Consider the following 144179-nt stretch of genomic DNA (forward strand, 5'->3'; position numbering starts at 1 on the left):
TAATTTGAAATAAAAATAATTTATAATAATAATAATAAAATAATGAATAAGAATATATTAATTATACGTATATCCTTTATATGTATATGAAAGGATGTAACTCCGATGATGGTGTGAGGGATTCATCCATAAAATGATTGGCAAAAGTAGAGTCTGACTTTTTCAATCGTACAGAGTGCCAATGCTCCTCTTTTCTTGTGTCAAAAGACCTCCGTGTTTGACCTATGTAGACATTTTTGCAATCATGGCAATTTAATTTTAAGAACCCTGATTTTTTCTTTTTTTCTACCACGTCCTTATTTTAAAAGAAGGTTGCCTAATTTCAAAGCAGGCTTAAAATTTTTCGAAAATTTTTCCAAAATACGTCAATGTTTTGAAATAATATATTTCTTTGTCTTCTGTAGTGTGTCAGTGAATTTTTGTTTACATTTTATACCAAAAAATAATAGCCGGAGAGCTGAGTTTTGAGTACATATTTGAGGCACATAGGAAAATATTAAAGTTGAAACCTGCGAATGTGTGGATGGTGAAATCGACAACATGGCTGGGAGGTTGGGAGGCGTTAGTGAGCTATGAAATTTTTAATTTGCAATTTATCCTATGTAAAAAATGTTCTTGAGGCACTTTTGAACACCATTTTAAAGACTAATAATGAATCATACGAAATATCATCGCCTGGCATGGAGGCTAAAAGAGCTTGGCAGATGATTTAAATAGTGCAGTTAAATAATGTATAAATTCAGGGTCGGCTTTGGATTTTTTTACCGATTTTGATCTAACATGGCTCATTTTGTTCGTAATTGCATTTAGGAAACGTTCGCTACCCCCTTTTTGGGAATTTATTATATAATTTATGCCCCAGAGTTTCCGAAACGATTTTAAGATAATTAACGAGGATGAAAATACCAATCTGAGGGTTTTTGGGGATGCTGAATCCGAATCTGGCCATAAAAAATGTGGTATTTCAAAATGGCGGCCGAATAATTCAATTTTTAGCTACTAATTAAACGAATACAAAGATATAATATTATTATCCTGGAGTTTTCAAAGCGGCTGAATCCGTACCCGGCCATAAAAATATGAAATTTCAAAAGGACGACAGGAAAATTCAAATTTTAGCTACTAAATTAAAACAAATATAGAAATAAATATATACTTATTCTGAGGGTTTTCGAAGTCGCTGAATAATAATCTGAAATTTTATAATGGTGGCCGGTTGAAGCTGGATCCAAATATACTCAAATAATGTGAAAATTCAAAATAGCGGCCAGAAAACTCAGTTTTGCGCAAAAGAACATAATTTGAAAAACCAAAAACACAAAATTAGAGAAATTTTGCACTTAAATTATAAAATTCTGGTTATTACACAGGAGTCGAAAGGGGGCTTACAATTAAAAATTGAATCTTCTGGCTGCCATTTGGAATTTTCAATTTAAGTACATATATGGATCCAGCGATCACGAAAATCCCTTAGGTAAGATTATTTGTGATAAATTATCTGATAAATTCACTTTGTATTTTTTTTTTATATTATGAGCAAAAAGGGGTACTTTGACTAAAATTAGAATTTGTCGGCCACTATTGTGAGTTTTCAAACTTTTTTAAGTTCAGGTTAGTATTCAGCGACTTCGAAAACGTCCAGAATAATAACACTTTCTCAATGGGCCTGTTTTAAATTAGTAGCTGAATTGAATTTCCCAGTCGACATTTGGAATTTTCACATTTTTTATGGTCAGATTCGAATTTGGCGGTGTTATAATTCAGGTTGGTATTTTCATCGCCATTTATTATTTTAAAAGCATTTTAGGAGTTTTGAGGCATATAAGTCGAATTCCCGAAAAATGGACTAGGAAAGAGTCACCAACTAGTTTTAGGAGCTTTTCTTAAGTGCAATTACAAACAAAATGATCCATGTCAAAATCGGTTAATTATCAAAAAACTTTGATAGTCGACCCTGAATTTACATTCATTAACAGCACTATTTAAATCATTTGCCACGCTATTTAAGCCCCCACTAAATCATGCCAAGCGATGATAACTCGTATAATTGAATATAAGACTTTAAAATGGTGTAAGTTTCAAAGTGCCTCAAGAACATTTTTTGCATAGAAAAAATTGCAAATTAAATAATGCATACCTCACTAACGCCCGCCAATCTTCCAGCCAGATTTCACCATCCACACATTCGCAAGTTATTAAATTGAATGTTTTTGCCATATGCGTGAACTTCATTTTGTCAATTGTATGGTTTTTCCTCGAGAAATTTGTCTTCAGTCGAGCCGGAAAAACAACTGAATGCCTCGAAAACTCGAGAAATAAATTCCCTGCCCTAGCTTAAAGTAGCTAAAAAAAACAAAACCCTACCTGAAACTTGACAATGAAGTATTTTAACTTCAATTAAAAAAAGCCATTGAGGCAGCTGAAACTAGTAAAAGAAGCAATCACACCCACATCACTTAAAATTTAATAAAAAACAAGTGAAAACAAACAATTGACTGAGTTAATTGTTGAAATACCATGCATAGTTAGTGTTGATTTCTTTATCACATTACACATACAAACATGTGACACATACATAACTGATAATCAAGTATAGTACATATTATAAAATATCCGCCTAATTGGCGCCCTCACGGGTAAACAGTGATGTTTACGAAAAAATGTTTCAAACAAAAGTTGTTTATTTTTTGAGGAACATTTTTTATACTTGAACTTTTGTTCTATCTCTAACGGTTTACAAGATGGACCTACGGACCCAAGACCCAATTGACCTATGATGCTCATTTACGAACTTGACCTCACTTTTTACGTCCTGAGTACGCTGTAAAAATCAGCTCGATATCTTTTTTCGTTTTTGAGTTATCGTGTCCACAGACGGACGGACGGACAACCGGAAATGGACTAATAAGGTGATTTTATGAACACCTATGACAAAATTTTTTTCCTAGCATCATTATTTTTAAGCGTTACAAACTTGGGACTAAACTTAATATACTATGTATATTTCATATATACATGGTATAGAATTACAGTTAATTGAGTCTACTGGGTAAAGAACGACTTCTCTAAAAATAATGTACAAAGCTGCAATGACAATTAAGCCAACATCAACGGAGAATGAGTGTGTTTTCTCGTTATCGGGAGACATTGTCAATAAGATAAGAAACCGTCTATCAGATGGTGTTGTTAATTCTTTTATTTCTGAAAGACTACTTTGTAAGAAAAAAGCTGTGAATTAACATTTGATTTCTTAGTTGATTATTGAATTATGATTTGTATGGTTATCTAAACATGCTATGTTAGAAATACTTACATATTTATCTAAGCGTAGGTACTAGAAATTTTGCTCATTTAATTTTACTAATTATTTTATTTTTATTTTAAGACATTATAATAGCTACGCGAGTATAGTTTCTTTAATTTATTGTTAATTTTTGATTTGTTAATTAATAAGTGCAATTTATGGTAGTTAAAAATTGACTATTTGATTTAATTGATCTCAGCAATCAGTCTAATTTTGTAATAAAACAAAAATTTGTAAAAAACAAAGTGCTTTTTTAAAAATTTCAAAATTTCTCGAGATACTCGACAAACTCGAAAAATACGGCTCGAGAATTCTCGTTCCTCGGGAAATAAAAAAGGTCGAGAAATGAGAAACCCTAATCTTGTACATAAAATTATATAGATTTATGTTTTGGATGTTACCAGAAACCCTATTACTCCAATTTTTATAAATCCCCTTCCTTTCCACAGAAACAGTCAAATATCTATGTCGTGAACCAAGTAAAAAGACGTTATTGACAGTTTAACGTTTGGAAAAACTTCAAAAAAGTCATTTTATACGCTGAAAAACAATACTAAAAAATTAAAATTTTTAGATTATAAAAAAAAAAAACCCTAATCCATTCATATTCAGTTTCGAAAGGACTTGGAAATCTGATACCAAACTGTTTGCGACTTGATGTGATTTCAAATTAAAATTTCTTTAAACAACCATTCTAGTCTGCTGCTAATTGTTGGTTGCATATTATTGTTTTTCAACATCCTAATTTTAACTTCTGTCAGTTCTTATAAGAACTTTGAATGAGAAAAGTGATCACTAGTCAAAAATCTTCATTTAAGTATACCCAATGGCAAAAAATTAGAGAAATATATACAAAATTTATTACACTTACCACTTAAGATAGGTTAGGTTATATTAGCGGCCGAGGAAGGACACACTTAGGCTATAGAGCCCATTGTGATACCATATATGTGTTATACCACCTTTCCACTGATAATTTCATTTATCAGCTCCTCAATTTCAGGGTCTGAGTGCATATAACATGCACTACACACCAGCCCATCACAACTATTAATTAAATTAATTTTGTTGCGACGGCGGGAATCGAACCCGCTACCCTAAACATACCGCGGTCGAAATGAGTTACGCCTTAACCAACTGAGCTACTAGGGCGACCACTTACCACTTAAATGTCAAATAAATCTATATTTAATTCTAATATATTAAGTTTATTAAGTTTATTTAACCTCTTTTTATTGTCAAGATGATTAAGCACACATTTGGGTGCATTTCTAAACGATAAACAGGGTGTTCTTTTTTTAAGTTGGCATATGCTTATAAAAATAAGGTTTATTCAAACAAAAAATATTGGGTCTATAGAGGCTCATCTTAAGCAAACATAATACTTAACCCAGATTTTCAGGTTCAATGGACTCATTCTATTCCACACCTGGTAATAGATAGATGAACACTTTAAATTAGAAAGTTGTTAATTAATAAAAAGGGTAACAGTTTTTGTTCGAAACATTTTTTCGCAAACCATACAGTGTAAGCAAAAATGGACGAAAAGGTTTACCCTAAAATTGATTTTTCGTATATCTTCTGCGAAAAGTAAGCAATCTTCGAAAAAAAATTCCCCATAAAAGTGTTTTCCTTTATAGATGATTGGTTTTTTTTCAAATTGAATGAAGAAACGCGCAAAAAGCTATGATTTGTAGTTTCGCATAAGGTCTTATAGGGAGCTTTTGCTATCAATTACAGGTCTAAGTCTGCCTTTTTATAAAGAACTTTCTATTTAAATTGTTCGTCTAATATTTGTCAAGTATGAACTAGGGGAAGGTTTTAATTGAACCGGAAAACTTAGATGGAATTCAATACCCGTATAAGAGATGTGTCTACGACACTTATTTTTCGTGTTTCTAGCATACGTTAACTCAAAAAGCACCCTAAATCGTACTATTAGACGCACTTAAGCTACGATGTAGGTATTATTTCGTACGTAGCATGGTTAAAACGCTGTAAAAACTCAATATTATGAACATTTTCAGTACCCAAAATTGATCATAGCAGGATAGAGAGAATTTTAAATAATTCTAGGATTAAATTGAAATCCGGACTCACAGAAGTCGGATATGTACCAAACTTCTTTCTCGGATTGTGATAAATTTTATCTTGGTCAGACACAACGACGAATGGCTAAAGGAACAGAACATCGAACCAAAAAATAGAATAATAATGTCCCCTGATAAGAGAAATTATTTTCTAAAGACATTTGAGAAGAAATGTGGATAGAATATTTTACAAAATTATACAATGTTTTCTGAATTTTATTTTGTTATTTTTGTGTTCCATATTTGAAAAAATGACTTTAATGTTATTTTAAATTTTTTAGAAATTAAATCATTTTAATTACTTAATAATGAAAAATAATCCAAGCTAAATACATCTGATATTAATAATTATTGGAAAAAATAAGTTGCAGGATCGGACCCATTTTTTTGTGTAGGACTAAATGTGTATAACTGAGGAAAAATATTTAAAACAGCTGAATTTAGCCGGAAAGGGGTGCGCCGGGGGTGGAAATAGGGAGCAAGTGGTTTTTAGCGATTTGTGGCTAAAGTATTAATTATATAGAAAAAAGTTAAATAGGAAAGTTCTTGGCAATAAAAAAATACATAACTTTTGTGCTTTCCATTTTTTCACATAACCTCAAATTTAACGAGTAAAATGTAAAAAACTAATTTTTTTCTTTTAGCGTTTCTTTTTTAGAAAAAAAAAATCGGAAAAACTGGATATGTTGAGGAAACGTTTTGTTTTTTATTACCAACAAATTGTTTTTTGATTTTTAAAAAAAAGTTAAATAGTTTTTGAGATATTCAATTTTTTGTCAAAAACCACCCCTTTTTTCAGCTGGATGAACAATATATTTTTTTTCATCGTACAGTGTTGACCATGGTCTCATTTTCTTTGTTAGGATGTATATTTTCATTTAAAAAAGTAAAAACATATCATTGCAATGAAAAAACATTGTTGAATTCGCAAAAAACTAAAAATTCAATTTTTTCATCTATACATTTTTTCAATGTCTATGATAATTATACAATTAAAAATTAAAAACGTTATAATTAATATTTTTGCTATCTGACATTTTATATATAAATATTAAACAAATTTTCATTGTCATTGCTAGAATATTAGCTTTTTAAATATATGTAATTGAAAGAAAAAAAGTAAAAATTTTAGAATTTGGAACAGTTTTATATTTTTAATATTATACAAACTTAACAAACTCCTCAAATTATTTTTAGATGACCTTGACTTAGACTTTTATTTTGAAAACGTATGACCTTGTAAATTTTTTTATGATTGTTAACTCGAAACTTTTGAATTATGAAAGAGTCCATTTAGGTCAACAAGACTTACAATACCACTTACTTTAAGTCAAATATTTTTTTCATCACTTTTATGTATTTTTACGGAATCGTTTTTCAAAAAATTCGAGTGGGGGAAATATCCATTTTGTAGCAATGTAGCAAGGGATTGAGTTTGAAGAAATCAGAAAAATATAATTGAATTTTATCTTTACATCACATTAAAATTTGAGCTCCTGGCCGAGTTACAGCATGACAGGGGGGGGGGGTTGTAAGGTATTAATTTATTTATATTTATTTTAGTATCTTAAGAATACTGTGTCGAAATTTCATTGTAGCAAAATTGACGAAGTTATGAGTATATTTAAAGCTATTGGATTTTTATACCCACCCGTTATACATTTTACGTATAAGTCGAGCAGAGCAGGAAGCAAGACAAATTAAGGATTCATCGTAGACAAGAGCAAACAGGTACTTTAGACATCATGGATGATAACAACATCCTTTATGAACCTGAATGTTTTATACCAGATTTTTTAGTGTTTAAAACTTAAAAGCGTTTTCCCCACAACTCACGTTTTTAAAGCCAATGCTCCTCATAGCTTCAAAACTACTGCACTGAACCTTTTGAAATATTTCTGTACATAATTTACGAGGCTCTACCTGGGTAGAGCTTCAGATGATTCAGCACCAAGTTATGAGGGGCACCGCAATTCTCTGTTTTCCGAGACACGTCCGAATAATCGCAACCATTGCCGTATTTTTTTTTTTTTTAATATTTCTTGGTTAAAATTTTATTCAATATTCTTCGAATATCATACTTCAATGTACCATTGGTTTTAATAAACAGATTTTAATGTCGTCACAAAAAATTCACAAAAACAAGCCTTTTTTTGTTCGAATTAAAAGGTTAATTAAATCCCAAAGTTTCAGAAATTTTGAATCCACTACTATTAAATCCCAAAATTTCAATATACAACACGAGATAATTAATACCTAAGTTTAAAATTTTGACAATTAACGTCAAAATTAATATGTCAAAAACAAAACGACGTGATGCTATTTCTTTTTTATTCTAAAAACATTCCTGTAAACTCTCCTACTTTTTTTTCAATTCTTTCCAGATAATTTTTTAATATCATAAAAAATAACTAGGAAGACTGAGTTTTACATGCTTTGACCAGTGAAATCGCGAACATTGCAGCTGATTATCTCACGATCTAAACGAACAAAAATTCTTCAACTTCGGAATCTCACAGCTAACATTACTCTGAGCCTGTGAAAAAATAGGCCAAATCTGTCAGCAAATGCTTTCATGCTAGAAATACCTTAAACTGATAAAAAAAGGAGTATTTGTAAAAAAATTCAACTGTATTAGGTGTACAATAAATATTTTTATTTTGAATTTGATTTAAATTCCGATACAAACATCTAATCAAGTATTTAAATCTAGACTAAAAATAAAATTCAATTATCCTACTAAAAAGAGGATAAATAATTCTGCCCAAATCAAATTCAAATCAAAAAGGTTATCCAGTCAAATTGGCTATAAATTTAGTAAAAAATCCTTTTTCATAGGCTTATCAAAAGTTTCAATGGTCTCGAAGCTTTTAATGCACAGTTTTCGAGATATTTGAGGTCAAACATAGGTAACATATACTCACAGAAAGTTGAAACATAGGTAACATATACCCACAAATCCATATATTTTACGTAATATTTTGGGGGGTCGGGAGCGGTAAACTCTCTGGAAAGCTTTCATACTATCTTTGATTGATATTTCATTCCTAGCTTTACACACAGAGTCTATGCAAAATAGACCGAAAAAATTTTTACAACTCGGTCTGGGTTTCTATTGGAATTCAAAATAGTAATTCGTTCATAAATTTTTCTTCTGAATCGAATATTATGTCATATATGCGGTACTGTAAGTGTACGTATATTATTTCCTATATTTGGACATTGGCCCAAAAACTATACCATTTAAAAATTTTGGCAACATCGTTTTAAGAAGGATCTTTTATTAAATTTCCAAACAATTCCATCAAAAGGCCTTTTGCATTAAATTTTTGCAGAATATTTTGTTCTATTAACAAAAATTAAGAAATTAAAACTGTCGAACTTGAAACGATAAACCTCAATATAATATAAATAATCATTAAAAAAACAACATCTGTGTTTTTGGATCCTTACTAAGCTCTTTTTAAAGCTTAAGATGCAACTACGATGTTCTTTTAATCGAATGTGTCGTTTCAGCAACAGAGTCAATTCATATCAAATCAACACAAGATTTTCCTGATCATTTGGGAATTTAATGATTTTCGACATTTGGGTAAATCTAATGTAGAAATCATTATAGAGTAACCAGGAAAATTTTTTATCCAATTCAAAACCAATATTCGGATTTCGAATTTCTCTATTTCTACGTAATATTTTATGTTTTCATACTTAAAAAAATAAATGTAAAATATGTTCCTTATAAAAGAATAAACAACTTTTGTTTGAAACATTCTTTTTGTAAAGATCACTGTTCACCCACGAGGGCGCAAATTAGGTGCAAGTTTTATAGTATGTATTATATGGGAATATCAGATATGTGTGTGTGGCTATTTAAGAGTGGATATCTTTCGTTACTTACTTGATATCAAGAAAATAATAATTGCGTTATCAACACTGTCTTTACATGGTATTTCAACAATTGACTCAGTCAATTGTTTGTTTCTTTGCACTTGTTTTATTTGCTTAACAAAAAAGAAGAAACAGAAAAAATAAATAAAAAATATGAGTGATCTTCACACCCAAAATTCCTTACCGTGACCAAAAAATAAAGTAAATAACCATCAGAATAGTCGAAAAATAAATGATATTGGAAAAAATCGTGAAAAAAATTTTGGCCCTGCAGGTCGGAGACACTTGCTTCGGCAAAAATAGCGATCAAATAATATTGGACCATATGCATCTTAAAGTTCACTGGAGCTTAATTAAGCCTTGATAGTAGATCCTAAAAGAACCATATCAACAAATTTCCATGCACGCAAATATTGTCTTTATTCTAAAAAGATTTCGCGTTTTCTTTTTTTTTTTTTTTTGTACATCTATGAAAGTGTAAATTTCCAGGTGTACCATCATCACCCCTTTTTGCAAATTAATAAGTTGAATTATTATGAAACCGTCATTATTTTTTAAATTATACGAAAGTAATTATTTTCATGTGATATGGAGGTAAATTAATAAAATTAATTTAATGTTGGTCCCTTTACAATTTCAATATAACTCGCTAAGACGATAGATAAAAAAATTATACAGTCTGTCGCATTTAAGATGAAGACACCATGATATTTTCTTTATTTATAGGAATATTGACTTAAAATTTTGCACGGTCATACAGAGGAATATATCAATTTTAATGGGTAAAAATAAATTTTGATTTTTTCCAAGATCAATTTTTGTATTATATAAATAGGTATTTCGACTACTAAATAGACATTGTCAGTATAAATCAGCTATAAATTATTTGTGGCCAATTTGGTGACATCTGCACAGGCGTATTTTGGTGTATTGACAATTTATACTTTCCAACTATCTGACAAATGGTAATGTCATCTCCGACAACATCGATCAGGTGATTAATGTTTGGTCAAAGATTGTGGATCACGTGATCCTTTTTGGCCAATGTTATTCGAGTATTTTATAACCTAATACACATAAAATAAAAACTGGAAATGACCTAGCTGTTGAAAGTGCAGCAAATAAATTTAAAAAAAAAAAAATTAAAAAATGAATAATAACAGGAAAAATACCGACAAAACATCTGAAAATGTATATTTTCTTAATTTCAAATTAGAAATTATTTAAAATTTTGTTATTATTAAGGGTGGGTCATTTTAATCTATAATGGCTAATAGCTCATTTTGTACTTAACAAATCAAAAAATTACTTAAACAAAAGTTGCACAGTTTGGTGAGGAGCATCATGTTCTGACATCTTATTGGACCTATTTCTTCGGGTTTCTTTTATAGCCAATTTAGATCCTACACGGTAAGAGATAACTCTTCAAATTAGAAAGTTGATCCTCATGAAAAAACTACCATTTTTCATCTAAACCATTTTTTTAAAATCGTCAGCTTTCGGAGGAAATGCTATTTAGAAATGTGTTATTATTGCATTTAATCGAAAAAAAATGCGCTAACTACAGAAAAATGCCTTAGCAGAAAGTTGTGAAGGGCATTTCCTCCGAAAGCTAACGTTTTTCGAGATGTTTTTAAAAAAAATTTTTAAAAAATTGTTAGTTTTTTTATAAGGATCAACTTTCTAATTTAAAGTGTTATCCTATCTCTTATCGTTTAGAATCTAAATTGACTATGAAAGCAACCCATAGAACTAGATCCAATCTGATGTCAGCACATGAAACACCCAAAACTCTACTCTTATTTTTTGATTGGTTAACTACAAAACGAGCCATTAGTCATTATAAGTTAAAATTACCCACCCTGTATGTTTCCAATTCCAGTTAGCTTCGTTTACCATGAAGTGACTTAATTTCTTAATTAAGCCATTTTTGTTTCGCAGGTAATAATGATTTACAAGTTTTTCTGATTTGTATGTTTGTTTTAAATTAGATAAAATAGGGAAAAATGACGTGCATTTTACACATTGTTCCATAGCATACTAGTTAAAAAATTAAACCTTTATAACTAGTGTGAAAGGTACAAACTGGACAAATTGATCATTTAATAGTGTTATGTATTCAAAAATTTCAATAAACATGTAATAATTATGAGTGTGGGCCAAAATAAAGAAAAAATTAAAAATGCGAATTTTGTCATGAAAATCATTATATGAGTATATAAACTTGTCACTTTGTAGTAGACTGAGTTTAAAATTCAGATTTCGGTTAACTATTTAAAAAATGTGACTCATCACCATGTATGACTGTGCAAAATTTCAAATTGATATTCCTATAAATAACGAAAATATCAAGGTGTGTTTAATTGAAATGCGACACACTGTATATTATAAATTATATTAATTGAATTTATATTAGGTTTTTGGTAGTACATACTATAATACAATAAATAATTTAATATAATAAAAATTATTTTATTATTGGTGTATGACTACAAGTTATATTTATATGTCGTTCATTTTCAAGAGATTAAATTAATTTGTACAAACTTTCTTTATAATAATTAATACCATGGTTTTATAAAATACAAAATTTTTATTAAATTTTATAAAACCATGGTATTTATTTTGTTATATTTATTATAAATAAGTTTTGTATCCATTAATTCAATCTCTTGAGAATAAGCGAAAAATTTTGAGATATAAATAAAACTTGTAGTCATACACCAATAATAAAATTATTTTTAATTATTTATTGTATAAATTATATATTGAATATTCTTGAGTGCTTTCAATTTTCTCTAAAACGTTGTTCAAATTTAGATTTAGTTTGCACTTTGAATATACAGTCAAAAATCGTTTATAACGATAAATCGGTAAATAGAGCGAATTGGCACCGTTCAGGCTTAATCCAAATGTAAATACACAAAGGAAATTCATCGTATCCGCTGATTGATTATTAAACAGAATTGGAAATTGTAACCAAATTTTATAAGCGTGCTTGTTTGAATTTTGGAACAGACCTATAATACTTCAGTGGGCAGGCAACAAAAAATGGAGTTAGGTGGAAATAAATCTGAAACTAATGAAACTTTGGGATCTTGTTCAGAGATGGTTAATTAACATTTTCTGCAAAATTTTTTAAATCGTTAAGTCTCCTACAACTTTGAGTTTTCAAACATGTGTATATGTCCATTTGTTACCAAAATATGGCGCTTAGAAAAAATTCACTTTTCAAAATTCGCTAGATGCCAAAATACGCAGAATCCGACCTTATTTCATCTGTTATACCTGTACGATGAAATGGTGTTGCACATATGGTTCCGGTTGCAAGCACCAGCTTTGAAAATATGAAAATTAAAAATTGCGGACGAACAATTTTTAGCTATAAGCGTCCTTTTACTACCGATAATATAAAACGCGGTTAAAATAAATTTATTTAGAAAATAATATTGTTCTGAGAGTTTTCGAGGTTGGTGAATCTAAATCTGAACTTAAAAATTATGAAAATCCAAACTAAGGAAAATTTAGTTTTATGTCAAATAATCCTATTTTTACCAATAAAAAAAAAAAAAAAAGTCCGATCTCTTTTTAATTCTTAAAAAGCTTTTAGACTAGTCATAAAATTGTAAAAGCTCTCCGTAAGTTTTACAGGCATTTCAATTACTTTTTAATAGCAAATAGTCTTTTCCCCTTATTTCGATCTTGCTGAGTCCGAATCTACTGGTTGCCCAACCGAAATCTCGACCGGAAGTGAGATATTCAAGATGGAATGCGCCCAAAATGTGAAATTACACGTTTTTGAGCATTAGGAACTCGAAAATATACTTAAAAATTATAAGTTAGGATGTGTTAGGCGATCAGTTTTACAAATTTTGACTTTAATACAACATTTGAACTTAACTTTTAGTTCATGTACAAAATGTAAGACAATACTTGGTGAAACAAAAACGAAAGCTAGCAGGATCTTACAGAAAAATTACCGGTGTGTCTCTCCAAAATTGAGACAACTGCCGTTTTAAGGGAGCACACAGTTTTACATACGGCACATTTGCTTTTGCACAACTGCCGTTGTGTTATAAAGGCTCTTCCAGTGATAAATAACAACTGTTGGACAACTTAGTCGTTATTTTAAAAAATACTAACCAATAATTTTTGTAATTGTATTTTCAAGTTCCCCGTGCTCCAAATCGTCAAGAGTCAAGGAAAAAAGGAATTGAGGAAAAAGCGAAGGTCAAAATTTTTTCCTATTTCCCCCCTCCTCTTTTGGCACAGGGTCCTCGAGGCCGGAAACTTGCGAAAATGTTATTTAACCATTCCAAATTTTCATTAACTTCCGACTAATCAGCAACTGAAACTACCTGTCGATTGGCCTATAATACGGTTATTTAAAACGACCAATCATCATTAGAATTAATCGTCTATAAGGACCAGCATACACTGTTTTAAGCATTATTATTTATTAACTTAATTTTGAGTATGAGTATATTAACTTTCCGCATCAATGTGAATTAGTTGCCAGTAATTATTATGATAAAAGGATCTGCTTTGTTGGCTCTTTCACTAAAATCATTCCTAAGAAGGAAAACAAAGCTTTGTCTACTAAAGCAATCTGAAACTCTAAAAGATCTCTAGTACGATCCATTGATATTCTAGTTTATTTTATGACGATCGTTTTCTCCTTTATCCTTAGTGAATGTTTATTTAGTACAAAAAGTCACCAACTCCTCTAGAATTCCAGAGAAATAAAAAGTAAGATACAAAGGTAAACCTTTTACCTCAGGATAAAATGATCCCTCGTTGTTTTAAGTCAACTATTAGAGCTATCTAGTATAATTATCTATAGATGGCTTCCACGTGATCAAATTAAATGTTCAACAAAAACTTATGGCGAAATATAAGCTATTTTGTATTTCGTAGCAAAAATATTTTATTGCTTATGATCTTTGGTAAGACATTTTGGTTGTTTTACTCTTGGCTTCTGTTGACTTTTAATAATATTATAACACATTTTGATAGGCGTAAAATAAAGATCAGATTTATGACGATATTTAAATAAAGGGCCCAATCCACGGGGAAGCGACAAAAATTTGGAGCGGCAACTCTTTAAAATATGATATAGTGTACTCTCGATAATCGAGACTCCATAAAACCAGGGCTATTCAGAAAACTGGGATTGTTTTGAAAAATTCATTCTAATTTGTAATTAAAATGAATCACTGAAAAACATCATTGGAATCTGTGTTTTTAAGCGAAACTGTACATATAATACATGTACCCTGTATACAGGGTGCATTTTTAAGTTGGCATATGCTTGAAACTCAAAAATAACTTTTATCGATAAAAATACTGCTAGCGAAAAATGTTGGGTGTGTGGGCGCACATCTTACGCAGACATTAAACTCCATAAATGATAATCGATAGATGAACACTTTAAATTAGAAAGTTTTAATTGATTTAAAAAAGTTACATTTTGAGTTGCATCCGCAAACCGTACAGTTTAGGCAAAAACGGACTGAAAAGTTTTACCCAAAATAGTTAGTTTGTATCAAAATTCTTATTTTGTATAATTGTTTCAGCAAAATTCGGGCATTCTTCGTGCAAAATTTTTCAATAAATCCAATAAAAGTGATTTTTTCTATAAAGATCATTTAATTTCAAATTGAATGAACAAACGCGCAAAAAGCTAGAATTTTGCTATCAATTACTATCTTAACTATTCGTTTTTTTAATAAAATTCGGTTTTAAAAAAAATGTTTCAAAGTAAAAATGTAAGTGTATTTATAAATAACAACTTTCTAATTTAAAGCGTCCATCTAATGTTTGTCAGTTATGAACTTAAATCGAATTCGATGTCGGTATAAGATATGTCCTTTTGAAACTAATATTTTTCGTTTAAAGAATTTAATTTATTTACCGAGTTTCAAACATATTTCAATTTAAAAAAGAAAGACATCCTGTATATGAAACGAGTGTAAAGGGCGGCAAATATTATTTTTGTCCGGAGCGGATAAATAGATAGATCGGGCCCTGTTTAAATGTGTCGTTACGGGTGAAATGATCCCCTTTATATATGTACGTTAAAATTATCCCTATTTTGAGTGTAAAATTATAATATGTAAAAAGATCCCCCATCATGTGGCGGGTCTTGATTGTGTTGATTTAGATTATTTTACCAGTGATTTTTGGTTCCATAGTGATCGTTGATGCAATGTTAAAGAACAATTAATATTTTATGTGAACAGTTTAGTAAAAAAATGCAATGGGATAATTTTGCCCACCTCTTCTTACAAGGGCAGTAAAATCATTCCTTTTGAGAAATATTGAATAGTAAGAATTTAATCAAAAGAAATTGGCATGCCAATATTACAACACTTGAATAAAATAACCAAAAATATTTCATAATCCAAAATGAATGCCTTAACGAAGTTTACTTCTAAATATTCCCCCAAGAGTATTTGCACCAACTTGATTAATCTCTTCATATTCAAATGGTTGCAATGCTTTCTTACATCGTTCGTACCACTCACTCACATTTGAAAATTTAGAAATGTTAAATCCAACAGCCTAATAACAGAAAATTGTTTATAAAAAAACATCCGTTCCATTTGCAATTTAAAAATTTTTCCAGTTAAAAAATTACCTCAGCAGTTGAAACTGATACGATAATTGTTATATCTGCAATTGTCATACCAAAACCTGCCACCCATTCATAACTCTCAAGTAATTTGTTTAGTGTCTGCAATGCTTCTTCAACTTTAAGCCTTTGGTTTTCATCAGGCTTGGCTCCAGCAAATGCAACAGGAATCTATCAAATTTAGAAAAACTTTTAACAATAATGAGAAAATATTTCGCACATACCTTAATTTTAGACGAAAAAAGTGTAAAATAAATAATTTTTTGCACCTCAACCTATTGGGCGGCGAATTTTTTAAAAAATGTTCTGGAAGGTGCAAAGATCAAAATCTACATCAAACTTAGCGCCGCTAGAAACTTTGGTCATTTCTATTGGCCAAATAACAAGTTTTTGAAAATTTAAAACTTTGAATATATTTAACAAAATGAGCCAGAAATTATACTAGGGGGTTTTCCGAGCCCTAATCACGATTCTCAAGTCGCAATACAGATATATTCCCCTAGCACCGGTCCTGGTTCCGCTGATCCAAAACAAAAATATTCTGTAAATATTCAACAAAATGGATTAAAAAAGTACATGTGAGTAGTTGGGTCGCTGATCACGATAACGAAGTCAAACTGTTGATACTTCCTCCTTCCTGAGGTAATTTGCCCCCCGCTAGCCCAAGATAGCAACACTCAACTTAATGTAAATATTCTACAAAAAGAATCGACCCCAAAAACTTCTGAGTATCTTTTTTGGTCCATTTTGTTGAATATTTACAGAATATTACTATTTTGGGCTAACGGGGTGCGACTTATCCTAGGAGGATGGGGGAAGTATATGAAAATTCTGACTTTGAAATCGTGAACAGAGAACCCAAAAACCCCGACTATACTTTTTTGGCCCATTTTGTTGAATATTTTCAAAGTTTCAAAAATCACCCAAGAAATCGATTCCAATAATTGGCATGTTTGGCCAATAGCAATGACCAAGTTAGATGTAGATTTTAATCTATGCACCTTTCAAAAAGTTAATTTTTTTAAATTGACCCAATGCAGAATGACGTATATTTACAATCTATTATTGTCTCTATTAAGTACTAATCCCAAAAGCGTGCCAGAATAATATTTTTACTGAGAATAAACATAATTTATATAAAAAAAGTTAAGATGCGTTTTTGGATAAGCTATCAATTTTTCTGGTATAAACATTGAAGTGTTAAACAAACCCTTATCACATTAAGAGTTTGAAATGGCGCTAAGCTACACTATTAAAACTTTACTTACTGTTTACTCAAATGATGGAATTCTAGATCATTAACGAGATATTAAACATTTAATATTTCTGTTTACTTACAAAATAATTTACAAGCCTATTGTATAAGGTTCCTATATCGAAGTATAGCCTTTGATCGACCATAAGTCTCTGTTGTGGATCCTTTGGATATAGCGAGTCATTTTCTGCATACATATCCACCAAGTAACTCATTATGGCTCGACTAAATAAGAAAGTGAATATAAATATTATGTATTTGTTTTTCTTAAGTATTAAATAAAAATAGTTATCCAATATAAAAATTAATCAGCTGAATATTTATTCGCCGAAGCGTTTTGAGACGTTTTTAAAAAGACGATTTTTGCATTCGATTTATGTCACATTTTTATAGTTTCGAAAAAATATTTCGAACAAAGTTTGTGTGTTTTATTATAGTAACGAATAACTTTCTAATGTGAAAGTATATATTTCTCATTTATCAGCTATGCACTTAAACAATGTTTTAGATGACCTTCAAAATCAAGTTCGAATTCACCATGTGTAAGTTCCTTTCCAGTGAGACAACTTTTGCTTGTGTCATTTTTCCCAAAAACTCTTTGTTAAGAAATACCCAGTTGGGTCAATAAACAAAGATAGTCTAAATAAATGTTTTTACATAAAAATACTATAATATAATTGAAAGTGTTTAAAAATTTTTATTCTTTGAGTGTAGATAATTTAACATTCTTTTTAAAAAATATATTAAAAATATAAAATAATAATAATGGAATCAATTTTACCTTTCCCAAGCAACAACTCCATTGTCAACAATTGTTGGTATCGTGTGTTCTGGATTTAACTAAAAATACAATTCTTAATCAAATTATAAACCATTTTATTTGATTCAAAACCCACTCAAGAAAGATATTAAACCTTAAAAATCATTGATGGAAAATAACTTTTAATCATAATTTGAAACAAATTATACCAATGTCACCCTCCACAGCATCCCCAAAAATTCAAAATGCTGATATTTTTCTATTCATTAAAAAAGTTGGTACATGCTTACAAATTTTTACAGATAGTCAATAATTACAAAGATATGAACGTGGTAAATTAGCGGTAAAATTACAATTAAGATAAATAGACAACTGCCTTAGGGTCACCCAACAACATCCCTAAATTTTGTTTAGGGTCACCTAGCAACATCCGTAATATTTCTCAAAGTTAATCCATTAAAAATTTTATGGATATTTTGCTCTACTCAATTTGGGAGCTTCCCAGATAGAAAATTGGCTAGGAAGGCAATTCAAAATGAAAAGTTGACGGTGGACTAGTTTTCCAAGCTTTGGTATATCAGCTCCTTCTTGTATAACAGCTTTTACCAAGACTAATAAATTAAAGTCTGGTTTGCTAGAATGTTGGTATTGTTTTGACAACAAAGCTTGGACCAATGTTATCATTTAATGAATATGCAAAACTGGACCAATCTCGGTTTCCAAGCTTGAACGAATACTCAACAATCTCCGACCAGGCTTGAACTAATATCGACTTGAGAAACGCTGATTTAATATTCAATTTTGGATCAGGTCACAGAAAAGTAATTTTCTCAACAAATTATTAGATTTAAAGTAACTGGGTTAAATTAATGGGCTCTATAGCCTAAGTGTGTCCTTCGTGGAGAGCCAATATAACCTAACCTAACGTAACTAGGTTAAGTTATATTGGCTGTCTACGAAGGACACACTTAGGCTAGAGAGCCCATTAGGCTATGGTGATACCATTTATGTGTTTTACCACCTTTTCCGCTGATAATGTCATTTATCAGCCCCTCAATTATTTTGAGAGGCTGACTAAGTATTATTCGACAAGCCTTGTCTTGCAAATCCTTGTTCACAGCCATTAAATTCAGCCTTTGGCCAAGGCTAGTAAACCAAGCCTGTAATTATTAGACTTGGTCGAGGCAAACCAAGACTTGATTTATTCATTATGCTATCCACCTAGCATCGATTACATCGTCAGCATTGGATATCCTTTATGGGTGCCGCAACAGTCGTAAAGTGGAAGATAGTGAACGGTTGGAGAGAAAACAGATTAATTACAATGCTCCTTTGTGTGCTTGCATTTTGAAAGGATACATATAAAACTTATCTATTTAAATTCCAGTCTTTTGGTAGTGTGTAATAATTTTATACAGTATTAAAAATAGTTTGTTAAAATAGATGTACTGAATGGCGACTATGCAATTGGTTTTGTCGATTTTCAAGGTTATTTTGTATCTAAGTTGAAAATTTCAAAAGTAATACTCATTTTTGATATCGAAAATGAATCGAACACAAAGTTTGTAGATCAAAACATGTATATATGACCCGGGGTAACATCATGTATAAAGGTCACGAAAGTTAACTTCAAAGACCTTAAAAAACGACTAAAATCGGCTTCCAGGTATATTTCAAAGTATCGTAGCGTAGAATAATTATCTTAAAAATAATAAATTCCCCTATAAATAAATAGTGAGGGCTTCAAAATGTAACTTGAAATCAACTTTCATCGTTTTTTAAATTCATGTGAAATCTACTCGTTATAATTATCTATACCTTTATTTATTCTGGTTTAAAATCTTTGTTGATTAGGTCGATTTTAAAAATATGGGCCTTCGGTAAAATAGAAAATAAACAATAGCAATATCCTACATTACGTTAGCAATAATTGTTAACTCATATTCTCTCATCTCTAACTATCCTCGCAAATTTCTAAACAGCTCTTAATTCGTAATATAATATTCTTTTTTTCGATTTTCCAGTGTCTAAATTGACTGCGATATGCCATTTTAAAAAAGACTCATCTTGTAAACCGTAATAGAACAAAAGTTTCCAATTTATTTCAAATAAATTTATGAATTATTAAAAAAAATAATCAACTTTTTTTTGAAACTGTTTACCCATCACGGCGCAAATTAGAACAAAACTTTGGTGTCTATTTTCTCCAAAACTATAAAAGATAGGAAGTTGAAAATCTGCAGGTAGCTTCAATTAGTGATCTTGTAAAACATTCTAGAAAATACTTTTTGAAATTTTCGAAATTTTTGAAAGTATTTTCTATACACCCTAACGAGTTAACAGTGATGTTAATAAAAACATATTTCAAACAAAAGTTGTTTATTTTTTGTAAAGAATAACTTTTAAATTTAAACTTTCGTTCTATCTCTAATGGTTTACAAAATAAGTCCTTTTTCATTAGATTGAATAAGCAAAAACTGCATCATTTTAAAATTGGCATATCTCGGTCAATTTTGAAGCAAGAAAGTAGAAAACCCCAAATGTTCAGAATTACTTTAACTAAAACTTTTATTTAAAGTTTTTTTTATTTGATGCATTATTGTTTTTATTGCAATTTGTAAAAAACTCATAAACTGTAATAAACTTTTTTCCTTTTAGATATTTAGTTTCATTGTACCTACTATTAAAGTATAACTTCAAAAAATAAGCTTTCATGTTCTTCGTACAGTAAGCCGATTTCCAAAATTTATTATTTGTTTGCAATAAATGTCTTAATAGTTTGGGAAATAATGTCCAGATAAATTTAACTGCTACTACACTCGTTTGTGGGCGTATATGACATTAGTAATATAGAAATCTTTTAAAAAATTCAAACAGTATAAAACAGTCTGAAATTAGTCTATACACAATAAACAGCAAAATATAGTTATTGAAATAAATACCACGATACTCGAAATAAAATTGTATCTTCTCTCGCCCAATTAGCTATGGTATTAAATATACTAAATACATTTTATGCTTTTATTTTGAATGATTATTGACAGTAGTCTACAGACCGAATATCTTAGAACGATTGTACTGAAAGGCCACATATTTAATGCTTACTGTATGATATTTGATACACAAATAACCGTACTTTAACAAATTCCGCATTCATATGTTCACCTTCTGTTATATTCAATAGTTTTAAATTTAATTTAACACCAACAGCTTTTGCAGTTAACATAACAGCTCTACATGGCGGACTAGGTGGAAAATAATATAAGTCGATCATTGTGGGTATAACTTTTGGTTCTGTTGTACTGCTAAAACACAATTATTACAATCAATTATAAAAAAGTTTAATAATTATCAAACATATTTTTAAGTGTAACTAGACAACGTCGTAATTTGAACAAGTGAAAACAAAACGTTGTTTAACGTTGTTTACGTTTAATTAAAAACACTCCTTCTGTGATGTTATTTGTTTTTTTACTAATAATCTAATGTTTTCTTGCAAAAATATAATAATAAAAAAAAGTGGGAATTGACCAAACCAATGAAATAATATAATAGTTTTTTTTTAATGTTTTTTTCAAAATAATATTCCAATTGAAATCAGTTCATATCCCTTCTTTAGTTAAATATTATTAAATGACATTTACTAATATATACTGATTATCATTGGCTACTGGTTATCGAATGATAGTGAATTTGCCAATTTATCAATTTTTGTCATACCCGTAGCGCCCAAATTAGGGCTCAGATCCAAAATTGGTAAATGACTTTTTCCTTCGTTATGAGCTTATTCTGTAGGCCGACGATCTGCAGTCAATAACAGAACACCGTGTATATTGTTTCTAAGCTAATTTGCGCCCTCAAGGATAAACAGTAATGTTTAGGAAAAAATGTTTCAAACTAAAGTTGTTTATTTTTTATAAAGAACATTTTTTATATTTAAATTTTTGTTCTATCCCTAACGATTTACAACATTTTCCAGTTATCGTGTTCACAGACGGACGGTCAACCGAAAATTGACTAATTAGGTGATTTTATAAACACCTATACCAAAATTTTATTCGTACCATCCATATTTTTAAGCATTAAAAACTTTGGACTAAACTTACTATACCTTGATATATATTATATATTATATACATGGTATAATAATGATCGCATATACAAAAATTTAAAATAAACAATTTTTGTCCATTATCGTCGATCCTTTCATTCCATATATAACACGAGTCCTTACTCCTTTATCCTCTATTATATCTCAAAGTACCCTTTTAACTCCATAACCCTCTATTAATGCCTATTGAGGTCTTCGTTAAGGAAATTAATAAAAGCATCATACCATAAAAAATAATAATAATTTTGACAAAAAGTACAGGTCGCCCTTCAATTTTGTTCATTTCAAGATTAATTCAATAATCTAAAGATTTTAAATGTAAGTAATACAATCTTCCAGTACAAATCTGTAACACTCCTTTCATTCCGTTCCATTCCTGCAAAGTTGGCTTTTCAGTAAACAAAATAGCATGTTTTTCATGTTTATCCACAAAGTTCAAGGTATCCTAACTCAAATCACCATCATAATCGGTTCAGTCGTTTAGTCGTGGAAAAAGGCAAACATACAGAGTTACTTTCGCACTTAAAAAAAACACTGCTCATAATTTCGGGAATCGTATCACGAACTTTCACATGCTGTCTGAATAAACTTTACATTACGAAATATAAATATAGATTAGAAATATTAATTTTTAATGATTATGATTATAGACTTCGTATAGACTCTAACTTAAAAACCTGACAGTCTTTTCTCTCGCTTCATGTATCACACCCACATACAGGCTATCAGACCCCTCGCCTTCTCGTATTATCTCTATGGATTAAAATGTAGCATTTCATGTGTTCAAGTTCTAGACATATAGAGATAGACCCCGCTGGTAATGGAACTATCATGTACGTGAATACGATACCTCGATAAAATGAGAACGCGTTCTATCTGGAGAATCTATCCTTGCCTTTTATGTGAACTTTTCATATACATATAAGTAATATTTATCGTGTTTCGTGTATATCATTATCGTGATTGTTTGTTTTCAGTTGTTATACAATATATATAAAATATATCAAGGTATACTTACGGTAAGTTTAGTCTATGTTTGTAACGCTTACAAATATTGATGGTACCAACCAAATTTTCACCTAAAGAGTCCATTTCCGGTTGTCTGTCTGTCCGTCTGATATCAAGCTGAAATTTGTATAGCTTGCTCAGGACATAAAAAGTGAGGTCAAGTTCGTAAATGGCCCACATAGGTCAATTGGGTTTTGGGGCCGTAGGACCCATCTTGTAAACTGTTGGAGATAGAACAAAAGTTCATTTGTAAAAATTGTTCCTTATAAACAACTTTTGTTTGAAACATCTTTTCCTAAACATTACTGTTACATTTTATTTACCCGTGAGAGCGCAAATTATACAGTATGTATTATATGGGAATTTGAGTTAATTGTGTGTGACATGTATTTATATATGCTTGTCTATCTCTCTTTACTTATATGACGTAAAAAAACAAACGATTGCGTAATCAACACTGTCCTTACATAGTTTTCAACAATTTACTCAGTCAATGGTTTGTTTTCACTTGTCTCATTTTATTTCCAAATGCATGTTAAAAGGTAATATTAACTGCAAAGGTCAATTACAAACATGGAAAGTTTATTTTATATTAAAAAATTAACAAATTAATATAAACTTTCACAAATATATAATTTAAACAAATGTGTGTGCGTTTCATAGCTAGCTAGTGCTGGTATGCGTATTTTACAGTCCAAAATCCAATGTGATAAATGTTTTAATTTGTTAAATGGATCTGGTAGTAAAAAATCTAAGCTGACTCTCCAAAAAAAATTGTAGTAGTCTACAATTTGGATCTGATGGCGTAAAATTTGTAAATGTACAGAAGAAATTCTGAATATAATCGCCGGTTATTCTCGATCGGTTCGAGCAACAAATTTTTCCGTTTTTTTACCATCTCCGTCGATTTTACATTGTCAGTTTTACAGACCTATAAAATAGGCCATTTAGTTATTCTACATGCACGTTATCCATACATTTGAGGTACCAAACAGTTTCGAAAATTTTTAATAATCTTTCCACAATATGGTCAAAATTGCTACCCATTAGTTTCCAGTGACTATTATGTTACTTGGAGCTAGTTGAATGTTTTACTAAAATCATTCTTCTCCGAGGAAAAATGAAACATCAGTTATCCAAAGAAAGACAAGCATTCTTTGGTGTTTTGACTGTCGAACTTAGAGTCACCAAATTAAATTCTAGTGACATTTCTCTTTGGAAGATACTTATTCCAGAGAGATAAAATATACATATCACTTATAGCGATAGCGGATATAATAAACATATTTTTACCGCCCCTTCAATATCATACAACCGATTTTGATTTTAATTCAAGTTTTTTTTTCAAATAATACGCCCTACAAAAATTACTCCCTGGCTCATTGGTCTTAAATCCGCCACAGTGAATTACTTACTTTTGTTGTACAACAGCTACTGTTTCAATGCACTGCCCCAGTTTTACAAATAATTTCCAAATAATAAAATTGGTTTTTCCAATAATATCAATAAATTTAATAATCTATAAATATAATATAAAATCGTTCAAAAATGTCTGAAACAAAAAAAATTCATATTAAAATTCACTAATAGTTAATGTTCATACCGTGCAAAACTTGTTTTCATTGATTTTTCTTTAATTAATTTTCTTAATGTTTTCGGTATTTTTGAGAGACAAAAGTAAGTCAATATAATTCATTACTTTTTTCAAAGGATAAGTATTGTATATGTTTTTCAAGAGCTGCATCTCGAAAACTACCTAACGCACAGAGTTGTAATGAAATAGTAACAAATGCTTTTATTATTAGGCGCCCTTAGTCAGGCACGATTGCTGTATTATTAGCCTGGCGCAATTGCTTGTCAGGCACAAACTTTGGGAGATATTTAGCAGAAACGGAAAGCAGAACGGGAACTCTGGAGCATAAAAGTCTAATTCTCGAAAACGGGAAGGGTCACAATAATAATTTAAAGAGCTTTTTATAAATGCAATTACGAACAAAATGAGCCATGTAAGAGCAAAATCGGTTCATTATCAAAAAACTTAGTTAGTCGACCCTGATTTTAAATTCATTAACTGCACTATTTAAATCATATGTCACCATTTAAATCCCAACCAAATCGACTTTCATTATGATAACTCTTATAATTGAAACTTATATTTAAAATGTTGTAAGTGTCAAAGTTTCTCAAGAACATTTTTTGCAGAGGAAAAATTGTAAATTAAACATTCGTAACTCACTAACGCTCCACAATCTCCCAAGCAGATTGTCGATTTCACCATCCACACATTTGCTAAGTTACCAAGAACAATATTTGCAATGTAGCTCAAATATGTATTCAAAAAAGACACTCAGCTCTTAGGTTATTAAGAAAGGGTGTGTGCAAAGAGAATGATCAATAAATTTTTTAAAATATTTAATCATAAATTTTCGGGCTTAAGATATTAAAATTTTAAAATCTTATGACCGAATATATTTTGAAATGTCAGTTTGTGATTATATACTTGTATCAACTTCTTTCTTTTTTTTTTGTTATAAGAATCTCAAACTATATTCAAAAATTTTAAAATAATGCATTTTTGAATGCATTTGACTTCGAGGTGAGACAAAGTTTTGGTAGCAAGACCACCATATTTTTTGTAACAGTTCACAACAAACTATTTAGTATTTTATCAACCGTAATTTATACCTGTGAATTAATAATAAAGTAAATTTCTGTAAACTAAACTACGTAATTCAGTTCTCTTAGGTTTCCCAAATTTTATCCGAAATTAGAAAAGATTTTTCATTTAGGTAGGTTTCCGATAGGGAATTTAAAGTCATTGTTTTGTTATGATATTAGCTCGAACTTTCTATTTCTTGTAGTTTCGAAGAAAAGCTTTGGAAACTATTTATGTCGGGCGTATGACGTACGCCGTTCAGGGGTTACGAAATTTTATAAGATGCATATACACGTATTTTGAGTGTAATTTAGAAATAATAATAAATATTAGTAAATAAATAATTGATATTACAATTTTCAGGTATTTTAACGAATTATTAAATTTTTATTTAAAATTAATTTTTTTTTTAAATATTGTTTTTAAATTAAACTTAAGAATAAGATAATAAATTTTCCTACCTTTGAAAAATTGCTTTGAGGGTATATCTTACTAACGTATTTAAAAAAGTTTGAAAAAAACGTTTTACCTACCCCAAGATTTCTTAAATCATTCGTGTTCCCAAAACCGAAACTTTAATATAAAACAAATATTTGAAGTAGTAGGGCTTCATTGTATAAATTTTACATATTCCATGAAGTACGCGATACCCCACATTCACGTTTGAAAGGAAATACAGAAAATTAATGCCGGATCAATTTTTATTTCTTTTCAAAGTAAAAGTATTGATAACAATAATGGATCTAGATTAAGTTTCCCGTTTTATAAAGCATTTTTTACATAAAAGAGATTACAAAAAGAGTGGTGTTTTTAAAGCGAGGACCGATTTCATTAATTTGGAGACGATTCTGATAGGGAAAAACAGCTTTAGAAGAGATGACGGTTTAGAAAACCCATTTTTCAAAAACAACATCTATACATAGTATAAAAGAAATATCTGCGTTTGTTTCTTCAGTCCGTCTGTCTGTTTATCTACTAACTCCTTTTAAACTACTCAACGGACTTTGAAACGGTTTTCACCAACATGTAGATAATTTTTTTTAATGGATTTCATGCAGCGATAAAAATAAAAATAATGCTAAAAATGAATTCCTCGACTCCAAAAAACCCCGGATGTGTTTTTGCCTTTTTGGTACAACATCTGAATCATTTTTTGAAAAAACCCTACCCTGATAAATTGGGAGGCTCGAAATTCATTTTAGAGGTATAGTTTCATGGACGAAAATACTCAAAATGATCCAAAGAACACCGTCAGGGGTTATGCAACATTGACTTATTCGATTACCTACAAATTGACCCGCCCTAATACATACAAATACACACACACACATTTTTAGCTTGCTTTCGCGAAGCAAATGCCTTGTGCTTACTTGAGGTTAAACCGATTGCATAATTGATGATGCCTACTTTAGAGTGCGAAAATTTCCTGTATTATGATATATTAATACAAATTTCTCGGAACCAAAAAAACTTTTATTGTATGTTATTATATCTCACGTATTTTGTCCGATTTGATGAAACTTTTAATTTAGTGGCAATTTTCATTTTTTTGAGGTTTATCGAATTTTAGAGGAAAACTGTGCGTCGGACAAAAAAAAGTTAGGAGCTAAAAAATTGATATTTAAGCAAAATACGTTGTTTAAGATTAGTTGCGACCTTTTATCTTTAATTATTCAATTGTCATCAACAAAACAAATTTTTTATATTATTATTATTATATCTCACGTATTTTGCAATTGTTTAAAGAAATTAACCAATAAAAAAATTAACCAAGGGTTTAACGACTTTCTAAGATATTTTTTGAACTTCTTACTTTATTTGAGAACTTCTCACTTTATTTTTAAAAAAATTTTTATTTGACACCCCCGCCCGAAAAATAAACGGCTTAATAACAAAATGACTCAGAAAAGTCGTATCCAAATGAGACATAAGGCAAATAAAAGATAAAAAAAAGACAAATTTTCTGTCCGGTAAAATGCGTCCGGTAGAATCGGAGATCGACCACTATGCGTTTGGTTGTTTATTAATTTATTTTCTTTTGTAAATCTTTCATGGAGTGTGCAAGTAGTGGAGTTTGGTTGCTGTTTGTGGAAGTGGGTGGTAAAAATGTGTAATGAGTATGAGATGCTTCTATCCTTTTCTAACACATTCTACAATCCATATAAGCTCTGGCTTAGTGTGCTAAATGATGTAAGTTGCGTTGTGCGTGAAAATATCGAAATTTTCGACAATTTTTCAGCTTTTTTCCAGAATGTTCTAAAATATTCCAGACCTTCCATGATATTCCAGATTTTCCCAAAATGCTCTAGAGTATACTCGGATATTTTACAATGTTTAAAAGGAACCTAGTTCAGTCGTGCTAGATGAAAATATAGCTGATTTATAAAAAAATTCCTAACAGCGTGATTACAACAGGAAAGGCTAGAAAAAGCGACTAAAAATACAGGGTAAAATGTTCAGGAGCTGAATGTTTGCGCAGTCGCAGGGGTGGGGGTTAAACGGATGAACCAGGGTTTTTTAAGATTTAAGATTTACGGCGTATATACTTCGTAATATCGAAAAAAGTTAAAGAGAAAAGTTTTCGATAATTAAAAAATCTACTACTTTTTTACGTAACATTGTTTGACATTATCTCTACAAAATGATTATGATAAATTTATATAACTTTTAAAATTCGGTGTAAAATACCTTTTCATAATATTATTTATAATTTTTTGAAGTCAGAAAGTAAGTTTTGTCATTAAAGTTCAATAAAATTAATAATAAATTTAAAAAATGTATATTACAACAATGTAACTGTTTTTAATTTTAAATTCACATCTTGAACTGTTATCGGTTGTGTATTAAAAGTGTTGAAGCATAGTAAAGTGCAAATAGGGAACTGATAGCGATACAACAATAGTCAAATCTAATTGTAAATTAGAAAAACTACCACGCACCGAAGGAACTGCAAAGCAATACTCGTTTAGAGCATACCTTCATCTTCAGAAATGGTAGAAAAATCAGAACAATCCGAAAATGATTTCGAGGGACAAATTCAAAATGACGAAGAACTAGATAAAGAAGAAGAAAAAGATGAAGAAGAAGAATTAGAAATAAAAAAGTTAGATACAATTAAAAAATGTTTAATTATATCTAACTTTTAAAAATGAGTAAAAAAAACGAACTGTAGATTATATATATGTATGAAATCCTAAATAAACAAAATTGAATGTTATGTATATTTTTAAAATTTATTATTTATTTTGTTGAACTTTAAGGACAAAACTTACTTTCTGGCTTCAAAATGATATTCATGGTATATAAATACGATATTCATTTCGTAGTATAGAAAAATTGTTAAGAAAAATAATCGATTTTTCAGTTTTTTCAAATTAAACGAAATTTTTTGCTTGAGTAGTATGTTTTTATAATAATTTTGAAGTCATCACGGAAAAAATGAGTTTAGGAAGAGTTGTCTGTAGTAAAAAAAATACATTTTTGAGTGATTTGAAAAATATGCTATTTATATCGAAAATCATAAATTTCTTTAAAATTACTGAACCTAATAAAAAAAAATATAGTTAAGGGCAACATCAATAGCTTTAACCATACCAAAAGACATCAGGTTTGAATTTGTTTTGGCGGAATTAAAAATTTAAAATTAAAAGAAATTGGTTTTTATTTCGTTTTTCTCAAAAATTTTGAGGCTATGTAAAAAAATATTACATACAAAAGTTGCAGACCTTTTAATTGTCGAGAACTTTTCCATTTCCAAAAAATCATGGTTGGCCCCTTTTAACTCCCACCCCTCCGCGACTGCAAACATTCAGCTCCTAAATTTTTTACCCTGTATTTGTAATCACTTACTCTACCCTTTCCCGTTGGAATTACCCTGGTAGGAATTTTTTTTTCAAAAAAGGTAGCTCGCCTACACAAACTATGAAAATGAATGATTGTAGTTGATCCAGAATTTTCTACAATATTCTCAAAATTCTATGAATGATCTAAGAAATTCCATCTTATTATATGGAAACAATGAAATCAATCTAGAATATTCATAATATCGAGAAAACTCTAAAATATATTGAAATGTTCAATATGATTTAAAATAATTTTAGACACTAGACGTTATAATTTTAGTCATGTTCTAGATGGTTTCAAAAATTTCTAAAAAATGATAAAATATATTTAAATGTTTTAAATCATTTAAAACTTTTCTGAAATAAAATAACAGTTCTAAAATTTATTAAAATTTTTAAAATCGGTTAAAAATAACTAATTTCTATTCTGGAATATACATAAAGTAATTCCGTACAGAGTGTCAGCGAAATTTAAATTTTAGAGCAGTTGTGCATTCTAGAAATTTTTGGCTCTAGAAATTTCGATTACTGTCAGTAGATATATACAAGTGAAAACAAACAATTGACTGAGTTAATTGTTGAAATACCATGAATAGTAAGTGTTGATTTCTTTATCACATTACACATACAAACATGTGACACATACATAACTGATAATCAAGTATAGTACATATTATAAAATTTCCGCCTAATTGGCGCTCTCACGGGTAAACAGTGATGTTTACGAAAAAATGTTTCAAATAAAAGTTGTTTAATTTTTGATAAGGAACATTTTTTACATTTGAACTTTTGTTCTATCTCTAAGGGTTAGCAAGATGGGTCCTACGGACCCAAGACCCAATTGACCTATGATGGTCATTTACGAACTTGACCTCACTTTTTACGCCCTGAGTACGCTGTAAAAATTTCAGCTCGATATCTTTTTTCGTTTTTGAGTTATCGTGTCCCCAGACGGACGGACGGACAACCGGAAATGGACTAATTAGGTGATTTTATGAACACCTATGACAAAATTTTTTTCCTAGCATCATTATTTTTAAGCGTTACAAACTTGGGACTCAATATGCTATGTATATTTCATATAAACATGGTATAATAAGCGGCGGTCAACTTGTGCGATATATTTAACTAGCTTCGTTGCTAGTTATAAAATAAAATCTTTTTGTTTACCCTAATTATATTTCTTGTAGGACCATATCACTTTGATTATTTAATTAAATTTTAAATTTTAAATATTAATATATTTGTTATTTTACAAAAGTATCCTGTATCCGATATTTAAAACCAAATAAATATAACACTTTGTAATACTTAACTGTTGATCGGAAAGTAATGATTATGGTGGAAAAATATTTTTCTGCATTATTTTTATAACATAAATATATGTAATTAATCACTATGATTAGTTTTATTTTTTATCAAGGTAATAAAGCTCTGTATATTCAACCCTTCTTCTGTTAAAATAAGAAATGCCAAGCTTGACGATAGTACTGGTCAAACCAGCCTTGTTATTTCAATCCGTTCCCAAGCCTTCACCAAATCTAATGAATGTAAGTTTTGATTTGTGAGTCTCGACCAAGGCTTATAACCATATAATAAATCAAGTTTTAGTTTGCCATTCCATACCCAAAGTTAACTAAACATTAAAACTAAGTTTGTTATTAACTCATATTTATGTTATAACTTCTATTCCCGTTTATGCAACAAATGATAAATAGAAGTTATTGTTCTCGAGTCAGAAAAAAAATTTTAATCCCCTTCACATTTGGGGATATTATGTTTCAGAGTAGCTATCCTGATTATCCATATAGGTACAGAACCAAAATATAAGAGTAAATTTTTTTAACACAAAATTTTACCAAACTTTAAACCGAAATAGCTCGCTTGAATAGTAGTACTTTCTTGTTTTGGAATCTTTTGCTACAAAATCATCCTTGCCACTTTGCATGGAGGATTGAAAGGGTCAGAAATGTTATTCCTAAATTTTATATGAAGTTAAGAAGCGTAGCAAAATTTTATAAATTATTTTACTTAGTTAACATCACTCGAAAGCTTGTTTATTACAGTCTTCTCTCTCATTCATCATGTCGCATCCATTTACCACCAGCAGATCCCTCGCGCTCTCTATTAGTCTAGTTAACATCCACGATTTTTTCTAACTTTTTTGTATATTCTCCGAAAATTACGAAATAGGTGTCATTCGATTTGTAACTTTATGTAGAAAGTTTACTGAAAAAAATGAAATGGCGCTAAAAAAAATTGCAAAAGTTATAAACAATTAAGTGAAAAATAAAATTGAGGGTTCAGTTTTTTTTGAATAACTCAAAAAATATTGAAAATTTTCGAAATCTGAAAAAAGATCCAAAAAGATGAAGAAATTTCCTAAAATAAAGTTTCTGCTGCCGAAATTGTATCTTTAATATTTATAATTTTTACAGAGCCTTGAAAATAGCGCAAAATATGACAAGTTTGGCTCTCGCGCGCGTTCTGTCTTTGAGACCTACTAACAAAAAAAATTATTTAAACATATAAAATATGAATATTAATAAATAAAAAAATTAATGTATTTTTGAGATACATGAATAAACAATAATCTGTGATTGAAAATTTTTTTTCCTAATTTTTGCATTAGTTATGTAATTGTTAACTAACAATTTTTTCTATATAGAATGTTAACATAAAATCTCCGATAATTATTAAATTAAAACCCCAGAATTTTTTTCCCTCCGTGAAGTTATTCTTATTAAGCTTACCGTTCAAATAAATTACCGTTTTTTAAATTTTAAAATTTTGATTTTTCAATTTGTTATTAGCACTTGAATATTAACAAATGAAAAAAAGTAATGAAAATAAAAATAATATTTCAAATTTTTTACAATTGTTTTTTAAAAAATTGCTATAAACAAATACATTGTTTATGAGTAAAAAATTTGAAAAAATTATTTTTATGTAGCTTTTAACTATAAAAATTAAAACAATTAAAAAATTTAAAAAAAAATAATAATATTTCTTAATATTAATAATTAGTAGCTAAAAGAGATTGTTAATTAACAAACGCATTTTTAAGCAACAAATAAATTTTATTAAGAAAAAATTTTTTTATTTTAAATCATAATTTGTGTTAATGAACATATTGCAAAAAAAAAATTTTCGATTTACTCATAAACAATGTATTTGTTTATAACAATTTTTTAAACAACAATTGTAAAAAATTTTAAAAAATTATTTTTATGTAGCTTTTAATTATAAAAAATTAAAACAATAAAAAAATTTAAACAAAATATTTATTTTCATTACTTTTTTTCATTTGTTAATATTCAAGTGCTAATAACAAATTGAAAAATCAAAATTTTAAAATTTAAAAAACGGTAATTTATTTGAACGGTAAGCTTAATAAGAATAACTTCACGGAGGGAAAAAAATTCTGGGGTTTTAATTTAATAATTATCGGAGATTTTATGTTAACATTCTATATAGAAAAAATTGTTAGTTAACAATTACATAACTAATGCAAAAATTAGGAAAAAAAATTTTCAATCACAGATTATTGTTTATTCATGTATCTCAAAAATACATTAATTTTTTTATTTATTAATATTCATATTTTATATGTTTAAATAATTTTTTTTGTTAGTAGGTCTCAAAGACAGAACGCGCGCGAGAGCCAAACTTGTCATATTTTGCGCTATTTTCAAGGCTCTGTAAAAATTATAAATATTAGAGATACAATTTCGGCAGTAGAAACTTTATTTTAGGAAATTTCTTCATCTTTTTGGATCTTTTTTCAGATTTCGAATATTTTTTGAGTTATTCAAAAAAAACTGAACCCCCTATTTTATTTTTCACTTAATTGTTAATAACTTTTGCAATTTTTTTTAGCGCCATTTCATTTTTTTCAGTAAACTTTCTACATAAAATTACAAATCGAATGACACCTATTTCGTAATTTTCGGAGAATATACAAAAAAGTTAGAAAAAATCGTGGATGTTAACTAGACTATATGTATAATATTCTATGGAACAAATATACCACAGTCCATTAAAATGTATAATAAAGTTGGTATCTTTTGCTTCTCCAATCAATGAAAAAATCAGCTGATTGTAACAAGTACGGCTTACATTTTTTTAAATCGTGGCGCTGACATCTTTGCGTTAAAATCGAATACCGACATAATATATTTACAAACACATTTGAGTGGAATTTTGAGAATGGCTAGTACCAATAGATCAATTATTTAGCACAAACGATGTCAAATCAATAGATTACAGTATTTACGTAATATTGAAACAATTAACTAAAACTTGGAAGTGTTTAATGTACAGAGATAAATAGCGTATATAATTATAGTATTATTCGTTTCCATAGCAACATATTTCAAACATTATATAATATTTATATGATAAGAACATGTATGTATGACAAATTTTGTTTTTATAGGCTAGGCTACGCAATACTATTATGTCCGTGCAGCCAATAACTGTAATACAACTATTGGCCGTCCGATACTCTGAGCTCTGATATTCCTAAAGTTACAGTACAGTAATTTTTAATCCAGGCCTTAATTTTTTCCTTTTATAGTCTACTTTTTTGTTGATAAGGAAATTATTTGGTAATGTATTATGATACAGGAGCTGGCAACGTTGGCAAAACAAGAATTTTATTATGGCTGATTTTATGATATGTTGTTCTTCTTGCTCTTTCAGTGAGAGCTTGGGCCATCTGGCTGGCGGTAGTGGATGCGTTTAGTACTGCGCCGCCTAAATCCTAAATTTTAAAAGTATTTTAGTATGTCTGTAATTTTAATATTATGTTATTTAAGTATACAAAAACCTAAAATTAATTTGCCAGATGTTAATTCGGATAGTACTGCATGTGTGGAACTGTTGAATGATAATATGGTTAGGTTGTTTATAACAACGGATTATTTATATTGTCGTGTTAATTTTAAACACAACAATAGTAAATGTTATTTTAGCATAAATAATCATAGAAAACTAATTTAAATAACAAAATATAAGTCAAGTTTCAATTTTCTCTTTTACAATGTGATACTCCCGGAATTGCATACATAAGTAAAAACTCTGCTCATTATTCCGGAAATAAAAAACACATTAGATATTTACCATAAAAAGCAAGTCTTTTAGAATTAATTAGAAAAATTTTAAAAAGAAAACATATCGTGTAATTACCTCACGAAAATCTACGGTATCCACTGCTTCTATTGGTATAAAATATTTTAATAATTATAACACCAATTTAAAATGATAGTTTAAAATAATTAAAAGAAAATAACTAATTTAAAATAGCTTGCATAAGTTTTAAAATGATTTATTTATTCATTACAATCAATATTTTTACATGTAGTATGATAAGCTTAACAGTAAACTAAAAAGCCCTTAACAATGGTGGTGATTAGGTTTGTTCAAAAGTCGATTTTTTTTGTTCATATTTTAGTTCTAGAGGCTGTTATTGTTTAAAATAAAAAATTTATTAAATGTTTCTTATTTTTTGATTAAAATAAAAAACTCCCGAAATAATGTACATTTACCTTACTTTTTAATAAGATAACATATTGTAGGTTAAGGTTAGGCTAGGCACTATATATAAACTATTTCAAACTTGAACTTCGTGTTAGAATAACATGTGTAAAATGTAAAATGACTTTATAATCAACAGTACCTATATATTTAGTAATAACTAAATGAATTAACAGATATGTTAATGTTCACGTTCGATTGTACGAAATACTCCAACCCCTTAAAAACAAACGTTATTTGTCGTAGTAAAGTACATGTAAAAATTAGAGTAATTACTTCGAAACTCAATTGAAGTCGACAATGTAGGCTTCACGTTACTATTAGATAAATAAACATCTCTAAAAATCAAAAATTATTTTCAAAACATGTGAACACAGACAATTGAGTTAATTGTTGAAATACCCTGTATAGAAAGTGTTGAATATCAGTGCTTACATTATTTTTTTTTTTAAATTGTTGAGTTTAAAAAACCGTGTTCACATATTAATTCTATAATATTTGGTTTTCGAAAATTTCGAAAATATTCTAAAGTAATTTCTAGAAATTTTTTTTTGTTTTTCGAGAATGTTTCACAAGACTACTAGTTTAAACTACTTGTAAATTTTCAACTATCTATCTTTTATTGTTTTGGAGAAAATGGACACCAAAGTTTTGTCGTAATTTGAGCCCTCACGGATAAACAGTAATGTTTACGAAAAAATGTTTCAAACAAAAGTTGTTTATTATTATATAAGGAACAATTTTTACCTTTAAACTTTTGTTCTATCTCTAACTGTTTTCAAAATGGGTAATACGCATCTAAGACCCAAGTTCCAATTGACCTATGTTGCTCATTTAACTTAGCCTCACTTTTTACATCCTGTGCCCACAGGCAGACGGACAGATAACCGGAAGTGGATTAATTAGGTGATTTTATGAACACCTATACCAAACATTTGTTCAAAGGATCAATATTTTTAAGCGTTATAAACTTGGGTTGAAACTTAGTATACCTTGATATTTATTTCATATATACAGGATATAAACACTGTATATATTAGATTGTTGTGTAGAAAGTTGAAAAAGGCTTTAATATTAACTTTGATACAACTTTAAATTTTATTGTCTACAGCTTTGTTTATTATAAAAATTTCAATTTGATTAACATTAATCGTAATATTCGAAATTTTACTAAAGATAATTAACGCATTCCTATCTCGTTAATAGTATATACTCTAAATCGAGTGTCAACTTTCTTAGAAGATTTCGATATTTTCTTCAGTATAGTTTTGGCTGCTTCCCGACATTATAATCTAAAAGAGAGACTCGAGTGCGTACTACCGTGGGACAGCTTGTAATTTAATAAAATAATATAAATTTTATATTATGCATATCACTTCCGCAAGTTTTAAACATTTTAAAGTAACTTAAGTGTAGAAAGATTCCTAGTGATGACAGATTAACTATTGTTGTACTCCGCTACCTTCTTCGGAAGACGGCTGCACAGCTCAATTAAGTATATCTATATTGATAACGGACCCATGACCGGATTTAAATTTCTGCCGCCCTGGGGAACTGAAGAAAATGCCGCCCTATGACTGAAATTTTATTTTAATAGTTTTGATATCTTATTTTTTAAGAATTAGAATAACTAATTAATTGCAGAAAAAAGAACCGCTTCATAACGAGCTGACCATCTGGTTGCAGATAAAGTTTTTAACGCAATTCTTTTTTCAGTATGAGACTGTAAGACTTCCCAGCGATGTGTCGATGCAGGAAAATAGTTGTATAAAGTTTGTATTGTATGAAAGAATGACGCAGCTTCTGGGGCGCATTCTACTGCGTGAACTCCAACTAAATTCATAGAATGAGCAGCACAAGGAGCATGTTCTGCAAGATATAATTTCATGAATTCTTGCCTGTAAGCCCGAATAAATCCCTGATACATTATTCGCGTTATCATATGACTGACTTCGACAATCTGAGAGATCAAGATCAAAAAACTGAAGAACAGATAATACAGCAACTAGCAAATCTTCAGCTTTATGTCTAGAGTTCTCAATAAACATGAGAAAAAAAATTTTTTTAATTCTTCAAAAAAAACTATATTAATTTATCAATTCCAGAAAAAAAAGTATCAAATTTTATTTATTCAAACCTTTATGGAAATAAATTAATTTTATTTTAATAGTTTTCACTTAAATTTAATATATTATAATATACAAAATTTTAATTTGATACATAATGCATAAATTATATTTCTTGAAAGATAAAATGTTTATTTAAAAGAATTAGTTAGTTATATATTGTATAGAAAATGTTTTCTCACTTTCAAAATTTTGCCGCCCTAGAAAATTTGCCGCCCTGGGCACTAGCCCCGACTGCCCCTAGTGTAAATCCAGCACTGAACGGACCACTTTGGTCATGACATCTCGTGGGTTAAAATCAAACTAGTTTTAATGTGCAGTTTTAATCAATAAATATGAGGAATAAATTAAATAATAGCCTTTCTTATTTTATAACCTGTATTATATTATTAATTATCAATTTTTAGTCACATTTTTTCCACTATCAAAATCAACATTTAATATAAAAAACTTGCTTTTTAAAGGACGAATATACCATGAATGTTTTTTTTTTTTTTACATTAGTATCACAGCCATTTCTAATTGCACTTGTTCATAGTATTCATGTCATTGTTTTGAAAAAATATTATCACCATCTTAAGCAAAAATTTTTTTTTTGGTTTTTGAAAAAAACCAACGCTTTTGTTGGTTTTTCTATTGACATTTTTTTTTTGGCAGTATAAGATAAAATCTTCTAAAAAAATCATTTTTTATTATATTATGACAAAAAAAGGTAATAGAATAGTAATAAGCTTCGATGAAATGCTCAAAAACATTTAAAGTTAGAAAGTTGTATACTTGTAGCAATAGAACAAAGTGTCCGCGACATGCTTGCATTTTTCGTCTAAATCCGCTTTCCATGAACATAACTGTTAAATTATTTCATTTTTTGTCACTGATAAACTTATTCATGTGGTCGATCTTTTAATTTAACACTTTACAAATAGAGAGCTGAGAAACATCACTTTTTTCATTATTTTTATCACATTATATAAAAATCAAGTTTCAATAATTTTCTCAGCATTTCTAAAATTCTTCTGTCCTGTATTTGATCAGAATCAATTAAAAATTTCATTTAGATGAAGCATAAATTTATTAAAAGATAAATGTAAACAAACTGTCAAAACCTTGCTTACACACAATACGTAGCCAATTTTTTTAAGGTACAACTTCGGGTCACTTATCAATTGAGTCGTTGATGCTTGATTATTTTCCTACCTTTTGGAAAGCTGCCATAGTGCTAGGGCTCTTCGAGGGATAGCTTGTAATTTAATAAAATTATATTAATTGTAAATTATGCTTATAGCTTTCGGAAGTTTTAAACATTTTAGGGTATATTAAGTCTAAAAAGGTTCCTGATGATGAAAAAATAACTAATGTTGACCTTTGGAAAGCTAGCTCTTCGAGGTACTTCTTGTAATTTAATAAAATAATATAAATTGTATATTGTGCATATCACTTCCGGAATTTTAAACATTTTAAGGTAACTTTAGAATAGAAAAGTTCCTGGTGTTGATAGAATAACTAATGTTGTGCTCCGTTACCTTCTTCGGAAGACGGTTGTACAGCTCAATTTTATACAGACCTATTTCACAATATTATTATTATTTTTTAAATGAAAGTAAATGTCTTGACAAAAACTCATCAATTTTTGCCTAGGATCGATTATTCTGTTATGTTCAGAGATTGCAATAACTTTGAAGCCGATCTTATTTTGCAAGGTTCATATTTTTGTGACGCACGCTTACGGTAAAAGGAACGGTCGTAAATAAAATTACTTTTACAATGAATAAAATGCATATTTATTTTTTATCACTAGTACATTTTTTAAAATCCTTCAAAGTTCAAATTATGTTCGTTTGGAACGTTTATTCGATGGTCCGATCAAGTTTGGGCATCTGAGTCTTCATCACTACTATAGATGACTTCGTTCGGAAGCTAAGGTCGGTGATAACTCGTTCTGACACTAGGTCCAAACAAAAATATATCGATCCTAAGAAAAAATTGATGAAGACCGAAATTGTAGGAAGTTTAATTCCTAAAAAAATTCGGTGATAACCATTTTTCAGGTAAAATTAGAAATAAACTAGTAATGTAACAATCAAAAATTGACAACCACCTCTTTTCACGTCTTAATTGAAAAATATCAATCCCAAGCAAAAATTGATAAGGACCAAAATTGTAGGAAATATAATTTCAAATAACTTTGACAATAACCATTTTTCGTGTAAAATTTAAGATAAACGAGTTATTCAATAAACAAAAATGCAAACTATGTCAACACAGTGTTTGAAATTATGTTAATACTTTCAAATCTATTAATCATCATTCTACTAATTGACATCACAGGTCAGTAACCGATAAAAATTGTTTTAAATTATTTCAAAAATCGTAACTTTTTTACAATTTTTTAATAGTGTTTTTATTGTTAAAAATGCGTAATTTTCGAGTTATAGGATCTACTCGACCTATATTTTTATACAAAATTAACAAAAAGCATTTCAACTTTTCAGGAAAAAGGTTTATTATATCTATATTGGGTCGTTGAGGCTTGATTATTTTCCTGACCTTCGGGAAGCTTTACTCTTCGAGGGATAGATTTCAATTTAATAAACTAATATAAATTGTACAAATATTTTTATTTAAGTAAAAAATATAATTGATGAAAAATACAAATTTGGTAAAAACATTACGTCTATAAAATTTCAAAATGTAGGTATGTATTTAAAAAACATTAAATTTATAATGACATGGCAAAAAAATACTTTCTTTTTTTGATATTTACAAGATATTTATCAATTTTTATATGATTTATTTATTCGACTATCCACATCCACAATTATGTATTACATCCTCGATAATACGACGAACGAGCACGAATAACACTCAAATATTGATCCATTTCAGAATTTAAATCATCCAGTTTCGATGATAAAGTTTTTAATTTTTGTTCTTTTTCTCGAGATTCTAATGATAAATCTGAAAGAATAACATTTCATAAATTAGATACGGTTAAAATGAGTTATAACGACATTGAAGGGATCGTATTACACTCGCCGGCACAGAATTCCGCAAGCCGGAATTCAGCTCTCAAAAAAGGTGATGGGCACGGCACAGCATCCGAAAATCGGCCAAATGCAAATCGGGGTATGAACTCGCTCATGATCGATATAGTGCATTCCTACAAAGGAGATGTTTACCAAACATATGACGCTCTTACCAAGATTTTGTACAGAGAATTTGTAAATTAATAAACCTGTAAAATGTTAGTTTGTTCGCTCAAAAAAATTACAAAAGTAAATGTGCGTTTGTTTACACATCACAGTGTCACATTTAGACTCTAAACAATATAATAGTACGAAAAGGTATAATAATAGTACGAAAAGGACACTTTGTGTACTATTTATGATGTTTTTTTCGAATGTATTAATAATAGAAACGGGCTCGTACCTGTTTATTTTCGAAAATTGATGGTCCTACGTTGACAGTGGAAAGCGATCAAAATAAACTCCTTCTGGTCGAACATTTGGGGCATTTTTCAAAAATTAATTACAAAATTTAATTAAAATTATATTTTTAGTTAATAATTAATTTTTTTTTATTAAAAATTTTTAGTAATTTTTAAAAAAAATGCCCAAATTTTAATTCTGCAATTAATGCTAAGGAAGTTAATAAACTCTCCCGCCGTTTCCGAGGAAAAAGTTTATCAATTTTAAAACTTCAATTGCTAATAACTAGAGAACGGATAAAGATACAGGGTCGAGTTTTGGCTCAAAATACGTATTTTTGAATTATCTTTAATTTATTGTTATCAGCGTAAATCAACAGTTTGCCCATAATCCCAAGAAATGGCCTTTTTCAAAATTTTTCAAAACATCTGCCAGAAAAGATCCGGGATAAATTTTTGTGCAACTTTTTTAGATTTTTATTTTTGATAACATTTACGAACCCATCCCCCATGGCCACGAAGTGTGTTCCCCTAGTTAGGGTACTGAACTATTCTTCTTGTTAGAACTGTAGGTACTAAAATTTCCGACAAAATGGTTTTCTACTTTGTTGCTAAGGCAAAAAATAACGGATAAAGATACAGTAATTTCAAGTCAAGTGCCAATTTGTACGATAACGGCTCGGCGATATTCAGACGATTTCTCTAGAGAAAAGAATAAATTTGCCAATATCGGTTTTCAAAAATGCCAAATGAAAATACTTTTTGCACTCGGCATTCACTTTTTAATGTTATAAAAAAATCAAAAATTTTCTCCATCCTCGACGCAAGGCGCTTGGGCATGATTATAGCTTTTGAGCTACATTTTCAAAAATCGAAAGAGCATACTTCGATTGAGCTGTATAAGGTTAAAATCGGAGATACAGACATCTGAATTTAGGAAAATTTTTTTGATAAATCTATTGTGTCGAAATTCTATGCCAGTGGTTGTATTATGATCGATGTATGATAGTTGATTCAATTTTATGTCTCTAGTGATTATTTCTCATAATAAAATGCCACCAGGAGCTAACTTAGTGACTTTTTCACTACACGGGAGCCCCTAGCATCATATTAATTACTGGTAATTAATTCATCCTAATGAATTTTTAACAACTTTCAACCAATAAAAATTATCGCCTCAAACAAGCGGACTCAATTAACTCTAAATATACAATTTTTGAAATTTCTGTCCACTCAAACTCTAACGCCTAGTGACCGAAATATCGACTATGGTTTTGCCGTATATTGGGTCCAGCTGTGTTAAGCTGATCCAAAGCCCTCCGACAATGGATGTATACAATGGTTTTCAGAAAGCCCCATAAAAAAGAATCACATAAGATTAAATTGGATAGCCCACCGAAAACTTAATCGATTCTGAGAGAGATAAGGCGCCCACTAAAATAGTCTCTCCAAACTGTCATCTCATTTCGCGTGGGAATGAAAGATCATCATGAAGAATTCGCTTCACGGTATAAACAAAAAACTGCATGCAAATTGTATGTTTTTGAGTGATCTAACGAGTCTCCCCCACTTCTTGTGCATAGTGTGACCACATTTCAAACTCCCGTGAAAGTATTCTTCTGAGACACAGTCGATATACAGCAAAGAATGCGCTGCATGAGCAGAATGCGAACAGGATCGGAAGGTTTCTTGTATGGAAATTAATGGAAAATAGATCTCTACGTCAAACGGGCGTTTCACTAGAGTCCCATCTATTAGATCTTAGATTTCATACAATAAACAACACTTTGAATTGCTCTTTCGAATGAGACTTCAGTTAGTGGCTGATCCAGCCATATGGGCATGATTGGCATGCCCATCACCTAAATAGAGTAATAATATAATAAAATTTAAAAAAAAGGCTTCAAATAGTTAGTCTATTGTTCCTAATTTTATACTAAACCCCCATCTGATAATTTTTGGGGGAACAATTATTTTGTTTAAAAATTCGTTTAAAAGCATATAGGTATCAAAAATCGAAAAAATCATAGCAAAATCGGTAGAAGAGTACTTTCGGAAATCAATTTGCATAACTCTATCAGATTCCGTTATCAATGATTTGAGGCAAAGATTGCCTCCGGAGGTACTCGACCAATTTCAGTTGGTAGTCTGACTACCTGAACCAAATGTTGGTGTCAAAAACTTGAATATCGATATCCAGGCAGTGAAAAAAGTGATTTACATGTACCGGCGATTCATTAATGATAGTGAATCAACTGTAATAAATGAATACTGACTCTGGATAGCCAAATGGAAAACTGAATGTCAAAACAACTCCGCCATACCAGAGTCGGTAGCTCATCTCATCGAAGCATGCGACCAAAATTTGTACCCTAATATAAAAATGTTCTTACAAATACTGACAACTCTTTCAGCGAGCCTAACTCTCGCAGAGAGACCATTTTATATACTTCGCGGGGTAAAATCTTGTTTGCGTGCCCCAATGGGACAGGAAAGATTATTCGAGCTAGCTCTCCTAAACATATGGATGTCGATGACATTATCAACGCAAAAAAAAAAAAAACGAAAGCTTGAATTTGTTATTCAAGTGAGTACCCAACTAAAATTATTTAATGTAAAATGTATACTAGCGTTTTATTTAATTTAAAGAAATTTCATCAAAAATTGTTCAGTAGTTGAGAGTAAATGTGACGACATTGTGATGCGCAAACATTTACTTTCGTAATTTTTGTGAGCGAACAAATTAATACCATACAAGTTTATCAATTTACTAGTGTCCGCTCCACGACTTTGCCCACGATGGACAAAAAACACTGCATAAAATATTGGCCAGGCCGTCATATATTTTGTAAACATCTCCTTTGTATGAATGCACGTAATAACAACACTCAAATCGCCATTAAATATGAACTTACCTTTTAAATAATCAATTTTGTTGGTTATATTTTCGTTTAATTTAGTAGCTTGTTCGAACAATTTGTTTGCTCGCTCTTTAATATTTTGTGAATATTGTACTTTTTCAGCTAATGATTTATTAGCTTCCGAATAATCTGATTGTAATTTGACAGCATCAGCTTTTGCTCTATCAGCTTCTTCAACAATTTTTTTACCATCTGCTTCCACATTTCCTGCATCAATTTGGTTTTTCAAAAAGTTTGTTTGAACGGTTCGCAAACGTGAATCTAATATTTCAACTTGATTTACAGACTCTCCAGCTTTGTTCTTGGCCACTTGACTTTCATTTGAGATATCTTCTAAATTCTTTTGTACATCTCTAATGTTTTGGTTAACTTTTTCTGATAAGTTTGTAATGTTTTCTTGTGAAGCGTTTGCTTGCGCCAATGATGCTTTAACAGTACTTGCTCGTTCCAAAACATTTTCAGCATCGTTTCTATTTAAAATTGGGTAAAAAATTATAGGCAACTGTAAATAAGTGAAAATAAACAACTGACTGGGTTAATTGTTGAAATACCATGCATAGTGACAGTGTTCATTTCTCACTCATTTGTTATCTTACGTCATGTAACTAAAGAAAGATAGTTACTCATACATAACTACTGTCGTGTATGACACCACACGATTGTGGTGTCACGCACACATAACTGATATTCCTATGTAATACATACTATAATGTTCTAACTTCTTTTGCACCCTTAAGGGTAAACAGTGATGTTTACGAGAAAATGTTTCAAACAAAAATTGTTTATTTTTGTATAGGGAACATTTTTTACATTTAAACTCTTTTTCTGTCTCTAACGGTTTACAAGATGGGTCCTAAGGACCCAATTGACCTATATTGCTTATTTTCGTTTTTTAGTTATCGTGTTTGTGGACCGACGGACAACCGACAATGTACTAATTAAGTTATTTCATGTACACCTATACCAAAATTCTGTTTGTAGCATCAATATTTTTAAGCGCTACAAACTTAGTGTATCTTGATATATTTCATATACACATGGTATAAAAATGCAATAATAAACAATAGCAGTAGATATTTATATTTTAAGTGTTTATCTTGGTGTACGAAAGAAAGTGGCCAATCTACGGGGGCCTCAAATACTGCATATAAACTCTCATTTTAAAGGATCATCACAAAGCTCGTTTCTTACAATTTCAGAGGATGCCCTAGAGAGAAGGTTTATATGAAAAATTTTTTAACAGAATTTCTCCTTGAATTTTGGTTGAGAGCATGCAAAGAAATAAACAAATGCATGTTGCCGGCGGAAAAATGCGTACTGTCAGTGAAGGAGTATGAGTAGATAGCTAATATTAGTCTCAAATTATTTTAATGTTCTGAAACTTCAGTCACCAAATTTTTTTTTTGAAAGAGGGATTTGAAAAATTTTGAAAATTTTCTTTTAATATTTTGATTGTGTATATTAAATTGTCATTAAACGTTCACATGGTTCACCCTGTACTTGGGAATCAAGTGAACTGCTTACTTACTTGGTTTGAACTGCATCATCATAAAGTCTTTTAGCGTAACTAACATCATTTTCAGTTTCACGTAAAATTGCTTCAATATCTGTTAATGTTGTGACAGTTTTCGTAATTTTATCAGCTAATTGTTGTATATCTTCTGGTTTTGATGATATTTTCAACGTGAAAATCTAGATAAAAAGGAATCATGAATATAAGACAAAACTGTTTTTTTTTTATAATAAGTAAAACTGCTTCGTCCGAAATATATGAAAAATCGCTGTTGTCAAGTGTTAGCTTTTGACTTGTAAAACAAAAGTTTACATAAATGTACAGAAAAAAAGGTGATTTCGAAAAAATCCAGTTTTATGCAATTCACTAAAAACTAATCATTTTAGCCCAATAACCAGAGCAAAAAAGTAATCTAAATCCAAGTCGGCAGGGGGAGGGGGTCGAGCTTCAGCCTCCATCTTGGAAAACATGTTTTATGAAATAATATCTATATTTAACCGTGCATCGTACGATAAAAATAGTAAGGATCATTTTTATAAATTTTTTTAAAAATTTTTTTCTGTATAATGCACTGGTTTTTCTTTATAGCGCTCCAAACTTATGATACTTAAATGTATGAGATGTAAAACATATTTATGTTGTCTTGCGCGATTTAGTTTCAAAAATACGAAAGATTGGCAAATTTAATCAAAACATACCAACCGATTGTGATTTTACGCTATACTGGTTTGGGCAGAAATATTTTAAAATGCACTTTTTTTGAGGAAATTGCAAAAAACTGCTGCAAAACACGAGAAATTCTATGTAAAAGTAAATTTTTATGAAAATACGAACCATTGGAAGAATCAGAATTAAAAGTAGGCGAGTTACCTTTTATTGAAAAATAAAACCTTACAGGATAATTTCAACGGGAAAGAGCTGAGAAAGTGATAACAAATACAGGGTAAAAAACTCAGGACCTGAATGTTTGCAGTCGTTAAAAGGGATGAACCAGGGTTTTTGAAGATTTACGGCGTAAATACTTGTTGTATCGAAAAAAGTTAAATAGAAAAGTTATCGATAATTAAAAAATCTACAACGTTTGTAAGCAACATTTTTTACATAACCTCTACAAAATAAATATGATATATTCATATAACTTTTAAAATTCGATGTAAAATACTTTTTCATAATATTATTTACAATTGTGAAGCCAGAAAGTAAGTTTTGTCCTTTAAGTTCAATAAATTAATAATAAATTTAAAAAAATATACATAAGATTCAATTTCATTTAAGATTTTATACATTTGTTAAACAATATTTTTAATTATATCTAACTTTTTTTATTTGTATTTCTTCTTTTTCATCTTTTTCTCTTAACCCATCTTAATTTTTAATTCGTCCAAATCATCAAGTTCGAAGTTTGTCACGCAAAATTAGAGCAATTATTCCAACCAAAACACCATCTTCAGGTATTCTCCAACCCCAATCCGTAGCTCTACGATTTGCGTTTTGTAATATATCAAACAGCAATAGTCAAATCTAATTTTAAATTAGAGAAACTACCACTTACCGCAGGAGTTGCAAGGTTACACTCGTTTAGTGCATATCTTAAACTTCAGAAGTGGTTTGGCAACAACATAAATCCTACGGATTGGAGAAATATCGTAAGATGGTATTCCATTTATATATATTAATTTATGTTCCAAGGGCCACGGTTCGGATTATTGTTATAATTCTGAGAGACAATTCTTCGAACTGATGATTTGGATTCATCGGAAGAATCTGAAAATGTAGTGCAATCTGAAGAAGAATTCGAGGGACTAATTAAAAATGAAGACGGGTTAAAAAAAAAAAATATGAAGAAGAAGAAGAATTACAAATAAAAAAATAATTATATATATTGTATCATAAATGTATGAAATCTTAAACGAAATTGAATGTTATGTATATTTTTTTTAATTTATTATTAATTTTATTGAACTTTAATGACAAAACTAACTTTCTGGCTTCAAACAATTATAAATGATTTTGTAGGGGTTATGTAAAAAAATGTTGCATAAAAACGTTTTAGATTAGCATGCAACAATATCAACAAGTATTTATGTCGTAAATCCTAAAAAACCCTGGTTCCAAGTTTTTAAGTTCATAATTTAATTAATAACTTTTTATTTATTTGCAAATTAATTGGCAAATTAAATACCTATTCAATGACCCCCCCCCCCACTTAACATAGTTTGTCTATTTTTATTATCAGCGATTTTTGGATCTCTTTGTCACAAAAAAATGCATATTTAAGTATATATTTTCTACGTAAATCTATAATATATTTGGTTCTTTATGGCCTTCTAAAGACTAAACACGTGGACCGATTTTAATGATTTTTCCGTCAATCGATTTGTCTGTTTAATAGCTATTCAATGAACCCCATTTAATATAGCTAGTCAACTTTAATTTTTTTCATTTACACAATATGGCGTCTAGTGGTCGCCATATTGAATTTTCATTACGGCCATGTCTTTAGTGACATTCAAAAGATTAAGACGAATCGAATAATGTAAGAATCATAAACTGATAAACACATTACCATTCCTTTGCATCGCGAAGTCGGGTAACAAAAAAGAATGTATTTTTTTTAAACACATTTTTCAAAAATAACGTAGTTATCCAGTAAATTTAAACATCCGAAGGTACAAAAATTCACATCCGGCTGAAATTTGATAGAATTGATCAAAACACCATCATAAATGAAATCTAATTGTTCAATTCGACATGTTGAAAAAAATTTTACGCGAGATCAAAGGTCACAAAAACGGGTTCTTTCGCGATTTTCAGCTAAATGGTAAGATTTCTCACAAAATTCGTTCAGACGAAAATTGCAGATCAGATAATTAAGTGTAAAAAATTCCTCAGTATTTTTTCTCCTAAGAGACACCGTCTCTGAGATATAAGTTGGAAAGTTGTAATCGTCATATGATTTGATGAATGAACATACAATTTTATGGCTTACATTGAAAATTTAATAATATTTTCTAAAAAATTTAAATAAGTAATTATGTGAATTTACATATACAAAATTATTTATACAATTTCGTAACTTATTTTCATAATTTCTAATGCAACAAGTTTAATTTATTGCTATATTTCAATAATTTGAACTGGGCATTTATGTTACCATTAAACATGTAAAGAATTGGAAATTAGTCCTAACAGTCACCTTTACAACCTCCGGACCATGTAAGTAATTGTATATGTGTAAGTTAAACTGATCAATAGAAAAATATTTTTAATCGTATTTCAGCTTCAGTGATGTACGTGGCGTACGTATACATATTATGACGATTGCAACTCTTCCAACTTTTTGAATCGTTATATCTCAGAAACTCTCTTAGGAAAAAAAATATTGAGACATTTTTATATTTAATTATCTGATTTACAATTTTCTTTTGAGCTAAATTTATGATAAAACTTACCATTTTGTTGAAAATCACGAAAAACTCGTTTTTGTGACCTTTGACCCCACTTACATTTTTTCCCACGTCTCGGATCGATGATGTCTTGTTACATTTCATTTATGATAGTGTTTTGAGCAATCCTACCAAATTACAGCCGGGTGCAAATTTTTGTACTTTCACTCATATTTTTTATTTAATTGAATCGGATAATAAAGTTTACAAAAATTATTCTGCTGTTCTGGGATTTTTCTAATACCCCGCTTGTTAAATATACATGTAAAAGTTGGTTTCACTTTTCACTTAAAAATATGTCTAATAATAAATGATATGATATAATTACCTTATTCACTAATTCTTGTAGTTCTTTGGGTGAATTTTTACTTGATGAATTCAAGTTTTTGATTTTATCGATGGTTTCTTCAACTTTTTGTAAATGACTGCTAGCTGTTCTATTCGTCTCTAAAGCTCTATTATAAGCATTTGTGACTTCTTCGTGAGCTTTCGCTGTGTCACTATTAATTTGAGAAAGCTGAAAATAAAAATTTTTTTAAAGATAAATTTTATAATAAAAATATCCCAATATTGTTCAATTCATAACAATTAAGGTAGCACAATTGTGTAGCTTCATAATAGTTAGGTTTCACTTTTGGTTTATAAATACATAGTTCAGGTGCATAATGTGCATACAAATAAATTTTTAAATTTCGAGTCAACGAGATCTTTTAAATAATTATCTGCTTGCTTCGTTGATATAGCCTCAAAAATCGACATATTTCGATGGCTTTTCAAAGTTTTTACTTGTAATTGAAAATTAAGAATAGAAAAAGCTATGTAAAAGAAAGTAATAACAACTTAAGTAATGGCATATATTAAATAAAAACTGATTCCATCGAGAACAGGGGCAAAATTACGATAAAGCAACCAAGATAGTGCGCCGAGGCCAGCTTAATAAAAAATTTTATGAACTTTTTATTTTGCCGGTTTTTTTTTTGGAGCTGTTTTGACTAATAATCGAGGAAATAAAACCGAAAAACATTCTAACTGAGAAATTGACTCCTCGTCAGTAGAATTATATGGGAGGATATTTTATTTGGAAAATGTTTGCATGAGTGTACTTTAACAAATTCATATTACATGCGATGTTGTACTTTTTCGATTTAACCCCATAGGGTGGGGCAGAATTACCCTACTTCCGGACACCTTAATCTCTTGTAAAACTATTGTATTTTATATTATGAACAATTCCCAGTAATTTTATTTTCTTGAAATTTTTAACTAGCCTGATTGTTTTCGAAATCTAAGCATTTGAAAAAATAAAATGTGGATTTTCACCGAAAACTCGTTATTGTGCTAAATAAAGATTTTTTTGTGGTTCTGGTCAAAAATTTCATGTGAAAACTATATGACTTTTTATTTTGAACAATTCTAAACTCTTTTTGACTCTTAATATTTTTTACCTTATCTCACCGTTTTCGATATATAAGCGTTTGAAGAAAAAAAAACGTGTTTTTGCAGAAAATTTGTTATTGACTAAAATAAAGATTATTTTGCGATTTTAGCCAAAAATTTGACTTGAAAACCACATGACTTTATATTTTAGACAATTATAAAGCCTTTTGGACTCTTGACAATTTTTGTCTTACCTCGCCGTTTTCGATATAAATAAGCGTTTGAAAAAATAAAATAAATTAATTAATAATATGTATATTTTTTTTATGTATAGCTGAAATTAAGGATTAAAGACGTGTTTTTTTAAACGCTTATATATCGAAAACCTTGAGGGCCAAAATTGTCAAGAGTCAAAAAGTCATTATAACTGTCCAAAATATAATATCATATGGTTTTCGAATCAAATTTCTGACAAGAATCACAAAATAATCTTTATTTTACGTCAATAATAAATTTTTAGCAAAAACACGTTTCTTTTTTCAAACGCTTATATATCGAAAACGGCGAGTTAAAGTAAAAATATCAAGAGTCAAAAAGTTTTTAGAATTGTTCAAAATAAAAAGATATATAGTTTTCACATGAAATTTTTGACCAGAACCACAAAATAATCTTTATTTTCGTTAATAACGAATTTTCGACAAAAATTTGTGCTTTATTTATTGATTAATATTGTTACTGACATTCTAAAGAAATTATTTATTTATTGTAATGTATGCTGTGCCGTGCTCATCACTTTTTTGAGGACTGGACCCGCGCTTGCCCATAAGGATATGAGTAAAGTTTGTCAAATAAATATTTATAAAATCGATCGTGAACTATTTTCTTACCGAGAACAGTGTTAGCAACCTCGGAGAGTTTTAAATTCAATGGGTAAAATTTGAAAAAACTTTTCCTGACTTATTCTACTCTATTTTATGTTTTTCAGCTTTTATTTGACGAAAAGATGGCTTTGTGTTTGAATTATTGAAAATTCGAAAATGTCGTGGCAATTAAAAGTTTTTTAAGAGTTTAGTTGCATTTCACTTGTGTTTGTAAAACATTGCGAGTATATCATAAGTACCATGACTTAACACAAATTTTTGATTTACAAAATTGTGTTTCTTTTATTTTGCATTTCCACGATTATAACGAGTGATTTTTTATGAAATTTTTATGTTAAATTATGTTAGAACTCGGCGAAGCTAGACGAACAGTAAGAATAAAATATTTCAATATCTGACCTAGAAATATATTCGATATTCGAAAGCCAGAAAAAATGTAATCATACTTTTAATCCTATGGTTAAAAAAATTGTTAATATTTTACCTTGCGTACGCAAGATTTCTAACGCTTGTAGACGTAACTGAATTTCGGCCACAAACATTGAGTTCTTGAGAAACTGTTTCGAAAAAAAGTTGTAGGCATTTTTGTGAAAAATAATTTTGTGTTTTCTTGAACAGATTATGAAGGGCAAAACGAATTTGGCAGAAATTCGAAACCGCAAGCAAAGTTTCTAACACTTTTAGCCCTGAGAAAGTTCCCAGACACATGTTTCTCACACCAAAATGTCTTTTTGGGCGTACCCTATTACCTCCTAAATTATTGACCATTTATTATGGTACACCCTGTTATTCTTTGCACATGCAAATGAAAGCTAAAAATCATTTAAAGATTTCCGAGAATTAGTTAGCCGTGCATGGCTTGAACAAACCGTACGTTAGCCTATAGACATATTTTATCATACATCTTTGTAAATTCGAAAGATAGGAATAAAAAACGGCCGCATAAAATACCCTGTATCAAAATCTTTGAATGTATTTTTTAAATGATTATCATTAGCAAAGTTAAAATGGATTTGCTCAGAATCTTTACACAGAAAATAGAAAATAAAATTTACTCACATTTCGCAACAACTCTTCCGATTTTAATTCCTTATTCTTAATAACTTTGGCAGCTTCGTTCGCTAGAATATCGGCATTATCAACTTTAACAATAGCACCTTCATCACACGTCGATTTACCACAAAAACCACAACCCGCTCCTCCGCAAATCGAATCACATTTACCACCCTCAAGCACACCTTTTCGATCACAAATATCCTCATTTAACGATGTGATATTATTTAAAAGTCCATCCAAAGTTGTTTGAATATCATTTAGATTCGATTTAGTTTCATCGAATTTCTCTTGTTTCGTACGATTCACTAACGATTCAGCCGCAATGCAATTTTGTTCAGCCCTTTCGATTTGTTGACGAGACGCCGCCACCTCTTTTACTATATTATCAACTTTTTCTTTTGCTTTTTCAGTTAGGGCAAGAGCTAATTCTACATTACCCTCTTGGATGCTTGTTGCGTTATTACGTAGTTTTTCAGCATTTAATTTCAATTCTTCAGATTGAGGTTTCAGTTCATCCAAATTGAATGTACGTATTGTTATATTTGTGATAATATCGTTGACACGTTTATCGGCATCATCTACGTATCTTTCTGTTTCGTTAACTTCGCGTTGTTTCAAATCAAGTTGATTTTGTAAATCTTGTGCATCCACTAAACTATCAGAAGTTTTACTTAAGAATTCTTTAATATTTGCCAAAGAATTTTCCATTGAATCAAATTCTTGAGTGTATGCACCAGGTGTACCGACTTGGATAGTGTTTTTCACTTCTTCGATTAATTGTTTTGTTTGTTCTGTAAAATTAATAAAAATAAATATCAAATTGTTGATCCACACTTTTCTCCATGACCATCTATTGCCACCTTGGGACGTTGTGATCGTAAATAGCTCTTAGTCTCCAGTTAAATAAAAGTTTGGTACCGGTGATTGGCAGTGGTGTGCATTGTATATAGACAGAAAGACACTGCCTACCCTAAATAATTCAGATAAATATGTATAATCTTGTACTGATATATAATATTATTTATTTACGAGTACTATCAATAAACAAAAAATTTTAACGGATATCATCTATAATTCTATACGGCATACAGATTAATAGCAAGCTCGTTCATTCAATTTTAAGTAACTTCGCAGTGCGCTCCTGAGAATACCTGGGAAAAGACAGAAACTATTCGTACCTAAATGTTTATATGTGAGCCATAGCAACAGCCATACTTGTGAACGATTTAAGTGTGTGTGCGTTCGTATAAGTACAATAAAATGCCTTACATACGAACGCATAAATAGTCACTGTTTAACTACATAACAAATTACGACATTTACCGAAGTAGCTTCGTTTCTTATTCATTTAAGTACCTACACCTACAATTTTGATTGATCAGTTGATCTTCATAATTATTTAATGATCAGTGATCTACACACATAAAGCACTATTACTTTTTCGTCATTGTTTTTTATACTGAGTCGAGTCGCCAATATTGATTGTTTTGGGTTGTTTTTTGGTTATATTATCAGGTGTTTATGATTTTAACGTTGATAATAGACAAAAATAGATAATATTCACTACGAAATTTGTTCAGATGGCGTGTGTATAGAAAAAAAATGCGTTTTCAAAACTCATTTCGATGACAAAAGACAAGTGATCGTTAAAGGTCGTTATACATCGGATTTGCAATTAATACAAACTAAAGGTAAAGTCAATCGTAAATTCAATATAAAACAATCTGATTCATATTATTGACTAACAGGTTCCAAACATCGATATTGAAATCAATCTGAAAACACTTAGAAAGCTTCTCTTAAGTATCACTCACATCTTTGGAAAAAATACGTATACTCACACAACCATCTTTTCACTGCTATAATTTAATTTTTATCTATAAAGTCTATAAAATCAGCCATCTTTGAATATTTGTGGTTACAAATATCTACATCATTATATTATTATTACGTGATAATAATATTTAAACAAAAATAGGCACTTAGTGATAATATTCCTTCCCCTTAGTAGCATTGCGAGGTTTATGAACGATCTCATGGCAGGAGTTGAGACATTAATCGGGTTAAAATCCATTCAATTCACTGAAAATATTCCAAATATAAATCTTACCTTTTCGTTGATCCAATATTAAATCCCAGTTAGTGAAACATTCACCACACGGAGAACAATTTGGTGCACTGCCCAAGAATCCTCTTGCACATTTATTACATTTAAAGCCACTGATACCAGTATTACAGATACAAGAACCATTTACTTGATCACACTGTAGTTTTTTGGATCCAGAAGGATCGCAATCACAAGCTGTACAAAAGAAGATTTATATTAAATTTTAGTTGTGAATTTTTTAATTTTCATTACTAAATTACTTACGGAAACATTCAATGGTAGGGTTACCCCAATGATTTGCTGTACATTGATTACATTGACGGCCTCCAAATCCGGGTTTACAATCACAATGTCCATCATACTGAAACCAAAAAATAAGCTCATAATTTACCAGTCATTATCCATTCGATTCGCTGGACATTTAAACCAGCAGCTACTAACAGAAATTTTCCGGCTGATTGATGATATAACGGAGGAAATAAGGCTTTTTATCCGGAAATTAAATGCCTGTCAGTAGATTTTTATAGGAGTCGGTGGAAAATGTTTGCTTGAGTTTACTTAACAAAATCATATTAAGATAATCATAAAAATGTAATATTCTAATGAATTCGAACTTTCATATTCATTAATCGAATTGTATTTTCATGTACATAGGTCTAATGTTAAAACAGTATCATTTTCACGTTTTTTCCTCTTATATTTTGACTCAATGACTTGTCAAAATATTAATTAAGGATGTGCAGTTTGTTTGTTAAACATTGTTCAGCCATTATTTTTTTTCAATGATTATATTATGAAAGAAACGCTTCACTCTTCATATACAGAATGTTTTTTTATTTTGACATATGCTTGAAACTCAAAAAATAAGTTGTATCAATAAAAATGCTTCAAGTAAAAAATGTTGGGTCTATTGGCGCACATCTTACGCAGGCATTAAAATTGATCCAGGTTTTCAAGCTCAATGAAAAGTTGACTCTATTACATGCCTGGTAATAGATAGATGAACACTAGATGAACTACTTCAAATTAGAAAATTGTTATTAATTAAAAAGATAATATTTTTGTTCGAAACATTTTTCAACAAACAGTACAGTTTAGGCAAAAACGGGCTGAAAAGTTTTACCCAAAAATTGTTTTTTCGTATGTATTTTGCGGAATCTAGATACTTTTCGAAAAAATATTCCAAAAAAGTGGCTTGTTTTTCTATAAAGACCATTTTTGTTCAAATTGAATGAAGAAACCCGCAAAAAGCTACGATTTGTAGTTTTTTAAAGCGTCTTATAGGGCTATTAAGCCAGAAGACGTTCCAGTTATGGAGGTTTCTCACTTATGCAGGTACCACTTAACCAAGTTTCACTGTATTTAACTTTTTGTATACATCCAATATAAAGTGTGCGATGCGTTTAAAATCATGTTAATATAGTTTTTTTTTTCAACCACCATACACTAACTATAGACGTTTCTATTCAATAATAAAATGTTTTAACTTTGCATTATTATATCTCAACAATTAAACGGTCAATTATTGATTTTTTAGTATTTTGAAAATATTTGACGAATAGTTTTTTTTTCTAGAATTAAAAATTTTTTTAAAAACACAACTTTGTCTATGCGTTCCCTGTTAATTATCCGAAGTTCAATTAAATTTATTTCGAGTTAGAGACGGTCAATCAACTTTAAACTTTTAGGATAATTGTATTATAATATTTTCAAGAAGTATAAAATATTCTGACATCATGCCCACATAGCCTTAATCCTTTTCATGAGCAGGGTCGTAACGTGGGTAGATAGCGCCGGTGGTAAGTATTTAGATTGCGCCTTATACATAATGTTCGATTTACATCTAGGCATATAAACATCACGAGTATGACAGAATACATGCGTTAAGCAATGCCTTTAAGTGAGAGATATTATATACATGTGTTGAAGCTTCGATATGCGTTGATATAGTTGTAAGACGCTTGGAGAGTGGGAGTTTCTTAGTTTAATAAATTAACTACAACAGATAAGCCACGATGCAAGTCACTTTTGCAATTTCATATAACACCTATAATACCTCTTACTTAGATGAAAAGCTTAACGCATGTACTGTGTCATACTCGTGATATTTATATGCCTAGATGTAAATCGAACATTCTGTATATACAGATCAGCTCTAACGATTTTGATGAAAATTCGTATACAGATAGTATGTATCATAGGAAATTTAATTAGATTGGGGACATCCCTACAGAAACTCGGAAACTGCGAAAAACAAAATTTTCCCAAAATATTTACGTAGTAAAGTCACCTTTTAAAATTATCAGATAATTGTATATCGTTAGCAAGAATCAAATCACTTGTCGATTTTTTTTTTTTAATTTTAGAATTACAGATAGCACTTTTAGTTCCGCTAAGTTTAAATTTTAAATAAATGCTGTTGGTGTATACACAACATACTTTTTGCAGAGGACCCGATGTCTCTTTGTGCGAAACAGATTAGGTCTTTCCTATCTCCAGTATATTAAACAAAGGTAAATGCCTTGTTAGCTTTGATGGCAATACCTTTAATTAGATCACTGATACTTATTATGATAGATGCTTCATAAAAAAACACTCATAAAGCAGTAATTAAACCAGCGCCAAATAATTAAACTACGAGTCAGAATCATTATAAATTTCCGATATTTCATTAAACATTTATTATTATTATTAGTTATTCTGAAATAAATCATAATATGTTTAAAGAATAACTTCATTTCCATTTTTAAGGAAAGCGAAGTATACAAATATTTATAATTTAGAAAACCCGCCCTTTATTTTGCAATAACTTGGGGGCCAATAAACATTTTTGCTGAATCGAGATTTAAATGCAAACCTGGAAATACGAAATAATTGCTTTTTTTATGACCTAAATGATTTTTACTAACTTTTTGTCTTACGTACAAAGCAAAATTTTGGTTTGCGCTTTAATTTCTCTTACGCCGGTGGAATATGCCTCATTTGCCACGCCCTAGTTACGGTCATGCGATTTACATATAACGTAAAATGTAAAAAACAAACATTTTGTTTTGCGCTTCAATATCTGTTGCGCCGGTTGCATGTGCTTTATTTGCTACGGCCATGTTAATGAGGATAATAAACCTTTTTACATGTTAACCACTCTCTCAAAAAACTCATAAAGTAAAGTTTTACTAAATACATACCACATTACACTGTTCTGATAAGGAGCCGACAGGATCACAATCACAAGGTTCGCAACCATTTCCTAACGCTAATCTCCAATGATTTTCTTTACATTCATTGCACTGTAATCCAATAACATTTTTCTTACATGGACATTGACCCGTTATACGATCACAAGGTCCAGCATCAAGATCTGTTCCCAATATATCACAAATACATTCCCGGCAGTTCTTTTCGTTTACAGCATCGCCATAATAACCAGATTTACAGTGTTCGCATGAATCTCCATCCGTATTAAATAAACAACGTAAACATTTCCCGGTTGTCGAATTACAATTGCCAGGTCGAAGTATATCTATGTTATTGTTACACTGGCATTCTTCACAAATTCCACCAGGTATTTCTGGATGTCCGAAGTAATTGTCAGCACAAACATCACATCTATAACCAGCATATCCGGTATGACACTCACAAAATACATCAGAAGTTGTTGGTTCCAACGCACAAGAATCTGCATGGGAATGATCACTACCGATCGGTCCAGGACAAGGGCATGGTCTGCAAGGTAAGTCAATTCCAATTCTTGGATCACCGTAAAAGCCTCTATTACATTGTTCACAATTATGCCCGAATGTTGAATCGCGGCAGTTAATGCAAGCACCAGTCCGAGAATCACAAGTATCTGCATGACCATTACATTCGCAATGCTGACAATCCGGGAATTTCCAAAATCCTGGACGACATTGATCACATTGCCGTCCGTATGTATTGGAATTTTGACATTTACATTGTCCAGTAATTGGATCGCAGAAATTATCACGTGAACCTTGACCAGAACAATCGCAAGCTACAAAAATAGGAAAAATAAAATTACTTGTCTAAATAGATAGAAGAGAGTTGTTTTTGCACCACAATTTGTAAGACTATCCTGTAAAAAGTTAGAAAGTCTAAGCCATACATTAAAGGATGTACGAACACTAATGCAATTTTAAATAAAAAGCTTGATTTTTGTCAAATATTTCAAATATGATGAGATCATACACTCTCACATACGTTGATAAACCTTTACATCATAAGTACATAACGTATACCTAACAGAAAAATTGTTTAACTGTTTAAGGGCGTACGAGCACCAATTTTGGATAAATGCTTGACTTTTTTTTATATAAGTTGGACTAAGTCTAAATCAATTCTGAAAGCTTTAGGGGGGTTGTCCGATTATATAAGTAAATAAATGACTTCAAAAGTAGGCATATTTAACATTGGTTTTGTTGTAAACGGTAGATGGAGAATATATTTTCATAGATTAAATTAAAGTTAAAACCTTAATAAATTGTTGAAAACAGAAAAAAACCGTTGTGACCGACTAATTATGGATGTGTGGCACGGTAGTATGGCGCAAATTTAAAAAATTATATATTTCCAATTTTGATGATGAATTATGTTATAATTTGGCAATATAAGAAGAAAAGTAAGAATACAATTTTTCGATATCTGGAGTAATTTTCAAAATATCGAAAATTGAAAATTTTGTTTAATTATTTAGCTTTTGATATTTTGAAAACCAAGGCAGAAAAATTTTATTCTTATTTTATTCGTCTATATTCATGAACATCATCATCAAAGTCGAAAATAGGGTACAAATAATTTCAACCCTAAATGTAAAATTGTCTTGGTGCTTGTACTACCTTAAAATATGTATTATGAAATTATCAATTCATGCATGAAACAGGAACAAAGAACCAAGGAAGAAAATGTTTTATAGTGAGCATAGTTCACATTTTAAAATATGTCAAATCGGTAATTAAATTCTATCACGTAGAAAGTGATAATGAGACGAGACAATATCGATGTCGTCCAGGTGGTTAAAGTTAACCCATCTGTTTTCGCTGGTACAACACGAAATTAACAAAAAAATTTGATTAAAATAATAAATTGGAAAAATTATACATTGTCTTTTTTAATTCATTTTAACTATACATTTTGAAACAAGTGACCACAACATACATTTTGTAACCACTTTAAGACGGTGATAAAGCTGCCATGAAATGCTAAGCGCAAAGTTGCATCGAAATATTAGGCATATGACGGTGTCCTAATTCATTCTCTCCGAATAATAAAACCGAAAAAATCAACAAAATTAAGTTTTTTATTTTATTTAATTAACGTTTCACATCATTTCGTCGATGTTCAGTGTTGGGTTAACCTTAACTAAATTTTTTTAAGTTGTAAAAGCATTTTACTTCTTCTCCTTTTGTGTAACCAATTTGCGCCAATATGAAGAAAAAATATTCCTTTTCTCCCCTCAGAATTTTAAAGCCACATGCTTGGATTTCTCAAATTATTTATTTAAAGTAGTTTGTTACACGAATCACTTAAATTTGACCGCACATTTTTTTAAATATTTATTCGAAATAAAATAGATTAAAAAAAAAAACCGATTTTTTTACCGCGATATATAATTTAAGTTATGCAAAAATATATATGGATTAACGAAATCGCAAAACTTACGATAGAAAAAATTCAAAACGATTTACCGTATACTTTTTGTTTGATTAATTTTTTATATTATTATCATCTGGGTTCTATCTCTGTTGTGCGCGCAAATTTGAATTGTAAAAAATTCCTTAGATTATATATAACGCGTCTATGAATGGTATCATAATTAAATGCCAACAAATATAAATAATATATATTAGTCCTGTCATTTTAGCATTTTAAATACAATTTTTCAGGAAAGTGCATAGATCAAAATGTATATCGAAATTGGTGCCGCAAGAAAGTTTGGCCATTGCTATTGGAATCCATTTCCGAGATGGTTTTTGAAAATTTTAAGACTTTAAAAATATTTAACAAAATGGGCCAAAAAATTATACTCGAAGGTTTTAGAGTTCGCTGATCACATTTTCGATGTTAGAATTTCGAGATACTCCTCCTCTACTGGAGTAATTCTCTCCCGTTGATCCAAAACAGCAACATTCCGTAAATATTTGACAATAATATGAATTTTGTCAGAATATATCGGAATACTAACTTCGAAATCATGATCAGCGACCCAAAAACCCCCGAGTATACCTTTTTGTCCCATTCGTCCAATGTTTACATATTCGTTTATTTTGACATACCTTTACATCCTTCAGGACCAAAACCATAAGTACCTGGAGCACATTGATCACATTGCCTTCCTACAACTTTATTCTTACACTGACAGAATCCTCCATATTTTTCACATAGTTTACTTATAGATCCAGTGTCGTTACAATTACATGCTAAAAAATAATTATAAAAAAATTTTACTTTAGATAGATGTTATTTTGGTTTATGATTTACAAGGTCTCCAAAAATTTAATTCGAGTAACTGTCTGCTCGCAAGAACAGCTATTAGACAATGTGTAAGCCCGAGAATAAACTACATTGACACAGTGCAAGCAATAGTGAGTTGGCGTACAAAGTTGGGACGAATGCTGTATTTCTTACATTCGCGAATGTACAATTCGTTTCAATATTCGCGAATGCGAATGTTCAATCGCTCGTAAATTGTTATGTATTCACTTAATACATATAATAATACAGTGAATAAGCCGAAAAAAAAATGCCGATAGTGGAAAAGCTGGGAAACAGTACTGATTTTAATGACTCTTTTTGTAACGTATTTATAGGACCTCAAGGAATATTCAGCCAACTTAAACTAATCATAGAGGGGCATAAGGCCCAAGGAAAATATGTAACACAAATTTTTTTTGAAATGCTAATTTTTGCTTAAAATTGTCATCTAGTAAGTTGTTTTGGTCGCTGAATACGAGTCCGATGTCAGATTACACGGATTCTGTCACGTATTCCGAAAATCGTGCCATTTTGGCACAGAATTTCATTTTTTGTCATAAAATAAAACACATAGTATTATTTTGGCACAAAAAAATGTTAAATATGCCGTTGAAAATACTAAATTTTACATTTACACAATTATATCACGAAATAAGCAGTTTCTAGAGACAATGATCAGAAAAAATTTTTAATTTTTAAATACAGGCAAAAATGGCACGATTTTCGAAATACGTGACAGAATTGTTGTAATTTGTCATCAGATTCGTATTTAGCAACCAAAAAATCTACTGGATGACAATTTTAAGCAAAAAATAAGCGTTTAAAAAAATTTTGGGCTACATATTCCCTCCGCTAGAGTCCTATGTCCCTACATGACTAGGTTAAACGTTACAAAACGTTTCATTAAAATCGGTACTGTTTCCCAACTTTTCCATGCATCCCGGCTTATTAACTGTACTATAATTCTTCATTAACGTAAAAGAGTCGTATAAGGCCATTAAAAACAAACCATTCATTTAGTTTTTTTTTTTTAATTTGAGGTAAGTTTGCTATAGATAGGGAATTGCATCTGTTAAACAGTCAAATTTAACTATGATATTAAAAATTGATATAAAAATACGAGTAAAGCACATATTAGTGAAGTTTGAAGTTTTTATGCGATGATATAAAATAATGGTGATGTTTTGTCAAAAACATTCACATGTTAAATAAAATTCGTTAAAAAATATGCGAATATTCGGCACATCACTAGTATATAGTAGTACAAGGACAGACATTACCATTGTCTAAACATATCATGGGGGTAACTATCAATGCAAGTAGGACAGCATCTGGTGTACGAGCTTCTATAAAATTTTATGCTTTACTGCCCAGCCGCATTCTGTCAGCACATAACATAATAGAAGTTAGTGTTCCTCATTCTATATATTGGTCTGCTCTTCGGCTTTTTTTTTAGAAAATTCTATTTAAAGAGAGATAAAACTTACGATATGCTCCATTGAAGATTTGCATACTTGTACTCATATGGTATTTTTTACAAATTTCAGGAATTTGATTTTTCAGAACATCTTTGTACGTAAATTTACAATACTTCTCAATTTCACGGAAACGTGTTTCACTCATATGTGGATCTCTATAAACTGGTAATCGATCTATTCGTGGTATTAATACTAGAGAATCTATTAATATCGATGCACTTGGTGTATCTGTTTCAGTTTTGTAACGTTTTAATTCAATTTCCACTAAGTAATTTTTATCAGTTTCCAAACATGTTGGTGGTAAAATTACAACACTCCGATACGATGGTCGAAATTGTATTGGTGCATTGTCATCAGATGGTTTTGTGTTTGCACACGGGCCATTTGGATCTAATGGCTCGGGTCGAATTATATGTACGACAGCATTTTCCCAAAGATCTGGTTGCTAAAATCATAGAATATATTAATTAAATTAAGGGATATTTTAAGTTTTTTTAAAAATCGATTTTTTTTTTTGCATTTTTGTAGTATTTAATAAGTTTACACTCTAAAAATACACTCTAAAAATTATAAAGTAAAATTCATATAATTTTTGAAGTTTTTTTATAATGTGGGTGGAGTCGGTCACTTCATTCTCATTCAAGTAACGATAGTGTGATCAATTTTACTGCCCGATTAATTATAATTTCTCACACTGCCGCTGCCAGGGCTCGAACCCTGTCGATTCGCGTGACCACGAATCCGGTCTAGCTTTTTTATAACCCTACGTAAAAACGAAGAACGAACTAATGATAGGTAAGTATATTCACTGAATGATTAACTGTCGAAATGTTGTATATTCTATGAATAAAACACAACATATTTCGACCTAAATAAAATATCCATACAACCTTTTGTTGAACAGAAAAAAATTTGTTAATTTTACGAGCACCAAGGCAATTTTACATTAAAAGTTTGATTTTTTTTAATATGAAGTTGGACTAAGTTTAAATCAATTTTGAAAATCTTAGGGAAGGGACGGTTGCCCGATTATTTAAATAAATAAATGAATTTCAAAATAGGCTTATTAAAAACGTTGGTCTTATGATAAAACGGTAGATGGATGATATGTTTTCATGGATTTCCCCAAAACTAGTCGATGGAAATTTAAAAAAAAAAAAAAATTTAATTAAGGATGAATACCATGTCAAATTCGGGTAGTACATCTAATTAATTTTTTAATTAATTTTTATAGAGAATCATACATACTAATATTTTTTTTAGTAATTATAAGTAATTATAAGTATGAAATAATTAATATTGTATCTTTAATTAATTATTTATCATAAAACAAGTATGTAATTTGACTTGAAATTTTCATAAAATAATGTCCTAATGACATTTAAATGACATAAAAGTATGACTTTCCCAAAATTGAACTCAAATATTTCTGCAAAAACCACGGTAAGGACCAATTTTTTTTGCATAAAATAATTCTAAAAAGTGCATAGTTTTCAAAAATTAGTTTTTTTTTTACTTGAGTTCAATTTTACGTATCAAATTTTTTAATTTTGTTCTAATTTAAACTACTTCCGGCAAAAATAACCCGGAGTTAATGACGCTTTCAATTTCGATTATTTCTCTTAAACCCACGGAAAAGTACTATTTTTTTCCATGTAATCGAAAGAGTGGAGTTTATTCTTCAACATACTTTAAATTGAATAAAATGACTTCAAATTTAATATTGGGTATTCATCCTTAAAGCTAAAACTTTAATAAATTAATGACAACAAAAAAGCCGTTGTGTTCGAGTAATAAAGGATGTATAAGCAAGGTAGTGGGAACACAAATTTAAAAAAAATTTATATTTTCAATTTGGATGGTAATTATGTTGAAAATTGAAAATTTTGCTTAATTATTTAGCGTTCGATATTTCGAAAACCAAGGCATATATCGAAAAATTTATTTCTTATTTTTTGTCTACATTCAAAGTTGAAAATAAGGTACAAAATAATTGATTGCTAACCCAAAATCTAAAAATTTCCTTGGTGCTCTTACTATCTTAATTTGTTTGTAACAATTGAACGATCAAAGATAAAAGATCGGAACTAGAGTTAAATGACGTATTATGTTAAAATCTTAATGTTAAAATCTTAATTTTATGCTTCTCGCTGTTTTTGTTCTTTTTGTTCCTTAAAAATTCCAAAAATAACAAAACAATGAAAATTGGCACTAAAAACTCGGCTAATTAGAAAAAAATAATAATTTCATTTGATTTACCTTTGGTTCATATCGTATAACAGTATCATATTCCATGGTTCTCGGTAAATTATCAACGTTGAATCTTAATTTTGAACCTTCTTGTAAATTTTTAAAACCTTTACCAGTCCATGTATTTTCTCGTCCATCTCTAAATGGTTCACGTATTATTATTTGACTGTCCTAAAATTTTAAAAAAATTATTAATTAAATCTTTTAGTTCCAACGTATGAAGGGGCCTGTAAAAACAATATAGTGGATGCGGAAACAATTCAATTTGATCGGATGAATGCGGAAGATATAAACTCAAGAGTATGCATTTCTAAAGAAAAACGAAAAACCTGTCGTCAAAAGATAAGCTAAAACACCAAACCATGTTATTAATTGTCTTTTGGCGGTCAGATTTTCATTTTTCTTCTGAGAAGGAAAGTGAGTTGTTAAATTAGCTCCAAGTGACATTTATTTCAGGAAGATAATTGTTCCAGAGAAATGAAATGTGCATACCGCTTATGACTACTATTAAATATAACAAAGATTGGGGGCACTCGAACCCGATTCTTTGATGTTCCAGCCTCTGTTTTGACGACAGCGCTTTCTTTTTTCTCGGAGCAGATTTTACTACAAAAATCATCTATTTAACCTTTAGCATCAAAATATTTATTGGCAACTGGTAAAGATAAAATAATAAAAATTTCAAATTTTCTAATAAAACAATTGAACACAAACAATTGGCTCAGTTAATTGTTGAAACACCATCTATAAACAGTGTTGATGACGCAATCGTTTGTTTTTTGACGTCACGTAAGTAAAGAAAGATATCCACTGTTAGATAGCCACACATTCATAACTTACCATATAATACATACTATAAAATATGGAACTAATTTGCGCCCCCGTGGATAAACATTGATGTTTCAAAAAAATGTTTTAAATAAAAGTTGTTTATTTATTATGAGGAACATTTTTTACATTTAACTTTGGTTCTATCTCTAACGGTTTACAAGATATCTCCTATGAACCCAAGACCCAATTGAAGATTGATGACAATTGATGTTGCTCATTTACGAACTCGACCTCACTATTTACGTGCTAAGCATGTTATAAAAATATCAGCTTGATATTTCTTTTCGTTTTGGAGTTATCGTTTTTACGGACAGACAGACACACAACCGGAAATTCAATAATTACATGATATTATCAACACCTATACCTACCAAAATTTTGTTGATAGCATCAATATTTTTAAGCGTTACAAACTTGGGATTAAATTTAATATACTATGATATATTTCATAAGTACGTGGTATAAAAAGGACTGGTGCTACTAGAGATGAATCGTGAGGTCCATCTGCTGAGAAGTTCTAGATAGCAGTTGCTTCATCGTAGACCTTTTTAATTCGCCACTGATATTTACTCAATCATTGAGGATGATTAGATATTTTTTCTAATACGGGAAACTCAACTTTCATCATTAATATAGATATAAACTTACCGGACTTCCATCAGCGTCTTCTGCCTCATAAATAATATGTTCCAAAGAGGGTGCATAATAATACTGTTTAGGTTCATCGCAACGTCTGCCTTGAACGTTTTCTCGACACCTACATTGCCCAGTAATAATATCACAATTATTGTCAAACGCGCCACCAGGATCACAATCACACGGTTGACATCCATCTTTGCGTGTTGACAAGCCCCAAAATTCCGGTAAACATTGTTGACAATCACGTCCGGTTACATACCGTTTACATGTACACTCGCCAGTATTTATGTCACAACCTTGATTATCAATTGTACCTAACGTATTACAGGTACATGCTTCGCAGCCATCTGGATTTACTGATGTAAAATTCCAAAAACCATTTTTGCATGTATCACAGCGACGTCCTTCAACATTTGCTTTACAATGACAGCTGCCTGCTTCTTGATTGTTGATTTCGTCGGTTAATGAGTCGCAGATTCCTTGATCCAAAGATCCACTTGGATCGCAATCACACGCTTTAAAGTAAAAAAGTAACTATTATATTAAAATATTTTACACCTCCCAGAAATACAGCCACAAACAAAAAAATGAAATTGTACAACTCACTGTGGGGAACAAATGGAAGAATAAAAATAAGATTACATACATTTCCTCTTCATTTCTTATTATAAAATGGTTTTTATTGAAATGGGATTTTTTTTGAAAACATTTAATATCTCCATAAAAAGGCGGAGAAGGAATTTGGAGAGTTGACATAACCAAAAGACACCAAGCGAGTTCATAGATCATCATAGAGTTCATAACCCCTCCTCTACATCAAATATATAAGAATATATAATCCCAAGGGAAACTCACTAACAGACTGACTGACTGAACTATACAAATTTAAATGGCACTTCTAGACATGAAGAAGATGCGTTTTTTTGCATATGATGCGGATTTGCTTGAAATCTGCGGGAAAATCAGAAAACTTCAACTTTTTCATTGCAACCTCCCGGAAAATCGAAAAAAGATCCACCATAATTACGTATTTCTGTTCTTAGCTACATATTAAAAAGTCTAATCGAAATACTTAAAATTTTTCATCGCTTCTCGCAAAAAAAAAAAAAAAATGAAAAAAGCATGCCTTCAAGTTATCCTTTTAACTTCTTTTTATGCTAGAAAGATTGGATTTTTTGCATTTGGTGGGGAATTTCTTCAAACTAATTAGGTTATTCGATAAACTTTACTTTTTTCATCGCCACCACCTTGAAAATGGAAAAAAATCATTCCCAAAAACCACCCATTTACTACTTTACATGTATTTACTTAGTTAGAAAAGTTTCACAGAAAACCATTTTCCTATCTAATTCAGTGAGATTAGAGTACTCTCTTTCCGCACTGTTTTTGTGGTAATTCCTTCATATAGTTAATTCTCCGTTACGAGCGGCAAAATCTACTTGTCCCATACAAATGCTTCTTTGTTTCTTAATGAAGTAAATTTTGTGCATTCAATAAACCATAGGAGATGCTTACCGCTACCTGCCTCCCCTTCGCCGACGCCCTTGACAATTAATAAATAATATACTCACGTAGACAAGCATCTGAATCTTGGATTCTTCTGGTCGGATCCAAATAATAATATGGTTTACACATTTCACAATGTATTCCCATTGTGTTATGTTGACAGCCATCACATACTCCCCCACTAATATTTCCACTTGCTTGGAAAACGGCCGCATCAAAATGGCAACTTTCCGTGTGGTTGTTGCAATTACAAACTGAAATAAAAAAGTATATAATTTACAAACATTTCCTAATACAGGGTGTCCCTTAATCACCAGACCACTTAGAAATTATGAATTCCTTTCGCAATTCTAAGACAAAAAATCATTTGGTTATCTTCGAGTTGACGCATCTTTAACGATTAAGATATCAATTAATTACCTTTTTTAATTTTAAGAATTTCTCAGCTAATATTAAGAAAACTTAAATTTTTGTAAGAAACATATCTTTTTAAATATATCTTTATAAATTATAGCTCCTGTGTTATTCTGATGTAGGAGCTATATTGTTCTACAGTATCATTCAAATCCATTCGGTAGGAAAAACATTTGTAGAGAAACATATAAAATATATAGGGATAGAAATTGGCTTGGATTGGTAAGAATGATTTAAACAACCCGTTAAATTATGCATAGAGGCAAGCATAGCCGGTATATAATCGAGATTTTAAGAAAATAGTTCAGAATTTAAAGAAAAAAATAACCTAATTATTGTAACTCTCAAATGTGACATGCCCTGTATGTTTAAAATATATACCTATGTGTTAGCAGTTATAATTAGTTTGATACAATCATTCATCGTCAAAAATTTCACAATTATAATATATCAGGATAAGAAAAATAAAGCTACTTACTCTGACAGGCGTTACTCTGTTTTCCGATCGCAGGTTGCCATGGTAAATCATTGTAAAAATCTTCACATTCTTCGCAATTAGCACCTTTTGTATTGTGGACACAAGCACATCGTCCATGAACCATATCAGGTGATCTTGATTCAGTATCATCTAATGGCAGACACATACTTGCATGACCATAACATGAACACGAACCTCGCACAACCATATTTGTTATAGCATAATAATATTTCTCTTGTATTTCAGCCCTATCGTCTAGTAAATCATCACCCAAAGTATGTAATTTCGTAAAATTTATACGTAAATTTGTCATTTTCAGTAAGTCTTGTACTTCTGGTGTATACGGATTAGCTGGTGCCAGTGATTTTAAAAATGGTGGCAAAACTCGGAAGATTACTTCACCGCCAGTTGATGGTGAAACTTTTGAATATCGTGATTCACATATTACGTCTGTGAATTTTTTTATTGTTTCCGTTGGTACACCTGGGAAACTTTCACGACAATCACTCGCAAAATATCGATAAACTTGCCAAGTTTTACCGAAATCATATGATCGTTCGATTAACATGGCAGCTGGTCTAAATGTTTTAAATACGATGATTAAATGTGTGAAATGAAATTCGGCTTCCATATTTAATTGAATGGTTACATTTTCTTTACCATTTTCTGATTGCCACCAAGATTCTTCTCTAGTTCTGAAACAGAAAAAATTATAGACATTAGGCTTAAAAAGTTTAAGATAGTTCAATGACTATCTTCTACATAGTATTTCTGAATTCAGGCAAAACCATTAATAAGGGTCGTAACGAGGATAGATAGCACCGGTGGCAAGTATTTAGATTGCGCCTTATATACAATATCGATATCGGCTCTAACGATTTTGATGAAAATTCGTATACAGATAGTATGTAACATAAAAAATTTATTAAGGCTGGTGACATCCCTGCAGAAACGTCAGAAAACAAAATTTTTCCAAAATATTTACATAGTAGCGTCACCTCGTAAAATTATATTGTAATATATAATATTAATTGTATATCGTTGGCGTGAATCAAATCACTTGTCGATTTTTTTTTGAAAATTTGACATTTTACAGATGGAACTTGTAGTTCCGATAAGTTTAAATTTTAAATAAATGTTGTTGGTGTATACTTTCTGCAGAGGCCCCGATGGCTCTTTGTGCGAAACAGATTAGGTCACCCCTATCGCCAGCATATAAAGGTAAAGGTCTATTTAGCTTTGATACTAATGCCTTCGATTAATCATAAAAGAGCACTTATTAGTAATAAAAAAGCAGTAATTAAAACAGCGCCAAATAATTAAACTACGAATCATAATCATTATAAATTTCTGACATTTCATTAAACATTTTTTATTAGGTAAGTTATTCTGAAATAAATCATAACAAGTTTAAAGATTAACCTCATTCCCAATTTTAATGAAAGCGAAGTATATAAATATTTATAATAAATTTAGAAAATCAACTTTGGTGCCAATAAACATTTTTGCTGAATCGAAATTTAAATAGCAAAACTGGAAATACGAAATAATTGCTTTTTTATCACCTAAATATACACGGTTAAAAAATTTCGCAAACCATATTAAATTATTGTGTGTTAAAAATTAGATCGACATTTTTCCAAAAATACAAGTTTAAGGGCAGTAAAATAAATGCAATCGATGCGATCAAAAGCAGCGCGCCTTTGTATAGATAAAGGCGCTCTAAATAGACATACATATATCAACTTAAGTCATATACCACAGTTTAGTGCCGGAGTGTTTGCTTTTATTTATTTTTTTATATGTTTATATAATTTCGGAGTTCGGAGAATTCTCTATAGTATTTTTTTCTACAAATTATGATATTTATAATATTGTAAATTAATGGGAGCCTTTAACATAATTCGTTACTAACCTTTTGTTTTACGTACAAAACATACTTTTTGTTTTGCGCTTCAATTTCTGTTGCGCCGGTGGCAGATGCCTCATTTGCCACGCCTTAGTTACGGTCATGCGGTTTATATATAACGTAAAATGTGAAGTTTAGTATATAGCACAACAAAATTTAATTAAAAATCATGGTAATAAAGAAAAAATTCAATTATTTAATTTTCCACAGTTATTTATTAATATGTAAAAGCATGGTACCAAAAAGTCGACCTCACATTATGGGGGAAGTTGGGTGGGGCGCGTCTACCCCCTATTATGGTGGGTAGTTGGGGGTTTTAATAAGTTTTTTACAAATTTCAAAAAAACTATGTATCAAAAAAAAAAAGTTCAACTAAAAGTTCAAGCTGATTTATTTGTGCACGTTTTTTTTCGACTTTCTAGCTTCAAAATTGACTGAGATATGCAAATTTTAAAATGGAATTTTTTTGCTCTTCAATCAAATGAAAAAGTATCCAACTTGTAAACCGTTAGAGATAGAACAAAACTTTAAATGTAAAAGTCATTTCTTATAAAAAATTTAACAAGGTTTATTTGAATCATTCTTTCGTCAACATCACTGTTTACCCGCGAAGGTGAAATTTAGAAAAAACTGTTTACTCCATTTTCTCCAAAAGTAAAAAAAAGTGTGTTGAAAATTTTCAGGAAAACTTCATCTAGTGGTTTTGTGAAACATTTTAGAAAACAAAACAAAATTCCAAAAAATAGATATTTCGAAATTGTCGAAAGTATTTTTTTTTTTTTTTAATTTTCTAGAATGTCTCACAAAATTACTAGTTGAAGTTATCCTGAAAATTTTCAACACACATTTTTTTAAATAGTTTTGGACATAAAGGCTACCAAAGTTGTTTCTTAAGTTGCGCCCTGACGGGAAACAGTGATGTTTACGAAAGAATGATACAAATAAAAGTTAATTTTTTTTATAAGGAGTAACTTTTACATTTAAACTTTTGTTCTGTCGGTTTACAAATGGATACTTTTTTGATCGAAAGAGCAAAAAATTTTATTTTAAAATTTGCATATCTCGATCAATTTTGAAGCTAGAAAGTAAAAAAAAAAAAAAACAAAAATGTGCACAATTAAATCAACCATAACTTCTAGTTGAACTTTTTTTTAAATTTGATACTCAGTTTTTTTTTTTAATTTGTAAAAAACTGATTAAAACCAACAACTACCCTCCAAAAAGAGGCTTAGGCGTAACCCTTGAGAGATCAAAATTTTGGTACGAAGTTGTTATTACAACCTAATAGACAACTGTAGAAAATTTTAAAGATACATCAATTTTTTTCTTTTAGATATTTAATTTAATTGTACTAATATAGTTTTGTATATCTATTTATTCATTATTTTTATTTCATCCAGAAAATATAAATAAATTGTTAACCGAAGTGGGTGGATAACGGTTATTGCAGGCAAGTTATTCAAACTATTTTTCATCATGCTAGGTTAAGTCAATAACAACAAGAAACTATTTTTTCCAGAAAGAGAATATTTCCTCAGGTCAAAATAACAATTTTTTAATAATTTAATTTTGAAAGGTACAGAAAAAACTGCCATATTTTATCGATTTAAGGTATGATTTGAGACGCTGCACTTGAAAAGAATTCAAATATTGAATGGTTCGAGTTAATTTTTAATCGGTCCGGCAATGTATTTTCGTAGAAGTTTAACACCGCCGACTTAGAGGTCATGGAAACCATCGGGAAAATTAAAAAGCGCGGTTCAAAAAAATGAGTATTCATCAAAATTTTGTTTGGAAGGAGATATTTGATAAAATATTGCGATGATCCAAAAATCGATCCTGTAAATGTGTCAGAAACAAATCGATGTTACGGTATAAAGATTCAAATCCGGAAATATTATTCAATTTAATCACTCTGTACAATCGAGCGTTGAGTCTATTTCGACGCGAGTCTCGCATTTGATATTCACATTTTGATTTTCAATGTCCATAGTCAATAGTCTCAAGATTCAAAATCAATAAATTTAAACAAATGTAGAAACAGCTTTAACAGCTGATTAGTCAGTGGAATGCGTTTCATAAATGACTGTAATTAATTTTAGCATGGTAAATTTTTGCAGGATTCCGTTTAAAACATGCTCCTGAACGTAAAAGTGCAGGTTGTCGATGGGTAACTCGGTAGGAGATTGTTTAAACTAATTTTTTTAAACAAATAAGTAATATTGACGGAATCGCCTCGGAAAATTTTTTATCATATCACTGGGGTCAAAATTTTCAAAAAAGTTACTTTTTGTTTTTCCTCTAAACCTTCAGTTTTCGAGTGATAAATTCTTTAAATTTGAAAAAACGGGATTTTTACGATTTTCATCCCATAAAAAGTGTATGAAAAAATAATATTGTTAATATGTATGAAATTTTTTTTTTTAGTGTAAAGCTTACTCAACAACATTCCGCAAAAATTTTGAATAAATGCATTTTAAGTGCTTGATTGTTAATTGTTAACATAGCGCACGAAAAATTATCCTGCAATAGATTTTCTGATCTATATATGCAAGAAAGATGGGATTTTCAACAATCGATTCGAAATAAAGTCAAATTAAGAGAAAAGTTCGAAAAATTTCCTTTTCCACAACACAATCCCCCTGAAAATCTCAAAAACCATTTTTCCAATTTTCCGGGGGGTTGGGTTATGGAAAAAGAAATTTTTCGAACTTTTCTGTTAATTTGACTTTATTTTGAGTCGATTGGTTAAAATTCCATCTTGCTAGTCCATGAAAACAGAAAATTGTTATTGTTGGGTGGTTTTTCGCGCGCTTTGTTAATAATTAATAATCAAGCATTTAAAATGCAATTAGGCCAAAATTTGCGATGGATCCGAAATGCGATATGTCCTATGTTGCTCATTTACTTACTCAATCCCACTTTTTACGTTTTGAGCACGCTATAACATTGTCAGCTTGATATCTCTTTTCGTTTATGAATTATCGTGCTGACAAACGAACGGACAACCGGAAATGGACTGCTAAGGTGATTTTATGACGTATTACACCTATACCAAAATTTTGTTCATAGCATCCATATTTTTAAGCGTTATAAACTTAAGACTAAACTTAGTATACCTTGATATATTTCATATATACACGGTATAAAGTCAAAAAATTCAAATCAATCTTGCGTTTTTTGTTTTTAAAAAAAACGCAAGAGTTTAAAAAAAATCATTTCAATTAGGACCAAACAAACACCTTCGAAAATTTAATACAACGCATAAAAAAAGTTGAATGCTATGAACATACTATGGCTACGAAATATTTTATACCGAAATTTAAACAGTTAAGGTAGTACGAGCGCCAAGGCAAATTTAGACTTGTAGTTAATTATTTGTACCTTATTTTCAACTTTGATGATGCATTTTTTTATAACTTCATGAATTTAGAGGAAAAATAAGAATAAAATTTTTCGATATCTGCCTTGCTTTTCGAAATATCGAAAGCTAAATAATTAAAATTTTTAATTTGAAAATTATTCCAAATATCGATAAATTTTATTCTTACTTAATTATTATTCTTCTTAATTTTTCGTCTTACATTGTCAAGATATAACATAATTCACCATCAAAATAGAAAAAAAATATTTTTTTTAAATTTCTGTCCTCATTAATGTGCTCATACGCCCTTAATTAGTCGAACACAACGGATTTTTTTGTTTTCAATAATTTATTAAGGTTTTAACTTTAATTTTAATTTTTTTGAGAAATCTGTGAAAACATATCACCCATTTACCGTTTTCCCATAGGACCAATAATCGGACACCCCTCCCCTAATTAAAGGGAGCACCCCCCCCCCCCCCCTCAGAATTGATAGATATAACATAATTCACCGTCAGAATAAATAAAAAATATTTTTTTTAAATTTGTATCCCCATTACAGTGCCCATACATCCTTAATTAGTCGAAGACAACGGGCTTTTATTGTTATCAATAATTAAAGGTTTTAACTTTAATTTAAATAGTTTTTTTTTTTAATTTCCACCTACTAGGTTTGGGGAAATCTATGAAAACATATCATGCATCTACCGTTTTCCCATAAGACCAATATTAAATATGGCTACTTTTGAAGTCATTTATTAATTTAAGTAACCGGGCAACCTCCCCTAAAATTTTCAGACATGATTTAGACTAAGTCCAACTTCATATAAAAAAATCAAGCATTTATCCAAAATTGCCCTGGCGCTCGTACGTCCTTAAACAGTTAAACAATTTTTCTGTTAGGTATGCGTTATGTACTTATGATGTAAGGGTTTATCAACGTATGTAAGAGTGTATGATCTCATCGTAATGTTTTTTTTTTTTTTTTTTTTTTTTTTTTTTTTTTATCTTTCAAATTGAGAAGGTCTTTTTATCAAACAGTCATCCCACTTTCCGTTTTTGTTTATCTCAGCAGATGTGGCAATCGCATATTGTACAGTGGTTCTGTGTAAGTAGTAAATAGTTATTACTATGTTATAATATTTCTATCTATGAACTAATAAAACATTTGGTTTGACTTATAACTACTGACTATTCAATATATTTTTACTTAATTTTTAATACATTACAAACAGTTACTCGCCAGATTCGCTGGATAGTTCAAACTTAATAATTTAAACAAAAAGTCTTCAAAAAAACAAAAAAAAATTGTGTAAGATAGTTTGTTACTCAAATCACGGAATAGTCCGGGCAAAATTCGTCTTTGAACATGGTTAATTTTCGCATGGAAAATTTTTGCAGGGTCTCGTTGAAACATGCTCATGAACAAAACTTTTAAGTGCAGGTTGCCGGTGGGTAGCTCGGAAGAATGACTAATATTGACCGAATCGCTTTGTAAACACTTTTTTTCGAGTAAAAAATTCGTAAAATTTAAAAAAACGCGATTTTTACGATTTTCTTCTTTCAGAAAACCTGTGAAAGGTGGTGCTTCACTGTTAATTGTTAAGAGAGCGCGCGAAAAATCACCCAAAAATATCGATTTTCTGTTCTATACATGCTAGAAAGATGGGATTTTCACCAATCGACTCCTAATGAAGTTAAATTAACAGAAAAATTAGAAAAATTTCATTTTCCACAACGCAACTTCCCGGAAAATTGCAAAAACCGTTTTTATAATTTTCCGGAGGGTTGCGTTGTGGAAAATTAAATTTTTCGAACTTAAAAATGGCTGAAAAATAACTAAAAAATGGAAAGCGTTGGGAATTTGAGACTCTAAAAACGCACTTCTTGGAAACCAACTACATATCGTAAACGCTCTACCTTAATATTGAATGGCTGAAGAGATGCGCAAAGCTTTTATTTTTAAAAGAGAAAGTTACAAATTTCTGATTAGCCCAGGCATTTGAACAGTCTCTCAAAACCTTATCAATCGTGTTCTACGGATTATAAAAACGAATTTATAGCATATCTACACTCTTTTCCAATAATTGTTGATGAATCAGTCTTTATTTCAGACACTTTGTATAAATTTAAATTTTCATAACAATATTTTAACACAAAAATTCCAGACCTCTGCAAGCTCTTTAACGTAAGTTCAAGAGGCCAATGTCCATTCCCAAAGTTGAAAATATTCAATACAAAATTTCATCAAAATTGTTTAAGCCGTTTTGCCGTTCAAGCCAAACAGACAGTACAAACAAAATGACAGAGTTAATTTCGCATTTTTAAAATAAATATGGATAGTATGCATAAAAATGATTATGCCTCTTCATCAAATTATTTTACAATGCTTTGCCTCATTTTGTTTGTTTTATATACAATCGTGAGTTTTATCAAATAATACAAAAAAGGGTTCAGACTAGTGATGAGACGAATGTTAAAATATTCGCGAATGTTAACTTTCAAATGAAGCGCTCACAAATTCTAATGTATTAAGTTAGTTAATCCTTATTAAGTTAATATATTATTTCTCCATCATTTTTTTTCTGTCCACACCTTATCTTCCTTATTCCTTTATCATATTCTATGATTCACCCCTCATTTTCAAGCTTATCTTATTGGCTTCCAACGAAAAATATACTCCCGGACTAAAATTGTACCGCCTAGGAATAAAATAGGCTAGATAAATAATAAATAACTTTACCGAAATATGTATTTTAAATGAGTTCAATAATAAATGTATCAGGCAAACATGATTCGAATGTAACAGTTTTTATAAACGTTTTCCTAATACTGAAGGTATTAATAAGAAGTGAATCATTAACTGTAAAGATGAAACTATTTAAAAAAAGTGTTCTCCTAATAAATATTTAATAATATTGGATTTTTTTCACCTCTTTTCTCCGAAATTTGTTATTTTTTAGTCACGAGTACAGGGTAACCATGGGTTACGTTATCCACGGGAGCGAAAATCCGTAATTGCATTTGTCCGACATTCAAATTTAACAGAGACTAAAAATATGGTATTCGCATCGTTTTTTGCGAATGCAAATGTTAAAAAATATACGAATCCGAATTCGTCCCATCACTAATACAGACAAATTACCAGGAAAACGTAATAATTGTTCATTTTAGCTTACAGTCAAATATACTAAAATATCGCTGTAATATAGACAAAAAACCGTGAGCAGCAAAGCTCCCTCACAAAGGATATATATATATATATATATATATATATATATATATATATATATATATATATATATATATATATAAGCTCCCTCATATTAACTTTTTATTTAATGCTTCTAATTGTTCCAATTTTATCTTTTAAGCCCGTTTATCTTAGTGAATAAAAATTTCACCCACGGAATCTTACGAAATAAGCTGAAATTTTGTACAAACCTGCATTTGGATAGTACAAATGTCGTGTCAAAAGTCACATACGGTCACGTGTGTACGTCCTTGGATATTCGAGGGCAAAGGTAACAAGAATCAGTTTTTTGAGAATGTCTCGTTTCTCATGTCTCCAATCGTATTTACATTTATTATAGAAGTTGTAGAGAATAAAATTATCCACCAATTTTGCCTTATTTTTTGGAAGTTGAACTGTTTTTGAAATAGAGGGCATAGAAGATTAACGTATCTCTACGTCTCAAGATCTGCACAGAGCAAATGTAAAAAAAAAAAGTTTAAAATATGAATTCAGTAATACAAAATCCTGGAAGTAAAATAAACAAAATCATTACTTCTATGAAAGAGATTGATTTTAGTTTAAAGACATGCATTTTATTGATGGAAAATAAAATTGTACTTATTTGGAATATATAACAGTGTAAATAAAGCGAACCGATGGATTAAAAGAAAATTTCTTTGCGTTTGCTTTAAATAGAGTATTTGTTTATTATAATCGCATATCTATCATGTCTAGTTCATATGTGATTGAGCCAACTACTTGAAGATTGTTGTTACTAACTTACAGAAAGTTTGAAATAAACTGATTGGATGGAGTGCCCAACTTAACGTACTTTAGTGCAGGGTCAATATTTATAAATATAAGGTTTTTAATAATTATTTTAGTATATATTTATTTTTATACCTTGTATATACAATATACCAAGGTATACTAAGTTTAATCTGCTTTTGTAACGCTTAAAAATGTTTATGCTATGAACAAAATTTTGGTATAGGTGTTCATAAAATCACCTAATTAGTCCATTTCTGGTTATATGTCTGTCTGTCTGTCGTCTGTCATCACAATAACTCAAACAAAAAGATATATCAAGCTGAAATTTTTAAAGCGTGCTTAAGACTTAAAAAGTTAGGTCGAGTTAGTTAATAAGCAACATTGGTCAATTGGGTCCTGGGTCTGTACGATCCACCTTGTAAACCGTTAGAAATAAAACAAAAGTTTAAATGTAACAAAATGTTTCTTATGAACAAATAAACAACTTTTGTTGAAACATTTTTTTGTTAAAACCACTGCTTATAGTATGTATTATACTGCTTTATAGTATGTATTATATGGGAATACTAGTTATGAATGTGCAGAATGGATATTTTGTCAATACATGATATTTCAACAATTAACTCAGTAAATTTTTTTTTTCTTCACCTGTTTATATAATTATTTTAGTAGATATTTATTAAATGCCTTATATTTATTAAAATTGACCCAACACTGAAGTATCTCTTCGTCACAAAATCTGCACAAGTTGATTATGCAGTTTTATTAATTCAGTAAATGGTCTGTATTATATCCATACCATTTTTGTAATACAATTTTCCTGGCTATCATTTATAAAACAAAACTCGTAAGAACAAAACTTTATCACTAAAGTCATATTTTCCCCTCATTTAGTGATATTTCATTGTTAGATGCTTTTTATTAAAAAGGAATTTTTGTCATTCAAATAATGAAATCCCTATATATTATAAATGCCAAAACCAGCCAATGTTTTTAATAAAACTGTACAGAAATATAGCTCATAAATTAGAATAACACATGAGCTATAAATTAAAAACATATAGATACTAAAAAAAAAAAAAAATTTTTAATAAATTTAATTTGACATTTACTATTTTTACAGAAATCTTTAATTTATGGTTCAAAATGATGATCATAACTCTGATACATCTGTGATCATCATTTTGAACCATAAATTAAGGATTTGTAAACATTTAAAATAGTAAATGTCACAATTCATGGCTACCTTTTCTGATAAACTCAATGAATTATGACAACTTTACAATTTAAAAAATTGAAAACTGTGCATCTCTTTTAGCTGCGTAAAACGATCCCTTCAAATGTTATGGAACGGTGATAAGTGAGATCAAAAGAGGTGGAGGCAATAAAGTGGTGGTTTTTACTTTTAAGCCCAGTGAAGCGGGCGGGTATCAAGCTAGTGTTTACATAAAAGAATTGAAGAGGTCGCTGGAGATTTGTCATAACAAAATTACACATCCATAAAATGAACTCAATTTACATACAAATTTTAAATTCCATTAATTCAATTAAGAGTGCGTGCGGAGGTGCGAAAAGCCTTAAAACCATGATTTTTTTTTTGGTATAAAACAGGGAGAACGGGTACTGAGAAGTTGACACCGGATACAACTTGGATATTAACTCAAGTTACATACTAATTTTCAACCTTCTAGCTCAATTTGGAGGGACTGTGTAGGTGTAAAGATTTAAAAACCGAGAAAAATATGGTTTTCTGTCATAAAAAAGGGGAAAGAGGGACTTGGGAAATTGATACCCCAAAAATGACATCATTGACACAATCAAAACCTACATTTCTAATCACGTAGCCACATTTGTACTGATCAGATCAGACGTCCTCAAAACTACATAATGTTCTAGAGGTCATGAAACGAATTTGTAACACAACTCCATCGCTTCCTGTTGACCTTCGATATAGAGCAAGTCTATATTTTAAGGGAAAAATAATACATGCTATAAAACAATGTTCTAATCTAATTTGCGCCCTCACAGGTAAACAGCGACGTTCACGAAAAAATGTTTCAAACAAAAGTTGTTAAATTTTTATATAAGAAACATTTTTTTTAACTTTTGTTCTATCTCTAACGATTTACAAAATGAGTCCTATGTTGCTCATTTGCGACTCACTTTTTACGTCCTGGACACACTATGATAAATTTCGCCTTGATATCTTTTTTTATTTTTGAGTTATAGTGTTAACGAACGGACAGCCAAAAATGGGCTAATTAGGTGATTTTATGAACATATATACCAGAATTTCGTTCGTAGCATCAATATTTTTAAGCGTGATTAAATTTAGTATACCTTGTTATATCGCTCTCGAGCTTGATATAATAATCACAAACTACATCCTGAAATATATAAGTTACGTATTCCGCAATTGATGGATTATTTTAATGAATTGACATTAGTGTTTTTATATTTGAATACTACACTGAAAAAAAGGTGGTCGCAACCTCATATCGAGATCAAATATGGCGAATGGTGTCACGAATGTGATACAACTACCGTACGGGGTTGAGTCCAACAATTTCAAATATTGTTGTTTTGAAATGCAACAGTTTTAAACTATAATTTTTTGATTGATTCTACCACTTATAAATAGCTGCAACCTTAATATAACGAATTCCTCGATTTAACAAGTTTTTCATAATCCCCTTGAATTGTTCATAAGAGTTAATGTAAAATATACCTCTAGATTGCGAACAACCTATTTATAACGAATTTTCAACTATAATAAAAAACTAAATTATAGCTCCCCGGAAAAATATCCCTTAAATTACTTTTGTTCAATTCTTCATTCTTTTTTTGACCCACCTATTATTATAACTTGTATATATGTAATACATATCAAAGTGTACTAAGTTTAGTCCCAAGTTTAGTCCCTAAAAATATTGATGCTAATTAGTTCATTCCCGGTTGTCTGCCTGACAACACGATATATGATATCAAGCTGAAATTTTTACAGCGTGCTCAGGACGTAAAAAGTGAGGTCTAGTCTTCGTAAATGAGCATAAGTCAATTGAATCTTCGGTCCGTAGGACCTATGTAGTAAATCATTAGAGATAGAACAAAAGTTTAAAAGTAAGAAATATTCCTTATAAAAAATAAACAACTTTTGTTTGAAACATTTTTTCGTAAACGTCACTGTTTATGCGTGTGGGCGCAAATTAGGATAGAACTCCAAAACTGTAAATGATAGAGAAGTTGAAAATTTGCAGATAGCTGCAACTAGAGGTCTTGTTAAACATTCGTGCAAACGAAATAAATTCTGGAAAGCACTTTAGAAAATTTTCGAAAACCAAATAATTATGTTGGTTTTTTAAATTATTCTTATTTATAAAAAAGTTAAAGAAGCACTGATTTTCGACATTTTCTATACAAGGTATTTCAACAACTAACTCAGTCAATTGTTTGTTTTCCCTTTTTTTTTTAAAATGACATTGAAAAGTTGGTTTCTCAGTCAAGTAACCTTTTGAATTCTAAGCAAAAATAGACTCTTAATTTCAATCTAAAGATCCTCTGCATTACGGTTTTTAATTTTTATGCAGGTCAATAGAAAACAATTCATATCATTATATATATAACAATTCATATATATATATATATATATATATATATATATATATATATATATATATATATATATATAACCAACATGTGATTTAACCTTCTCACACTGTATATATGACATTATTAGTTAAACATACAGTATAAAAAAAGCAAAAAAAAAAAAAAAAAATTCATATCACAATTATTAATTGATCGTACACCAAAACTTTATATATTATTATTCCATGTATATATGAAATATACATAGTAGGTATATTAAATTAAATATATATCAAGGTATATGAAGTTTAGTCCCAAGTTTGTAACGCTTAAAAATATTGATGCTACGAAAAAAATTTAAGTATGGGTGTTTAAGTATCGATAAAATCATCTAACTAGTTCATTTGCGGTTGTTCGTCCGTCCGTCTGTGAACAGTATAACTCAAAACCGAAAAAAGATATCAAGCTGAAATTTTACAGCGCACTCAGGACGTAAAAAGTGAGGTACAATTCGAAAATGAGCAAAATAGGTTCATTGGGTCTAGGGTCCGTAGGACCCATCTTGTAAACCGTTAGAGATAGAACAAGAAAGTTTAAATGTAAAAAATGTTCCTTATCAAAAAATAAACAACTTTTGTATGAAATTTTTTTTTGTAAACATCACTGTTTACTCAAGAGGGCACACATTAGATGAAAATTTTATGGTATGTATTAATATGGGATTATCAGCTATGAATGTGTGACTAAAGATTTATGGGTAATGTGATAGAGTAATCAACACTGTCTATACATGGTATTTCAACGATGAACTCAGTCAATTGTTTGTTTTCACTTGTTTTGTAGGAAATTGAACGTTCTAAAAAAATGTCTGACATTTTTTTGGTAAATCTCACCATTAAACAAATATTGGAGGTTAAAGTTTGTTATTTTAATACAAATTTGAGAACTAATATAGAAATTTTTTTATATATATTTTGAAGCATTTCTGTTGGTAAAAACTTTAATTTGTATAAATTTTATCAAAACTCATTAATCAAATTGAAATTTTCCGATTAATTAGCAAAAACTAAAAACTAAGTATTGCGTTAAATTTGGTCAGTTAAATGTTAAACTGAAGGATAAATTCGTGTGGGGTATTATTGGAAAGGTCTTATAAAGAAAAGGAAAGAAGGGAAAAATTAAATAATATTCTTACGCATTCCATCATTTGGGATATTATTGAACAGACCCTCATACAAGTAAAATTTGAAACGCACTTGAAACGTTTCTAAGAACACTTTTCATTAAGTTACCATTTTCCTTAGAGCCTTCTCCAAACTGAACCGATTTTGAGGATCATTGCCTTTTTTTAGTTGTTCTGGGTACGCAACCCTTAACCCGCACTTGAAACGTAGCTAAGAAAACTCAACTTTCACAATGAAAATTGTGAAAATTAACAGGATTTTCGAAGAATAAAAGTAACCAAGGCAGATAGAATATGAGTAACAAACATATCCAAATTTCAAATCTATAGAGTAAAGGGTATAATCACAGTGCTTGAAATTCAATTGTAACTTTAACCTTTCTTATCTGAAAAACCGCTTTTCTTTATAAATATTTTTTTCCACCAATGAATATTTAAGAGAAATCTTAAAAAAATTAGAAAGTTTCAAGCCAATCAAATAATGATTTCACGCCATTGAAAATTGTGTAGAGAACCATCTTAATTGAAAGATCTCTCCAAATCTTTAATTAACACAATCTTTTCGAAACAATTTTCGTGATGTATCCATTTAGTATTACTACTAGAAGTTAAAAAGAAAATCTTCATCTTATAGTAGACTCTGTGGTGATACTACCCGGTCTCGAATTCACACATTTTGCTTCCTATTGAAGATTTATTTCATATAATACATATCAAATATAAAATAAGAGTTCATAAAACTTTTACCCGATTACATTTATTTTAGAATATCCTGTTTAAAGATAACTGCTGATATTTTAATTAACTCAATCATTATTGTTTGAAATTATGTACGATTCTTTGTAAATTAGTTAGGGGAAAGTCGTACAAAATGATAAATCTTTGTTTTAGGTGATCTATCAAAGCCATCTATTACATTTATCGATTCGTTGTGTGCGTAGTCATGGTGGGGATAATAAAATCGATGCCAGCGCTTTAAGTGAAAAATTTTGGAGATAAAGTGGGCTGTTATGACTAATTTGCAATTATTTACATGTTAATGATATAGAAACTGTCAAATTAAAATGATTGAAAAACACTAATTAATTAAACTTAATGCATTAAAAATTGTGAAAATAAGAAATCAAATTGTACAAATATTATTTTTCAAATGTTAATTATCGTAATTATTTATTTAAATTTGTGAAACAAGAATATTAAATTTTAAATGTAAGTTTTCAATGCAATCCACACAATTATATATGCATCCATTAATTCTATAATTAAAGTAGTGTATCGTTGTCATGGAAACGAAATTCACGCTCGGAGCGAATAGATGTCTTCCACGTGATCAAATTAATCGTTAAATAAAGATTTATGGCGATGTCAAAACTATTCGGTGTTCCGAATAGCAAAAATAATAATTATATTCATCAAAATTGAGAACTTAGATAATAATTATCTCGCGTTCTAAACGGTCAAAATTTCAAAACTACACTGGAAAAAAAAATTAAAATAATGACAACCTCATCCCGCAGTTGGCCGTTTCATATTAAAATAAAGAAAAAATAGTTTTAAACAATTGCAGCTAAATATTTGCATTTACAACCGAATGGGATTGAATTTAAAATATGAATTCATTGATACAAAATCACTGAAGTTAAATAAACCAAATCATTACTTCTATGAAAGAGATTGATTTTAGTTTAAAGTCATGCATTTTATTGATGGAAGATAAAAATCTTAGTTGGAATATATAATCGTGTAAATAAAACGAATCGATGAATTAAAAGAAAATTTCTTTGCGTTTGCTTTAAATAGAGTATTTGTTTATTATAATCGCATATCTATCATGTCTAGTCCATATGTGATTGAGCCAACTTCTTGAAGATTGTTGTTACCGGTTAACAGAGAGTTTGAAATAAACATATTGATCATTTATATAACATTTACTTTTTTTTTTTTGAATATATTTGTAATTTGTAATAAACATCGATAGCGTAGTTAGTTAAGCTGCAGACATTGGACATAAAAATCAATGGTAATCCATATGTTGCTGGTTCAAATTCGACTTGAAAAAAATTAGTTTCTTTTTAAACAAACCTATTAGCGAAATAAAACTTCTATTTTTTTAAACCTGCTCGTGTAGTTGTGACAATCACATAACTATTTTGTTATAATATTTATAAGTGGTAGAACCAGTCAAAAAAAGATGGTTTAAAACTATGTTGCATTTCAAAAAAACAATATTTGAAATTTTTTAGACAGTTAATTATTTTCTTACAAACAACTCATGCGATTGTGTCAACTTCACAACTCAACTCCGTACGATAGTTATATCACATTCGTAGCAACATTAGCCATATATGATCTCGCGATGAGGTTGAGACAACCTCATATCGGTTGATATTAGGAATTTTATTTCAGTGTAGATTAGTTAATTTTCTTTAAAAATATATACTGCCCATTTTATGAGTTTTATTAATTAGCGATTTATAAAATAAAGAAAATAAATAATTTTTGCAGTTTTTCAAATTCAGTCCTTTAATATCTTTTAAATGGTTAGATTAGTGGGAAAAGTATCAGACAGCTGTTTTGTAGAACATTCAACTTACTACAAAAATATGTATTTATACCATGTATATATGAAATATATCATAGTATATTAAGTGTAGTCCCAAGCTTGTAACGCTTAAAAATATTGATGCTACGAACAAAGTTTTGGTATAGGTGTTCATAGAATCATCTAATTAGTCTATTTACGGTTGCCCGTCCGTCCGTCTGTAAACACGATAACTCAAAAACGAAAAAAGATATCAAGCTGAAATTTTTACAGCGCACTCAGAACGTTAAAAGTAAGGTCGAGTTCGTAAATGAGCAACATAGGGCAATCGGGTCTTAGGTCCGTAGGACGCATCTTGTAAACCGTTAGAGATGGAACAAAAGTTAAACGATCCTCATAAAAAAAAAAAAACTTTTGTTTGAAACATTTTTTTATTAGTGTTTACTCACGAGGACACACATAATATGCAAAGTTTATAGTATGTATTAATATGGGATTATTAGTTATGTATGTGACATGTATAGGTATATGTGTAATGTGATAGAGTAATCAACACTGTCCATACATGGTCTTCAATAATTCACTCAGTCAATTGTTTCTTTTCACTTGTTTCATAATTGGTTAAGGTAAAAATGAAAACTTTGGTGAGGAGGACCTACCTAATATTAAATATCTCATATTTGGAGACAATTTTCTAGAGGTGCATAGCAACCATTTTTTCGATATCGAAAGTGAAGGAAAATAGTCGATTGTTTTGAAAACCTAAGTGTAGATGTAGATGCGCATCCTCCCCCCCTCCCCCTCTGAATTTTATAATGGCGCCGTCTTTGGCTAGTTTTATAAAAAAATCAATTGAATTTGGATAAACGAAAATATAAAAAATAGTTGACTTACCCTGGGAAATACTTATAAACAATATTACGTATTTCATGATTATATTTAGGATTTTTACGTGTGCGTTCGTTTGATTCACAATAAAAGCATTTTTTCGAATCTTTTAAATGCGAAACAATACAAAATTTTTCATGTCTTTTGACACCACATGTCGATGATGCCCACAGTTGTTTTTCTCGACCAATTAATAAATTACCGGTTGCAGGATAACAGGATTTTTGTTCGCATGGATGTTTATTTGTTGGACTGTAACCTGTAACATTAAAAGTAAAACAACGTTAAGACATGAACACAGTAGCTTAACAAAATTTAATCTTTATTTTTTTATGTATGCGTACTCAGTCCGAATGCTTTACATTAATCTTATGAACAACAATCAAATATCGGCACTTATTTAATATTGTTCGCTAAGAATACTAACTAAAAAAATAATATAATTGTATTATATTATAACACAGAGAAATAAGACAAAAAACTGCCGCTTTGCTTAAGGTCAAAGGTCGCAAAAAAGGGTTTTTTTCAAATTTCTCGTGAACTATTAAGTTAATGGTAATTTTAGCTATTTTAAAATTCGTTTGTAAGTTAAATTTACATAAAAAAGGTTCTCAACAAATTTTCCGTAGAAGTTCTCAAGATTTTTGGATGAAAAAAATCAAAGATAAAAAAAAAAAATTTTAAATAAAATATTTTTAATATTTAAAAAAATTTAAAAATTTGTGTTTTTTAATATTTTTAACTTATATTAACTTAAATATATTTTTTATATTATCCAATCAATAAGTCATTACAAACCAATTTTCTAGGTTATTTTGGCAAATATTTAGTTTAATTTGCAAAATTTAAGTACCACAGTTTCTCAATTGATTTTTGTTTAGAAAAGCCTATAGATTAATATTTCGGATTTGCCACAAACTCTATTAACCCAATTTGTGTATATTACTCCCGCTCTCCAGAAACAGTTAAATGTCCATTTTTTTAACCAAATAAAGCTACCCGGTCTTGTGGGTAGTTTTACTTCTAAAAAGCGCCTTGTGATTTTTGCTAAAAGATCTCCGTTTTTGAGTTTTTAAAAGTTTAATGTTTTGAAAAACTCCAAAGAGGTTATGTTAAAAGCAGAAAATTAATGCAAATAAATTAAATTTTTGAGCTTTATAAAATATTAAAATTATCTTTGAAAATATCTTATAGGGGTTGCAATGAAAAAGATGCAATTTTTCGAAGTTTTCAAGTAATTCCGCGTCGAAAGCTGAAAACCGCATCTTTGTAGCATGTCTAGAAGTGCTATAGGTAAGTGAGTCCGTTAATTTTAGTTCTAGCTATTTAATTTTTTAGATGAATCTTTCTAGATACATCGTTGCGGCCTGAGCAAAAATGTTCGCGTCAAATAATACAAATAATAAAACACATTGTTTTTGGTATTTCTCGCAGAATTCAATGGTGTTCTTATTTTTTGCTTTTTCCAAAAATTTTAAGCAATTTGTCAACAATAATAAAAAATTGGTTGTTGCAAAATTAATTTTTTTCTTTTTTCGTATTTTCGAACGTGTTCTTAAATCGTTGGTATATTTATAAAAAGTAAAGATGTAAAAACAAAGAAAGAGTCATGAATGAATCCGGTACGATGATTTTTTGGAGCACATTTTCCATTAAAAAAAAAAAAAAAAAAAAAAAAACGGAAAAACTTGAATATCTCAAAAAACTAATTGATAGTTTTACTTGGAAAAACTGTGGTTATTAAGGACACAAACAGATATTTTTTTCATAATTGTCATTTAATTTGGACTATTTTTGGAGAAATGAGAAAAAAACGGCTTTTCACACCATTCTTTTTGAGGTTAAGTTAAAAATGGTCTATATAATAGTTCTAGATTTTGGCGTGAACTAGAACTTTTCTATCTGATCGCATCTTTAGTCAGAAAACGCAGTATTAAAAGCAAGGTAAGGCTTATACGGAAATAGGCTTATTTTATATTCTTTATAACCTCCTTCACCATTTCTAATCGTTTAACTGCTGTTTCAAATTTTTTTGAGTAAAATTTTGTTAACATATTGGTCTATAGCGCCTGCTACAACAAACAAACACATATATAATATATGTAACGCATAAATTTAAAATTTATACAATAAGTGTATACATACTAGATAATGCTGCCAACTTAGCAGGGTAAAAATAAGCAACTTTTGTTTTAAACATTTTTTCGTAAACACATCAATGTTTACATGAGAAGGCGCAAATTAATAAAAAAATTTGGTGTCTATTTTCTCCAAAACTATAGCAGATAATGAGTTGAAATTTTGCAGGTAGATTCAACTAGTGATCTTTTGAAACATTCTTGAAAAACGAAAGAAAATCTGGAAAATTATTTTTCGAAAACCAATGATATTTAGGAAAAAATTTTCCAAACCGAAGCTGTTTACTTTTTTATGATAAATATTTTTTACATTTAAACTTTTATTCTATCTCTAACGGTTTACAAGAAATTTTGCGTAAAATCGTGTAACTTAACAAAATAGACAAACTTTGAAAAGCTGTATCTACGAAACTATCGGACCTATAAAAGTAGGCCTTATCTCAAATTTAGCATAGTTTAAATATTAATACCACAACTTTTGATAAAAAAACAGTTCTTCCGAGTCAAATCGGTAAAAACGGTTTGTCTTATTTGTCGGCATGATCTGGTCGTTTACCGAGGTCGAAAGCTTGTATTTTACATTGCAAAAAGGGCTCTACAGTCTAAGTGTATCCTTCGTGGACAGCCAATATAACCTAACCTAACCTTACCTTCATTGCAAAAAACAATAATACTATTTAATTTTTTAATAAATTAAATATATTATTTAATTTTAATAAATTAAATGGTATTTTTAATAAATCAAATTTAAATAAGTAATTTTTTTTTAGTTGCGCGTGTACTGAATTATGAAATTTTGCCAAATTTAGATTGTATGATACTCTCTAAATTGATTAATGGGTATTATTCTCCTATTTAGGAATTGTTAATATTTTTTTCATTATAAAAATAAATTGTTTATATAATCTTTGAACTGTAAGTATTATATCTTAAAAAACTTTAACTTTTTTTAAAAATTTTTTATCAATGCGTTGGACAATTCGAATTAAAATATGAATTTCATTAAAAAAAATTATTAAAAAACATAAAAAATTTGTTATTATAGGGTCATTCCATATCAAATCGACAAATTTCAAAATAACAGGGCGCTGGCAATTTTTTTTTCTTTTTACTTAAAAAACAAGTCAATGTATCAAAGTAAATTGTGCTTTGTTTTTAAATTTCGACATTTCAGTTTTTAATATTATTTTGACAATTCAAAACAAAAAAGTATCTTACAAATTTTGACTAAAATGAAAAACCAATATTTTTAATATTACCAAAGTTCTTAAATATTTTTCAAATATCCCATAAAAAAGTTCCATTGCGTGTTAGCTTATTATTTTATCGTAAGCCTTTCTATTTTAATAAATAATTAAGAACTGCATATACAGGGTGTTCTATAACTGTCTGCAGAACTTTGGCATTCTTCGCTTCCCAGTTATATACAATTAAAAATGAAAATAATAAAATACAATTATTATAAACAAAATATTAAAATTTTTAACATAATGGAGATTCCGGGAGTGGGAGATGTTTATTGGAAACCTCCTCTTTAAGAATCTTTTTATAAGTTTCCAAAATATTAATATTTTATGTAATATTGGCGAAAAATAAATACCTTTTTTTCACCTTTAATTGTTTATAAGTTTTGCAATTTTTTATGTGCTAAAAAACGCTTCCAACACATTTTTCTAAACATCATTTCGAATCCAACAAGCTATCACACTTATTTTTACGACTTTTATCTCTATATTTCACCAATTTGAACTTGTTGCCTAGATTATACGATTTCAAAAGAGTTAACTAGATGGGGTGAATGATGCATTAAAAATATTGAAAAGAAACTCTGACCCAAGTGATTTCTTTCTTTTGTTTTCGAGGCTACTTTAAACGGTTATTTTGAGCCTTGAGATTAGCGTCGACAAATAGGGATGAGAAGATAACGGTTTGGAATGATAAATGAGAAATCAACATACCAAAATGTTTCTTAACTCAATATATGGTTGTGGCAAAAATTTTTAAATTTTTCTCCCGCTGAAATTATCATTGAATACATTTTTGTGAAATATTTTAAACAAAAGTTCATTCATAAAGATAAAAACCATTTTATTATAGTAATTTTGCCTTAAAAATGATAAAAATGAGAATATTTGACCCTTCACCGAATTATGAAATGATAAGAGAACTATTTTAAAGTTATACAATACCGGCTTTTGTTTTAAAAAAAATCAAAAAATTTAATACTTGGTATCGAAACAAAATATTTTAAAACTTACAGTTTATTTATATACTAAATCACTGGCGACTGCACAAAAGAAGTTTTTTTTAAATTATAAATAATTTAATTTTTAATCTCGTCTTCAATCCACTGTTAGTGCATTCCACACTTCTATTCCCGTTTCGCATTTTCTTTTGTTGTTTATTCTTTGTTCTTAGCTATTCGCCCTATTAGCGCACTTGGTTGAGGTGTAACCAATTCCGTCTGCGGTATGCTTAGCGTAGCGGGTTCGATTCACGCCGTCACAACAAAATTAATTAAATTAATAGTTATGATGTGCTGGCGTAGGGCATGGTACATGCTTGAAGGAGGCACACTCAGCCACTGAAATTGAGGAGCTGATAAATGAAATTATCAGCGGAAAGGTGGTAAAACACATATATGGTATTACAATAAGGTCTATAGCCTAAGCGTGTCCTTCGTGGACAGCCAATATAACCTAACGTAAACTAACCTTGTTCTTAGCTAAAAAAATAAGATAAAATTTTCAGAAAATTCGTAAACAGATAGTATGTAACATAAGAAATTTAATTAGATTGGTGACATCCCTGCAGAAACCGCGAAAAACAAAATTTTTCCAAAATTTTACGTAGTAGCGTCACCTCGTAAAATTATAAGATAATTGTATATCGTTGGCGTGAATCAAATCACCTGTCGATTTTTTTTTTGGCAATTTGAGAATTACAGATGACACTTTTAGTTCCGCTAAGTTTAAATTTTAAATAAATGCTGTTGATGTATACACAGCAAACTTTTTGCAGAGGCTCCGATGGCTCTTTGTGCGAAACAGATTAGGTCTTCCCACTGTCATAGCACTCAAAAGTATTTTTTGTTCAATGAAGCTGTGCAAAAGTGGTTTTGATTGATTTTGCTAGTTAAGAGTAGTTTTGACTGGCTAAGAGTTTTGACTGCAACATGTATAACAACCAAATAAAGATTTAAAACAGAAGAAAAATTTTTAATTATAGTACTTGAAAAAGAATAAATAATTTAGAAATAAAATGTAACAAAAAAACCAAATCATATGAAAAGAAAATAATCAACTGACAAAACAGTTAAAAGTACTTTTGACCAATGAAGCTGTTAAAAAACGGTTTTGACTAATTGATTCCGTCGAAAGTAGTTGTGGTTGCTCATATCAGTCAAAGCACTTAAAAAGTTAAGGAGATTTATAAAATTAACTTTAAATCAACAGCGACCCAAAAATCGATTTTTCAATTGCGAGTCCCTATTTTTATTCCGGATTTGGAAAGATTCATTCCAAACAATTTGGTATAAGAGCTAGCAGCGCCACGAAAAAGTTGATTTCAAGGCGGCTGGATTTTGATGTGTTTGAATATGTGTGATGCAAGAAATAACCTATGAAAATTTCACTGTATAATAATGTACGCAAAAAATAAATATTGAAGGTCAAAGGTAGCGAAAATAGGTTTTTTCAAATATGTCGTACACTATTAACTTTATCGCAATTTTAGTTATTATAAAATTTGTTTGTGAAAACTAATAATAAACTAATTTTACATAAAAAAGGCTATGTACAATATATCTGTAGAAACAATAGTTCTCAAGACATGTGGCAAGAAAAATACCAAAAAAATATTTAAAAATTAAATATTTAAAAAAAATATTTATAATATTTAAAAGAATTCTGAAAAATTTTTATTTTATCGGAACTATGTTCCTTATCGCACGTTATAATTTGTTTGCTGGCTGGGAGGTAAAACCAAAAAAGGTGCAACAATTTAAAACGATCCCAAATCCCGACGAATGTTACCTAGGAAACTTAAACTTTTTTAATCGATTCAGTTTTCCATGAATTTTGAGAATATTTTGAAAATATGTAATTTCGAACCTGTCAATTTATATTTTTGTCCGTAGTTTATGTATTTCATTCCAAAAAATTAGTTGTGAGTTATCAGAAGAAGCTATACACAATAGAGGTGATTTAAAGTAAGAACAAGAAAAATTTATGTTATGTATATTATAAATATCTTGATCAAGCCCAATGAAGGTAATGTACGCATATATTGGGCTGACTACTAAATCAGAAGTATGTCTTTTTTAAACTAATATTACAACTAACTCATAAAGTATAGAGTTAAAGTAGCTTTAATATTTAATTCTTTAAACAATAAAATTAAGTATTTGAAGTTCTTAAATTAATACTTTTAATTTTCAGAATTACCTCAGTTATGCAAACAGTATCGTGAGAAAAAAAAACCATTTACAAGAAACTAATTACACCAAACCTGCAAGGTAGCATACTACAAAACTAATATTTTTAATTAATTACACATACAATCATTTATATTTTCAAAAAATCTTGTTGTATATTTTTCATTTCTTTGGAATTGTGTTTTTTTTATAGCAAATCGACTACAACTCACACTGAATATTTTAAAAAATACGACAGAAGAAAAAGCACAAAATGATCTTACAAAATTGAAAATGAGAATTATCAATCATTCAAACCAGCAAAAAATCAAAGCAATTCTGAGTAAAGAAGTAAACTCTAAATTTATAATAAACGCAGTTACGATAGGAACATAGTTCTAATCGGGTGTCCCAAAATCCTTCTCGTTTTTTTAAATATTTTTTTAAAAATATTTTTAATTTATAAAGTTTTTTTGATATTTTTCGTGTAGTAGAGTATGCGACTTACTCTAACTTTTCTCAGTTATATATTTCGAAAACTATTGCTTCTACGGAAATTTTTTACAGAATCTTTTAAGTGTAAAGGTAACTCTCAAACAAATTTTATAATAGCTAAAATTGCTTGTACAAGTAATTTATTTATTTATTGTTCATTGAGAAGGAATAATGGCGTCTGAAAAGGACTTACCCGTAATTGACGAGTACAATAAGAATATATATTTAAGAATATACACGCACTGGCCAGTATATTTCGGACCGATTCACCAGTATGGCGTCCGTTTATTCAGCACTGACCAGTATACTGGTGATTATTACGAAACACACCCGGGATATTTGAAAAATAACCTATTTTCGCGACCTTTGACCTTGAATATTTTATTTCGCGCACACGATTTTGCAATGGAATTTTCTCATTTCTTGAATTCGAATAAAAATAATCCTGGTGAAGAAACTTCAATTGGGTTTTTTATGCAGAAAAATCTGAATTTTCTGGGCAAATATTTTCTAGACGGATTTTTTATATATGATGATAGACTGAGCTAATATTTAGAAGCTTAAAACAAATTTATATTACATAAAAAGTAATAGATACGAATTATATAAATACATTTCTTATGTCGAATCCATGTTATCTTATTTACTGACATAATCATGAGTCATTTATCAATTACTTCATACCACTAGTCGGTCGGAAATCGTTTAATGTAAAACATTCGCGTGACCTTCATATTATAAAAAAATTGGCCATCGAATATATTCACATGCCCATCAACATACAAATATTTTAATCGGACTAAGAGAGCATAAGATCAATTCATTTTTAGTTTCACAATAGATCATACTTTATCAAAATCTGACTCATTTGGATACAAAGCTTAATTTTTTTATATGAAATTGGATTAAATCTAAATCAATTCTGAAAATTTTAAGGGTGGGGAGGGAGTGGGGTTGGTTGTCCGATTATTTAAATAAATAAATGACTTCAAAAGTAGGCATATTTAATATTGGTTTTATGGTAAAACGGTAGATGGATGATATGATTTCATAGATTTCTCCAATACTAGTCGATGGAAATTTCAAAAAAATATTTAAATTAAAGTTAAAACCTTAGTAAATTAATGAAAACCAAAAAAAAGCCCGTTGTGTCCGACTAATTAAGGATGATGAGGTGTCCGACTAATAATATTTTCAATTTTGATGATGAACTATGCTATAACTTGACAATATAAGACGAAAAGTAAGAATAAATTTTTCGATATCTGGAGTAATTTCAAAATATCGAAAATTGAAAATTTTGTTTGATTGAAAAAAAAAATTCTTAATATCAACCGATATGAGGTTGTTTCAACCAATCAGAGCAAATATGGCGAATGGGGCCACGAACGTGAGACAACCGTACGGGGTTGAGTGATGAAGTTGACACAATGACATGAGTAGTTTGGACAACTTAAGTTATTTTTGTATTAAAGTAATATACTGTCTAACAAATTTCAAATATTGTTGTTTTGAAATGCAACAAAGTTTTAAACAATTTTTTTTTTTATTGGTTCTACCATCTATAAATATTACAACAAAATAGTGATGTGATTGACACAAGCGCATGGGCAGGTTTATTAGGTTTATTTTAAAAAAAAATTACATTTCTTCGAGTCGGCTTTGAACCAGCGACTAATGGCTTAATATTGATTTTACAGTATAAAGGCCAACGCTGTACTAACTGGGTTACCGACGGTTGTTGTATAGGTATAAAAATATGTTATTTATTATAAAAATAATCAATAAGTTTATTTCAAACTCTCTGTAAGTTAATGCTAACAATCGTCATGTAGTTGACATAACCGCACATTGGCTAGCCATGACAGGTATGTGTTCGTAGAAACCAAATCCTATATTTAAAGCAAACGCAAAGAAATTTTTTTTAATTTGTCCATTCGCTTTTTTTAGACGATTAAATATTCCAACTGAGTAAAATTTTATTTTAAATCAATAAAATGCATGACTTTAAACTAAAATCAATCTCTTTCATAGAAGTAATGATTTTGTTTCAATAAATTCATATTTTAAATTCAATCCCATTCTTTTGTAGATACAAATATTTAGATAGCTGTACTTGTTCCAATCATTAGGAAATTGTTTGAAAGTTTTTTTTACTTTATTTCAATATAAAACGGCCAACTTCGGGATGAGGTTGTCATTATTTTAATTTTTTTCAGTGGACTCACAAAGGCACGATACTGGTATAAGACACATCTTATACCGGCATCGAATTCGATCTAAGGTTTCAGGTTCTAATAAAATATCACTCTGATTCATAACTGACATTAACGCTTAGCATTAGATGAACGCTTTAAATTATAAATTTGTTCTTTATAAATACGCAAACATTTTTTTCATTTTTGTAAACCGAATAGTTAAAATAATAATTTATAGCAAATATCTTTTTATGCGTTTGTTCATTCAATTTTAACTAAAATGGTCTTTATTGAAAAACGAACCACTTTCATTTGATTTATTGGAAAATTTTTTTCGAAAAGTTCCTACATTGTAGTGTTTGCCGAAAATTGTTTTACCAATTATGGAGTAGAGTGAGCTAAAAATTTAAGTCAAGTTTAATGTCTGCGTCAGATGTGCGCCTACATATTCAAAATTTTTATCGAAAAATGTTATTTTACAAGTATCAAGCATATGTCAACTTAAAAAAGAAGACACCCCCTATATACAGCGAATATGTATTAAAAATAAGGTTTCGCTTAAATACAAGGATTCCAAAGGTTTTTTATACCATGTATATATGTAATATATATCAAGATATACTAAGTTTAGTCCCAAGTTTGTAACGCTTGAAAATATTAATAATACCAACAAAATTTTGGTATAGGTGTTCATAAAATCAACTAATTAGTCCATTTCCGATTGTCCGTCCGTCCGTCTGTGAACACGATAACTCAAAAAACAGAAACATATATCAAGCTGAAATTTACAGCGTACTCAGGACAAAAAAGTGAGGTCGAGTTCGTAAATGAGCAATATAGGTTAATTGGGTCTTGGGTCCGTAGGACCTATTTTGTAAACCATTAGAGATATAATAAAAAATTAAATACGAAATTGTTTCTAATGAAAAAATAAACAACTTTTATTTGAAAAATTTTTTCGTAAACATCACTGTTTACCCGCGAGGCCGCAAATTGTATAGTAAGTATTATATGGGAATATCAGTTATGTATGAGTGACATGTATGTAGGTAGGTATGTGTACAGAGTAATCAACACTGTCTATACATGGTATTTCAACAATTAACTCAATCAATTCTGTGTTTTCACTTGTTTGCGGTGTCTTATTTTATTTATAAATTTTATTTATAAATTATATTAAATTTTGCCATACCATCCCATTTTTGCCGCTCCGTTACGAAAATAAAAAACTATCCTTATTTTTTAAGCCTTTTCTTATTTTTTAACGGAATTCTCTAACTTTCCTGGTGGAATTTAAATTATCGTTATTCAGTTTTTCCAGTAATGTAACCAACCTTGATTTATTAAACTTATTACAAATAATTAAACAAGCAACACTGTCTATATAGGTATTTAAAGAATTAACTCAGTCAATTGTTCATTTTCACTTGTTTTATTTCAAAAATAAAATCATTTGACCCAATATGTGTCTTATTTCAAAACATGGTTATAAAAGTATTGTTTAAATTTTATGCGATTATAAAAAGGATTACAGGACAAATTATTGTATTTTTACAACGCAAGTGTCGTTTGATTCTTCACTGCATTCTATTACAGAACATGCGGGAACTCAGGTCAAAACAGTATCACCAACATTTAAATTCAAAAAATATTTTAAGCAGTTAAAAAATATCAGTCAAATTGATGAAATATAGAAATACTGATCGTAAAAATTTGTGTCATAGCTCGTTGAATACGGAATGATGTCTAGAAAAAGCATTTTTCAGCATAGTGTAGGAGGAATCGGCGCATGAGTACCGAAAACTATTCCACCTCAATTTTTTTATGCGATCATCTTCAAATTGCCCTCCTTATGATATAAATGCATGTTGCCAGGGCGCAACCCGGTGCCATATTGTTTAAACCGAAATTGCAAGGAATTGTTATTTTTCAACCGGACAAATTTTTTTAATATTCTTTATTGAAATACCAATAAAAAAGGTCCTTTGACTTTTCACGATAAAGTTAATATTTTTAAGGATATGAATTTTTAAAGTTTCGAAAAATCTCAAATTTGGGTACTTTCGACCCATGAAAAATATATTAAAAAAAAAACATAATGTCTAAGTAATATTTTTTTTAAATTCTTTATACAATTGTTAATAATATTGTTAAAAGAGATTTTAAAAAATTTCATTGTTTATATCTTTTTTTTAATTGTTAATTCCGCGCCCTCAAAGGTATGCGTTGCGTCGGCTTCTATGTGTCTTGAATCATTATTTATCAATTATCTTAAAAACTATCAACTTTATCAAGATTGTTAAGGAGAGCAATGTTATTAATAATTAAATTGTCTACAATTTGTTTTAAATAAATTTTTTTCTGAAATCAATTTTTCAAAAGTTATTTAAGCATAAATCGAAACATGTAATTAAAATTACTTTTTCATCAGTTTATATTACTTTTTTGTTATTATCATAGTAATTTTTGCATTTATATCAACAATAATAAGATATAATGGTATTTGACAATTTTTTGAAATCACAATTATTTATAAAAACAATCACATTGAGGCTGATACTCGAATTTTTTGTCACGCTGCTTATAATATTTAGTTGAATTCTGAAATAATAATTCACAGTGTAGACACTGATGTTTTTATACTATGTATTTATTATTGGTCCCGGTTGAAAAAAAGTGGTTGTTCCGGACTATGGATGGAAATTAATAATAAAAAACGCTTCCTTTCGTGTCACACAGCAGCTGATTCTCTAACATACCCGGTTTGTGAAGTTTTACCTGCTTTACACGCATTTTACAATTAAAAAAAAGATATAAACAATGAAATTTTTTAAAGTCTCTTTTAACAATATTATTAACAATTGTATAAAGAATTTAAAAAAAATATTACTTAGACATTATGTTTTTTTTTTAATATATTTTTCATGGGTCGAAAGTACCCAAATTTGAGATTTTTCGAAACTTTAAAAATTCATATCTTTAAAAATATTAACTTTATCGTGAAAAGTCAAAGGACCTTTTTTATTGGAGATAAAGAATAAAGAAAAATATTGGATAAAGAATATAAAAAAAATTTGTCCGGTTGAAAAATAACAATTCCTTGCAATTGTTTAAACAATTTCGGTTTAAACAATATGGCACCGGGTTGCGCCCTGGCAACATGCATTTATATCATAAGGAGGGAAATTTGAAGAGGATCGCATAAAAAAATTGAGGTGGAATAGTTTTCGGTACTCATGCGCCGATTCCTCCTACACTAGCACCAAAAAAAGTATTTCGTTTTTCGCCAATATTTCACATTATATTAATAATTAAGAAATTTAAAAAAAGATTCTTAAATAGGAGAATTTTCATTTAACGCTGAAAATAGATCTTTTTGTGTCATTTTTAGATTGTTGTAATATCTTCAAAAACGAGTTATTGTATTGTATAAATGGCCGACTTATACTCAGGTTGCGGGTTCGAATCCAGGCAGCGGCAATGTGAACAATTATAATTAATGGAAGCTATAGAATTGATCACATTGTAATTCAATTACAATCGATTGTAATTCACATAAAATGTTGTAGTTATATTACTTAGAATGGTAAAACTATGTTTTTTTTGTAACATGGAGTGTACATGCAGTGAAACGAATGTTTTTAGAGAAAATTTAAGGTATTGTAACAATAAACTATTGCTAAATGGATCAACCAATTTTGTTTATGTCTATTTTTATTAATAGGTAATTTGATTGATAGTGTTCTCAGCTATTTTTCAATTGTGCGTTTAGGGATCCGTATCCGATAACAACTAGAAAAGAGATTATGATCTTCTAACGGATGAGCAGATTTTTCTGAAAGATAGCTTTCAGGAACGTTTCAAAAGATTTTTCTTTGAAAGAAAAAAATAAAACAAACAAAATCGGTTCATCCGTTTAAGGAGCTACGATTTCACTTAAAATCGATTAAACCTGACTTTATGTCAGGGGTTTCTTGAAATTTTAAATCTGCTTATTCGAAGATCATCACCTTTTTTCTAGTTGTTATCAGCCCTCAAAATCTAGCCTTCAAAAAAGGCGTTGGGCACGGCACAGAAGAGTATGAACACGCTCATGGTCGATATATTGCATTCCTACAAAGGAGATGTTTACAAAATAGATAACGCCCTGACCAAAATTTTGTAGAGTATATTTGTAAATTAGAACCTGTAGAATGTTAGTTTGTTCGCCCAAAACAAATATTACAGAAGTAAATATGCGTTTGTTTACATATCACACATTTAGACTCTAAACTACTGAACCAATTTTAATGAAATTTTTACAACTTCAAATAAAATTAAACGTCAGTATATATTTTACATTAAATAACTTTATTAAGATTCTTATTTAAATAACAAATCTTTTTTTTTTTTTTTTCGAAAGCGTTGATAATATCATCGACATCCAGATGTTTAGGAGTGCCATTCCGAATAATCTTTCTTGCCCCATTAAGGCACGCAACCAAGCTTTCTCCCGTATAGAAAACGAACTCTATGCGATAGCTACGCTCGCCAGAAAAGTTACGGTACAAATCCCGGTCGCATGCTTCAATTAGACAAGCACCTACTCGGATAGGGTGGAATTGTTTTCCATTTAGCCATCCAGAGTCGGTATTCATTTATAATAGTTGATTCACTATCATTAATGAATCACGGAATCTAATATAGGGGTATGCAAATTGATTTCCGAAAGTACTCTTTTACCGATTTCGAGGGTTTTTATTTCGATTTATGGAACATCTACATGCTTTGAAACAAATTTTTAAACAAACAAAAAATGTTCAGACCCAAAAATTATCAGATGGGGATTTAGTATCTTTTTAAAATTGTACCATATGGGTGGATTCGCCTTTGAAGTACGGAGCCCTGAACGCACAATTAAAAAATAGCTAAGAACACTATCAATAAAATTACCTTTGAATAAAAAAAAACATCAATATTGATTGATGCAATAAATATTTAGATTGATTGATTGATGCAAGAAAAATTTAAAGAAACTTCCGACATAAAACCAGGTCTGAACGATTCGTTTTGTGACATTTTAGCTACTCAACTCGTTTGTGTATGCTTCAAAAAGTTCTGCATCGATTAAGCTCAAATTTTAACACGATATACAACCTGCTTCAAGGATTGTCATTATTTATTTTTAACCTATAATCATAATGAATGATATAGTCTAATACCTTGGTACTAAAATGGAATAACCACGATTTTTCAAAATTAAAAAAAATTTGGGGAACAAATTTTTCTAGACTGAATGAAATCTTTTCAAAAACAAACAAAAATCGGGACCCATTGAAGATTTGACGAACGATTTCTGAGATATCGACTCAAATCGTAAACGTGGTATGATATCCCAGAATAATTTCTTTAGACCATAGGTTATTGAGGGTAATTAATAATAATTAAGACCCAAAAACTAAACATAAGATGAGTAATTTTCGTAAAATCTCCAGAATTGCATCGAAATATGTAATAGGTTTTCGATTCAATATTGCCAACTTTCAATTCTCAAACCCACTAATCAGACGATAGAAAATTACTAAAAAACCACAAACATTCATTTACAAACATATTTTGCTATTACATTTTGACGTGGGTGGAGTCGGTTACTACGTTCTTATCCAAGCGACGACAATGTGATCAATTCTACCGCCCCCATTAATTCTATATTGTTCACACTGCCGCTGCCTGGATTCGAACCCGCGACCTAAGTCTAAGTAGACAAACGATCGGAGACTAGCGCCTTAGACCGCTCGCCGACTCAGGCTCTTCTGGCTTCTAAATAAAGATTACCCTGGTGAAAAAAACTTCACTTGGATTTTTTAAGCAGAAAAACCTTTATTTTCTGGGGGCTACAGTGGTTTTTTACAAACGATCGGAGACTAGCGCCTTAGACCGCTCGCCGACTCAGGCTCTTCTGGCTTCTAAATAAAGATTACCCTGGTGAAAAAAACTTCACTTGGATTTTTTAATCAGAAAAACCTTTATTTTCTGGGGGGCTACAGTGGTTTTTCTAGGGGCTACAAAATCACTGTAGCCCCCAGAAAATAAAGGTTTTTCTGCTTAAAAAATCCAAGTGAAGTTTTTTTCACCAGGGTAATCTTTATTTAGAAGCCAGAAGAGCCTGAGTCGGCGAGCGGTCTAAGGCGCTAGTCTCCGATCGTTTGTCTACTTAGACTTAGGTCGCGGGTTCGAATCCAGGCAGCGGCAGTGTGAACAATATAGAATTAATGGGGGCGGTAGAATTGATCACATTGTCGTCGCTTGGATAAGAACGTAGTAACCGACTCCACCCACGTCAAAATGTAATAGCAAAATATGTTTGTAAATGAATAAATAAAGATTAACAAATAATGATGTGGGTGGCCTCTGTTATAGGCGTATATGTCAGAGAAACGGAGGTTAAACTCCATTATTATTATTATTAGAAGCCAGAAATGACGAAAAGTTAATTACAAAATCGTGTGCGCAAAAAAGAAATATTCAAGGTCAAAGGTCGCGAAAATAGGTTTTTTCAAATATCTCGTAAACTATTAAGTTGATCGAAGTTTTAGTTAATATAAAATTTGTTCGTTAGTTAATTTTACATTAAAAAGTACAAAATTTCCATAGAAGCAATAGTTTTCGACTCGATATTTAACTGAGAAAACTTAGAGCAAGTCGCATACTCTACTACACGAAAAATATCAAAATATTTTATAAAAATTAAAAATATTAAAGAAATAAAAATTAAATTAAATTTTTTAAATTATTTTCAATATTTTTTGTAAATATGTCATTTTTTTAATATTTTTCTGATATTTTTTTCAGCCAAATATCTTGAGAAGTATTGCTTCTACGGATATTTTGGACAGACCCTTTTATGTGTAAAATTTAATAACGAACATGCTATAAACTTAATAGTTTACGAGATATTTGAAAAAAACCTATTTTGATACCTAAGCCATGATTTTGCAATGGACTTTTCATAGGTCCTTTCTTACATCCAAATAAAGATAATCTCGATGAAAAAACTTCACTTGGATTTTTTAAGCAGATCGACTTTGTAATTGTTTTATTTTTCTAGGCTATAGCAGTGTTACCAGATTATTTTTCAATTTTTTCACAAACTTATCATAAATAATAGTCAAATATAAAATTATTTACCCACTTAAAATATTTTTAATAAGAGTAAAACCGCTGAGTTGGCAAAACAGATTTTCATACAGGATTTTCTTATTTAATCCAATTTATGGATTTGTTTCGAAAGAAATGTATAAAAATTTGAATTGAATATACGTCTTCCTTTGGGTAAAAATCAGTTTCAAGAATTTAAAAATATAAAAATCAAGTAATTTTAACGATTAAATAGTTTTTCAATAATTAAATTGGAAAACGATGAATTTTAAGCAAAAATTCAGAAAACATCTGCTCTTGTAAAATGACCCAAAAAAACCCAAAAATATTTTCATTCGGGTCAAAAAAAAGCTTAATTTTACAGTTAAAAAATTAGCCCGGCAAACTCTTGACACAGGACATCCTCCGAAAATGAGTATGCAAAAATAGTTCTAACTTCTTTTAAAAGTCTCGACTTTCAGAATGAGATCGTAAGTTGTATCAGCTAAATGAAATCGTAAGTTGTTGTAAAACTATAATTTGATAGACCTCGACAAAATTGTACGAAAAGTAAGTAAATTTTCAATACCTAAGTTTGCGAATATATCGAAACCTGAATCTGAAAATAAAGAATATTGTACATTGAAAAGTTTTAGTCCTTCTTTTCGTCCAATATGTTCGAGATCTTTTCAAAATAATCTTTAAGTTTAAAAAAAAAAATAGAAATCCGAATACTTCTTTGAAGCACTATCTAAGTAATTATTCTAACAATTGGGCCAATAAAACACAACAACTAATACCAAAAATTTAAATTTCATAAAGATAATTAAAATTATCACTTACCTTTTCTGGAAGACACTTGTGGTAAATCTCTACCCAATGTATATTGATGTTTCTGTCCAAAACTTAAATCTGGAATTTAAAAAAAAACATAACATAGTTAAATAATAGTTATTATGAAACATTAATTATGAAACCGTACCTAATTTTAAAATTATTAAAAATACAGATGCATAAATTAAATTTGGTTTCTTCATTTTCATGAATCTGCAATCGGTGGGCTACAAGAAAAAAAAACATTAAATGAAAAATATTTTTTTAAAGAGTTATTATTTACATTTTGTAAATCAATTCAAATTTAGTCTACAAACAATATTCAATAGTTATGTTTTATTTTAAAATGAATTAAAATTATTTGATATACATATATGAAATATTTATTTACTAACATTTAATAATAAATTTACATGAAAAAAAAACTTTATTTGAGATGCATTGATTCTATCTGAAGTTTCTTCTCTTCTAAACAACAAATCTCACACTACTTCACTAAAACAACCAACTAACACAGTCGTCTGAAGACTGAAGACTGAGTTGAGAGCAAAGATGTTCAGTAGCAATGCATTATTGTGGCCATACATTACATACACATACCTACTCATACAAAATGTACGGAGAGATTTTAAAAACATGTGTATAAAAAGACTCTATAAAGCTGACCGGGCCAATCCATTCCAAATCGACAAGTCACATGATAATTTGATGTAGGCCAGTACTCCTATTTGGAGAACAATTTTTTTGAGGTACACACTATGCGAATATGGGTTCTTAATGTTATCAAAAACAAAATTTAAAAAAAGGCGATTTTTGGGTTTTTGTAAAAAATAATTTAATATTGATTTAAATTTAGTATTGATTAATTAATAATTGATTTTCGCCGATAACATTTATTGGGAAAGTTAAAGATAATATAAAAATACGCATTTTGAGTTAGGACTCGATTCTATATTTTTATACGTTCTCTAGTGATAGGCAAGTTTCGAATTGGACAAAATTTTTTTCTTGGAAACGGTGGTGGGGAGGGGGTATAATAATAGTATGAGAAAGTAGCACTTTTTATGTACTATTTATGAGATTATTTAAAATTTGTATTAATAATATAAAAGGATCTATATCTATTTCCTTTTGAAAATTGATCGTCGCTGACAATTTATGGTGTTAGCGACCGAAATGAGCCCCCTAGGTCCAAGTATGACTTAATATCTACAAAATATGAAAAAATCATCTTTTTTTATTTACTTGCTTGGCAGTAATTACAGAATTAACATCTGGGGCTTTTTTAAAAATTATTTAAAATTACATTTTTAGTTAATAATTAATTTTTAACAAAATTTTTTTAATAAAAATATTAAAATTATTGAAAATAAATTGCCAAAAATGTCCCAAATGTTATTTCTGCACTGCCAGGAAAGATATTAAACAAATTTGATATTTTATAGATATTTAGTCTTACTTTGAGTTGAGGGGGCTCCTTTGGGTCGCTAACATCCTAAATTGTCAGCGACGGTCCATCAATTTTTATAACAAATAGGTATAGACCCGGTTCTAATATTAATACAAATTGGAAAAAATATCACATATAGTAAATAAAAAGTGTTACCTTCTCATGCTATTATGATTACTCCACCTCCGATGTTTCCAAGAAAAAATTTGTCAATTTGGAAGCTTCAATTGCTTATAACTAGAGAACGGATTAAGTTACAGGGTCGAGTCTTAGCTCATTATATGTATTTTTGAACATAATATGTATCGCCAACTTTCCCATTTAATGTTATCGACAAAAATCAATAGTTTTCTTAAAAAATAAACCCAAAAACCACCGTTTTTTCAAAATTTCTTAAAAAAAGGTCGTTCCGGGGCAAGTTTTAGTGCAATTTTTTTGGATTTTTTTTTTGATAACATTGAGAATCCATGATCGTAAAGTGTATACCTCAAAAAAGCGAATCTAGTTTTTTGGCTGATAGGGGTATTGGCCTAATGATAACTAAATTTTTTATCACTTCAAGTGAAGAATTCTTACTGCATGGACAAAACTTGATCCGCTGTTGAAGCTGGTTAAAAATTCATAATTTTTTTTAAGGAGATGCTTTTGTCGCCAATGTTAATTAAAAAAATAGTAGACCACAAGGAAAAATAATTTTTTTATAATAGTTTCGTACCTAAAAATGAATGAATGGGTTAAAGTAATTAAAAGTAGGTTGATAATTGCCTTATTTAATATTAAATATGCTTCCATTAGATTAGGTTAGGTTATTTTAGTTGTCTACGAGGGACACGCTTAGGCTAAAGGGCCCAATATGATACCAAAATATGTTTTTCCATCTTTTCCGTTGATAATTTCATTGACCAGTTCCTCATTTATTTTGACAGACTGACCTCTTTCATGCATATACTCTGCACTACACCAGCTGATCACAACTGTGACTGCGGGAATCGAACCTGTCCTAGGCATACCGCGTACGGAATTGGTGAGGCTTTAACCAACTGAGCTACTATGGTTGACTTAAATATGTTTAAAAGAGATAAAAAATTGTATTTATTTTTTTTGAATGGCCTAAATAACTTCAAATTTGAAAAAAAAGTGCCCATCCTCTGATTTACGAGCTGGCCGATGCCTCTAATGGGATCGAGCTAGCACGGGTACGCGGATTTTAGTCCTTACGTTGTTCCCCCTGTGATCAATGAATTTATTTACTTATTCAAAAAAACTACGGTGTTACGTAGATTAAAGAAAAACTGTTATTTTTTTTAGCATCTTCGAATGGATGAACGGGTATGTACCGTACGTATAAAAATGCTTTAATTACGTTTTTTTCGGTTGTTCTAGAAGCATTTTTAAGAAAAGTTACTAAAGCGCTTTACCGAAAAGTGAAGTTGATTTTTGAAAACCTTTAGAAGTATGTAAAATATAAACGTTTAAAACTTCTAATTAAACAAAGAGGATAATACTTCATTCGTGAGTGACGTCATTACTGAGTATCACCATGGACATTGCAAACAAACTCTGTGTTGCAAGAAAGAAACGGGCAACAATCTTTAAATGCATATAACTTCTTCTTTTTTTAATCAATTTTAATTAATTTTCAAATTCAATGGCTTATATAGCCCAAGTGTGTCCTTCGTAGACAGTCAATATCAGTGGCGGATTTACCAGCAGGCTGAGTAGGCTGGAGCCTAGAGCGGCAAATTTTAAGGAGCGGCAAATTTAGTTCATAAATTTTTAATTTCGATTGATAAAATTTAGAAAAAATTATAATACACACAAAATACGAATTTCAAAAATTATAGAGGAATTAAAATATTCAACAAAAACCGAAATATAGTCCTATATACAGTGCTAAATAATAAATATCTCAAAATCTCTGCATAAACAATTGCTAAACGCTTTTGATTATAATATAATGATCATGAATTTTTAGAATATCGCAATAGCGATTCCATATTATAGTCGAAATTTAGTTATTTTTACATATTTTCTTCACTGATAATTACTATAATTTTTTCTCCGTGTACCTAATAATTATGAGATCTTCTTACACAATTCAATCTTGATACAATATCGATGGTCTAATCATGATTGCGACAAATTGTTCAGGTGAAAGAAGCTTCTCTTGCTTGAAGAGAGTAAAGAACTACCTCCGATCGACTTTAAGTCAAGAAAAGCTAAACGCTTTAGCTCTCTTGTGCATAGAGTCAGAGCTAATAAACAAGATTTCGTACGACGATATAATAAATGATTTTGCGAATTCAAAGTGTCGCAAAATAGTATTGTAATGCTTTTATAATTTGACTTGAATTATAATACTAACAAATAATTAAGAAAGGATATATTTATTGTGTTGTTTTGTAACTGTGAGTGTAATAATAAATATTTATCAACGTTCGCCAAATCTAGATTTTTTGTGTAAGCTTTATTCCTATTACATAAGTATTGTATAGTTTTAACACATACCTTAACTTACTTTAAAATTGGTACATGTTTGAGATATTTTTTGCATAAAATATTGTTTTTTGATAATTCTTTGCTGTAAAAATAATCAAGGATCTAACACGGTACCATAGTTCTCGATGATACTAACCATACGGGAAAAGTTGATGTAATGAGGATAATGGAGCACAAATCATTAAGTTGCAATTTTATTGATAGATAATTGATATGATTGTGAACTAAGATATCAAAATTTAGAGGCGGCAAAAATTGAATAGCCTACGGGCGGCAAATCTCTAAATCCGCCACTGGTCAATATAACCTAACCTAACTTAACCTAACTTTCAAGTTTTGTTATGTTAGCAGGTCTACTTTTACATTTCAAACGTTCAATTCTACAAAAAATTGTGCGATTGTAAATTGTATTTTGTGAGGATCTAAAAATTACTTTCCGTACTGCTTGTTTAACATTTCTAATTGGTCAAGATTGGAAACGTAGGCATAATTATTTCAATAGTTTTAAACAGTCAAAACTTCTGAAACTTTGGGATTTAATAGTAAGCTCTATTAAGTTCTTAATTTTCCGTTAAATACTGTCGAATAGCTTTAGCATAGGAACTGCTAATATTATGCTGGAAATACATAAAATCATTGTGTAAAACTTTTCTAAAAAGTTATGAAACTTACACGAACAACACAGGGCAGTACAGGTAGTATTATTCAAATTAAATACTTTCAGTTTTTCTCAACAAAGTTACAAAAATTACTATTTTATTGTTAAAAATCTAAAACTTTAAATGGTTCGGTTGGGTTACTGGATGTATTTTAAACAAACTTTTAATGACAGAGAACACTATATACACTAACAAAGAATTAGTCAGAAATAGGCCTATTGATGTTTTATGGTTTACTTTTATGTTCATAAAAGATCTATTTAAAGTATTAAGGATTCCGTACTTAAGTCATTTATGTGCAGAGACAATGTTGAAATAAAAAAAAAGTAGGTAATGTTTTTAATATATCAAGATAGATCCTCAAAATGAAACATTTTTAAAAATTAACAATTTCAAGAGTTAAGACGCAAAATACTCTTTATAAAAACAATTCATTGAAAAAATTTTTGAAGAATTTGTTACAAATTGAAATTTCACAGAGAGAAATTTGGAAAAATCCCGAAAACTCAAAAATTTCTCAAATTTCGTTTCATTTCACATATAGAGACTCATGGCTAAAAATAGTTTTCCATATCCGACTGCGAAATCGAAAGGTAGTAGTTCACCGTTCCTTTAAAAAGTCAGTTTTTATGGTAATCGGAATCCTGACTTTTTAGAACTCTTGCGTTAAAATGGGTGACTATTGGAGAAAACGGATGTATTATCGTAATCGATATCTATCTAATATTTTCTTTGTGCAAAGAAAATTGTTGAGTTTTCATTTTGATACATAATGTTAATGATGTATAATAATTTAAAAGTTTGTTACTACATAAAAAACGATGTTTATTAATCTATAAAGATAATATAAAAAAAAGTGTTAAATTATTAATATGTTTATGAATAAAAGTATCCATCGCATATACGCCTTCGCGTTCCATACATGTACTTGTTCTTTTACAAAATTTTTTAAATACACTACATATCTCGGGAGTGATTTCTTAAACCGTTTCCCTTAATATTAAATGGTCTACATTTCTAAACGATCATTAACATTCCAGTCGAACTTTTTCAGTTTGTGGTACCCTGTACATTTGATGTTAAGAGTGAATAGCTAAATGATAATAATTTCGAAAGTAGAGATTTTTATAACGAAGAACTTTTTTTCACTTACTTTATAATAACAAAGTTTTCCATATTTAGCCGACTAAATTAGACACCTTGTATGCATAAATCAGGGTTCGAAAATATCCGATAAATATCAAAATATCGGATATTTTTGATATGTATCCGATATATATCCGATATATAGCAAAATTTTGATATTAAAAAAAAAACTAAAATGTTTTATTTACTTAGGCACTTCCAATCAGACAAATGAAATCAAAACATAAAATATTCTTCTAGATCAGACAAAATCAATTAAAAATAATAAAATTTTTATAAATAAAAACCAATTTAAAAAAAAAAAAATTTTATAAATTGTTATCAGTCAATGGTCATACCTACACTTAGGTAACAAAACAATAAACATTACAAAAAATAGTTCTAGTCATCAGTCATTCGTAATAAACTGTTAATTATCCAATTAAAAAAAATGTCGTTTCATAATTGTGCTTGGTTTGACTGCAAGGAAGATAAAGCTACATCATCTTCCGATTCTGAATCTTACTTAAACTTACTCTTTAGAAACGAACTTTTTCTGACACGACACGATTTGAGCTTAGTATTAGTAGGTTTTAACTCTACTACAATGCCATCAAAATTTGGGAAATAGAAATACGCCAAAAATTACTAAATAATATTAAATTTTTTAAAATCATTTTTGTATTGATATATATCATAAAAATTCACGTGATATATATTGGATATATATCGGATATATATTATGATATATATATCCATTGATATATATCCTCGAACCCTGATATAAATACAGGGCATACTTTTTCTATAAATGCGTTTTCTCAACTTCACGTTTTCCCAATTGGTTGCCCTGATAACTCGATGTTAAGTTTATCGATTTTGTTCTAGTTGTCTATTGTTCTATTTTGTTTTGTCTTTTTAGTTCGACTTTAGTTTCTTCAATTATTCTGTTTTTTTTAATAACATGTTGGTGTGAAGTTTTCGAAAAAATACAAACAAACAAAATTTGAAAGATCGTAACATATTTTTATTTTAATTTTTTAAAATTTTGCCCAGTCAATAACTGTTAAATAATGAATGCTTTATGATTGTATTTATATTTTTAATTTAAACCATCAGAAATTTAGATATTAGAGCAGAAGTTGAAAAACTTTTTTTTGCGACAGCTACAGGGAAAATATGACAATAAAATTGACAAAAAAAAATTTTTTTTTATAATCTTAAATGTATATATACAGTGGAACCTCGATAACTCAAACATAAAGGGAAATGCAAAAAATGTCAAGTTAAGAAGTTTTTTACTCGACAAGTAGTTCGAGATACTGAGGATTTCATTTATAAAATTTCGACTTAGAAAAGCGCGATTGTATTTTACTAACTATGAAGTCATTATATTTTACTAATTACGACTCACGGAGTTTGCTTTTTGAAATTCGAGTTACAGAGTATTAATTTGTACAATTAATATCTCGTAGGGAATAAATAACATTCTGTTCGAGTTACTAAGTCTAAATAATTCGAGATACCGCGTAGTTATGGCTTCAGCGGAACGGAATAACAAATTTTTCAACTTAACGCGGTTCCACTGTATAATAATAAAGCAGACTGTATATTATGTATAACTATTACATATTTTTTGAAACTTGAACCCGAGATTTCAGTTTTGTTTCCTCACCAAGGTTATACCCTAGGTCCCCTTAAGTTCGTTCCAAAAATGTTTGACTGTTTATCATAAATTTTGGATAAACATGTTTAACGAAAGTTAATATAGCTCCTAACATGTCGTAAGTAAGTAGGTATCTTTAGAACAAAATAGCATGTCATTTTTGCAAGTATTACCGAACCTTTAAATTTAGGGTATCATTCCAACTTAATAGCATTAGTTTTTAAATATAGTATTTTGTACAGCATTTTGAAAACATATTGAGATTTTTCCATGTGTGTGGATTAATACTGCATGACTGATATCAGACAAACTTTAATTTGAAATATTAATATTTCACATTCGGATATTTAAATTTGTATTTCCTTTTTTCAAATGACAAATAAATTTTCGTAAAATGTATGTTTATGACTTTATAGCACCAGTTTCATGCTTTTATTTAGAAAATTTAATTAAAAAATTTTTCAATTACAAATTTTGCCTTGTCAAGTATGTACGAAATATTATATCAAGGTATACTAAGTTTAGTTCCAAATTTGTAACGCTTAAAAATATTGATGCTACCTACAAAATTTTGGTATAAGTATTCATAAACTCATCTAAACAGTCCATATCCGGTTGTCTGTCTGTCCGTCTGATATCAAGCCGAAATTTTTACAACGGGCTAGGACGTATAAGTGTGGCCGAGTTCTCAAATGAGCTCGACCTCATTTGCGACATAATATTGGGTCTTGGTTCCGTACGACTTATTTTGTAAACCGTTAAAGATAGAACAAAAGTTTAAATGTAAAAATAAAAAACTTTATACAAATAAACAACTTTTGTTTGAAACACTTTATTCGTTAACATCAATGTTTACCCCTGAGAACTACTGTATTTTAAATTTATACGTTACAAATATTTCGTATATGTTTGTTTGTTCAATTCACTGAAGAAGTGAGAGGAGAGATACTCTAATTGCTTTGTGTGTAAGAATGGCGGTCTATTTTTACTTATATTACATTGTGTAAAAAACAAACGATTGCGTAATCGTATAATTGATGAAATAGCATGTATATACAGTGATTAATCATCACTGTATATACATGATATTTCATCAATTAATTCAGTCAATTATTTTTTTTCACTTGTCAATTAAAATTAAATTTAAATTATAATATCGCTCTTTTTAATCGTTTTGAACATGAACATATTGAACGCTGCCTAAATTTCTGTCTCTTTACAATTAAATGATGGTTAGTTGGTAGCACCTATAATTCAAAATATGTTTACAACTTTCAACTGTAAAAATAGGTGCTGCTAGCTAATCAATCATTAATCAATTACTGTTCTGTTTATACTCGGGCTTGAGACACACGTTCTCAACGCCATTTTCAAAGTTTACTTTAAAAGTTTAATTCAAAGTGAATTTCAAATCTAATTTCTGGAGGAGAATCATATTCTCTCCAAACTAATTTCGAATCAATTAAGAGTGTTTTTTCATATAATTCTATATTTTTCGTCTTTGCGTAATTCACATTTCAAATTTAACGGTTTTCGGTAATGATATTTTTGAGTGCTAATCGGGTGTTATCTGTAGTATTTCAACATTAAACTCAATTTAAAATAATCAGTGTAACAATATTAATGTAATGTGCTTTTTGGATGTTATTGGCAAATTTTGAGTGCATTTTTTTTTTTTTGTATGGTCGAAGTTATCAACGTGGTGCCGTGTTTAACGTTGCACAAGGCATGAGGTTTGATTGACTCTAAAATTCTCCCTTTTCCAACTTATTTCCCAAACAAACCTCATCGTACTAAATCATTTGGCCATCAAAACACGTAAGTACTAATTTCATTTTTCATACAGTCCATTAAGTCAGTCAGTCTCATTTTTGTTCGGGCTTTGCCCCTAGAATTAATTAAATGGCTCTTATATTCTTCGGCTGAAAAGGCGCTGAAAATGAAACCATATTAAGTAAGGCTAAGATCGAATTAGATGGAAGCAAACAATCAATCTATTAGACCGGTTAACCCTCAAGGAATCAAAGGAAAATTTAATTACCGGACTGAAATAGAGAGAACAAAAATAGATTGAATTCCTAAAATAAAAATTATTATATGTTTTGTTTTCCACTCTTGAAATGAGCAATTTTAATAATAGCCAAAATGGACACTCAAATGTTTTTTTTTTTTTTTATTGTCAAATAATTTAAATTTTTTTGAAGTTTACGTGAGATTTTTCGGTTATTACGATTCCCGATTCAATGAAATTTGGTGAGATTTTCTTGGAAATGGAGCTGCTTTCCAAAGTAGGACCTAAATAAATTTTTTATACCGATTGAAGTAGTTACAAACTACTTATTTTTTTTAATTTTTAGGCCAAAGAGCACCATTTCTACTCTTAATTTTAAAAATTCTTACTGTCAATTCTTACACGGTAATAAATGTATGGCATTTACTACAATGCTGGTATATTAAATAAGGCTGTCCGCCAGAAGTATTGTGCGTATCACCGACCAATATGTGCTAGATGTCCACAATGCATTGACTCGTTCGCCTTAACTATTGCTAATGTTACTATTCCCTCAATGGCCAAATCAGTATGGCGTTCACACCGATATATATTACCAGTGAGATCAACAGAAATTTCTAATCGTGTAGATAGATATATTGATGCTTTAAACAAAATTTTGGTATAGGTGTTCATAAAGTCACCTAATTAGTTCATTTTCGTTTGTTCGTCATCACGACAAATGAAAACGAAAAGAGATATCAAGCTGATATTTCTATTGCGTGTTCAGGGCGTTAAAAGTAAAAGTATGAGATAGAAGTTTAAATGTATAAACTGTTTCTTATAAAAAAATAAACAACTTTCGTTTGAAACATTTTTTCGTAAATATCTTTTGTTTTCTTAAGTCTCTCTTTTCTCCAGAACTATAAAAGATAGAGTTGAAAATTTAAAGGTAGCTTCAAATAGTGAGTTTATTGATTCTAATTTGATATTAAACTCATCCGATAATATCAAGGGGGTCAATTTACGAGACAAAATTTTTCTTTGTTAAAAAATTGCTTTCAAAACATACAGATTCAAAAAAATTAAAAAAAAATTAATCACAAAATTTTCGGGGAAAAATGGCCACTATTTTGCCCTACGGGAATTTTTTTAACTTATCTTTTTATTAAAATAATACAAGCACAGATATTCAAGACGTACCGTCTATACATATAAGATACTAGCTCGACACGTAAAGAACTACGCCGTGCGGTATCCATGGCTAAAAACAGTGATAAGCAACAACAGTAATTTACGTGATTTTATTTATCGGCAATTTTATTACAGATGTGGTATATGTGATGCATAAAAAATATTTGTTGTATGTATAACAAATGTTCGCTATTGTCAAGTAGTGTATAATTAAACTAAATATCCAAATGGAAAAGTGTACAAAAAATCGCTCCAGTATGGTGGGGAGAGGGTTTTTGCCTCATTTTTTGAAGGGTAGTTATGAGGGCTTTAATTAAAAATAAAAGTTCTAGTTTAAATGTGCACATTTTTGTTTGTTTTTCGACTTCTAGCTTCAAAATTATATATGCCTTTTTGCAATGGTGGATTTTTTGCTCATTCAATCAAATTAAAAAATGTCCATCTTGTAAACCGACAAAGCTAGAGCAAAAGTTTAAATAAAAAAGTTATTTCTTTTAAAAAAATAAACAAGTTTTGTTTGAAATATTTTTTTATAAACTTCACTGTTTACTGGTAAGGGTGCAAATTAGCACAAAACTTTAGTGGCCATATTTTCCAAAACTATAAAAGATAGGGAGTTGAAAATTTGCACGAAACTTCCACTAGTGGTTTTTTGAAACATTTTCGAAAAAAAAATGTGCACAATTAAATCAAATTAAAATCTTCAGCAACCTCCCCCCCCAGATGGGGGTTAGCTTTAAAATGAAGATGTCATTTTTTTTAAATGATGTGCGAACATGAAATTGTGAAAACATAATAAATTTTTATTGACAAAATCAATATACAAAATTGATGCGAAGAAAAATTGTTTAAACTCTGATTTAAATCGATATGTTTTTATTTTCTACTAGTACCTATATAAAATTAAAAAATAAAACTTTTTATTAATTTTTTATTTTTATTTTTTGAGAATAAACCGAATACTTTTCGTATAAAAGCTACGAAAATGGTCATAGCCGGTCTGCAAAAAGTGCGCCAAAAAATGCATATCCAAAGTTGCTAATCGCTTAGCAACTAACAAGCATTATAGACTACTTTTAAAAATGAGGGAAGGCCAATGAGTGAGATTGAAGGCACTGGCATAGTCTCGACAGGCACAATTAAAATCATTAATAAAAATGGACAACGAACAGGATGGAACTGTTCCATAGTTTATCGCCGGTAGCTGTAATTTGGTTTATGTCACAGGTAAAAATATTTCTTATACTATACTAGTAGATCCGGACATCAGTCATGAAGACCACCTTATACTTCAGTCTAAGAAACACGTGGCCGGCTATGCTAACACCAAAAATTGAAAAAGTAAGAACAATTGAATTGCGTTTATTACAAAATAAATTTAGGTTATACCTTAGCCTCAGGAACACGTGGTGGTTATCTTATATGAAACGTTTGTATTTTTAACATAGCGCCATCTATTGAATACTTACTCAATCCAGCTAACAGATATCGCCATCTGTTCGAATCGTTTGGAGATAACAGATAATTGTGACTGTCAAATAATAGACAAATATTTTGCAATAAAATATAATAATTCTCAATAAAATAATATTGCGATTATAAATTGAAATGTAAGGTATTCTACGTTTCAAGTTGCATCAAATTGCACACGGTGTGCAAATCAAATTTAAAATCGGTTCAGTAGTTTAGAAGCCCATAGCGAACAAACAACGTGACACGTAATTTTTATATATAAAGATGTATACTAGTGATGGGACGAATATTCGCATTCGCATTCATATTAGCGTATTTTTTAGCATTCGCATTCACAAAAAAACGATGCGAATATTTTTGACAAAAAATCATCATCTTTTTGTATTATAAATTGCAAAATAACCCCAAACTTCACTAATATGTCCTTTACTCATATTTTTAGAACACTTTTTATTCACTATTAAAGTATGTTGGACAAATGCAATTATAATAGTAAACTACCTCAAATTAAAAAAAAAAAAATTAATTTTGCTTTTAATGGCCTCCTACGACGGACATGTTACATTCGAATCATGTTTGGCTAATATACTTATTATTTTACTCATTTTAAATATAGATAGACCTACTTTTTCTTTAAAATTATTTATTATTTGTCTAGCCTGTTTTTACTTAAGCGTTTCAATTTTAGCCCGTAAGTATATTTTTCATCAGAGGCCAACATGATAATTACCTTAAGGTATTAATATATAAGAGTATTATTATATAAGAAATATATAATAATCGCTTCATTTGAAATTTAACATTCGCATTCGCGAATATTGTAAATAAACATTCGCATTCGCGAATGTACAAACTTCTACATTCGTTTCATCACTAATGTATACACTGTGGAAAAATTTTCATGTACTCGTATACATAGACGATCTTATGTTCTATAATACGGAAATAAATTATTTAAAAAGAAAATCTCTTTATTTGAAATTATTATTTTCAAGTTCATCACAAAATAAAGTGAAAAGTTTTCTACATCTATCTATCCAATTAAATTTTCTATTTGCAAAATTTATTTATGCTATTTGCATAACCTTAGAATACTTATAATCTTTAATAAACTTTGAAAAATTTTCTAAAATATTCAATTTAAAAAATTACATCCAACTTAATTATTATAATTGAATTTTATAAATAAGTTAACTAATGCTATAATTATTCTAATGTGATGTATCAAATGTAATGTAATGGATAAATCAAAATTTATGCAAGACAAAAACCTTACTATTCAAGATAAGAACCTTATTATATGTACATATAAGATAATAACCAGGTTATTTTTGTCGAATATACTAATTAAGTTTATTTATGCATTCAGAGATGGCATTAAATTCCATGGGATAAAAATTTACATTTACTTGCGCTGTTTTACTGAGTTAATTGTGAGTGAATTAACTGTTGAAATACCTAGTATCAAAAATGTTGAATATCAGTGCACGCAATGTTTATAAATTAGAAGCGATTAAAAAACCAATACGCTTTTCGGTCGCAATTTATTTGGTATTCGAAAATTTCGAAAATTTTAGCAATTTTTTTCCATAATTTTTTTAAAATTTTTTAGAATGTTTTACAAGACCACTAGTTAAAACTACCTGCAAGTTTTCAACTCTCTATCTTTTATAGTCTTGGAGAAAATGGACACGACAGTTTTGTCTTAATTTGTGCCCTCAAGCACACAGTGACGTTTACGAAAAAACATTTGTTTATTTTTATATAAGAAACATTTTTTACACTAATACTTTTGTTCTATCTCTAGCTTTTAACAAGATGAAATTTTGCGAAAAATCGTATAGCTTGATAAAATAGACAAACTTTGAAAAGCTGTATCTCTGAAACTGTCGATCCTATAAAAACCGGCTTGACCCAATTGACCAATGTTGATTCTTGACAAACTTTTTTCGCTCTGAGCACGATATAAAAATTTCAGCGTGATATCTCATTTCTTTTTTGAGTTATCGTGTCTACAGGCACTGGAAGTAGATTAATTAGGTGATTTTATGAACACCTACACCAAAAATTTGCTCGCAGAATCAATATTTTTAAGAGCTACAAACATGGGACTAAATACAATATACCTTGATATATATTACATATATACAGAGTATAATAATATAAATAATAATAATAATAATAATTCGTCCCACTCTCGAGACGAATCTTTCTCTAATTCCGGTCTGCAGGTCTCATCTTCGTCACCTTATCTCTTCTATGCAGAAGGCTATCATTATAGGTACCCTTCGTACATTGAGATCCCATCAGACTGTCTTCAAGTAACAGCCCTTGAAGTTTCTTTTTCTATTTTTTTTCTTTCTTTTAGTAGGTTCCACATCGCTGCGGTGCAGGGACGGAGCCTGCTTGACCAGAACATTAGACGGACTTACGTACCACTGACTCGGAAGACAGACGGACCAACGGACGTCGCGTGGACTGACGGACGTACAGACTACACGGCCACAAGTCAGTGAACTTTCTACAAAAGACGTAGCTGCCTTGTGAAGATTTATGTCTCTCAAGGAGATGGGAGGCTCTGGGGTGTAAATCCTGTATCCTCTCTCCCTCCTTGGCAGGCATGAATTCGTTAATATATCTTGAAATTATAATAATAATAATAATGATAGGGTTTGACCTCCATTTATCTGACAAATTACGCCTATAACAGAGGCTACCCACATAATTATTGGTTATTCTTTATTTATTTAATTTCATACATATTTACAATTACATTAGGATGTGGGAGGATTCGGTTACTTCGTTCTTATCCAAGCGACGACAATGTGATCAATTCTACCGCCCCCATTAGTTTTTTTTTTTTTGTTCACACTGCCGCTGCCTGGATTCGAACCCGCAACCTAATTCTAAATAGACGAACAGTCTAACGCCTTAGACCGCTCGGCCATTTAGGCTCTAATAATAATAATAATATTTATATTGATGGGCGGGTATGATTTAAACGTTTTAGAAAAATTATAATGATTTAAAGATACTTTCTGTTGGAAATAAATGTTTGCGAAGAAGGGCTTGCGAGTTATAACTTAATTAATCATTAATTTACCAAGGGACGCAAGACTCTGCGACTCTCTAAAAACACACCACAGTTTTATCCGCACTGTCAATTAACACTCTAAAGTAGAAAAATATTTTTGACTTGTAATAAATTTGATTAATTGAATTTTCACATCCAAAAAAATATTATAAGAATTGACGACGTCGCTTAACGATGTTATTTTCCAGGGATGAGCAACTACTCTCGAGACACATGCGGGTCTTTGAATTATTATTTGTGGCTTTCGATAAATTTACCCGAGTTCTCTTTTCATTTTTGTGTTATTAAATTTTTAAAAATTATTATCATTCCGTGTGCGTTTCAAAATGTCTTTTAAATTACTGACAACAAATATGAAAGACTAAGTGCAACGTTGAAACAAATTTTCATTGCCGTCGAAGTTAGAATGATTTGTCTCACCGAAAACTGCGTGAAAGAACATAAACAGTGGCGTAATCGACCAAATCCAGACCGATTTCGAATTTGTAAACTTTCATTGCAATGGAAAATTGACATTGTGCTCTGAAGAATACAAATTGTATCTCTCTTGCTACGGATATAATTTGTAATCTGGAATCGAAATATCCTGGATTAAAAAAGACTGCCAGTCGAATTATATCAACATTTATATCAACGTACTTATATGTGAGTCATTTGATTCCATTTTAAAATTTGTAAAATCCAAACACTGATCATTATTAACTAATCAGCATCTGAAATAGTTACTGAAAAGTATTGTCACTCAATTTTAAAGAATTATCAAGAGAAGTTAAATAAATGTAATTCATTTGTAATATTTAAATTCAATACCTATACTTATTTTTTTATACTTTTATTTATGTTTTCGATACCTTTTTGCATAACTTTTAAATACTGAGATTCTCAGATTATGTCTCAAATTCTCAGAAATGGCTCGGACTATCGAGGATCATTATACTCTTTATTCAAATTAAGATGAACATTTCTGTGGGCTGTTTTATGCATTTTGTTAAAATATATCCCCTTCAGGACCCACAATAAAAATATTTAGCTAGATAATAAAATTATTATTAATTAGCTAGAACGGTTTCCATTGCTTTGGCAATCCTCTTCAATAGCATTACTTAAACCTCTTAAAATCAAAAATAAATTACCAAAATACGAAAAATTAAATAACGTAGAATCATAGCAACGCCCTGAAACAATAATAAAATATAATATATAAAATATACCCTTTAAATTAAAATAAAATTATTTACGAGAATATGATTCGAATAAAATAAATGTTTATGGTACACTCTCTAAAACAATATAACTGCCTGCCTTCACCTGAATTTACACAATAAAATATTAAGTTTAAATATAATAACATCTTCAACACGAATAGTTTTTGATTCCTTCATTAACGTTCTTGGCTTAGTGCAGGTGAATCAGACAGTAAACTGTTTAGGCAGGGTGCTTGATCTGGTATTTACTAATACTAATGTAGTGGTTAAAAAATCGAATGTTAATCTTGTTAACGAAGATAATTATCATCCAACTCTCAATATTTATGCGTATTATCAGTCTTCTCCTGATCATAATCTTGAATTCAACAGTATTGAATATAATTTTTCCAATGGTGACTACGAATCAATGAATAATTATTTACTTCATTATCCGTGGAATACTATGTTTAATTTATCAAATGTAGATGACTGTGTTAATTATCTAAATAGCATCCTTTCATTAGCTATTGATGTCTATGTGCCGAAAATTGTCACTAAAAATTCATCCTTGTATCCCAAATGGTTTTCATATGAACTAATTAAAAAAATACGGCAAAAGAAAATGTATCACACTCTCTACAAACAAAGCACCAAAACTGAATATTATAACAATTTTTCACATCTCAGAGCTGAATGCAAAAAGCTATCCGCACTTTGCTACAATAGCTATCTTGAAAAAACAGAAAATTCAATTCAAAATAACATAAAAAAGTTCTGGAACTACATAAATTCAGTAAATTCAAATACAACTTTGCCTTCGATTATGTACTACAATAATGATACTGGTCATAATGGAAACGAAATTTCAAATCTTTTTGCAAAATACTTTGCTTCTGTTTATGAACCCAACACCGCAGTATCGTCAGTCTCTAGATCTACAGACAATAATTCCAATATACACATAAGTAATTACTATATTTCTTTTATTGATATAGAGGTTGCAATATCAACATTAGATAAACGAAAATCTTCTGGTCCAGATAATATTTCTCCAATTTTGGTGAAAAGTTGTACTTCTTCTCTTCTTCCTGCTCTTCACTATATTTTCAATCTGTCTTTAAAAACTGGAATCTTTCCTACATCTTGGAAATATAATTACGTCGTTCCTATCTTTAAGACTGGCGAAAAGTCCTCAATTTCAAATTATCGACCTATTTCCATCCAGTCCGTATTCCCAAAACTGTTAGTCTTTATAATATGTGAGAAACTGTGATTTACAATTCACTATCATACCTCAACAACATGGTTTTTGTCCTAAAAAGTCAACTATTACCAACCTTCTTACTTTCCAAAATTTTATTTTGGACAGCTTCAACTCTGGATATCAAGTAGATGCAATATATTTAGACTATGCAAAAGCTTTCGATAAAGTAAATCATTCTTTACTTATTTCAAAATTGATAGCCCTGGGTATCTCGGAACCGTTTAGTAAATGGTTGCGCAGTTATCTAACAAATAGACAGCAAATTGTAAAAATAAAATCCTTTACATCACTCCCCTTTCATGCTTCTTCCGGTGTCCCCCAGGGATCCCATTTAGGCCCTCTTCTATTCCTTATGTTTATAAATGACATTTCGTATATTTTTCCAGATTCCAATTTTTTACTCTTCGCTGACGATCTTAAAATATACTCTAGAATCTCTTCTATTTCCGATTGCAACAAGCTTCAATCGACATTAAACAATCTTATTGCTTGGTGTTCCTCAAATTATCTTCATTTAAATATTTCCAAATGTTCTATTATTTCCTTCTCTCATCTTCATCAGCCAATCCAGTTCTCCTACTATCTTGCCAAATCTCCTCTCGTTAGGGTAAGTTGTATCAAAGACTTGGGTGTAATATTTGATAGCAAGCTTACGTTTAATAGTCATATACTTACAGTAAGAAATCACGCCATGAAAATGTTAGGCTTCATAATACGAAATTCGTACAACTTTAAAAACCCTCTTAGCTTTGTTGTTTTATATAAATCATTAATTCAACCAATTCTTGAATACGCTTCCCCGGTGTGGAATCCTACTTACCTTAATAACAATACACTCCTTCAGTCTGTTCAAAATAAATTCCTAAAAAAACTTGCCTTCAAATCTAATCTAATACCCGACGATAACTCCTATGCTGTCCTTAGAAATATGTACAACATCCCTACCCTCCAATCTAGAAGGGAATACTTTGATATTATTTTTATATTCAAATTACTCCACAACCTCATCGATTCCCCTGAACTCCTTTCCCTTTTACAACTTCAAGTCCCTTCTATTACACTTAGAACTCCAAAACTATTTTACATCCCACCTCAGAAATCCAATTACATGCTTTCTTCCCCTATGACCCGAATGATGTTGAGATGTAATGACATAGGCATTAGTTTAGATCTGTTCAATTCTAGCACAAGCATTATAAAATTCAAAAATATACTTCGCACTCATATTAGCTAAATTTGTTACTGTTATTAATTTATATTTATATTATTACATTGTTCATAATTAATGTTATTTTCATAATTATTGTTTTTGTTATTGTTATTGTTATTATCATATTTATTTTAATTGTTAAATCTTGATAGTTTTTACATTTTTCTATTTCTGTTATTTATTTCTTACTACTTGCACATAAATTTTTGTATTATTTTGTGAAAATGGATTTGTTCCGTACAGTGGCGGATTTAGAGATTTGCCGCCCGTAGGCTATTCAATTTTTGCCGCCTCTAAATTTTGATATCTTAGTTCACAATCATATCAATTATCTATCAATAAAATTGCAACTTTATGATTTGTGCTCCATTATCCTCATTACATCAACTTTTCCCGTACGGTTAGTATCATCGAGAACTATGGTACCGTGTTAGATCCTTGATTATTTTTACAGCAAAGAATTATCCAAAAACAGTATTTTATGCAAAAAATATCTCAAACATGTACCAATTTTAAAGTAAGTTAAGGTATGTGTTAAAACTATACAATACTTATGTAATAGGAATAAAGCTTACACAAAAAATCTAGATTTGGCGAACGTTGATAAATATTTATTATTACACTTACAGTTACAAAACAACACAATAAATATATCCTTTCTTAATTATTTGTTAGTATTATAATTCAAGTCAAATTATAAAAGCATTACAATACTATTTTGCGACACTTTGAATTCGCAAAATCATTTATTATATCGTCGTACGAAATCTTGTTTATTAGCTCTGACTCTATGCACAAGAGAGCTAAAGCGTTTAGCTTTTCTTGACTTAAAGTCGATCGGAGGTAGTTCTTTACTCTCTTCAAGCAAGAGAAGCTTCTTTCACCTGAACAATTTGTCGCTGGTGTACAAAGAGCCATACGAAGTACTATATCCAAGTTTGGATAAATGCTTCCTAGATTCTGATCTCGCAGAACTTTTTCTTACTACAAATAAAATAATTAACTGATAAAATGTATCCATTTTCTAATCCGCAAATTGTCTAACTTCATATTTAGTAGAGGGAATTTTTTTATTGTCATGTTGCAATCGTTCAAATATCAGTTATTCGATTGATTTAAACAAAAAGACTATACTTATTCTGAATCTCTATAAGATATCGAACTAGTTTTTTATTTAATAAAAATTAGTCAGTATTTTTTACGCATAAAGAAATAACTTTCTGGAATAGAATTTGACAATTTGCAAACTTGCTACTTGCTGCCGCAATCATGATTAGACCATCGATATTGTATCAAGATTGAATTGTGTAAGGAGATCTCATAATTATTAGGTACACGGAGAAAAAATTATAGTAATTATCAGTGAAGAAAATATGTAAAAATAACTAAATTTCGACTATAATATGGAATCGCTATTGCGATATTCTAAAAATGCATGATCATTACATTATAATCAAAAGCGTTTAGCAATTGTTTATGCAGAGATTTTGAGATATTTATTATTTAGCACTGTATATAGGACTATATTTCGGTTTTTGTTGAATATTTTAATTCCTCTATAATTTTTGAAATTCGTATTTTGTGTGTGTATTATAATTTTTTCTAAATTTTGTCAATCGAAATAAAAAATTTATGAACTAAATTTGCCGCCCCTTAAAATTTGCCGCCCTAGGCTCCAGCCTACTCAGCCTGCTGGTAAATCCACCACTGGTTCCGTAAATAAATAAATAAATAAATAAAAAAAATCCTAAGATAGGATTATCGTTGTGAATAAAAATATAAAAAACAAGGGATTAAGCCTGAAATACATGATTAATTTAAATAATAAGCAAAGTTGTACATATTAAAATAAAAACCAGAAATCAAAAAATTTAAGAAAAAATTAAATTACCAAAAAATTACAAAATTTTTTATCCTCAGTGTACCTAAAACAGAATAAATAATTAGAATTAAAAAGTCCTGTTACAAAAAAAATCAAATCAAGTTAAATGAAAATAAGCAAATTCAAAACATAAAGAAAAAACAGAAAAAAGAATTGACCCGATGTGCCATGTTAGATGTATGGCCCTGTACCCAAATATCGCGCTATCACATATTTTCTGATAAACAGCAGCAATATTACGAATAAAAAAAAAAGATGAAAAGGGAACAGCATGATTCTCCATCCCTTGAAATTAAAGAGAAACATAAATTAGTCTCATACCACCTTCGACTCAAGTAACATTAATTAAATTAGTCTCGCAACACCTTCGACTGAAACAACATCAAAATGAGTCTCCTTCCGTCTTCGACTCAATGAAAATGCACGCCCGCCGTGCTTTAAGCAGAACTGAACTGGAAAGTTTTGCGCACAATATATTCTACCACTTTATGGAAAATTGCAGCGGAACTAATGTGAATTAATTAAAATTACGAAGAACGGTGACAAAATCAAAGACGTTGTTTCAAACGACTGTTACTTTGACTATATGATGTAAATATTAGTTCCTGCGATTAAATAATGTATTATGTGTAATTCTACACTGTAAAATGTTATTCTGTAATTGTGACATATTACATATTTTTTTTTTGGAAAGTCTCACAATTTTCTGTATCATTGTATGGTGTAAGACTTTTAGTCCACTTCTAAAAATGTAGCGCATGTCATAATAACTTCAAAAAATAAACAATCAAATTTGAAAATAATTATATATTTATCTTCGAAAAATCTGGTTTGGTTTTAGAATTTTCTCTGCTCTAAGAAACGAAAAATTAGGATATAAAAGATGCTTAAGACAGTCACTTTTTTTCCACCAGCTATGTTTGATAAATTGCGTAATCATATATCGACACTTTACTAAGGCACTAAAATAATTATTTTTCATATTTACTACTTCTTAAGATTTTTTAAAAAGTAATAGATGACCATATCGCAAATAACAGAATCGCTACACTTTTCCAACCGATTTGGCCAGGTAACCTTTTTTTTTCTTGAAATGTTTGTGAGTGAACTATATGGTTTAAAGACATTGTTCTTTCCTTATATTAAAGCTAATTACATTTGTTTTAACATCTTTGTCCATTATTTCACCCATAAAACGTTTAGTTTAGGGGTTATGTTGAGTAAAGCAAAAAAAAGGGCAAATATTTTGAGGTTTTTCGAGTTCTGTTAAGTTAGCACAGGTCTTTCGAAGCTGCACGCTACCAATAGTGGTCATAGCAATTTATAAAAAAAATCAGAACTAGCCGCTTTCATGCGATTTTAATGTTCGATATGACTGGCCTAATATATAGATGAGTATTTCATTGTGTCTGTACACTCCAACCTCCTCTTCTAAGATAGAAGAGGAGGTTGGAGTGTACAGACGTGTTTGAAGTATACTTGTTTTCAATCAAATTGTTAGCTTTATTGCAAAGTTTTTGAAAAATTAAAGTTGAATACACATAATCATAGTGACAGTGGATAATATACGCAAATATTTTTGATAGTTGTTCTAAAAAAGCTGAAATTAAGTGAAAAGTTAAGTTTTTTTCGTTTTCGAGTTTGTTATGTTGTATTTTATGTGACATAATATTTGATAAACAAGCTTTGATAGAGGAGTCTGTTATACTTGTGTATTATATTGTAGTTTAAACTCACGTGCTTGGTGGCTTAGTGGATAGTGTATCAGCTTCCCACTGACAAAACACTCACTAATGAGTTCGAATCCTGCACGTGCCCATTGAACATTTTACGTCATAATTATTATTTTATTTTTTTTGTTTTCTTTTTTTTTTTGCTTAATTCCGAAGTTTTTAAGAAGAATTTTTATTTAAATTTTGGGAACGCCGTAATTTATATATATTATCGCCGTTAATTTATACTTATATTTATATGTATGTGAAAATTCTTAATTCAGTGACTTTAAACATATATTATGGACAAACACAAAATCAGTGAATATACTAGTTAACTGATTACCAACGGCCGCTTGTAACGTAGTAAAGTGCTGGGCATCTAACAGAGAACAGAAGTACTTTGAAGACCATACATCTTATTATTATAATAATATATATATATTTTTTCAAAAGAAACCAATAATAAATCATGGATGAAATTATGAGCATGCTTCGTAAAATTGAAAAAGAATTAGAAGAACAAAAATTAACTATTCTACATTCAGCAGAAAAGGTTACTGAACAGGTTACTCAAAATATAAATATTATACTAGAGAATAAGTTTCATGAACTGGATGTTAAATATGATAACTTAAAGGAAAAGTTGGAAAATCAAGAAAAGAGGTTATATTTCCTGGAAAAACAGTCACGACAGAGAAATATTATACTTTTTGGCTTGGAAGAAACAGAAAGATCATATAAAGATTTAGTAAATATCGTTATTAATTTTATACATAGATATTTTCAAATAGATCTACAACAGCGGGACATTCAGGAAACTAGGAGAATTGGGAAAAAAGGGGAAAAGCATAGACCCATTTCTATAACATTCACAACACTGGGCGTAAAGATTGAAATCTTTAAAAATAGAAGAATACTGAATGATACTACGTATTACATCAAAGAAGATTTTCCCCCACATATTTTAGAAAAAAGGAAGGAATTACAGGAACTAGCAAAAATTGAAATAGAAAAGGGTAACCTCGCCACTATTAGGTACGACAAACTGATAATACGCTCAAAGAATAACGACCTACCAAGCGGAAAGAAAAGAGCTCTCCCAATATCACCGGAAAGTATAGCGCCTACACAAATGAAACAGCAAAACACACAAGCTAATAAAAAAAAATAAAACACAAACACGCCCACGGAGATCATCTAGTTTATCAGAAGGAATACTTAAACCTGGAATTCTAAATTACTTAACCAGCAAGAAAACCGATGGTACACCGAAAGAGCAACTAGACAAAAATAATCATTAGCAATTATCGCCCCCTCCTCCTAAGGCGACAACCATTTATGTAAACCACAACGCTAGATCATTAAATCTTCCAAGCCGGTTGGTCACCGTGGAAGATCACGACCACAACCCTCCAAGGAAAGAAAGAGAAATAAACAAATACTAAAGAAAGATGGAAGGCCTTGGAGGAGGCTTTTACCCGCAGGGGGTCCATGTATGCCATGACAGGGCAAATGATTTGAAGTCGTTGAGTTAATATATTGTTTATTGAATAATATGTAATTATAATGAATTAATATGCAACTGAGTTATTTATATAAATTGTATTGAAAAAAAAAAAATTTTTTTTTCATCAAAAATTAATTTAAATTAAATTGTATAAATTTATATTTTATTTTAAAAATGAATTGTTTTGGCTGCATGGAATTAATAAAGCTTTATTATTATTATTATTATTATTATTATTTCATTGTGTAACTGATTTTATTAGTACTGATAATAACGTTAAAAATGAATTTGGAATTAAAAATTTTGGATTTTTTTATTGTCGAAAATAATACTCGTAAAGTTGATCAAATTATTCAAAATATGTAATAAAAAGTGATAGATTACCGCCTAGGCCCGTGAGGCCCGGGCCTAGGGCGGCATAATTTGGGGGGCGGCAAATTTTTCAGAATGTCAAAATTTTAAATCTGATATAATGTAACGACAATACATTTTAAGGATCTATTCGAATTTTTTTTTATATAAAATTACAAATAAATTTCTATTGTTATGTAGTCAATTGTTGAAGATCAATTTTATTAAAAAGTTAAAACAAAAATCAATTTATTTAAATCTCGCGCTAACATGTCGCGTAACAAGCGAATGATCTTCAACAAATTGATTACATAACACATTTAAATACAAAATATTATATTTTGTTTACTTACTATAATAACTTTTGGCGCGAGTAATTTACCTCCAAGCTGAGAAATTATATTATCACTCTCTTAAAATCTTCTGTATACATCACATCCTAATATACATTTGACTCGAACGCTGAATAATTTTGTCATCTATTATAACTGATCATCATTTATTATAACTGATACATCAAGTCACATTTTGTTGTAAAAATACCAATTGTAAAATCTGAAAATAAATTGTAAACGACAAAAGAAGAGACACATTATTTCAATAAAAGTTTCTTACCTGCATTTGAAGTGTTTAATTTCATCGTTGTCTATCATCCTTGTCATCCAGCTACAGCCGTAAAGGATTCTCATCAAATTATTTAATAAGTTTCCACAAATAAGCGACATCGTAGCAGATCTGGAAGCTCCACATGGAATAAGGATAACGAGCTAAATTATACATCTCGTGTACGGGTGAGTATTAGTTTTATGAAATATATTATAAATACCTGTTGCGATTCGAAATAGGATTGTTTCGGTACGGATTGCTGCGCTATATATTTGGGACGGATAGTTCATTGCTGTCACCAAATTTATCACTTGATAATATTTATCACCTTTAATCATTTGATAACATTCATCACGTTTAGATTCATCACTTTGAATTGCATTCTGTTTACACGTGTTTACAAGTTCATTGCTGTCACCAAATTTATCACTTGATAATATTTATCACCTTTAATCATTTGATAACATTCATCACGTTTAGATTCATCACTTTGAATTACATTCTGTTTACACGTGTTTACAAATTCAAAATCTAAATGTCACATCTGTTGTATGAATAGTACCTATTCATGATAAAGTGCATATATGTCAATGGCAGCATAGAGACGAAACATCACATTGTGACTTCTATATATATATTCCACAAAAAATCTTAGATCATTTGATGCATCAAACGACTTCCGCCAATGAACAAATAATTAATATCGAAGCAATTATTAGTTTAACTGACACCAGACGAAAAGTAATATTGTTATAATATTACAATTGTTGTGTGGTTTACACTTATCCAATACTAAAGCTACGGACCTCAAAAGCACGTGGTGAAAACGTAGCACAATTTTTCCACAACTTTCACCTTTAAATTATAAGTTTTCGCCAGGGCCATTACTCTGTCTAATATAAAACGATTTTAACATACGAACCACATAACAAATGGTAGCATCGCTCCGTAAAACAAATATTTTCGTCATTGTGATTTAAATACATCAATTTAAATCACAAATCTTAAAATCACAATTTGAATATTTGCAAAAAGCATAGCATTTGCAAATTTTCGAACAATAAATGCTTCGAGTTATAAGTAAATAATAAACCACATTTTCTTAAAAAACCCTTTTATTTCTCTCTCTCTTTATTTTCCAAAAACAAACATACATAACAAACACATAATTCTTTATTATCACACCTTTTTTTGCGATTTGTTTCTGCTGTTGTTGTTTCTGTTTTAGGAAAACCATTTTCACTCATTATCTGGTATTGCATCCGATTCGTGGAAATCTGAAAAGGAAATTACAAGCTGAGACTACAATAGATCTTACAATTTAAGGAAATAGTCACCATATTCAAATTCGGAATGTCAACCAATCAATCAAATGGCGCAGTCCCACGGACTACACCAGCAGCTCAACACCAATCAACCTTCAGCACACCACCATCACAGCCCATACCATCTTGTACACCACCAACTGTTGTGACACAGGTACCAAGTGCTCCAATTAACGCAAACTTAATATATAATATCCACTCGGACGGTAGACTATCTCCGATTAGGCCGTGGCATTCGAATCCAACAGCTCCACCTATGCCCCAATTCCTTCCAATCCCCCCCATTCCTACACGCAGTCAATTATATCCTAGTCTAAATCATCCCAATTTACCAAACACAAATAATAATAATATCCCCACTCCCAATTCCACGAGTGAAACCAATACGCCAAATCGCCGAGTGAGCCAGCGTGAAAACATGGTGCAACTGATGGCAATTCAAAACCAATTATTAATAAACACACATCGTGAAATACAAAATCTCTCAGAACCTAATTTTCATCCAGATATGTCTCAGTTATGTCAATCTATCCCAAAAACAGATGGTGATAATCCTATGCAGTTTTTAGAATTTATAATTAAAACTGAGAAAATTGTAAATCTCAATATTTTGCCTATCAACAAACTTATAAGGGGCTTAGTGTCAAGAACTGATGGTGAACTACAGTTGTGGTTATCCAGGCTAGCGACATCATCAAATGATTGGATTCAAATCAAAGCTAACCTGTTAAATAATTTCCTATCTCCCACACAAACTTCGCGTGTCATCTTGACCAAAATTTTCAGATATCAAACCGTAAACGAAAGCTTAAAACAATATATTGTCGATCTAGAGAATACCGCCAAAGCACTAAACTTTAATGACGAAACACGCATCGTCACACATATCCTAGACAGCGCAAATTCTAAATATTTACCCTTGTTATCAACCATTTTTCCTCCTCCAGCTACGTTCCGTCAATTGTACGATATCGCAAAACGTGCCGATGAAAGCACCTCTCGTTTACTCGCAGCTACTCAACGCGAGACTCCTAACAAGTCATAGCAACAACTAACGACTGATAAACTCGAGGCACCTCCACCTAAAGGCCATAAATTGTTTGCCTCCTTGTCAAATAGCCACGAGTTTAAATATTCTAATAAAATACCTTTCATTAAAATTGATGTGTTAGGGCAAAAATATCAATGTATGATTGACACCGGATCATCGTACAATATCATCCGTTCGGATCTGGTTCCAAAGCTGAAACATAAAAAACACCAAATCAGCAAAACCTTCAAAAAATTGACAATAGCAAACAACACCAACATTACCATTAACAAAGTTATCAATTTAATCATCAAAATTGAAAATTACACATGGAAAGTTCCGTTCCTCATCGTCAAAAACTTACCATGTTCATTCATCTTAGGCAATCATTTTCTACATAAAGTTAAAGCTAATTTAAATTTTCAAACTTGTAACTTTACGATTCCTAGTCGAAGTTTAAATATTCCCATCATTTTCAACTTTAACGATCAGCTCCACCTAGTCCTTGAAAATACAGCCAAACTCCGTCAATCTGAGCTCGAAAAGCTTGAAGAATTAAAACAATCCTACAAAGACGTTCTATGCAATAAAATCGGTCATGCTACAAACCATACGATGAAAATCCTTCTAAAAGATAGAACTCCTACGTATAAACATCCATACACAATGGCTCCTCCAAAAGCAGCCATTCTTCAAAATATCATAGACGATCTTCTTCAACAAAATGTCATCGAAAAGTGCACCAGCAGTTGGGCATCCCCAACATTTCTTGTCAAAAAACGCGATGGCAATTACAGGATCGTCCATGACTATCGAGAGGTTAACAAAAAGATATTATTCGACCCATATCCAAGCTCTCAAGTACAGGATTGCTTTAATTCGTTACATGGTGCAAAAATTTTTTCGAGTCTCGACTTAGTATCCAGCTATCATCAAATTGCCTTGGACAAAAACTCTAGAAACATCACAGCTTTTGTCACCCCACAAGGACAATATCGATAGTTAAAGGCTCCACAAGGACTAGCGAACTCATCCCAAGCTCTAAACAGAATTATGATGGACATTTTCGGAGATCTTAAATACAAATTTTGCATACCATACGCAGATGATCTTCTCATATACTCAAAATCCATCGAAGAACACTTCGATCATCTCCAAGAAGTTTTCGATAGGTTAAAATTACACGGTCTGACTGCGAAACCTGAAAAATGTCGTTTCTTCATGACCCGCTTAAAATACTTGGGTTTAATCATCGACGAGTTCGGCCAATCAATCGACATGTCCAAAGTTCAGGCCATAAACGATCTTCCTCCTCCAAGAAACCTTAAACAACTTCGTAGTTTCTTGGGCATGACAGGATACTTCATGAAATTCATCGAAAACTATGCCGATATCTGCCTACCACTAAATAAACTTCGACAAAAACATACAAAGTTTGAAATAAAAGAAGAACATCTGCGAGCTTTTAATAATCTAAAAGACAAACTTACCTCTGCACCAATTTTAAAATTTCCCGACTTCTCCAAACCGTTCATTGTTAGATGTGATGCTAGTGATCATTGTATAGCTGGAGTTTTACTCCAACGTGTGGATGATGTTCTCCATCCAATCGCATACACATCCAGGAAATTATCACCAGCAGAAGCCAAAACCCACATCTATGAAAAAGAAGCGCTAAGTTTGATCTCAACTATAAACAAATTTCAAGATTATTTACAACATGCCAAATTCATTGTACAAACAGATAACAATGCCCTATCATACCTCTTTAAGAACTGTAGAAATATAGGAAAATTAGCTCGTGGCAATTGACTCTATCAAACTTCCAATTTGACGTAGAACACATTAATGGCTCTATTAACAACATCGCCGATGCCCTGTCTAGGCTATACTCTGACGAAGACACGGAACAAACTTGCATAAACCCAACTAGCTTTCTATATGAGGACGCTACACCAGAGGACAAACTCTTATTCTTAAACGAAATGACTAACATTTTTCCAAACATCTGCACAGCTCAACTCTCTGACGAGAAGTGCAAAGACATCACGCTCCGACTGAATAACGGAGATGATGATGTACAAAACTTTTCTCTTCATCGCGGACTTCTGTGTCGCAAAACTGGGAAATTGAAAAAAAGACGTATTTACGTCCCAGAATGTATCCGTGGAAACATCTTACATTATTTCCACGATAGTCTTTTGTCCTCCCACCAGGGCCCAGGGTGTAGTAAAAACATATAGCAACATCTCCAAACGTTTCTCTTGGGAGAATATGTACAAAGACGTTGTTTCATACGTCAAGTCCTGCGACACTTGTCAACGGTACAAAATCTCCACGAAACCCAAACCTACTATGCAAGCACAAAATCCATCCTACGTTTATCAGGCTCTGCATATTGACATTCTTGGTCCACTACCTATGACCAAGGATAAGTCCTGATTTCTGTTAGTAGCCGTTGATAGCTTCAGCCGATTTTTGCAGACCTTTCCTTTAAAAACCTGCACGTCGGCTGCAATTTGCGCAAAACTGGAAACATCCTTTTTAACCTTTTCAGCACCCTTTCAGATGTTTTCAGATAATGCAAGCTATTTTAGATCTAAAGTTTACAAGGATTTTTGCTATAAATGGGGTATTCGTGCCAGATTTTTATCGCCATATTCTCCCTCTGGAAACAAATCCGAAGCTATGAACAAGGTCCTCATATCGAATGTTAGCACTCTTCTACAATCAGCATCATCCGGTCATTCCACCTGGGACAAATTTGTGAGTTTCGCGACTTTCGCTTATAATAATTCATTTTCTCCTGTTACCAACACCACACCAGCTTCTATATTTTTCGGTAGAACCTTGACTTTTCCTCTTGACCATCTATGGGAAATTCATGATGTTCTACCACTAACAAAAAAGCCATCCGAAGAAGTTGTAAAACGTTTTTTGGATACATCATTAAAAACAAGGAGAAAATACTTTGATCGCGGAAAAAAATCTCACGGTTTCAGAGTTAATGACCTGGTGATGCTGAGAAAGAAACAGGTATCTGTACATGGCATTTCAAGCAAAAAGTTCTCAGAAAAATACCTAGGTCCGTATTTAATTGTAAATTTTAAAGCCAAAAATACAGCTGTTTTAAAAAACACTTCAAATGGACGATGCTTGAAATGCCATGTCATGTTCATAAAGAAATACCACAAACGTACCCAGTGACCATATAAAATATTGGTATTCCCCTTTCCACCAGGAGCCCTTCACCTTCACTCCTTTTTCCAGGTCACCCGAGCGGTCGAACACACTTAAAAATTGAATCGACCAAAACTTCAGTAGCGTCACGCACTGGCTAGCCACTTATTGTTAGTTCACCATCGGCTATAAAATACAAGAGGGGGGTACGTGTTATGTAGTCAATTGTTGAAGATCAATTTTATTAAAAAGTTAAAACAAAAATCAATTTATTTAAATCTCGCGCTAACATGTCAAAGCGAATGATCTTCAACAAATTGATTACATAACACATTTAAATACAAAATATTATATTTTGTTTACTTACTATAATAACTTTTGGCGCGAGTAATTTACCTCCAAGCTGAGAAATTATATTATCACTCTCTTAAAATCTTCTGTATACATCACATCCTAATATACATTTGACTCGAACGCTGAATAATTTTGTCATCTATTATAACTGATCATCATTTATTATAACTGATACATCAAGTCACATTTTGTTGTAAAAATACCAATTGTAAAATCTGAAAATAAATTGTAAACGACAAAAGAAGAGACACATTATTTCAATAAAAGTTTCTTACCTGCATTTGAAGTGTTTAATTTCATCGTTGTCTATCATCCTTGTCATCCAGCTACAGCCGTAAAGGATTCTCATCAAATTATTTAATAAGTTTCCACAAATAAGCGACATCGTAGCAGATCTGGAAGCTCCACATGGAATAAGGATAACGAGCTAAATTATACATCTCGTGTACGGGTGAGTATTAGTTTTATGAAATATATTATAAATACCTGTTGCGATTCGAAATAGGATTGTTTCGGTACGGATTGCTGCGCTATATATTTGGGACGGATAGTTCATTGCTGTCACCAAATTTATCACTTGATAATATTTATCACCTTTAATCATTTGATAACATTCATCACGTTTAAATTCATCACTTTGAATTGCATTCTGTTTACACGTGTTTACAAGTTCATTGCTGTCACCAAATTTATCACTTGATAATATTTATCACCTTTAATCATTTGATAACATTCATCACGTTTAGATTCATCACTTTGAATTACATTCTGTTTACACGTGTTTACAAATTCAAAATCTAAATGTCACATCTGTTGTATGAATAGTACCTATTCATGATAAAGTGCATATATGTCAATGGCAGCATAGAGACGAAACATCACATTGTGACTTCTATATATATATTCCACAAAAAATCTTAGATCATTTGATGCATCAAACGACTTCCGCCAATGAACAAATAATTAATATCGAAGCAATTATTAGTTTAACTGACACCAGACGAAAAGTAATATTGTTATAATATTACAATTGTTGTGTGGTTTACACTTATCCAATACTAAAGCTACGGACCTCAAAAGCACGTGGTGAAAACGTAGCACAATTTTTCCACAACTTTCACCTTTAAATTATAAGTTTTCGCCAGGGCCATTACTCTGTCTAATATAAAACGATTTTAACATACGAACCACATAACACTATGAAATAGAATGGAATTTATTTTCTGATTAACTTTTTTATTTGTGAGTGCAATACTGATAAAGTATTGCACTCAGAGATTTTGCTCAGACGAAAGCAAGAAAGAAGATGTTTAAAAATTAAGTTATAATAATAATAATAATAAAATTTATTTGTTTAAAGATTTTACAACCTTTTACAAAGAATTCCTAGACATTAAACAACAAAAAAAAAAAAAAAAACACAAAAATATATGTAAGAAAAACAAGAAAAAATCAAACTCAAAAGAACAGAAAAAATAAAAAGTATACAATCATATTAATTCATAACGGAGAAAAAAAAATATATATATAAATTCTAAACCTAGAATGACAAATTTCTTCATTCATTCAAAAGAAAAGACCTTATCATGAGAATTGTTTGTAGAAAATAAAAAACTTTTTTTATATGTGAAATAGTTTCACCGTATAACAAACCTTCCAAGTCCCAAGTCGTAGAATTGAGTTTCTTGAAAAAACCGTCACGCTCAAAGTTGTAAACAGGACAAACAAACAACAAATGATGTAAAGTTTCATGAACATTTAAATTGCAAAGAGTGCATGTGGCAGCCAAATCTATAACATAACTGATTTTACTGAAAACAACACGCAAAATTTGTTTGTTCGAGGTACGGAGTTGTGCAAATACTCGAATAAAAGACAGAGGACAGTTAAAAGTTAAATAGTTCTGATATCCATCCATTAAAAATTAAGTTATACATTATATTTTAAGAAAACTGACTGTTGTTTATGTTGTTAATATTTATTTGTATTATTCAACAATTGTATTTTTATGAAATAAATATTATATCTAAATAATATAAACGGATTCAAAAAAATAAAATCTTATCTTTTAAAAAGGGCGGCTAATCAGACAGGGCCTAATGCGGCAAAATACTTAATCCGCCACTGGTAATAAAAAGAGTCTATTGACTATTTGGGCGTTTCAAGTAATATTATAAAGTCGGTTTCAAAGCATTTGCTGAATAATTTAGTCGAAATAATAAATTGTAAGTTGCTTGTTGAATGAGAGAAGTTTTCCAGATCGTGATCAACTGTGAAGAGAAACTCCTCTTCAAAAAAGAATTTAATAATATGAATGAACAACGTTTTGCTGTCATAGATTATATTTTTACGATAGTTAAAAAAATGTTTGAAGTAGCTGCTCCATTTCTTGATCTGTCTAAGACTCTTGATCGTGTGAATTATACTCTATCCCTATTGACAATTTATGCAAACAGTATTCGCGTTCAATGTTAGAAACTCTTTGGGCCATATTTAGATATCAGTCTGTTGAATTAAACATAAAAGGCAAAATTTTCTTGTTATAGTGGAGAAAAATCAGTTCGGGACTACCTCAAGCACTTGTGCGTTTGCACCTTCATGCATTGAAGGAAAATATACAGAAAAAGATTAAAAATTCATTGTCGCCGTCTGCTCTTTTTACCTTATTTCTATACGAAAAAATGTATGTCTCACCATTAAACGTACAGTAAATAGTCTCTTGACGTACAGTAAATTGACTCTTGCTTTGTCTTTCAAGCTGTCAACACCTTGTTATTGTGCATAAAAAAAGAGTAATTTTTAATAAAACTTTTAACATCATTTCTCATTTAATCAATTAATTAGCAATTGTAATAAAAAGTGATCAATCTGCGGGTGTTGTATTATGTTCTGTTTAATCTGTTTTGGTAAAGTTTTTAAGTGTTCAGAAAATATTTTAACATAACATTTGGTGACCTTCAACAAATTTTTATTTTTTACAATTAATCTCGTAATTTTAGAAATGAAAGATGCAATTTGAAAAATCAAAGTTATTCTCATAACTTTGTACAACATACATAGTGGCGTAGTGGTTAGAGCGCTGGCATGCTGCGTAGTGTAGTTCAGCTGTACTGGATTCGAATTCACCATCGGAAATATAATGTATTTTTTTTCTTCTTCTTCTCCTCTTATTGTCTGTTAACCATCAAAATATTATTCACTATGGAGTCCCTTGAAAACAAATTCGATCTTCTATTGTCGAAAATGGACATGTTGAATAAAAATATTGAAGACACTAACACAAAAATATCAACAATCTTAGGTGAAATATGCACTATCAAAGAAGAAAACAGATCTTTGAAGGAAGAGGTTTCATCTCCTAATTCGCGTTGTGCTTTTCTTGAGGCAGAAATTAAAAGGAAGAACATTATTTTCGATTTGCCAAGAGATTTCGTTAACAATAAACAATTAAATTGAATCATACTAGACATTTTAAATCACAAAATAAACATCACCTGCTCCATAAATGATATTGAAAGTGTTTACGAAATAAAATTTCACCGCGATGGATTTGTACGTGTTCTAGTAAAATTGTCAAATTCGAATAAAAGAACAGAAATTCTTTCACAGCTAAAACAATGAAGCAAAGAAGAGCTCTACTGCCTCTTCTTCGTCAAGAGAGAGAGAAGGATGTACGTGCGATTTTAAGATTTAATAAGCTCGTAACTCCAGAGAAAATATTTTACTTTGAGAAAACAAAATTAAATCTTATAATAACGAGCAAGCTAATAAAACCGAGAAAACTTTCATCCTTAACGTCTCTGGCAGTGAAAGAAAATCTTCTTCGTGTTCGAAAACGGAATCTCCAAAACCGAATTTACCAGCGACTAAAAAACGAAAAAAAGTTAAAAAAACCAATACTCATCGTACAGATTCTATACGAAATTTTTTTAGTTTCAATGCCAACAATGCCAAAATTCTATCTACTCAGAGCGGGCCTTCTTCAATGTGGTCATACGGTTCTGAAATGTTGAAGGTTTGGAAAATATGTTTAATGTGTGTGTTATGCAAAATGTTGATGTGTGGTGTATTTGTGAGACGTGGTCAGTGTTGGAAAAGTTTGATCTGCCTGCTTCTTTTTCAGACTACAAATTGATTGGATCGGGTGCAATGAAAGATAAGTGTAAAGGCCGGGCCAGTGGTGGTCTAGCCCTTTTATTTAAAAAAATCTGTTCAAGTTCTTGATACGACTCAATGGTGGATCATAGTTAAAATTAGCATTAATAGTTTTGAATTTATAATAGGAAATGTATATTTTAAGCCTAGTTTAAACTTATTAATTGCATTAGAATCGCTTCAAACAGTTGTAAACAATATAAACATCGAATTTCCACGTTTGTTACTTATTTTGGGACGTGACATCAACTGTAGGGTGGGTAGTTTGGGCCAATTGTTTCCCGAAATTTGTTCTAACACCAATTTAGATTCTGATCGAACGTCCTTGGGCTTAGTACAAAATCGCAGAGGGAAAGATTTAAATAATTTTATGGAACTGAATGGATGGGTTTTATTAAACAAGAGGTCTTTAAGTGTTTCACCTGCTGAATTTACATTTTGTAGTGCTGTTGGTAAAAGTACTATTGATTTAGTGTGGTGTCACACAAACTTTTTGCACTTCATCAAAAATCTTGCGGTTAACGAAATTTCCCTATTTTATCACTTCCCAGTAGAACTGACTTCAACTGTTAATTATAACATCTCCGTATCCTGTAATACTACTCAGGCAGTCAGCAGCTTAAGATGGGATCCCACGAAAACAAATGAGTACAGTCAGCTGATGTCGGTTGCGTCAAGAATTTCTCTAGATTGGCAGTTACCATCCATTAATGTTCTATATGTAAATTTCTTAAATGCAGTTGATGAAGTTTGCTCATATTTGAAACCCAAATTTGATTTAAGGTTGCAGTCTAACAAGACTCGGTTCTTCTGTAACTGAATATTTGTCTCAGAAATCCAATTACAGGAAGTTATTGTTAAACAAGAAGATCAACTATCATACTCTTATTTCAGAAAAATTATCTTTTGTGAAAGACACTCGTGAGTTTTGGAAGACTATTAATTCATTTAGACCCAAAAAGAAACTCGATGAGTGTATTCCAATACATGAGTGGGAGAGTTTTTACTCCGATTTATGTCAAAAATCATTAGAAAAAGACAACTTCATCTTCTTCTCGGACGCAAGGCACCCCTACTTGGATAGTGATTTTTCACTTGATGAACTATGTGAAAGCATCAATAAGGCGAAAGAAAATTAAGCCCCTGGCAAAGATAGCTTGACTTACGAGTTTCTAAAAAATCTTCCCCAAAATTGGATTCTGTATCTGAACTGCTGGTTCAATAAACTGTTGAGCACAGGTGACATTCCCAAGGGATGGTCACAAATTGTCCTTACCATGATTCATAAAAAGGGAGACCCAAACAACCCGGAGAATTATAGGAGTATTGCTCTATGCAATACCACCTTAAAACTATTTACAAACATACTTCTTGAACGTTTAACACCTTGGGCGGAGGAAGCTGATATTCTATCACGGTCATCACGGTATGAAAATCAATCACGCTTTAGCAAAGGGCGCGGATGTACTGATAACATTTTTATATTGAATTCAGTGGTCCAATTACATTTACGGTATCCAAAAAAAGGTAAATTACGGTACCCAAAAAAAGGTACTATATATTCAATGATTTTAAGCGAGCATTTGATACGGTCAACCGACAACTGTTGTGGCATAAGCTGTATCGTTATCTCAAAGCGATTTATGGTAACGCAACCTTCTGGATAAGAGCCAAAGGTGAATTCACTCAAGAGTTCCATCTTAAAGAGGGTGTACTACAAGGAGAATCTCTGAGCCCGTGGTTATTTTCAATGTTCATTAATGATATCGAGTCATTTTTTTGTTGCCACGTGCTCAGGGTCTCAAAATAGACGACTTCAATAATTTGTTACTGTTGCTGTATGCAGATGACATAGTAATTTTTGGGCACAGTTGTTATGACTTAAACAGGAAGCTGGAGATCTTGAATAAATATGCACAAACTAATAAATTGACCATTAACTGCTCTAAGTCAAAATTGTGGTCTTTCGAAGGGATGGAAGAATTAACAAAAACGAAATATTTAAATGCGGTGCGGATAAAATTGATGTTGTTGGCAAATTTAATTATCTTGGAGTTACAGTTCCTCGGTACTTTACGAAACTTGCACAAATTTTGTCATATATATCATGGCCAGCAAGATCTCAGCTTTTTGATAGCATTGTTTCGAATTCTCTTTTATACTGTGTACCAGTGTGGAGTTTGCGATATCTCGATGAAACCGAAGTAGTACAGACGAGCTTCTTCAAAATACTACTTCACTTGCCCCGCAATACACCTAATTACATCATACGACTGGATACTGGCCAACGGCATATCGCTGTCAAAGTTCTCCACGCCACTCTTCTATTCTGGAGAAGCGTTCTCAAATTAAATAATTGTAGGCTACCGAAAATTTGTTTAGACCGTCTCTTTTTTCTCGCCAACAATGACGTCGATATAACGGCAAATAAATATAATTGGGCATTGCAGTTAAAAAATATCCTGTACGCTAATAATATGGAACAACTTTGGTCGAAGGCTGATTTATCTTTGCAAAACATAAACAATATTATTAGTGAATACGTCGATCGTCTATATTTAAAAGATATAGACAGAGCTAAATCCTCCAGTTATAGCCTAGTTATCATTGGGAAACTCATGCATATTTAACTTCAAACCTTCCCATTTCATTTTTGAGGATCTTTTGCGTACATGTGGAAGGTCTAGGCTTAGACTGATAATCGGCAGTATTGTTTACGTTATTGAAACTGAGGCTGCCTGTACTGTTTGTAACCTAAACACGGCGGAAGATTTGCAGCATTTATTACTTGTGTGTCCCGTTTATTCATATGCAAGAAAATGCTTCCTATCTTCTATGGGATGGGATGGTCAAATCCCAAGCCTTCTAGAGTTGTTTGAACTGAGTAGTGATATAAGTTATGTCAAAAGAATTTTAAATTTCCTCAAAACTGGACTATGTTCAAGAGCGTTCGTTCTGAACGAGTGATTATGTCATACTCAATTTTGTACCTTTTGTTTTTGAAATAGCAAATTTTTTATATAAATGATTATCTGATATATTTTTTATTTTATTTTATATAAATGAATTAAATTTTTTGTTTGTTTTTTATATATCCTTCATTTTTGCTGTTTTTGATGAACCCTGTAATCTTTAAATATTGAATTGAACTTTTGTTTTTACTTTGAATTATGAATTAAGTGTATTTATACATATAAGTTTTGATGGTTTGTTGTAGACGTGTTACAGTGTAGACGTGTAATTTATTGCTCTGTTAAAAAAAGACTTAAATTTTGAGTTTAATATAAATTTTAATACTGTTCTTTGTGAAAATTTAACTGAAAACAAGTTTTGAGTTCTGTAAAAGTGAACACTACTCCTGAAAACAGTTTATACAGTGTATTTTTCCGAAAAAATTAAGAAGTTAATATATGAGGCTATGCTTAACTAGTGATGACGTGAAAATTTGTATGGATCTTACATTTAAATCTAAAAAATAAACAAAAGTTAAATTATTTCAAAAAAGGGGAAGTTTTAACTATGTCAAGAAATTTAATCATAATTAATTTTAAATAATCGTGTTTTAATTAAAAAAAAAAAAAAAACATAGTTTTTGAAAACAGTACTAATATTCTTGAAAGTTTTTTATTTCATTTTATTTTATTTTACAAGAACAAAATAACAAAAATTTAACAACGCAGCAAAAACACAAATATTGTAAAATAATATATAGCTGTTTGATTAGTTTTAAAAAATTGTTTCATTACATAAACAAGTCCGTGGCGCAATTGGTTAAGGCATTGGTCAAATTAATAAATTAAAACCACACTAACAAGGTTTCGAATCTAAGTACTGCTCGTAACAATTTTTTTTATTTCTGCTATTTCAAAATATTATAAGCAATAATTCATATAAGACAGACATAACAGTTGTAAATTGAATAAATAAACAAATTTTGGTTTAAATAAGATAATTTAAATGAGTAACTTAGAAGGTAAAATAGACGCTCTAATCAGCAAAATGGAAACATTCGAAAACAAAATAATGTTGGAGCTAAAAGAAATAAAAGATGAAAATAAATATATAAGAGAAAAAAATGAGGAATTAGAAAATTTGCTGGCAGAACGAAATAAAACAATTGTTAAAATGCAAGTGGAAATGAATAAAAATAACATAATCATTATTGGCCATGAAAAGCAGACTAAAAACGAAACGACACTGGAAGAAGAAGTGATTAATCTTTTCCAAGACCAATTGAATGTAAATATCAACAAATTAGAAATTGATGAAGTTTTTCGATTGGGAAAACATCCAAAAGCTCCTATAAAAGTAAAGTTCACAAGTTTTAAGACGAAGCAAGATATCTGCAAAAATCGTAGGATGCTGAAAGGAACAAAAATTTTTATTAATAATGATTTGCCACGAGAAATAAGGATGGAACTAGGAAAAGAAAGAGCCAAAATGAAAGAGCAATCAAATTTAAGCAAAAAAAGAAATCAACCGGATCATCCATCTTCTGAAGAAGGAGATGGCCAAACTTCAAGAATTCAGCCTGCATTCAAGAAAAACAGAGAAGTACAAAGTATTTCAAAATTTTTTCTACGATATTAGTAGGAAAAATTTAAACAATAAAATAAATTATCCCTATGTAGTAAATAAGTTTAAATTAGTTTTTTGGAATATAGAAGGACTTTTCCCTAAATTAAACAATTACGATATTATAAGTTATTTTAAAAAATTTGATGTTTTAGGTTTGGTTGAAACTTGGTCATCAGAAAATAAACCGATAGAAATTGAAGGATTTAACAGTATTGTAAAATGTGGAAAAAGGTTATTCAATCGAGGTAGAAACCCTGGAGGAATTGCAATATTTTATAAAAATAGTTTAGAAGGTAATGTTACAGAAATTTTAAGCGATTTGGATAACGTTTTGTGGGTAAAAATTAGTTTCAAGGACAGAAGGGTAATAATAGGTGCTGTGTATTGGCCACCTGAATATAGTAAACAGAGTAACAATATCCTTTTGGAAAAACTCGAAGAAGAAATTATAACGTTCTATCAAAAGTATCCAAACGCGGAGATAATTTTAGGAGGGGATTACAATGCTAGGATAGGGGAAAAATCCGAATGGGATGACATGGAGTATGATGAATATAACTCTGCTATAAATTACATGGAAATAAACAACCAATGGAGCAATTTAACTAAACATAGGACAAGCCAAGATAAAACAGTTAATACATATGGAAAAAAGCTATTAGCATTCTGTGCGAGCTTAAACTTTACAATTCTAAATGGACGTACATCAGGTGATAGCAATGGAAATTGGACTTTTATAGCAAAAAATGGAAAAAGCGTCATTGATTATGTAATGATAACAGGAGGTATCGTAGAATCTACAAATATGCAAGTAGGGGAACAAATAGTATCGCAACATTTTCCTTTAGAAGTAACGTATGATAACTGCCTCAAGAATAATGATGCTGAAAATGTAAATGGCATAGGAATAAGTAAGTATAAATGGATGGAAAATAAAAAGCAAGAGCTTGATATGGAGCTGGGTTCTATTGAGTCGGATCTGTACAAAATAGGCATCAAATCAATGAACGAAAATAATTCACTAGAAAAGGCAATTAAAATTTTTAAGGAATGGATAGAATATGTAGGGAGAAGCATGAAAGTCGTTAGGGACAGAAATATTGAAGGAACTGCCAAAAGCTGGTATGACGAAGAATGCAAAAGAAAAAAAATGGAGGTGAATAAAACTCTGAGAAAATTAAGACATGGGAAAACAAGAGAGGACGAAGAGAATTATTTGAAAATAAGAAACGAGTTTAAGAAAATTTGTAAAAGCAAGAAACGAGAAGCGGAGGAAGCCCAAATCAATGAGATAATAAACTTTATGGAATACAACAGTAAATGTCTTTGGTCTTACATAAAAGGAGATACCAAACCTTCAAAAGAACATAACCTGATCACCACACAAGAATGGTTGGAACACTACGAGTCACTGTACAGAAGCGACAAAAGTCAAATATGTCCAGACTCAGAGGATATCAAGTGTATACCGAGAATAGAACAACTGGACTGTGCATTTAAAGAAGAAGAATTACGCGAAACTATTGAAAATTTAAAGTTAAGAAAAGCAACTGGTATAGACGGGATACCAAATGAAATTTACCAATATATATTTAGTAACCAATCAAATTTTAATTTATTGAAAGACATCTTCAACAAAATGAGTGAACTAAAATATTTCCCTGAACAGTGGTCAACAGGAATAATATGCAATATATATAAGGGGAAAGGGGATAAGAAAAATGTAAACAACTACAGAGGTTTAACTCTACTACCAAATATTGGGAAAATTTATACAAAAATGTTATCAGTTCGGATACAAAACTGGATTATTGAAAATAATATTATATCCGAATTCCAATCAGGATTTAGGGCATCATATGAAACTATGGACAACATAGTCATAATAGATGCCCTTATGAAAAAATGTTTAGCAATGAAAAGACGAAAACTTTACTGTTGTTTTATTGACTTAACAAAAGCTTTTGACTCAGTCGACCGAAACA

General features: G+C 30.1%; 2 protein-coding genes across 3 annotated transcripts; both read right to left on the reverse strand.

Annotated features, from left to right (window-relative positions):
- Positions 1-15201: 15201 nt before the first annotated feature.
- LOC123302393 (glutathione S-transferase D7-like) lies at positions 15202-30734 on the reverse strand. 2 transcript variants are annotated; one of them, XM_044885315.1, is made up of 7 exons: positions 30719-30734; positions 24466-24602; positions 21068-21233; positions 17953-18011; positions 17255-17396; positions 15923-16087; positions 15202-15846 (listed from the first exon to the last, which is right to left on the reverse strand). In XM_044885315.1, the coding sequence occupies exons 3-7, from the start codon at positions 21203-21205 to the stop codon at positions 15700-15702; spliced, it is 651 nt and encodes a 216-aa protein (XP_044741250.1). In that variant the 5' UTR covers positions 21206-21233; positions 24466-24602; positions 30719-30734; the 3' UTR covers positions 15202-15699. The 2 variants fall into 2 exon arrangements, with proteins under 2 accessions (XP_044741250.1, XP_044741249.1); XM_044885314.1 differs by having other exon boundaries at positions 21068-21236.
- A 9230-nt stretch (positions 30735-39964) lies between these two features.
- LOC123302316 (laminin subunit beta-1) lies at positions 39965-103217 on the reverse strand. Its single transcript, XM_044885192.1, has 18 exons — positions 103096-103217; positions 102849-102927; positions 102710-102778; positions 85512-85764; positions 68026-68720; positions 67199-67387; positions 65637-66142; positions 64167-64328; positions 61917-62352; positions 60231-60374; positions 57126-57952; positions 54205-54301; positions 53944-54135; positions 51837-52624; positions 48848-49036; positions 45089-45252; positions 43555-44030; positions 39965-40170 (listed from the first exon to the last, which is right to left on the reverse strand). Exons 2-18 carry the CDS (start codon positions 102907-102909, stop codon positions 40031-40033), a joined length of 5388 nt encoding a protein of 1795 aa, XP_044741127.1. The 5' UTR covers positions 102910-102927; positions 103096-103217; the 3' UTR covers positions 39965-40030.
- Between the last annotated feature and the right edge of the window lie 40962 nt (positions 103218-144179).

This window comes from Chrysoperla carnea, chromosome X (assembly GCF_905475395.1).
Source record: "Chrysoperla carnea chromosome X, inChrCarn1.1, whole genome shotgun sequence".
In the NCBI taxonomy this organism is placed as follows: domain Eukaryota; kingdom Metazoa; phylum Arthropoda; class Insecta; order Neuroptera; family Chrysopidae; genus Chrysoperla; species Chrysoperla carnea.

What these genes read in the sequence shown, in the direction of transcription:
- LOC123302316 (XM_044885192.1), bottom strand. Translation starts at nt 102,909, where the DNA reads ATGAAAATGAAGAAACCAAATTTAATTTATGCATCTGTATTTTTAATA. An exon ending in AATATTGGATCAACGAAAAG is followed by an intron (nt 52,625 to 53,943) that starts GTAAGATTTATA and finishes TTAATTTTACAG; the next exon opens with AACAAACAAAACAATTAATC. An exon ending in TACAAGAATTAGTGAATAAG is followed by an intron (nt 45,253 to 48,847) that starts GTAATTATATCA and finishes CTTTTTATCTAG; the next exon opens with ATTTTCACGTTGAAAATATC.
- LOC123302393 (XM_044885315.1), bottom strand. Translation starts at nt 21,205, where the DNA reads ATGATCGACTTATATTATTTTCCACCTAGTCCGCCATGTAGAGCTGTT. An exon ending in TGAATGCGGAATTTGTTAAA is followed by an intron (nt 18,012 to 21,067) that starts GTACGGTTATTT and finishes TTGTATTTTTAG; the next exon opens with TTAAATCCAGAACACACGAT. An exon ending in ATAGGCTTGTAAATTATTTT is followed by an intron (nt 16,088 to 17,254) that starts GTAAGTAAACAG and finishes TAAATTTGATAG; the next exon opens with ATTCCTGTTGCATTTGCTGG.